Below are 121896 nucleotides of genomic sequence, written 5' to 3'. Positions count from 1 at the left end.
TCTCACTCTAGTCCTGGCCTGCAGGGTTCTCTTTGAATACATTGAGGCACAGGGAGCCGTCCCAGAAAACACTGGCTCCAACCCCAGACACCGCCAACTGCTAGATCATCCCATGTCCCATTAAGTTAGAATTAGTCTCTGCCGAACTCTACGCACTGCTTCTGCTTTTGCCTGTTGGAATTCATTCATGTTTTCTGCCTTGCTTGCTTTCTTCTGGCTATTAGTGATTAGGAACCTACTCTGTGCTGTGTATTGGCTTGGGCCCTGCAACCAAGCACTGAACAAGAGAGAAAGGAGCTAGCGGGGGCCAGGGGAAGGGCTGCTTTCTACGGGGCTTACAAAAGTCTCCTGTGAGCCCCTGAGAAGGCGGTATTCAAGCTGCAACAGGAATGTTCCTGTAACCACACAGCATGTTTCCAGCCCTCTTTCCTCAGCTTCCGCTCATATTCAAAGCCGGATACCATGATGCTCACGCGTGCCTGTGTAGGCCTGTGTGGGCATGTAGACACAGCTGGCTTCTATCCTCTTGGTTAAACATCTCTATTCCTCTATCATTTCAAATATACACATCTTTTCATCAGTGTATCTTAAAATATAGTGTTCATCTTAAAATACAGTGTTCAAAACTGGATTGTTGTTGTTGTTACTAAGTCTTGTCCGACTCTTTGAGACCCCATGGACTGTAGCCCGCCAGGCTCCTCTTTCCATGAGATTTCCCAGGCAAGAATACTGGAGCAGGTCTAAATTCAGTCTGACCAATACAGGTTCGTGTACTCACTCTCTAGTTCTGGATTCCACCCTTCTGCTAACTAGATTTCTGTGCTTCCAGACACGGGAGTGCCAAAGTCACTATCAGTCTTGAAAACCTGTATCTCATTAGTTCTCCCCGGAAGCGCTCAGCCAACTAAGTGTATTTAGTAAGTGTGTCACGTGTGCTGTTGCTAAGTGTGATCACTAGTGTCCTGTAACTTTGTCATTTTGAGTGGAGAGGGGTAGGCAAGTGGAAAACCTAGGTAGATTTCACCTCTTTTCTGTTAAAGCCATCTTGCCACCTGCTTAAAATTCTCTTTCTTTCTTTCTTTCTTAGTGCAGATATTGTCCTTAGGATTTAACTGGCCTTCTAAATTTCACTCTTAGATTTGATGAGCATGACACCAATAATCAGATCTGACTCGTGATAAAAATATCTCCCAAGAGGAGACAGAAAAGGACTATGGACAGGCAGTTATCAATCCATTTAAAATATAGTGAGCCAGTCCACGTAAAAGAGAAATATGCAAGACACTTGCTGAAATCCACATACATCTACACATTCATTCAAGACTCGATGAACAGGCTTCCCTCGTGGCTCAATGGTGAAGAATCCACCGGCCAATGCAGGAGACAGGGGTTCCATCCCTGGTCCAGGAGGATCCACGTGCCGCTGAGCAACTAAGCCCACAAGCCACAACAACTGAGGCCCACTCGCCCTAGAGCCCATCCTCTGCAACAAGACAAGCTGTCACGATGAGGAGCCCACACACCTTCTGTAGAAGTGTCGCTCTGCTCACCACAGCTAGAGAAAAACCTGCGTAGCAACAAAGACCCAGTACAGCTCAAAAAATAAATAAGTGAATAAATAAAAATTTTAAAAAACTCAGCACAAATCTGTGCAAAAGTGAAGCCATGGTTATAATAAATAAATAAATTCATCTGGCTATTTAATACAAAAAAGACCCAGTGAACAAAGAAAGAAGGTCTTTGTGGCATTAAACGGGTGCTGACTCATGAATTTGAATAAAAGCTCCCCTTTTGAAACTCTGTTCTAAATATGTGTTCTAGAATTTTTCCTATTCTATACATAGGCTCACCCGTTTAGGGAACATATATTTTTATTTTCCCCTTAAAAATTCCAACTTTAATCCCTGGATCATGTTCCAGGATCCCCCAGAGGTTGCTGACAGTACTGCTGCAGTTGAAAATGGAAGTTTTTTCTCAGTGGCCTAAGACACAATCCATTTGGGACCAGAGGTTTAGAAAGTTATAAACCATAACAGCCTTACTTTTACGATCACTGATTTAATGTTGAGTCCCTTTTATGGTCATCAGTCTGCCATTTGCAGTACAATTCTCATCCCTAAAAAAAAAAAAAAAATAGGTAGAAAAGAGGAATTGAGCACTTCTCCATTTATTGCTTTTTGTATATCCTTTTTGTTGCCCATACCTTTTATTTGAGGGTGTAGAGAAGTTCCCCAAGGGTAAAGCAGTAAGTGATAGAAAGGAAACCTGTATAAGAAATAAATGAAAGACAAATACAATGTCACTCACATGTGGAATATAAAAAAAAAGTGGACAAACCAAACCAAACAAACACACACACACACAGACCCAAAGAGCAGAGTAGTGGTGACCAAAGGGGAGGGGCGGGGGTGGGCGAAAGGGTAAAGGGGGCGATACGGTGATGGATGGAAACGAAACTTTTGGTGATAAGCTCTGGGGTACACAGAAACAGATACATAATGTTGTACACGTGAAACTTATATCATGTTATAAGCCAATGCTACTTTAATTAAAAAAAATTTTAATGAGATTTTACACAGATCTTTTTAAGATATTTTGAAAATTAAATTTCTAAATTTAGATGTGCTTTATCTAACCACTATGCTGAGGAATTTCTTTAAGCCTCAAATGACATTCTCTTTCACACCCAAGGTTTTTATAATCACAAAGCACTCCCTCTTTGATCTGGAATAATTCCACAGTAGCAATAACCATTGTTGCTTCTTTTAACTTCCTAGAAATAGAACTGTCACTGAAAACAAGAGGAAAAAACCTTTCTGCAACTCTGTTTTCACTGAATGAGGCATCCAGCAAGGTGTCAGTATCCCCTGCCCTCACTTGTGACTCACTCCCTCCTCAAGGCAGCCTTGGGGTTTGTGTGGGAAACATGTGCCTCTCACCCTCCCTGGGGCCAAGGAATTCCTCATGGATAGACAACACCCCTCTGTTTCTCTCTCATAACCTTGACCAAGAGACTGTCCATCTTGTAAAGGCTGCTGCTGCTGCTAAGTCGCTTCAGTCGTAAAGGAGGCATTCTCAAAAGAAGAAAGTCCTGTTTCAGTCACCCTTTTGCAAGGGTTTCTGCTGACCTGTTGATCAATCTGGTCAACAGGAAAAGAATTCAAATGTGGGTTGCACCTAACTAATTAGGTATGTTCCCAAAACAATACGTAAAGTATGCTTTTAACCCAGTGCTTTATAAAGGCTCCACAGTCATGTTAATGATATACATACTGGTCAAAATACTGGTTTAGTGTGTCAATATTCAACATATAAATACAGAAATATAAAAATATATACTATATATGCTATTTTCTGAATGCTGTGGTTCTTAAGTGAGTTGATATACAACTGAGGTCATAGAGTGAAGCTGCTCTTGTCTCCATGTTTATCTATGCTCTTTTGAATGAGGTAACCTGAAAAAAAGAAGGAGAGGGAAAAGAAGAAACGAAGGAGGAAGGGGAGGGCTGACGTCACAAAGGATCTGCCACGCTGCGGGTGTTTCATATGCCTAGTTGTGCATACACGATGAAACAACTGTTATTATTACCCCAACTTACATCTGAGAAAACAGGAGCTCAGAGGAGCTCAAGAAAGTGAAATAATTAGCAAAAGGCAGAGGTAGGTTCCTAACCCATTTTCTTCTGATCCCAAATCTCCGCTCTTTCTGCCACCCCCATTCTCTTAGGAACACGGACAGAGGAGTCTGACTTCCTGGACATCGCACTATTCTCATGACTCATCACTAAACACACTTTCAAATGACTTCAAGATATTTAACTCAAAGAGAAAAAAAATGACATGCATATTCCAAGCCATGCTTTGGGTTTTCTTTGGCCAGTTACAAACATTTCCCTTACCTGTTCCAGGTAGGCATTTGATTCAACCAGCCAAATATATCAATCACTTCTACAAGAGCAGAAGAAACACTTCACTCCACAGCCAGATGACTCAGCAGTAGAGTTTTTATGGTCTTCATGATTATCAAACTAGAGAGCTTTCATTTATGCCAAAGCCAGGAATGTGGGTAAAACACAGGATTTGAGAGTAATCATCTGAAGGAAAGAATCAATACTATCTATAAAGAAATACAAAGATGCGAGGAACAGAAAAGATTCCAATTTTTTTTGTGGCAGCAAGGAAAGTTTACCGAATGAAATCATTATTATTTAATGATAATTTAATCAGGATAGGAGAGAGGACTTCTCTGTGTTTCTAACTGGTTCAACTGCCCTTACTCTTCTCCTCTTTGTCTCTATAAATGTGCCCTTTTAAGTTGATTTAACTTTTAAAAAATTTTATTAGCCTCTAGGTGCTTTTCAATGTTGTGTTAGTCTCTGCAGTACAGCAAAGTGAGTCAGCTATATAGATGCTCAGTTGTGTCTGGCTCTTTGCAACCCTTTGGACTGTCGCCCACTAGGTTCCTCTGTTCATGGGATTTTTCAGGCAAGAATACTGGAGTAGGTTGCCATTTCCTCCTCCAGGGGATCCTCCCAAGTGGGGAATCGAAACCATGTCTCCTCCATTGGCTGTGGATTCTTTACCGCTGACCCATCGGGAAAGCCACCTATACATATATCCTCTCCCTTTTGGGTTTCCTTCCCATTTAGGTCACCACAGAGCACTGAGTAGAGTTCCCTGTGCTCTACAGTGGGTTCTCATCAGTTATCTATTCTACACACAGTAGTGTTAGATGCCAACCTCCATGTCTCAATTCATCCCATCCCTCCCTTTCCCCTGGGGGTGTCCAGACATTTGTTTTTTATTTCTGTGTCTCTGTTTCTGCTTTGCAAATAGATTCATCTGTACCATTTTTTCCCTAGATTCCACATATATGCATTAATATACAATATTTATTTTTCTCTTCCTGACTTAATTTGGACAGCCTGTGGACCATGGTGGAGACATCTCAGCACGCTGTCTGCAAGAGCTGTGCTGAGGACTAGCTCAGGGTCTGGAACACTGACTCAGCATCTGCAGAATGGAAATACAGAAAATGCAGACAGTCTCGCCCTTCTGGCCAAACAGGGAAGGATTCAAGGTCACTTGCAGCCTCCAGGGTGTGCCCAGGAGTCTGCTGCAGTGCAACGGGGATGCGAGGTGAGGAATGGCAGGACAATGGAGATGATGAAGGACAAAGAAAATGCTTAACATTTCTCCCTGCTCATCAACAGAATCAATATGGAAGGAGACACCTGTCGCCAACGGGAAGAGCAAGGCGCCTGCCTCCTCTCACTCTGCTGTCTCAGCTTCCCTCATCAGGCTGTGATGCTCTGCCGCCTTGTAGATCACAGCCTCGCTGAAAACGTGCCTGCATCCTTAGCATCCTCAATGCCTCCTCCTGCCTTCCCTCCCTCCTGCCCAGGTCCCAGGTCGGCAGCCCTTTGTCCCTACTGGCTTCAGCCTTCATCTCTCCCGTGCCTGCTCCCGCTGCTGGCGGCGTCCCCACAGAAGGTTCTCGGTGCTGGGGAGGGAGGGGGACGGTGGGGACACCAGGCCCCCGCGTTCACCGGCTCCTGCACCATCTTTAAGCGGGAAGAAGGTGTCATCAACTGATAAAATGCTAAATGACAACTCATTTGCATTCTGCACAACAGAAATTGTTAAATATTTCATTCCTATCACCTGCTCCTTTTCGGGGCAACAACCACACGGCAGGAAGGGCTCCCCCGAGAAATGCTTGAAAGGTCGGCGCCCACAGAGTGCACGGGTACCGAAGCTCTGCATCCAGGCTGGGCCCCAGGGCCTCCCGCTCCGTCGTCGATGTCTCAATGCTGCCCTCTGCTGGGCTGTGGCGGCGCTGGCAACGCCCCGAGCGGAGAGGCGCGGTCGCCCCGCGATTAACCGAGAGGGTTCACCTCTGTTAACCGGACGCGGAGATCACAGATGACCCCTCATTGGAGATCAAACCAGCCCATCCTAAAGAAGATCAATCCTGAATATTCACTGGAAGGACTGATGCTGAAGCTGAAGCTCCAGTACTTTGGCCGCCTGATGTGTAGAGCCGACTCATTGGAAAAGACCCTGATGCTGGGGAAGATTGAAGGCAGAAGGAGGCGACAGAGGAAGAAATGGTTGGGTAGCATCACTGACTCGAGGGACATGAGTTTGAGCAAGCTCGGGGAGATGGTGAAGCCTGGAGTGCTGCAGTCCGTGGGGTTGCAAAGAGTGGGACACGACTGAGTGACTGAATACCACCACCTGTGCAGGAGGGGACACGGTGCCAAGGAGCATATGGTTGTACAAAAGGGGCAGAGCAGAAATTCACCGCCTTCGAGGGCATCCTATCTCACCCTATGGACGCTCAGCTGCTCTCTTTGCAGCGCGGCCCCTGCTACCTGTCATTGCACAGATGAAGAAAGCCATTGTGGCCAGGACTTTCCTCCCTGAAAGAGATCTGCTTGTGGAACAAAGGCATGTGAGTGCTGTGGGGGTGGAGGGAGGTCCCTACTAGGAAAGAGTGAAACATTCAGATTTGGGGTCCAGGGATAAACCACATCTTCACTCCAGTTGGGGACCACCATCCCCCCACAGAGCACTCCCAGAGGGACCAAGCCCCACCTGCCTAGCCATGCCCCACCTCAGACTGGGCTCCAGGCACTACTCTCCCAGCAGTCACCCCAACTTGTCCCTCTCCCCTTCCTCAACCCATCTATTGGGCTTCTGACCAGTCTTTCCACACCAGCCCTCCTTCCCAAGTCCATCCTTCACTCCACCCAAGGAAAGCTACATCACATGATGCAATTAATGTAAAGCTCTTCATATAATGCTTGGTACAGGGGTAAGTACTCAAAAATTTTAGCTAGAAATGTAGTTACATCTGACCATCCACACCCTGCCCAGTAAATGCTTTTAGGGTATCTCCTGCTGCTGCTGCTGCTAAGTCGCTTCAGTCATGTCCGACTCTGTGCAATCCCATAGACGGCAGCCCACCAGCCTCCCCCATTCCTGGGATTCTCCAGGCAAGAATACTGGAGTGGGTTGCTATTTCCTTCTCCAATGCATGAAAGTGAAAAGTGAAAGTGAAGTCACTTAGTTGTGTTGGACTCCTAGCGACCCCATGGGCTGCAGCCTACCAGGCTCCTCTGTCTATGGGATTTGCCAGGCAAGAGTACTGGAGTGGGTTGCCATTGCCTTCTCTGAGGGTATCTCCTACACCTCAGATAAAAATCCATGGGCATCTGCCTGACTCTCCACTTCCTCTTCAAACATTTTCTGAAGCTTTATAGACCAGCCATGGATCCCCTGGGCTCCCTATGCACACCATGGGTCTGATATCTGCCAGTGGTAACACTAATCCCTTCATCTGATAGGCCCTCTCCCAGACTCTTCATCTGTTTGTTTATCCAAGACTCAAGCCTTCCTGAAGGCCTCATCTCCTTCAAGAGTTTCCTGAGTGTCTGTTAGTTTCCTTAGTCTCTGTTTCTGAGCTTCTTGAATTCCAGGACTGTCTGAGTCATCTTTCTATCCCCTACCTAGCACAGTTTCAGAATCACACATGTTCACTGCATGAGTGAATGAGTCAAGGCAGGAAAGAATGCATGCACCAGAGGAGTCCCAGAGGCACCTACCTGCCCCAGTCATCTCCTTGTACTTCCAACTCAGTCTCGTGACTTAATCTGCTCCCGTGAGGGCTAGAAAGGACCGAGCATCACCATCCACAAGGCTTTGTCCAGACAAGTTCACCTGGACCTTCAACTCCTTTGCTTTGATGATGATGGCAATGTCAAGCTGCCTTGGCAAAGGGAAGTGATTTTTGGAGCAGGAGAGGAGAGAGAGGTTCTGAAGACTTGAACTTGGCAGAAATCGGTCTGGTGGGAGCACAAGACTTTGAGACCCAGGAGAGAGCTATTCAGACACCAGGCACACAAGGAAAGGAGAGAGTGTGGGAGCTTCGCAGGGGAACTTAGAGGAGAGAAAAATGGGCTGAGTCCCGTGTGTGTGCCAAATACTCCTCAAACTCCTTCTGAACCTCACACCAACCATGGAAGGTTGTGGTCCTCATTTTTTCAACAGGAAATTCAGGCTCAAAGGGATTTGGTTGTAGACCTGAGGTCACACACAGCTAAGGGACAGCCCTAAGATTCAAACCCAGGCTCCCTGACTTCTAAGCCCATATTTTCCCATTACATTAACGTTTGCTCTGCTCTGAGAAGAAAGGCAGAAGTGAGATGGAGCAGGAGCCTCTGTCCTTGGCCCCTCACCCCCAACCGTGTCCTCTGCCTGCCTTTTGTCTGTGGACACCTTTAGTCAAAGAATAAGTTGAATCAGAGAAGTAAGAAATGCAAAAAAGAAAGGGAAAACAGTCAAAGGAAACCAAATAATAATAATGTAGTCATTAAGCATAGTCAAGGACCTTTAGTTCTTTCTCAAGGGTTATGGATAATATTCTGAGCCATAGCCTGTGAGCTGTCTTGTAGATACAAAAGCACCAGGTGGAGAAGTTGACCAGATGGCCTGATGACCAGACTATACTCAGGACATGAACTGCCACAATTTTAATAATTGGTTGCAAAGAAATGGAAACAAATGGACCCAGGAACTGAAGATTAACTGAACCTAAAACAACCAAGATGAAACTGGCCAGACCACTGATGACAGTTTGAAAATGACTGTTAGAGATGACTATGCTGTTCCTGCATGTAGCACCCCGACTCTGTCTATAAAGCTCGCCCCCTCCTAGTTGCCAGCATCTGAAATAAAGCCAAGTTTCCCTTCCACCAACTGGCCTGTTTATTGGCTTTTGAGCGGCGAGCAGCCAGACCCCATACAAACTCTCTGTAAAAAATCACCTAGCACAAGCAGGAACTAACCTCCCGCCTCTGAGTAACGTGGGCTAGCCCCTCTAAAGACCATCATCCTCTGCATCGTGGAAGTCTGCTGGATTTCTCCATCTCTCCATTTCTCCATCGAATACTAAGGGTCTCCTGTGATTCAGACCCCTTCCTAGCTGCCAGCCTGCACATGTCCTAGGTACGACAAGGATCGATAATTGAAGAGTCTCATTTCCCATCTTACAGAAATGACATCCACTTTCATATACCCGTTCACGAGGAGATGTGGAATGCTGCCTCATCCATCACTTTCCGTCCCTCGCTCATGCTTCATTAGGCATCAGTAGAATTAAATGGCAGTAACTAAAGAGATCTAATCGACTATTACAATCTTCAGGGAAGAAATCTGAACTTACAGATTGGTGTTCAGGAAAACCCAGACTTGTGTCTGAACTTAGATCATGAAGTGGTGTTGCCATGAACCAGGTGAGAGCTAAGAACCTGAGTGTGCCGTGTCAGTGGGGGTCTCCAAGTGCAAGTCCTCCTCACCATCAAGAGCCACTGAGTTCCATGTGAGGTTCATATGACCCTCTGGGCAACAGTCAGAAACAGCAGCCTGAGAACAGCTCTTTGGTGTCCATCGCCATCACCGGGAGAGTTATGAAAATACAGCGCCTCACAATTCCTACAGTTTCTGATTCAGTGGGCCTGGGGAAATTCAAGAATTTTGGTTTCCTAAATTGGAAACCAAACCAAATTCCACTTCCTAAAGTGGAAGCAGTGTCAGATTTTATTTTCTTGGGCTCCAAAACTGCAATCATGAAACTAGAAGATGCTTGCTTCTTGGAAGAAAAGCTATAACAAACCTAGACAGTGTATTAAAAAGAAGATACATCACTTTGCTGACAAAGGTCCTTATAGTCAAAGCTATGGGTTTTCCAATAGTCATGTACGGATGCGAGAGTTGGACCATAAAGAAGGCTGAGTGCCAAAGAATTGATGCTTTTGAACGTGGTGCTGATGCTGAAGCTGAAGCTCCAATACTTTGGCCACCTGAGGCAAACAGCCGACCCTTTGGAAAAAACCCTGATGCTGGGAAATATTGAAGGCAAAAGGAGAAGAGGGCGGTAGGGGATGAGATGGTTGGATGGTATCACCGACTCAACAGACATGAGTTTGAGCAAATTCTGGGAGATAATGAGGGACAGGGAAGCCTGGCATGCTGCAGTCCATGGGGTTGCAGAGTCAGACACAACTTAGTGACTGAACAATAACAGTGATTCCCCAGTGATACTGATGCTATTGGTCTGGGGCTCATTCTTGGAGCACTGCAGCCCCAGATCAGTTGTAGCCAGAGTGAGGGGAAGAGCCCAGGAGAGGGAGCACAGGCTTGGAGTGCTCCTTGAGCATCCCCAGTGGCTTCATCCTTAACTCACAGTGGTCACCAAGGCATGTCTACTAGAGTTACTTTCCTGTTGCTAAGCGCATTTTTAGCACAAGCTAGGATCCACTGGGAGAAGGCAATGGCACCCCACTCCAGTACTGTTGGCCGGAAAATCCCATGGATGGAGGAGCCTGGTAGGCTGCAGTCCATGGGGTCGCTAAGAGTCAGACACGACTGAGCGAATTCACTTTCACTTTCCACTTTTATGCAGTGGAGAAGGAAATGGCAACCCACTCCAATATTCTTGCCTGGAGAATCCCATGGATGGAGAAGCCTGGTAGGCTGCAGTCCATGGGATCGCACAGAGTCGGACACGACTGAAGCAACTTAGCAGCAGTAGCAGCAGGATCCACTGAGAGCTTCCCAGGTGATTCAGTGGTAAAGAATCTGCCTGCCAGTGTAGGAGACGTAGGTTGGATCCCTTGGTCATGAAGATCCTCTGGAAAAGGAAATTACAACCCACTCCAACATTCTTGCCTGGAGAATCCCATGGACAGAGGAGCCTGATGGGCTACAGTCCATGGGGTCTCAAAGAATCGGACTCGACTAAGCAACTGAGAATGTATACAAGCCCCACTGAACTCATTATCTCTACCCTTTTTTCTCCCCATCCCCCAACACTCACCCACCTCAACCAGAAATAGACAACTTCTAGACAGCTTTCCCTGCTTGTTAGCACCACAATGCACCTGGTCACCCAATTCAGACCTCCAGAGCATGATTCTCCCCTTCTCTCCCTCATTTTCTGCAACCGGCTGTGAGACCCTGTGTTGTCCACCACTTGAGTACACCACAGCTGTGCCCTTGAACTATCCGCCTAGCCAATAGGACTATCCTTCATCCCTAGGACTCCCCTTTGCAAAGGTTCCCTAAAACTGACCTAGCAAACTCCAATCTTGCCCCCTCCAATCCTTTCAACATATTTCAGCAGAGTAACCTCCAAACTCTTTGGTAGGGTCACTCCATGACTCCTGGACCCAAAGCCCTACAAGAAGTCGTTTCATGGTGGGGTGACATCCAGTCTCCTGAGATTGCAGGAAAGGTCCCCAAGATCTGGCCCCTGCCTGCCTGTCCACGTGCTGATCCCACCTCGTCCTCATTACCTGTCACCAGAAACTACTTGCAACGTCAAAAATCATGCAGTTCTGTGCAGTCACACCTTTGCACGCACCAGGTTCTTCCTGAAACCTGCGCCCCTGTGTCCTGTCCTGGGCCCACGTGGCTGATCTAGACTCAGTCTGTAAGTCCCTACTCAGCTCTCACATCTACGGGGGAGACTTCCTTGGTGCCGCCTCCTGGGCAGAGCTGATGAGTCCTCCTTTATTCCACCTCTGCATCTTTCTACATCTGTCTCTCTTGGCATGTATTTCACTCCATCAAAATTGTTTGCTTTCCTGTCTGCCTTCCCTGTAGGCAGCGACGTCCTTGAGGGTGACCTCTCTTGGTGCCCCTGGGACCAAGCACATCTTCTTCTTTTCTTAAATTTATTTATTTTGGGCCGTGCTAGGTCCTCGTTCCTGCATGCAGGCTTTCTCTAGTTGCAGAGAGCAGGGGCCACTTTGTGTCACGGTGCATGGGTTTCTCATTGTAGTGGCTTCTCCTGTTGCAGAGCCCCGGCTCTAGGCATGCGGGCTTCAGCAGTTGTGGTGCACGGGCTTAACTGCTCTGCAGCATGTGGAATCTTCCCAAACCAGGGGCAGGTGGATTCTTAACCACAGGACCACTGCGGAGGTCCTAAGCACAGCTTCTGGCCCCTGGTAGATGCTTTATACGCATAAAAACGCTAACCACTAAGCTGACACAAGGCCTTCACAGTGCAGCTGAAGGATGCTGGTTCTTGCAGGACTCAGATGTTGGCAGTTATTACTCTTCCAATTCAGAATCTCACAGATTTTCATGAAAAGAGCAATGCGGCTCAGGGTTTTCCATAAGGGAAGCCTGTCCTGAGTGAGGCCCACCCCACAAAAGCTGCCTCTCAGCCCTGGGTAAAGGGCAGCAGGAGGATCATGCATCACCCCTGCGTGTGCAGACTCATTTCTGATCGCTGTGTCTCAGCTGCGTTATGAACCAGTGCCCTAAGCCATGCGTGACCCACTTGACACCTGGATTATTGCAGCCACCTCCTAGCGGGGATTGCTGTCACTCGTCTCCTCCCTGTCTGGCATCACTCTCCCTTCTGCTACCAGAGGCAATGTCTTAAAATACAAACATGCTCAGGTCAAAAAGCTCTGGTGTGTAATGGTGTATGCACGATTATGACGATATCTCAGCCCAGGGTCACAGACGGAAGTGACCTCCCCAGGGAACAACACTGGCCCATCAGAGAGGGAATGTGGGGTTGAGGGTGGTTATTGTGGGGTCTCCGGCCCAGGATTCAAGCACAGACCCTTGTGTAGAATGATCCCTGGGAATGCTCACCTGATAATCTGGAAGTAAAAAGGGTTTGCTTAGGACATTCAGGCTTGAAATGGGCCCTGAGCCAAAACTCCTTCTAACCTGATGAATAGTGCAATTATTATGATTTGATTCATCTGGAATTTTGGATATGCTTTAGACCCCTGCCCTGGCAGCAATTTGCAGACAAAGGAAGAGGCCAAGGGTGACCACCAAGGAGCCCCATGGTAACCACCTTCCAGAATTCTGAGAGAATTCCAATGATTCCTCCAACAGCAGTGATGAGTGTGGGGGAGCCTGTGGTCTGGACATTTCAAACACTTGACCTAGAGCCTCTTGAAGCTCTTCAGGGACTTCCCTGGTGGCCCAGTGGCTAAGACTCCATGTTCCTAATGCAGCGGGCCTGGGTTCAATCCCTGGTGGGGGAACTAGATCCCACATGCTGCAACTAAGACCTGATGCAGGCCAATTTTAAATAAAATAAAATATGAAAAACAGTTTTTCAGAAACTGTTCTCTCCTTTGCCTTCCTTCAGCCCATCAGACAGTCCTGTGAATATACGTAACTGTCTTTTAACAAAATTACAGGTACAGACAAAACAAAGCAGAACCAGTGCTATATTAATTATATTTTAGAAACTTATTTCCTCGCCCAAGATGCTAAATTATTATTCATTCTGTTGGCTTCTAATCTATTTGGCTTAAGAGCTTTTTTGATTGATGACAGATATGTGAACTAATTCATTATCTATTCATCCATTCACTCTGGTAGTCTTTATTCACTGTCCACAGAATGCTCGTCATGAATTGGGGCGATCTGATGCACACAAAGGCCCCACGTTGTTCCTGATATTTTATGGAATATACTGTTCTACAGTGGAACTTTGCAATACATATGTGCTTTTTAACTCTTTAAATCAACTGCTCAGTAAGGATCATTTAAAAAGGAAAAAGCATGTATTTAGATTCAAACCAAAGGATATGTTAACATTGTGTTAGAGAGGTGTGGTGCTTTGAAAATATGTCTGCAAATTGTTAAGTCCTTCCATGGAGAGGTAGCAGTGTGTATACCTTGCCTTTGAACTTGGCCCAACCTCAGTGACTAGCTGACCCACTGAATTCAGCAGAAATGGTGCTACAAGACTTCTGAGATTGTGTCAAAAAAGCAGGGTGGTTTTTACCTGGTTCTCTGGAACAGTCAGGACCCCCCAGGTGGCTCAGTGGTAAAGAAACCACCTGTAATGCAGGAGACGTGGATTCATCCCTGGGTTGGGAAAATCCCCTGGAGAAGGGAATGACAACCCGCTCCAGTATTCTTGCCTAGGACATCCGGTGGACAGAGGAGCCTTTCGGGCTATAGCCCATGGGGTCCCAAGAGTCAGACACGACTTAGCAACTAAACAACAATAGATGAAACAGTCAAAGTGAAGCTCCAAGTCTCTGCGTAGTCTCTGCATAGGAAGAGAGGTCCTACCACCGAGAGGCTGCCATTCTGTGAGGAAGCCCAAGTTAGCCTGCATGGGAAGACCACATGAGAGGCCCTGAGACAACAAGGACAGAGAGAGAAAGGGAGGGTGTGCATACATGCCTGCAGAGCCCCATCTTCCAGCCCCACACTGCTCCAGCTCCAGTTACTGGCTAACAAAACCATTCAGTAGACACTATGGCATGTCAACCCTGAGAAGTCTTCCTGACCCTCAGAAACAGTGATTAATTATAAAATGATTATTGTTAATAGACACCATTAAGTTTGGGACTGGCTTATTACACAGCAATAGACCAGTGATGTGGAAGGAAATGCAAGATTTTCAATATTCATTTCTACTGCTCTCATGAGGAATAGTCCAGCCGACTTCCCTGGTGGCTCAGTGGTAAAGAATCTAGTTGACAAAGCGGAGGATGACAAGGGGTTTGATCCCTGGTTCTGGAAGATTCCATATGCTGAAGAACAACTAAGTCTGTTTGCCACAACTACTGAGCCTGTGCATTGGAGTCTTACTCCACAAGAGAAGCCACTGCAATGAGAAGCCTGTGTACCCCAAGTAGACAGCAGCCCCTACTTGTAGCAACCAAGAGATCCAAGAGATAGCCTGTGTGCAACAAAGACCCAGGGCAGCCAAAATAAATGAATAGAATTTTTTAATTTAAAAAAAATGCTCCAGAAGGTATTTGTTAACTGCAACGTAACAAACCACCTTTTTCCTCTTACATTTGACCAATTGTTTCTCTGAACAGTTAATGTTTTGTGTGCCCTTAAGTAATATAGGGCTTCTCTATCATGCTTGACTCTCAGAGGATCATTCATAAGTAGAGACTCCAACTTGCTTACAATTAAAAAGCATACATTTGAATCAGTTCTAATGAGGTGGATGAAACTGGAGCCTAGTATACAGAGTGAAGTAAGCCAGAAAGAAAAACACCAATACAGTATACAAACGCATATATATGGAATTTAGAAAGATGGTAACGATAACCCTGTATGCGAGACAGCAAAAGAGACACAGATGTATAGAACAGTCTTTTGGACTCTGTGGGAGAGGGCGAGGGTAGGATGATTTGGGAGAATGGCATTGAAACATGTATATTATCATATGTGAAATGAATCACCAGTCCAGGTTCGATGCACGATACAGGGTGCTCGGGGCTGGTGCACTGGGATGACCCAGAGGGATAGTATGGGGAGGGAGGTGGGAGGGGGGTTCAGGATGGAGAACGCCTGTACACCAGTGGTGGATTCATGTCAATGTATGGCAAAACCAATATAGTATTGTAAAGTAATTAGCCTCCAGTTAAAATAAATTTATATTTTAAAAAAAAGATCTGAAAGGAAACCTTAATGGGTCCTTTCAAGGATGCATAATTTTCCAAACAAAAAAAAAAAGTAAAATAAAATAAAAGGAATCAGAGTTGAAGAAGCAGTAACCACAGGTTTAGCCAACGTGTAAACATCAGAATCCCTTTTGCTTATTTTTTTTAAAATAAATCATCAAAGAAACTGTAGGATGCTGAGCTTATTATCTATTCCTCCAGCAAATTTGGACCAGGTCAACCCTTGATGGTAAGAAAACAGTTTTCCTAAGTGGGTTAATATGGCAGGTAACATTCAGCAACATGCTCTGCAGGGGTTTGGTCTGGAGAGTGAGAAGGAAGGTACAGACAGCAAAGAAAAAAAAAGCAAATTCTATTCATGTATCAGTGAAGCTGTTGAAAGTCAAGACTGATGGAAACACTGGGACAGGTTGAGAAGCTCCAGGGTATAGACGGAAGAGCACAGATGGAGACCACGCTTGGTGGCTTGGTGCCCTGGCACGGACCCTCTGCCTCTTTCTCCTCTACATCCTGGATTTCATACCGTGTTACATAACTCACCAAATCAGAGCTTTGTATTGCAGGAGCCTGCGATAGTTAAGAAGATACAGCAATTGTTAGAGAAAAAGAATATGGAGAAAGGAGCCCTACATAGGGAGGAAAAGATTCCAGAAAAAAGGCATAGATGGTAAAGACAATCAAACAGACCCAACTCTGTGGCTAGTTCCGACTATACAGGACTATGCAGGAATTCCCTGAAATACTTCTTGATGGAAATGTGGCATAAAATGGAAAGTGAAGTGATCTAGCAATATGGAATGTAGAGTTTCATAAGAAAGTAAAATTTGTGTATAGAATAATAGCTGCAGATATTCAAACAATAAAGTCTGTGAGTAAAGGGGGAAAAGCATGTAAAGGATCATAGAGAGTTCAATCGAACCCACACGCCTGTGGAGTAACTCAGGCTTACCCCTCAATGACTAAATGACATCCAAGAAGAAGTTAAGTCACAGTAATTCTTTCAGGACTGCATGTATCTATGCAAGTATCACTTCTAGGAAATAGCTTTGGACCTGGGTGATCATATTCAGCACGAATTCAAAACAATCAGATGTTTGGTTGTGTTGCTGTTGTTTAGTCGCTGAGTCGTGTCCAACTCTTTTGCAGCCCCATGGACTGTAGTCCACCAGGTTTCCCTGTCCTTGGGATTTTCCAGGCATGAATACTGGAGTGGGTTGCCACTTCCTTCTTCAGGGGATCATTCCAACCCAGGAGTCGAACCCATGTCTTCTGCGTCTCCTGCATTGGCAAGTGGATTCTTTACCACTGAGCCACCTAGGAAGCCCCATATTTGGTTATACTGATCCCAAAAATCTTCTTAAAAAAAAATAGAATAAAATTAATCAACACCCCAGAGCAGCTGGTTAATGAGCTTTCAAAATAACTAATTTTTTTCCCACTCTTGTTGCGTCCTAGATCTTCCGTGTGTATTTAAACGTGTGTGTGTATAAACCCAGCCTTTTGGGCACCAGGGACAGGTTTTGTGGAAGACAACTTTTCCCTGGGTCAGGGGTGGGGGTGATGGTTTAGGGATGATTCAAGCTACATTTCTTGTGCACTTTATTTCTATTATTATTGCATCAGCTCCACCTCAGAGCATCAGGCATCCGATCCTGGCGGTTGGGGACCCCTGAAATAAAGGGAAAGAGAGACGCGAGACCATGACACAGAGCTGGTCATGACACAGACACGACACTAGCCTGGCAGGGCAGACCTCCACAAAGTTCACGGTGGGGCTCTGAGGAAGCTTCCAGAACTTAGTGATCTCTGTGTCTTTGTACACTTATCATTCATTTCCAAACCATTCACCATAAACTATATTAACTTTGGAATCAGACCAGGGGAAAAAAAATGTCCTTGAAAAAAACTCTGCTCCATTTATCAAACCAGCAAGGCTATTTCTCATTAATTGTTGTTTTAATATTAATTAAGAACATTTATATAACTTTGAAAAATCAAACTAAAATATATTATCTGTCATAGTATTTCACTGCCTGTGTCTCAGAGGTGTGTCTTCCTATTAATCTCCCCAGTGTATTTGCATATCTCTGTTTTAAATTCTCTCATAGAAAACCTTCCTGTGTACTAAGTAGGACATTGTCCTGACCCTGAAAAAAATTTTAAAAAATGAACCCTTTAGATTCAAAAATCCCTTTGGACAGAATTTAAACAACAGCTGAAAGTTTGTTGCCTGTTTGTTTTAACTCTCCCAAGAATAAGTCCTTGTGCCTCGGTCAGATGACCCAGTGTTCTTTTAATCATGTGTTTTAAAGGGGAAAAAAAAAAAAATCACTCATGTCTTTTTCAGTCAGTTTGAACTAAGTGAGAAAAGAAATATGATCTGGAAGAGACAAACCGAAATGAGGAACTGAATATACGTCTTTTTTTTTTTTTTTTTAGTTTTAGTTTTGAGTAACTCCTTATGGGTAAAACCTGACTTGTATAGGCTGGCTGTGCTGTGGTGTAAACTGTCTGCCACCCAGCCCTTACCCCTTCCCTGGGCACTGTCGAACCCGTGGGCATAGCTGCCAGCATGGGGGGCGGGGGGATCAGAGGCACACCCATGTGGAGTAGGAAAGAGCTCCAGGGTTAGTAAAAGCGAAGTCTCCGGTTCATTGCTGGGGAGAATCTTCACTTTGTCCTTCTGTGTGCATGACCTTGGGCAGGTTGCTAATCTCTGTGGTCCGTCATTTCCTCTTTACAGATAATAATAGTAACCACTGCAGAGGTGTGTGGAGAGAGATGAAAACTACCTCCAACACCCAGCCCAGGACCAGCACGCAGTAAGTGCTACGTGATCCTTTGCTGTTACTATTAGCCAAGGACTTTCCAAACAGTCCCTCTCCTCTGTTCTCTGACGTCTTCTGCTCCTCTTGTCCCCAGGGAGAACCTGTCATCCACCTCCAACTCTCTCCTGGTGTAGGAGACACTTCCAAAAAGCTTAGGGCACACACGACATGGACACGTGTGGCTCTCCACCGCAGCGTAACTCACGAGGGTTAATACTAGCAAGGCTGTGTCTTATTTGTCCTTACGCCCAGCTTCTAGTGGCCACTCTCTACATTTTCAAGGAATGACTGGAGGAATTCTAACGTGAAGAATTTGAGGCTCAGCCACCCTAAGCGCCTGCCTCACGATCGCAGGCCAGCGAGTGCCAGGCTGGGGTTTTCGTGAAAGGGTCTGCAAGGAACCACAGTGACACGCTGCGGTTTCAAGTCCTAGAAAAACAGACAAGCTTGACTAGAAAGGGAGTGAGATAAAGGGGCTGTTACAAATAACGAATTTGGATCAAACATACAAGAGCATACCACCTTTATAAGAAAGGAAGGCCTTGTCCAGACACGCACACACCAGCTTTAAAATAAAATGACTCACTCTGGTCCCATCAAACAATGACTTTGGGAGCAATTCATCTCTTTCCAGGGATCAGTTACTAGCCGTGGAATCTCCTATGAAGTGCTTTGCCTGTTTTGTTTTGTTTTAAGACCTCCTAAATCTTGTCATTTGGGTGTTTTCGTTTGCTGCTCTCATTCACATCGTTTTAAAACGCACTCAGTGCTGGTGAATTTTGGACGGCTGCTCCTGTGCAAAGATTTGAACCTGAAAAGGATAACCACCGATGAACAGCGATCCTCCAAAACACATGGTTATTTTACTAAATTGACTTTTTGAACAACTGATTCTCATCCATTTCTTTTTTTTTTTTAGCAAGGAGAAGTTTGTGTTTTGAAAGTAAGACATGTTTTGTCTCTGAGCCTTGGTTGTGCAGAAACAAAACATTTTTAAACCCCTCTTTGAGACTCAAAGTCCATTTTTTTGTTTGTTTGTTTTTTGGGGTTTTTTAGGGTTTTCTTTTCTTATTTTGTATGTGCTTGGAGCTAAAGAAAGGAGAAGCAGTCACCTCTTCCTCTGGTATGCCTGTGCTAGCTCTCTTTTTGTCTAGGTTGATGATTAGTCTGTTTCAGAGTGAATCCAGAGCTGCAATGTAAACAAGGCCCACTTAAATGTAAATCAAGGGCCTCTCGAAGTCTGCGGGGGACCAGCTGTGGTCACTCACCCCCAGCTGAGGTCCTGCCTTCATGGGGTTTAGTCCATGGACACTGGCGGGCCTGAAATTTATAAAACTCCAAGCAAATGACCCAAATCAGCACAGCCTGCTCTTCCCCAATTTTGGAAAACCAAGTTTATTGTTAAACTACTAATGAAGAAAAGAATAAATATTTCCAGTGATTTTGAAACCATTAGAAATGTTTAATATTTAAAAGTTAATATTTTAAAATATTTAATATTAGTTTTTTTCTCTAAAACATTCCTGGTGAAAAATGGAAATTTGGGGGAACAGTTTGTAATCTATTTACTACATATACTTTTTAGGTTAATAGCACAAAGGGGCATTTGTTGTAACTTTTCATTTTGGCCATAAAAAATTCATGATTTTTACTCTGCATCAGGAAAGAAGGCAGCTTCTAAGGGGCTTTCCTTGCAGCTCAGCTGGTAAACAATCTGCCTACAATGCAGGAGACCTGGGTTCAATTCCTGGGTCAGGAAGATCCCCTGGAGAAGGAAATGGCAACCCCCTCTAGTATTCTTGCCTGGAGAATCCTATAGACAGAGGAGCCTGGCAGGCTACAGTCCATGGAGTTGCAAAAGTTGGACACAACTGAGCAACTAAACCTCCTTCTCCTAGTAATTCTAAAGGTACTAGTTGAATTTATTTTCAAAGATTTTAATGTTTTCAGGAAAGGGTGGTTACAAACTATGAAACTCTTTAAAGCACTGGGTATCTCTTTTGAGCAGTTTATGAAAAGCAAGCAAAAACCAAGGAAACCAGAAACACTAGTGTTGAACACAGAAAGTGACTGTTTTTAAAATATTTATTTATTTCTTTGGCTGCACCGCATCTTAGTCGCCACACGTGGAATCTATTATAGTTCCCTGACCAGGGGTGGAAACTGAGCCCCCTGCATTGAAATGCAGAGTCTTAGCCGCTGGACTACCAAGGAAGTCCCAGAAAGTGACATTTTCCATGCTTAAAGCCACTACAGAGTCAAGCATCCTTTTTCAGCAAAGGATCCAGGAACTGAAGCTGGTCCAAAGCATCTTTGGTCTTGGGAAGTGTGTTTCAGTCTTTATCCCTTTCACTGCCTTCTGAATCTTCAAGAGACCAGCCTCACACTTTTATGTCTCCTTTCACTTCTTGGCTTATTGTTTGTTGGGTTTTCTTAATATAGGCCATTGGCTTTTGCATGTTGGAGGAAATGGATCAATAGGATTCTGTAAGAAGTAAAGAGAGCCAAAAGCCAAAGTTTGCAAAGGCCAGCCACTAGGTTGCCAGAAAAATGTGTTTGACAACTCCTTAACAATCATATTCATGGCCTGAGAACCTGGGAAAACTCTGGATTTTGCATCAGTGGCAAGCATCTTGTGTGTGGTTCTTTCCCTGCTCCCGTGCAATGACGAGGTGGTGATGGTGTCATCCACTGCATGGTCCAAGAGGTTTGTAGTGAGAAAGCTCTCAACAAGACCCTACCCATATCTTTAGCAGCATTAGTCTTCTCCTTACTTTGCTGTAGACTTTCGTGGTGGCTCAGACAGTAAAGAATCTGCCTGCAATGCAGGAAACATGGGTTCAATCCCTGAGTCAGGAAGATCCCCTGGAGGAGGAAATGGCAACTCCAGTATTCTCACCGGGAGAATCCCATGGACTGTAGGCAAGCTATAGTCCATGGGGTCGCAAAGAGTGGGACATGACTGAGTGACTAACACTTTACTTTGCTGTGAAGCTCCAATACTTTGGCCACCTGATGCGAAGAACTGACTCATTGGAACAGACCCAGGTGCTGGGAAAGATTAAAGGCAGGAGGAAAGGGGGACAACAGAAGATGAAATGGTTGGATGGCATCACCAGATGGTGATGGACATGAGTTTGAGCAAGCTCTGGGAGAGTAGACAGGGAAGCCTGGTGTGCTGCAGTCCATGGGGTTGCAAAGAATCGGATGCGACTAAGTGACTGAACTGAACTGAAAACAGAAAGAGCTTTAGAGGAAACAGATCAGCTCATTTTACCTGAGTTCTTTCTCTAAGTTAGGCCTACCAGCAACAGACTGAAACAGACACAGGTATTGTTGAAGACAGTGGCTTTAGATACTTCAGGAAGTTTTATAGTTAAACTCAGAAGAGATTTTTACCAAATTTAGTGTTTTTTTTTTTTTTTATGAGACTATAATGCCTCGATTCATTCTGATTCTTACCTTCCACCATGCCAAGTCTTACTACAGTAAGTCCCCTGTATACAAATAAGTTCTATTCCCAGAATGCATTCATAGTCCAATATTGTTCCTAAGTCCAACAAAGTTAGCCTAGGTATCCAACTAACACAGGTGTCTATATGATACTGTACTGTGATAGGTTTACAATACTTTTCACACAAATAATAACCACACAAAAAACAAACAAAAAAAAAACATTTTTAATCTTACAATACAGTACAGTACAGTACATTGATCCCCTGGAGGAGGTCATGGCAACCCACTGCAGTACTCTTGCATGGAGAACCCCGTGGACAGAGGAACCTCACAGGCTATAGGGTTGCACAGAGTCGGACATGACTGATATGGCAGCATGCGCACCTTAAAAAGTAGAGTGGTACAACAGCTGACATACAGGGGCGGGCACGCCTGTTCACATCTTTGAAAGCTCTCAACTTAGAAGTTCATACGTAGAAGACTTGCTGTATTGTGTCTCAGCGTCTTTATTTCCCTGGCATGCTTTTCTTTGGGAAAGCAGCACTTCCATATGGACAGATTGCACGTATTCATGCATCCTTTTTTTTTTCCCCTCTAGGCTCTTTCAAGAGTTTCTGTTTTGTGCTGCTTTAAGCAAGTGTAAACCTTAGAACATACATCCAACTGCTCTAACGCCTGCGTGTGGGTGGGCATGTTTCCGTTCTGAGCGGCCCTGCTGTTGTTGAGGAAGTTGTGCTTTGACAGTCAGCTGAGAAATGTACTTGAAATGCTCAGCATCTCTGTGATTTCACAGGATCTAGTCACTCAAGGTTTGATTCTTCTGCAAAGGCCCGATGGACTGAGACGTCCTTTCAAAATCTATTCGATGGTTTTATTTCCTAGAACGTGTCTGATCAGTCTGTAAGGGCCACAAGACACACGTGTCAGTGATTCTTCCTGGAATATATTCCAACACACACACACACACACACACACACACACACAACCACACAGTAAATCTCATAGTTGTAATAACACAAGCTGCCATTTTTCTAACCCTTACCATGTGCCAACCGTTGTACTAAATGCTTTGTGCACAATATCTCATTTTGCTTCACAATAATGGTGAAAGATCACTGTTATCAGCCCCGTTTTCCTAATGGTTCAGAGTAATTTGTCCCAAGTCACACACGGTTAAGCATCAGATGCATTGTGAGCCTAGGGCTCCATCCTGCCAAAGCCTGTGCCTTGAAACCCTGTGTTTCAATGTCTTCTCTACAAAAGGCTGCTTCCAAAAATGTCTGCAGAAAACATCTTACAATCATTTCAGTTGTTACAGAGTCCAGCTTGCAAGTAACGTCAATGGCTAAAAATGACAAGCCAGAAAACTGCAAGGAATTTTGAAGAGCACAGAGATTTTTGGTACCTTCTGCGGCTATTTTTCACACTCACATGAAAGCACTGGCAACTTTCTGGTTTTATTTTTATTTGTTGCTTTTCAATAGAGTGACTTGAGAATGTCACTTAGAAAGCGAGAAACAAAAGACGAATGTAGAGCTTTGAGAAGGCTGGAATAGAGATAATTTCATTCACTGTCTTTTAAAATGTGCAAGATATTTCCCATAGCCAAAATTATTTTGGCCAGTCTAGAACTCTGGTGAATACATGCCTCATGTGAAACCATTTTTTTAAAACCTCAGAATAATGTATTAGGTGTTAGTTTCAACATCTTGCTCAAAGTGGAAGAAATTTGTTGTGCTGTAGCTTGCGGATAAATACTAAGTTTATCAGGGCAAAAAAATAACTTGGTCATTGCATTTTTTTTTCTTTTGATCCATTAAGTGCCAGAGTGGTTTTATTTAAGAATTTGGTCTCTTTTTTTTTTGTTTGTTTTTAAATATCATTTCTGTGAAAGACATTCCCTCAGAGTGTGAAGAAGGCCCAGTTGATTCAAAATTCAGAGAGTTTTCTGGGCAATTTGCTACGGATGATACTTCACTGAATGCACATCAAGCTCTTCCTGCTATTTAATTTTGTTTCTCTGGGTGGTGTTGGCCCTATCAAAGGACTGTACCCTGGTTCATAAGGCAAGTGAGTCTTTCCTGTGGGTAAAGGCAGGGTCTGCCACCTGCTATCTAGGGCTTGCAACCCAAAAATGCTTTGTTATTTTCAAACAATTGAAAAGAAACATAAGAAGAAAATTTCATGACATGCGAAAATTATATGAAATCCAAATTTTATTATCATAAATAAAGTTTTACTGGAGCACGTCATGGTCATTCATTTATTTGTCACCTATGACTGCTTTCAACACACAATTACTCCGGGGAAGAATGGACACATGTGTATGTATGGCTGAATCCCCTTGCTGTTCACCTGAAACTGTCACTACATTGTTAATCACTGTACCCCACTACAAAATAAAAAGTTCAAATAAAAACAAAACCCAAGGACAGAGTTGAGTAGTGGCTGCAGGCCCCTAAAGCCCAAAATACTTACTAACTGGCCTCTTATAGAAAAGTTAGCATAAGATAAATGCAGTCGTTGAAGCTTCTTTTAGACACTAGAGCCCTTTAGTGTTTCAGTTGGTTTCTTTTTATTTTTCCTTACTTGGCAGTTTTTGAAATGTAGAGTTTGGGATGGTTTAGCTTTCTCTTTGGATAAGAGTTCCAAATGCCAGCTCTGGGTAGAGACCATACCATCATGATTATCCAGCTCATTAAGGTCTTTTTTGTACAGTTCTGTGTATTCTTTCCATCTGTTCTTCGTCTCTTCTGCTTCTATTAGGTCTTTACCATTTCTCTCCTTTATTATGTCCATCTTTGGATGAAATATTCTTTTGATATCTCCAACTCTCTTGAAGAGATCTCTAGTCTTTCCCCTTCTGTTGTTTTCCTCTATTTCTTTGCACTAATCATGAAGAAAGCCTTCTTGTCTCTTCTTGCTACTCTGTGGAACTCTCTGAAGCTTATAAGAATCATTTATAGACTTCTTTGGTAGAATGAATATTGAACAGCCAATAGTTTTTAAAAAGACAACAGAAAAGAAGAAAGACTCATTTTTCCATATGCTACAACATGTTCTAAAGCCACAGTAATTAAAAAGTAAAAAGTCTAATAACAGCAAAGAACAAGGCAGAAAGGTTTGCAGAAGAAAGTAGAAGACCAGAAATGGAACCATATATAAACAAATAGATTATAATAGCAGCATTCAAATCAACATAGAAATAATCAACAAATACAGCTAGAATTTGATAACTAAAAATTAATCGAATTAAAGTTAAAATGTGAAAGATAAAGCCACAAATGGACCCTACCTGTATTTCTTTCCCACTCCCAATCTTTTCATGCTAAATTCATAGGATAACACATATCTGACACATCTATCTTTACCAAAAGTAAATTCCAAGACAACAAAAAAAAATGCTGAGTCATTTTCTCTTGGGGAAAGTGACAATGCCTTTTGGAAGGAGAGGAGCATCTGGCTTCTGTGATGAGCCGTCATTACATAGAGAATTTTAATAATCTAACAAATATTATGATCTTTATGTTCACAAATTTTCTAGTTTTTCGCACAGCAAAAGCTGAATATTCATATCTGACAATGTTCTCTTAAACATCATTGCATTTTCTTCAGGAAAAGAATCCTGCTTATTTTTACAAATCTTCACAATTTTTTTTAATTACGGGAAGGAGAAAATAAGATCATATTCATGGATTGCTGTCTTAGATGTGTCTCCCATCTAAGACAGGGATTCTTGTGACATTGAGAAACCGGCCTCTGAAGGGGAGGGAGGGATGTTGGAGGGAGCAGATTTTCAGGACGGGTCTCCCCCTGGAGCCTGGCTGCTGCCTGGCCCGTTGGAGCAACACTCCTGCAGGGCCTGCACTGAGGGTCCCTCCCTGAGAAAGCGGGGCTGTCTCTTGTGCACCGCACCCCCTCACCCCCCGCCCCGCCAGTCAGTCAGAGCTGCAGACTGCCTCTGTTTGGGAGAGAGGGAACAGAGCAGAGGAACCTTAATTTCCCAGGTAAGGAGGCTGTGTTCAGGGGCAACTAGGGTCCTTCAGCTACCATCTGAAATTCCACCCAGACTGGGCTTCCTGCTTGTAGTTGCTTAATTTGGCAACCCTAGGTGGGGTCACTGGAGAAGGCAATGGCACCCCACTCCAGTACTCTTGCCTGGAAAATCCCAGGGACAAGGGAGCCTGGTGGCCTGCTGTCTATGGGGTCGCACAGAGTCGAACATGACTGAAGAGACTTAGCAGCAGCAGCAGCAGCAGGTGGGGTCACTACAACACACACACCCCCCCCTCCCCAGTAGCCTACAGGAACCAGGCTCTTTTATGGAAATTACTTCCTTTAAACTTAGCTGTGTGTGTGCCCAGTCGTGTTCGACTCTTTGCAACACTATGGACGGTAGCCCACCAGGTTCCTCTGTCCACGGGATTCTCCAGGCAAGAACACTGCAGTGGGTTGGCATGCCCTTCTCCAGGGGATCTTCCCAACTCAGGGATCAAATCCGTGTCTTTTGTGTCTCTTGTATTTGCAGATGGATTCTTTACCACTGTGCTACCTGGGAAGCCTTTAGATGTTAAAGGTAATAGTATTTTCTTTAAATTACGAATGAGGAAAATTGCAAAACTCACTGGAAGCAGAAAGTGGACCCAGTACAACCCCCCCACTAGCCTGAGGACAAACAGCATCACCATTGACTCAGTGGGACCCCTCTGGTCACTCTCCCCCATCACACCAGGACCGGCCAGGGCTTTGCCAGGGCAGGTGAGAAATCCCCAAAGAGAAAACTGCTTAAAGTCCCCAAAGAGATGAGAGAATGCCTGCTCACCCTTTTCCCTCCGATCAGGCATCTTGCTGAGGAAAATTCTCCCTGATCTTGCAGGAAAGGCTGTTTTCCTGCTCCAGGCAACGTGGCTCAGAACCAAGAGAAATGAGCAAGCTGGAATACAGGGCTGAACAGGAAAGCCCACGGGCCCCTGACTCAGCAGAGCTGCCTGACCCCTTGAAGAAAGAAGAGCCTTCTAAATAGCGAGCCCCAGACTCTGAGCTGAGCTTTGTAACAACAGAGAGATAGGACACAGCCACCCAAGAGGGTTGTAAGTAGAAAGGAACAACAAAGTCAGAAGAAAATACACCCCCTAGATTAGGACTCGTATTTAGTTTGGCTGGGTCTCAGAAAATTTCTTGGACGTTCTAATGATCTTAGCTAGGTTCACACACGTTAAGTATAATAATAGATGTCCCTTTCATCGTTTCTTCCAAATGTTGTTAGAGATACATGTATCATCTGAGTGTGAGTATATACAGAGAAAGATACACGTGCACACACACACACACACACACACATACACAGAGACAGAGACAGAAAGAGTGACAAATTGGAATAGACTGAAGCAAAGATCCATGGAGCCATTTAGAGCTTTGAATGCCAGAATTAAAGGTTCACTAAGTAGTCAACAATGAAATGAATGGCACACAGAAGTACCAAGCAAGAGTCACTCTTTTTGATACAAAGGAGAAATGTAGCCATTAGTGTACATTTGCAGCTAATAGTGTAGACTGTCATTACCCGGAATGGAAGACCCAAAAGAACAGAAATTCCTGTCTTCTTTGTCCCCTAATGAATCCCAAGTGTGGAGCAAGCACTCAGTAAACATTTATTGAATGAATCACTTTTCAACTTACAATCAACCAGGGATCATAAAGATACATCGGTTCACAATTCCACCCTGACTTGAAGGAAAAAGCAGTCACTTGAGTTCTGGAAACTTCAAAGAGTGGAGGAACCATTTCCAAAGCAGCTCCTATGACATTTCAGTTCAATCCCGCAAACACGTGTTTGTGCTAACTGATGCCACACTGTGCCACTGGAGATGCAGAAGGTGCTGCAGTGCTCATGCTTGTCTTCACAGGGGACTCTCCGCGGATCCAGGTTAGTCAGCACAGACCCAGAATCTCAGTACATCCAGAATCTCAGTACATTGGGTTCCGCAGCGCAGAGGAGGGCTTTTGTCCTGAATTCTGCCTGATTTTTAGACAATTTCCCACTCTCTTCGATGTGAAGACCAACCCTTGGGGGTGTGTATGTGTGTGTGTGCACACGTGCACATGTGTGTGTGTGCACATGTGTGTGTGTGTGCCCTCACTTGTGGTGGACTCTTTGCAACCCAGAGAACTGTAGCCCATGAGGCTTCTGTGTCCATGGAATTTTCCAGGCAAGAAAACTGGAGTGGGTTGCCATTTCCACCTCCAGGGGATCTTCCCAACCCAGGGGTCGAACGCATTTCTCCTGCATTGGCCGGCGGATTCTTTACCACTGAGCCACCTGGAGGCCTGCAGACCAACCCTTATGGTTTCAGATTGTCTCCTAGCTTGTATCTGTTCTGCTTCCTCAGTCTGGCTAACAGGGATTAGCTGATCAAAGTGTCTAAAATTCCTTCGGACAATCATATGGGAGGAGAGAGGGAGTAGTATTCAGCCAGTTTCCATGCACCCCTGAGATGGCTTTCTCAACGATTCAGGACCGTCACTGCCTTGGGCCCCCGCCAGGCGTGCCATCACATGAAACCAGGCCACTGTACTCATTTTCTCACGCATTCATTCATTCCATCAACACTGAGTACCTGGCCCTCTGCTTGCCTCTAGGCATCCTGAGATAAGGAGCCTGGATTTTTCTTCTCTACTTCACTGGTAAGTCCCTTAAAGCTGAGTCAGGCTGATTCTTACCTATAAACTTCATAGGACCTGGGAGTTTACCCAGGAAGATTTCTATAGCCGTGTCTCCTCTGTGTGAAGGGAGCAAAATCAGGGGTCTCCATATTGCCAAATGCCTCAGTGCAGCCTACCCGGGCTGGCAGCCTGCACCTGGGCTGCTTGTCAACTTGCCCGGGTCTGTGGCGCCCCTGCACCCTCCACCGTGCGCTGAGAGATGCCAGGAGCGCCTTGATCTCGGGGTCTGGAGCAGCCTGGGCACTCCTTTTCCAAATCTCTAATCCTCACCATCACTATGTGCCTCCCCCGTGCCCAGCCTGGCTCTCAGAACCTGTTTCCAGGATTGTTTTGCTGTTTGGCTCCCAAAACCTCTTTAGCCTTCACTCTAAATCCTTTTTGAATGTCAAGCTTGCTTTCCTGTGTGCCATCTCTTCAACCCTTGGGAAGATCTTCTATCTGGCTGTTAAACTGACAGCTGGCCACCTGTCTATAGCGGGTGTGTGTCTGTGCCCCGTTTTGCTTTTTGTTTGTTTTTGGAGAGTTCCATTGACAGCATTCCTGCCATGTTTGAATCTGCACAGTGACTTCGGATTTAATTTCGTTCAATTAAACAAACCTTAACCAAGAGCCTACAAAAGAGCCCTGCTCTGCTGGGGAAGGGGTGAAGGAGGGATTCATCAAGGCAGGTGTGACAGAGTGGATGGGCAGCGGTAGATAGGCAAAATGGTGGTAGGATATGAAAAACACCCCAGCATCCAGGGATAAGTAAGTGCTGGAATGGAGCAGCAAAGGAAGGCAAAAACCCCGTGGTGAGAGGACTTCCCTGGTGGCCCAGTGGGTTAAGACTCCGAGTGTCCACTGCAGGGGATGTGTGTTCGATTCCTGGTGGGGGATCTAAGATTCAGCATGTCACGTGCAGTGACCAAAAACTCCGCTGGGGGAATTATAACCAGCCTCCGGAACAGTCCTGGGGGTAAACAGAGAATATCAAAGTGGGGCTGAGAAGTAGAAAGAAGCTTCTCAAGTCTGTGGCTCAAGTTGGTGAGACGTGTCACGTGTATCGGTGGCAACACATTCTTACTTTGTCCTTTAGCTGCTGACTCCTACGTATTTGGAGTATGCGTGCTAAATTGCTTCAGTCATGTCTGACTCTTTGTGATCCTGTGAATTGTATGTAGCCCGCCAGACTCCATCCATGGAATTTTATACTGGAGAAGGTTGCAATTTCCTCCTCCAGGGGATCTTCCCAACCCAGGGATCAAACCCAAGTCTCTTACATCTGCATCGACTGGTAGGTTCTTTACCACTAGCGCCACCTAGAAAGCCTTTCTGAGTACGAAGTTCCCTTTTTAAAGCACACACACACACACACACACATACACACACACACAATTCAGGGATCTCCTGCATGAAAATGGCTATATTTTTAATAACCTATGACTAAGAAAACACATGTAAAAAATACAGTAACACATACCTTGAAATTAACTTACTTATTTTACAAATTACAATCCCCAAGCATCTGTGAGGCCTTATTCAGAGCATGGATGGTGCTTGGTGTGAGAACTGGGCTCCGGTGTCCCAGGCCATGCCCTGCCACCCTGTACCTATCCTCCACTCACATGCCTGCAGATAGGTGCCCGGGTCTTGGGAGTGGGGAGCTGTGTCTATTCCCCTCACTGGAGTTTGAGGTCAGGCAGGCATCAGACACATTCTCTGTTCTAAGAAGTTCTCTCTGGTAGGTATGAGAAATGCACCGAGTGAGGAAGAACCTGGGGTCAGAGAAATCAGTTGAGAAGCTATTAGATTTCAATGACAGAAGCTTTATGCAAAACTGTGTGTGTGTGTGTGTGTGTGTGTGTGTGTGTCTAAACTATGCACAAAAACTCTGAATGTACATCTCATTGATTCAAGTTTTCTAATTCCTTTTGTTCTTTTTCTTCTTCCTATAAATATTGATGAAATCTATCTTAAGAAAATCTGTATTTTAAAAATATCTCTTAAAATAAACTTTCAAACTCTGATCCAATCTTAGGTTTTCTTCCAAAAAAAAAAAAAAAAAGACTCTTATGCATTTGATTTGACCAAAAAAAAAAAACTGTACTGCATAGAATAAGCCAAGTTTCCAAATGATAACTCAAATGTGTTTCAGGATTCTTAAAGATCCTTACAGCCAATAACATTAAGACATAACAATAGATCTCTCTTGTACCCTGGGTGAGTCTTTTTCTGCTCCATCAAAATCACTGGCATTCAGGACTGCATGACTTTATCTTGGATTTTCCGTCACTGCCGACCACAACAAGGGACATCCACACCATCTATATATCTGTCACTGCCGACCACGACAAGGGACATCCACACCATCTATATATCTTTCAAGCACATTAATTTTAATCTGTTGAAACCACTGTTTTACCTCCCATTCAGCTCAAGAGCTTTGAAGTTGACCAAATGATGAATCCAGTCTGACTACTGGCTTACATGGACCAAGTTTCTTCCTTCTGCTGCCTGTAGCTCAAGTTTTCATTACCCATATTAAGAAGTTTTTAGAAAAGCAGAAATTTCGCAAGGTTGATTTGTTCTTCAAAGAAAGAGCAGTGGGCTTAAATTTGCTTATTTTCATGCCTGCTGAAATCCCAGTGTCCAGTAGATTGTTAATCGCTTTCTGAATACATGAAACACGCAAAAAAAAAAAAAAAAAAAACCCAGGTTTTATGATCTATGTTGGTTATCTACTGTATTGCACCCCTGAATACCAAAAGGGAAAAGACTTTGTAGTGGTGTTTTGTTATGCTTCTAGAGGAGGGGTCCAGTGGAGGGATGATATAATAGGATCTATTCTCCACTTATAAATTCCCACCCATCCAGGAGGGAATAGAATCCTAACATTTGCATTCTTTTAAGCCAGCCCTTGCCTAAAGTTCACCCCTTCCTGAAATTCAACTCAACTGTTCAGCACATGTCGACCCTGCAGTAATGAATTGGCACAAGCCTAATTCTTATGATGATTAATGGAGCGACTCGGATGCAGCCTATTATTTCATCCAAAGTTAAAACACTGATTCATCATTAATCACTATAAGGAATGGGCTCAGTGATTCATAATTCTAAGCCAGCCCATTTCCTCAAGGATCCCGTTTGCCTTTTGTTGTTCCAGAAGTGGCACAGTTCACTGCCCTGTGCTACCCACATTCGGACGTGCACACTTTCTGATTAATTCTCTTACGAAAAGTCACGTACTCCAAGCGTTTTACTTATAACCCCAAAGCCTCTGAAAAATCATACTTCTTTCAGATACCAATCTTTTTCTGGATCCAGCTGCCCTCAGATTACCCAAGTTCAAACAAGTCAATAATTAGATTGAATGAATTAATCACAAGTCAATAATCCTCAGGCTATCTTTGGTCCTCAGCAAAAAGCCGCATTTGGGGTGGGGCATTTGGATGGAAACGCACTCCCCGCAGTTACTTCTTCATTGCTACTGTTCACCTGCAACCAGATAGATGGTCTTTAGTGGCCAAGGAAGAGCAGCAACACAAACCAGGCTTCCCCTTCTGGTCCTGGCCCAAAGTCACTGACAAGGACCGCATCACTGCTTTCTACACGGAAACCTGCATTGCACTGTTTACCATCCTGATACTATTTTCTCTAAAGCTGCCCGTCCTGCATAAGGACTCGATGCTTTTCTGCTTTACACGAATAAAATGAAAACCTTTACTATCCTAGAGCACCATCTCTTGCCTTTCCTGGGGGTGCTCAGGCCATGCACAAAAACCAACAGTTTCATGGACTTCCCTGGCAGTCCAGTCGTTAAGACTTTGCCTTCCAATGCAGTGCCAGTTTGATCCTAAGATCCTACATGCTGCAGAGTATGGCCAAAATGTAAATAAATACAGCATTGTAAATCGACTGAAAAAAATTTAAAAACAACAACTTCACTGCTGGCATGACTGCATACACAGTGCTCAGAGAGGCTTTAGTTTCAGAACCAACTCTTAGCTTTTCTGTTCTTTCCCTTCTTCTCCTCCTTCACCTACCTCCTTCCTATTCTCTCCCTTTACTCCTCTTTCTTTTCCCTCTCAATTTCTCCTTTTCCCCATTTTTCCTAAGATGAGGAACCTAGTAGTAAACCCCAGATGACCACTTACTCCAGTAATGGCATTTGGGAATAAAGAGCTTGGGAGAGGCATGGAGCTTGTCACTATGATCCATGATATCCTCTGAAGAAGTTATAATGTATAACCACGTCAATTAGGCAAGAATCTTAAATAACCGGCATCCGATTGGAAAGGTGGAAGGAAACCACCTCTATTTGCAGGTAACACAACCTAATGTATAGAATATCCTAAGGAATACACTAAACAACTATTAGAACTGGTAAACAAGTTCAGTGAGGTTGTAGTATGCGAGAAAAATGTACAAAAGTCTATTGTATTTCTATACAGTGGCAATGAGAAAAATACAAAAGAAATTAAGAAAACTGTTCTGTTTACAATAGCATCAACAAAAATAAAAATACTTAGAAGTACATTTAACAAAATAGTATAAAATGTATACCCTGAAATCTATAAGACATTGTTGACAGAAGTTAAAGAAGAACTAAATAAATGGAAAGGCATCTCACGTTCATGGATTGGAAGAGTTAAGGCTATTGTTAAGTTGATAATACTCCCCAAATTGATCCATAGATGTGATGTGATCACTATCAAAACCCTAGATGGTTTCTTTACAGAAATTGACAAGAATGGGGTGAAAAAATAGAACCCACAGAATGGGATAAAATTTTTTGTAAATAACATATTTGGTAAAGGATATGTATTGAAAAAATATACATAAAGAATTATTACAACTCATTAATGAGAAGGCAACCCATTTTTTTAAAGAGGACAAAGGAGCTACATAGACATTTTTCCAAAGAAGATATACAAATGAATAATAAGCTCATGAAGAGATGCTCAACATCAGTAGCAGGGAAATACACCGAGGTATCACTTTACCCCACTAGGAAGATGTGTTGGTGAAGTGTTGGGGAAGGTGTGTAGAAGTTGGAAACCTCATACTTTACTGGGTGGAATGGAAAATGGTACAATTACATTGGAAGGCAATCTGGCCGTTCCTCAAATGTTTAAACCTACGGTCACATTACCATAAGACCCAGCAGTTACATCCCTTCAGTATACATTGAAGAGAAAGATAAACACACGTGCACACAAATGTTTGTTTGCAAATGTTCATAGAGGCATCATTCATAATAGCCAAAACATATAAACAACCTACATGTTTATCAACTGATGAATGGATAAATAAAATGTGGCTTATACAAGCAAAAAATATTACACACACACACACACACACAAATGAAGTACAGATACAAGCTACAACATGGATTAACCTTGAAAACATTACCGTAAGTCAAAGAATGCACTCAAAAGGTCCATATGTCTATATCAAATGTTCACAATTGGCAAATCCATAGAGTTTAGTTTGCTAGTTCCCCAGGGCTGGAGGAGGGGGTAGCTTATGGGAGTTTGGGATTGATGGCTAAGGAACACAAGGTTTCTCCTGGGAGTGATGAAAATGTTCTGAAATTGATTGTGGTAATGGATGTACAACTCTGTGAATGCACTAAAACACCATTGATTATACACTTAAATGGGTGAATTCTCTACTATATGAACTATATCTCAAGTGGATTTTGAAAAAAAAAAAAAAAGAAGAAATAAAAAGAAACAATTTAAAAGAAGTAAGGCATAGCTTGAAAATCAAAGCTTTGTGGAAAAGACAAAGCAAATTCTCCAGAATACCAAAAATTTTAGGCCACTAATTTTAAGTTCAGGTATAACTTTTAATGCTGGGATTTATCCCAAGTTTAGACCAGTCATTTGCTTTACTTGTATCATTTTTGTTTATGTCATAAAATAGTGATTAATAAGTTAAGTGAAAGTCACTCAGTCATGTCCAACTCTTTGCTACCCCATGGACTACAGTCCATGGAATTCTCCAGGCCAGAATACTGGAGTGGGTAGCCTTTACCTTCTCCAGGGGATCTTCCCAACCCAGGGATCAAACCCAGGTCTCCTGCATAGCAGGTAGATTCTTTACCAACTGAGCTATGAGGGAAGCCAAAATAGCAATTAATCAAATTCAACACTTCAACAAGTCATTGTGAGAGTCCTGATCATCGTCAGTGGTAGCCATTGTCATGGTCCTTAGGTTCTGCTGCTGCTGCTACTAAGTTGCTTCAGTCGTGTCCGACCCTCTGCGATCCCATAGACAGCAGCCCACCCGGCTCCTCTGCCCCTGGGATTCTCCAGGTAAGAATACTGGAATGGAATGCCATTTCCTTCTCCAATGCATGAGAGTGAAAAGTCGCTCAGTTGTGTCCGACTCTTCATGACCCCATTGACTGTAGCCTACCAGGCTCCTCAGTCGATGGGATTTTCCAGGCAAGAGTACTGGAGTGGATTGCCATTTCCTTCTCCACCTTAGGTTCTCATCCTGCCTATTGAAAATATTCAAAAGTCTATCCTTTCAGTTAAATTCTGGCGCTTAGGAAACACTTTAGAAGAGATTCTTTGGTCAGGACTCAAAGAGATTTGTGCTTTGTCATCCAGGAATCTGCAGCAGGATTCAATGAGATTGAAAGTGAAAAGCAGGTGAAAGAGGGTGTCTCCAGTATCTCAGGCTTACCCTTCCCATTGCTCTGAGCAAAACTGGAGGCTTGTGAGTAATTAAGAGCATTCAATCCACCAAATATTGTGTTTTTGAAAAAACAGCATTTATTGTCTCTTATTTGTTTAAAATGATGTAATTTATTACTACAGCATAGCCTAGCCTAACCCATATAAAACAAGAAAATTGGAGCCAAGTACAGGTGAAGTGATTATAAGAAAACATTGTGCTGAGTTAAGTTGCTTCAGTCATGTCCAACTCTTTGGGACCCTATGGACTGTGGCATACCAGGCTCTTCTGTTCATGGGGTTCTCCAGGCAAGGATATGGGAGGGGGTTGCCATGCCCTCTTCCAGGGCATCTTCCCAACTCAGGGATTGAACCTGTGTCTCTTATATCTCCTGCATTAACAGGCAGGTTCTTTACCATTATTGCCACCTGGGAAGCCCCCATCTCTCCCATAAGTATCCCTAATTTTAAGCATTTCAGGGTCCACCCTCACTTCTCTGGATGTCTATTGTGCTTATCATCTGAGTCCTCGGTACCACTAACTACACATCTCATTTTATTGCTACTCATCCATTAACATATACCTTCTTTTCTCAAACAGATTATAATCTGCCTGAGGACCAGAATCATTTCTAGTGTCTTCATTTTCTCGGGAGTCCAGAAGTGTTGTTGTTGTTTTTCAGTCTCTCAGTTGTGTCCAACTCTTTGCAACCCCATGAACTGCAGCACACCAGGTTTCCCCCTCCTTCACCACCTTCCAGAGCTTGCTCAGACTCATGACCATTGAGTCACTGATGCCATCCAACCATCTCATCCTCTGTTGTCCCCTTCTCCTCCTGCCTTCAATCTTTCCCAGCATCAGGGTCTTTTCTAATGAGTGGACTCTTTGCATCAGGTGGCCAAAGTATTGGAACTTCAGCATCAGTCCTTCCAATGAATACTCAAGATTGATTTCCTTAAAGACTGACTGATTTGCTCTCCTCGCAGTCCAGAGGACTCTCAAGAATCTTATCCAACACCACAGTTCAAAAGCACCAATTCTTTGGTGCTCAGCCTTCCTTATGGTCCAACTGAGAGCATTAATTCTTAGGTAGGTTGATAAGGCGGAGAAGGCAATGGCACCCCACTCCAGTACTCTTGCCTGGAAAATCCCACGGACGGAGGAGCCTGGTGGGCTGCAGTCCATGGGGTTGCTAAGAGTCGGACACGACTGAGCGACTTCACTTTCACTTTTCACTTTAATGCACTGGAGAAGGAAATGGCAACCCACTCCAGTGTTCTTGCCTGGAGAATCCCAGGGAAGGGGAGCCTGGTGGGCTGCCGTCTATGGGGTCGCACAGAGTCGGACACAACTGAAGTGACTTAGCAGGTTGATAAGGAGTCTGGGGCCCTCAAAGAGGAGAAAGGGATTTGGGGCTCTCAAGGAGGAGAAAGGGACAAACGTTTTTTTCTACATTGCTTTGTCTTAGTCATGTAAGATGTTTTTTCTTAAACTTTGAGTTGTTATGCAAACAGTCTTTAAGACTAACTTTCTTTAAGCCCAGAGCTAATGACACAACAAAACAACTTATCTTGATCAAGGGTATGTTTTTCCTTAAGCTCTGTACTAATGATTATTAAAAACAATGTACCCTGGAGAAGAAAATGGCAACCCACTCCAGTATTCTTGCCTGGAGAATCCCATGGACGGAGGAGCCTCGTGGGGTACAGTCCAAGGGGTTGCAAAGAGTCAGACATGACTGAGAGACTTCACTTCACTTCTTCTGAATTTGAGGCTGAGGGTCAGCTTATTAAGGTTGTGATGATGCTCTTGAGATTTAATCACCTCTGCAAAACACTAAACACACACACACACACACACACACATACACACACACACACACACAAGCCTGAAATATACTAACCCAAAATTAAGACACTCACTTATTTTTCACTGAGATAATTGAATTATTTTCTCCCCAGGGAATCATTTATACCTTGGTGAAGAAGTTAGGCATTTGAAATACAAAATGTCTTTTATGGTCTTAAGTCTCCATTGTCAATAACACTGAATTAAATTAAATTATATAGAATTTATTATGTCTTCCCTCAAAATTTCAGAATTCCACTGAAAATATCATCCCTACTCATTTCTCTTTTAATAGACAAGAATACTGGAGTGGAGCCATATCCTACTCCAATTGATCCATCATTCCCCAAACACCATCATGATTGCAGTTCTTTATATTTTCTCACTCCGTTCTGCATATACTGTTTCTCTTACTATTCTTTTAACAAACCCAGGAGGATCTTGCCTCAGGGCCTTTGCATTCACCACAGATATTCATGTGATGCTTTCCCTTTTCAGGACTTGCTCAAATGTTATTTCCACAGGAAGCTCTACTCCCACACGACCCTGTTCTCCTGCTTTAATTTTTTAAAGCACCACTTGTATCCATGTCATGCACATGAATCCCACACAAACAGGGAAAAATTCCTATGCACACATGCATACCCATTTTGGTATAGACAATAAAGTCTTCCTCACTCAAAAAAAACAAAAAACAAAAAAACAATGTATCTTGCTGGAAGACATGTTTCTCCTTAACAAGAACCTTCTGACTAATCTTGTCATCTTAAGACATTTGTTGTGGGAGTGGGTCTGGTTAGACCTTTCTATTGTCAGTTCTAATCTTGTTAATTTAAAATGTATGTTGTGGGAATGGGTCTGGTAAAAGTATATAAGGCCTTAATAAGACTAGTGAGTGGGGCCCCCTCCGTTCCCCTTCTGATGTCTATGTCAGAAGCTTCCTCTGTCCTTTTTCACTGTAATAACACTTCTGCCACGCAAAAGCTCCGAGTGATCAAGCCAGTCCCTTGTCCTGAAGCTAAAACTTCTTCTTCAGAGATCACGAATCCTACATCATTCACCATAATCTATCACAATTCTCATATCCATACATAACTACTGGAAAATCCATAGCTTTGGCTATATGACAAAGACATTATTTTGTCAGCAGAGTAATGTCTCTGCTTTTTAATATGCTGTCTAGGTTTGTCATAGCTTTTCTTCCAAGGAGTGAGCGTCTTTTAATTTCATGGCTGCAGTCACCATCTGCAGTGATTTTGGAGCCCCCCAAAAATAAAGTCTCTCACTGTTTCCATTTTTTCCCCACCTTATTTGCCATGAAGTGATGGGACCAGATGCCAGGATCTTCAATTTTTGAATGTTGAGTTTTAAGCCATCCTTTTCACTCTCTTTCACTTTCATCAAGAGGCTCTTTAGTTCCTCTTCACACTCTGCCATAAGGGTGGCGTCATCTGCATATCTGAGGTTATTGATATTTCTCCCAGCAATCTTGATTCCAGTTTGTGCTTCATCCAGCCTGGCATTTTGCATGATGTACTCTGCATATAAGTTAAATAAGCAAGGTGACAATATACAGCCTTGACGTACTCCTTTCCCAATTTTAAACCTTTCCCAATTTTAAACCAGTCCTTTGTTTCATATCCAGTTCTAACTGTTGCTTCTTGACCTGCATACTGGTTTCTCAGGGGCAGGTAAGGTGGTCTGGTATTCCCATCTCACACAGAGTAGGAATTCAGGGACCACTTGCTGCTGCTGTAAAAGATGCTGTCAGTCCTAAATTGCTGACCTTCAGCAAATAGATAACCTTGAAAGTTTAACTCCATCACTGCCCTCAGCAAACCCTTCATCCTTCAGACTCAATCTCCATGTGGTCTTCAAGAAATGCCTCTTGGAAGATTTTTCTGAGCCACTCAAGCTAATTTGCCTTAATTAGACTTTGTAAAAATCTCTACAATTACTCTTTATTTTATGTAATAATTATTTGCCTGTTTGTTTATCTTTGCTCCTTGATTGCAAGCCCTGAAAGATGAGCATTATGCCTTGCACCCGGTTAACAACTGGCATATAAAAGATACTCGATGAGTGTTTATTGAATAAATAAATGAATCATAAATAAAGACAATGGCCGAAGAAATCTCAGGGCTTCCCACTGAACTTGCTACTCTGCTTTTCAACTCAGTCTCTGGAGCCCTTTGACCCCAGGTCACAGCCTTTCAGTGGCTCCGTGGACATAAGCCCTTTGGACGCCCACCCAGATCACACAGAGGCCCCCTCCTCTGGCTCCACTGAAACGACAATGACGTCCATGTGAAACCAGCCTGCATTCAAGTGAAACCAAGGAGAAAAGGTTGTCAAACTCAAAAGACAGATGTTAGTACTTCTCAGTTTCAAACTGAATCCTAGCTCTTGTGAAGTTCAAGTTTCACTTCTGCCGGGCCAGATGGAATTTCCTGATTCTACGTAAGAAAGTTGAATGGTCTATGTTAGAAGACTTTGAGGGCTTTGGGACTCTATCTAAGAGTTACCCCATTTTACTTTGGTGATTAATATGTATATCTCTTTTCCCTTAAAGTGCACACGTTTTAGATTTCAAGAAAAAAATATACTTTGGTTATGTTTTCCGCAAGATGTTCATTGTGTTGCTCCACACCGATAGTAAAAAAGCAGGTAGAGACAATTCCCAAGATCCTTGGTGATGACTCCCAGGAGGAGGCAGACTGGGAACGGAACACAGAAAGGCTCTGTTCTCTACCCAGCCCTGACTCATGCAACCCCAGGAACTGCTGAAATCTTCTGTGCCTCTATGGCCCTGTCTGGAAAATGGGTTAATCACCTTGTCTCCAATCCGCCTCCCTGGAGTGTTGCAAGGATTAATGAGTTAATAATGCTTGGAGAGCACTGGGACCTCTGGATGAAAGATACAGAAGAACAAAGTATGAGGGTTATTATGCATAATTAAAAGCTCCAGCAGGAACGTTAGTCTGAGTTAACCACCAATACCACAACCAGAGCTCCGACATAACATAGGACTAATCTTCAAATAGATACCATTTCTAAATTTTAAACTTAAAAGGGGGTTTCAGTCTGATTGCATGATTACTCCAAACTAACTCATCTTGTGAGCAGAGGCTTCATAATCACCAAGGGTAAATGCATGATTCCATTCATGCCCCAAGGTGGTTAGTAGTTATTGCCCAGATCCTGACCCAGGACTACCATGAGTCTCTCACCCATGAATATATGTATATATTGGCTGCACTGGGTCTTCCAAGCTGTGTGCAGACTTTCTCTAGTTGCAGTGAATGTTGTGATGCACGAGTTTCTCACTACGGTGGCTTCTCTTGTTGCAGAGCATGGGCTCTAGGCGCACAGGCTTCAGTAGCTATGGTGCTTGGGTTTAGTTGTCCCTCAGCAAGTGGGATCTTCCCAGACCAGGGATCGAACCCATGTCCCCTGAATTGGCAGGCAGATTCTTAACCATTGGACCATCAGGAAAGCCCTGTGAGCTCTTTTAAGATGAGCTTTTTTGGAGAACTCTTGGGGCATCAAATCCACTGCTTCCAAATCATTTCCCCACATGATCACGGATTCTTGATATTCTTTTAATAATACAACAAAACCCTTTTCAAATTAGGGAGAAGACTTAAAATATAATTAATGCCCAGTGTAGTAGAGCAGAGCACCCAGCCTGGGAATGAAGTCCACCAAGACACAAGAGACCCGGGTTGATCCCTGGGTCAGGAAGATCCCCCGGAGGAGGGCATGGCAACCCACTCCAGTATTCTTGCCTGGAGAATTTTATGGACAGAGGAGCCTGACAGGCAACAGTCAATGGGGTCACAGAGAGTCAGACACGACTGAGCACACAGCACACTGATGTAACTGATTGCAGACCCCACCCTCCGCTCAGCACAGCTTTCAATAGAGAGGAGAGAACACATGACCTCAAGCTCAGGCATGAAGGTGAGTTCCTCCACCATACAGAGGCTGCGTGAGAAAGGAGAGACCCAGAGACCTCACAGCTGGCTTCCCAGCTTCACACGGAGCACAGTCTGCACCACGGAGAACACTCTCGTCTTCCTCCAGAGCCTCCGCTCCCACCCCCAGGAAAACGCACAAGCCACATGCTCTAGAAATCTGGGGAGGGAAGACAGTGACCAGCGCCGCTGTCCTAGTTTCTGTGGGTGAAAAGGCAGCGTATTGTGAGAGCTCATCACACATAACCACGCTCACAACCCTTTTCTCAAATGACTGCCTACACTCTTTTTCAGCGGCCTCGAATCACTCCAGCTGTACAAAGTGGCCTTTTTGCTGGTCAAGTTGATGTCTCAGTTGGACAGGCTAGAAAGAGCAGGGTTTTCAGAATGGAGGTGACGTTGTCCATCAACCTCATGGGAGTCTGCCATGAACACTTGAGTACAGCAGTCCAGGCAGGACTTGCCATGAGTGAGCACAGCCAGAGGTGCATGCAGGTGGCCACGGGGTGGAGGATGTAGGGATCAAATCTCGGAAGCCAGGCTCTGTAGCCTGAAGGATGAAGCCCTGGGAGCTGGAATGACTTCTTCATAAATGTGAAGAGAGGAAATCTGCTTTCTCTGTGTTGATCCATAACACAGAAACAGGCCCAACGCCCAGCAGGCTGACACAGCTTAATCCAATAGAAGGACATGCTTCCTAAACACACTGACCCAAGCTGGAGTTACCTAGGCACTGGCCACTTCCTGAACTCAAGCAGAGGCTACTATGAATGATTTAAATTGTTCTAAATGACATCTTACAGTGAAAAGCATTCTTGAGTCTCATGCTGACAGAAGGGGGGGGGGGTAAAGAAAAATTTGAAGTGGTTGCCTTACCAGTTCAGACACTGTCGAATAAGTCCTTCTCTCAAGGCTCCTGTTTCAGTATTTATATCCTATTTTTTATAAGTAGCTTCCCAGGTTACTCAGTGGTAAAGAATCCACCTACGAAGCAGGAGATGCAGGCTTTATCCCTGGGTCAGGAAAATCCCCTCGAGAAGGAAATGGCACTCCAGTATTCTTGCCTGGAGAACCCCAGGGACGGAGGAGCCTGGCGGGCTGCAGTCCATGGGGTCGCAAGAGCTGGAAAAGGAATTAGAGAGAATTTGAGAATTTTAGATTCAAATTCAAATGTTAGAGAATTTGAAGCTTTACTATAAAGAAGAATTCTTTTTCCTACAGAATACAAGGTTTCACTTTGCATTTTGAAGCAAAATTTAAAAATTCAAATAAGTACAGTTCTGTTCTTTCAAATCGCACTGGGCAGTGGATAGAAGAAAAAGTCCAGTGAGCCTGATGGCGGAGGATGGATGACTCTGGCTTGCACGTCCCAACTCTTTCCTGTAGGTGGCAGCATTTGTTTACAGCTGTCAAATTTCCCTTCAATGGCGGCTGGAGGGCGACTGGGTTGAGTGAGTTTAAGCCTGGCTGCTGCTTTCATTTCCAGAACATCTAGCATAATCAATTAAAATTTTAATATCATTAGGTAACTGCGTTTGCTGAAGGGAAAAAAAAAAAAAAAAAGAACCCCAGAAATCGGTTCTGCCTGACGGAAGGAGAAGTAGCCTATTGATTACATGCAAGGTCACAGCTCAAGCCCCCACTCACATTTTTTTTACCTGGACCACACATTGAATCCTTTATTTTCCTTCTGCTGAAATCTACATAAATGCAGCACAAACTGTTGTTTACTATTCTCTTGTCCTTCTCAGGTAGATTTTAGAAAGAAAGCAATGAAGAAAGAACCCATGCTAACTAACACAGTGAAAATTCAGAAAAGCCATGAATGGTCTACAGCTGAAACCAGGAAACTGGGCTTTTTATTAACAATAAAAAAAAATAATAATAAAGTATGCAATTATATCTTAAAGTTATATTTTAAATATACATATGATGTATGTGTATATATATATATATATATGGAATGGAATAAATTTCTTAAAGTATTAAAAATAAAAAGCCAGATGTGCCTTGAAACACCGAACATTCCACTGCCTATGCTTGGGGTCTCTGTGATGATTAATTACTGTGAAGACCCATAGTAAGCCAGAGAATGCGGTGAGAGCAAGTCTCCAACTGCCATTATGGTCAGTCTTTTGGAAAGCTCTGTTACTTAAGATCCTCTACGGCAAACACTTCCAACCAGTAGATCAGGATCAACCAGTAGTGTCACCTGGCTCCCCTGGGGCATGGCCTTGGCAGCGCTGTCCACGCCGCCCACTCATCCCATTTCTATCCAAGGCTTCCTGTTGGGAAAAGACACCAGCTGGTGTCCAGTCCTCTGAGGCCTCCTTTGGGTGGACTTTCCACCCCAGCCTGCACCCATCCTTGCCCGGGCTCTCAATCCTTTGGGAAAATAAGAAGTGCTCCACTTCTTGAGAGTTGCCCGCCCCTGTTTTGGGGTCAGAAAGCCCCACTCTTTGGGGGAATTTCCAAACCTTATTGTTTGTTTAATTTCCTGAAACCTGCCTTCTGCCCCTAAAAACCAAAAGCTGTTTTGCATAGTTGTTTCTGTCCCTTTAATTAAAGAAAAATTGAGTACGTGTTGTTTTGAAATGTTCACAGCTCACTTAGACAAAATTGGACACCAGGGTAGCACTGTCAGATTTGGGAGTGATTACTTTGAAATTGTGGTGACTATATTATTAATAGGAAAGGAGAGACCATATCTAGTATTTTAAAACATGTCCTTTCAGAATATAAAATAAAGCTTAAATGTATTACTTGGAACGTATTATAGAAAAATTCAGAAACTTACATTGAAAATATGGGTTCTGTAGTCAGGTTTGCCTGGTATTTGCTGTTGTTGACTCGCTAAGTCGTGTCTAACTCCTTGTGACTCCATGGGCTGTAGCATCCCAGGCTTCCCTGTCCTTCACCATCTCCTGGAGTTTGCTCAAACTCATGTCCATTGAGTCAGTGATGCCATCCAACCATTTCATCCTCTGTCATCCCTCTTCTCCTCCTGCCTTCAATCTTTCCCACATCAGGGTCCTTTCCAATGAGTTGGTTGTTCCTATCAGATGGCCAAAGTATCGGAGCTTCAGTGTATACACCTTCAAGGTGTATGGGTATAGGAAAGTTACTGGATTTTTTGCTAAAGCTCCCACGATGACATACCACAGGCGACTGCTACTGCTACTGCTAAGTTGCTTCAGTCGTGTCCGACTCTGTGCGACCCCATAGACGGCAGCCCACCATGCACCCCCATCCCTGGGATTCTCCAGGCAAGAACATTGGAGTGGGTTGCCATTTCCTTCTCCAATACATGAAAGTGAAAAGTGAAAGTGAAGTCACTCAGTCGTGTCCGACCCTCAGCGACCCCATGGACTGCAGCCTACCAGGCTCTTCTGTCCATGGGATTTTCCAGGCAAGAGTACTGGAGTGGGTTGCCATTGCCTCCTCTGACTACAGGCGAGGGGACCCCTAAATGACAGAAAACTACTTTCTCCCATTTCTGGAGGCTGGAGGTCTGAGATCAAGGGGTCAGGAGGGTTGTTGTCTGAGGCCTCTCTCCTCTGCTTACAGATGGCAGCCCTCTCCATGCCTTCAAGTGATCTTCCTTTGGTGTCTATGTCTAATCCCCTCTTATAAAGACACCAGTCATGTTGGATTAGGGTCCACCCTCATGGCCTCATTCCAATGTAATTACTTCTTTGAAGACCCTATCTGCAAGCCCAGCCATATTCTGAGGCACTGGGGATTCAGCCTATGAACTGGGGTGTGCATGCCGGTATGCTAAGTCGCCTCAGTCGTGTCCAACTCTTTCCAACCCCATGGACTGTAGCCCGTCAGGCCCCTCGGCCCATGGACTTCTCCAAGCAAGAATACTGGAGTGAGTTGCCATTTCCTCCTCCAGGAGACCTTCCCAAACCAGGGATCTAACCCACATCCCTTCCTGCATTGGCAGATGAGTTCTTTACCACTGGTGCCACCTGGGGTAGGGGAGACATAATTCAGGTAACAGTTACCCAGCCTTTTGAGTCTCAGTTTACTCACATTTAAAACAACGATAATAGTAACAGCCTGTGAGTCATTCTGATGATAAACTGCCATCAGGCAGTAAAGCACTTAGCAGGGTGTGTAGAGCTTGGGGAATGCTAACTGTGGGCTCTGCCACCATCAACAAAGGCATAGGAAGGAGATAACACCTATGGACACACTCAGCATCCGTGCCCTGCATTGCTGAGTGGGAAAGACAGCACTGGGAGGGATGGACAAAGGAAAAAGAGAGACGAAAACACAATCTCCAGACTCCTGTCCCATTTCTGACACAAATCATCTCAGAACAGAAAATCGCTGTATCCACAGGAAATTCCAGCAGAGGAGGGTCCATTTAAAGATCTGATGTCTATGGACTTCCCTGGTGGTTCAGTGGTTAAGACTCCACGCTTCCAATGCAGGGGGCACAGGTTCGATCCCTGGTCAGGGAACTAAGATCCCACATACTACACGGCCAAAAAACAAAATTCTGACTTCTAGAATTCAAACCAAATGTGGATCCAGGATGACAACAAGAAAAGAGAGATGAATTTTCCTTCCCTTAAAGAAGACCTAGTGGTGCACAGAGCTGGTCACGTGGAGAAGAAGCAGTGGCCAGGTGACTGGCACCCCACTCTCCCAGGCACACTATCTGGGATGGAGTTTCACGTTCAGAGTTCTCCTGGCAATGACAAAGGCAGACCTTCCGTCCCTGCTTCTCCAGCGAAAATGCATGGCCGTGCACCCAGTCACCCAGTGGTGCTATCCCTGACACTGGCGTAGCAGCCAGCTGCTAAGACAACATTGCTAAGGCAGCCCACGACACCACGGCAGGAAAATGTGGCGATTTCTTCCTGGAGGGGAAAAGGGCCCCAAGAAAAAACAACCAAGCAAATGTGTTCCAGAAAGAAAGACAAACAGACCAACTTGGCGCCTCACAGTTTTCTTCTTCCCCATCTCTCTGGTGTGTATGTGTGTGCTAAGTCATTTCAGTTGTGTCTGATTTGCCACTCTATGGACTGTAGCCCACCAGGCTCCTCTGTCCATGGAATCTTCCATGCAAGAATACTGGAATGGGTTGCCATTTCCTCTTCCAGGCTCCCTGGGGCTTGCTTTTAATTTATGATACTTGACCAAAGAGACTATCTATAGATTTAACATTGACATTCCTTTCATGCAGTGATCCTTGGAATTCCACTTGCTATAATTTCTACAGAGTGATATAAAATACTTTTTTTTTTTAGTAGGCACATTATATTGAGCTATCTTTTCCCAGTATTGGTGGGAGGGGGTGGAGTTGAACAAGCTAACACACCCAAACTAGCCTCTTTCAGCCCACATCCAGGAAGAATGCTAAAGAGACAGACGTTGGATTACAAATTGTCATGCTGTCTGTTGTCACAAAAAACTCCAATGGACGATGGCTCTAATCACATGATTTTCCCACACAAGCAACTCAGACTCTCACCTGACTTAAGGAAAGGATTTGTGTGTGGTCAATATGGCAATTTCAATAGGGCTTGTCTTTTCTCCTGTGGAGAAGGAAATGGCAACCTACTCCAGTATTCTTGCCTGGAAAATCCCACGGATGGAGGAGCCTGGCAGGCTACCGTCCATGGGATCACAAAAAGTCAGACACAACTTCACTTTCTTTCTCCATAACGTTGGTACACTTCATAAAATTGTGTATAGTTGTCCTATATACAGCAAAGTAAAAACAAAAGAACAGTACACTCTGTTGCTGCTAATAAAAATTTTGAAATTCCACATTAAAAAAAAAGAAAAGGAGGGGCTTATCTGGTAGTCCGGTGGTGGAGACTCCACATTCCCAATGCAGGGGGCCTGGGTTCGATCCCTGGTCAGGGAACTAGATTCCGTGTGAATGCAGGGGGCCTGGGTTTGCCACAACTGAGGTGTGGCACGGTCAAATAAATAAATAAATGTTGTATTTTATTTTTTTTAAAGGAAAAGCAAGATGTCAGATCTTTAGCACTAGATGCTTACTTAGTGAAAACTTTCCGTTTTGCAAGGTGGGGCCAAGGAATTTCTTTCTCTCTCTGTCTACACTTCACCATCCATGATCATAATTCCTGCCTCGGCCCAGCTTCCACTGTATTGCCCTGGCTGCCAGCCCCAAGAACACCCTGGAAAGAAAAATAATGGCTTCCAAAGATGCTCATGTCCTAATTTCCCCCAAAGCGTGACTGGTTACAATAGAAAATCAAGGTGAACAGAGGTCATTAGTCAGCTGAGCTCAAAACAGGGAGATTAACCTGGATTTTCCAGATGAGACCTGATGTAATCCCAAGGGCTTCCTAGGTGGCACAAATGGTAAAGAATCCACCAGCCAATGCAGGAGACACAAGAGACAAGGGTTATAACCAACCCTGAGTCAGGAAGATCTCTTGGAGGAGGAAATGGCAACCTGCTTTGGTATTCTTGCCTGGGAAATCCCATGGACAGAGGAACTTGGTGGGCTACAGTCCATCATGTGGTCGAAAAGAGCTGGACATGACTGAACACACACAGACACACACACGCACGCACATATACACACACACAATGTAAACACAGGGCCCTTAAATGCAGAAAAGGTGGCAGAAACATAGTGTCAGAGTGATGTGATGTGAAAAAGACTAACCCAGCCATTGCTGGTCCTGAAGATGGAGAGAGGGAGTCAGTAGCCAAGATATGCAAGTGGCCTCCCAGATCATGGACACACCGTTCTCCCTGGCCTCCAGGAAGATACATGTCTTTGATGACACCGTGATTTTTTTAGCCCATGGAGACCTGCTGCAGAATTCTGAATTACAGAACTACAAGAATCAATATATCTGTGTTGGGACTTCCCTGACCATCCAGTGGTTAAGACTCTGTGCTTCCAATGCAGGGAGCACAGGTTTGATTCCCAGTCTTGGAACTAAGATCCCACATACCTCTCACCCATAAAAAAATTAAAAGCAAAATATAATAAATCTGTGTTATCACAAGCCATTTAGTTTATGGCAGTTTATTACAGCAGCCGTGGAAACTATTCACCATGCCACCCCCGTGGCCTCTAGTGCTAAGGGAGCAGGCAACCTCCTGCTGACCAGTGGGTCTCCCTGCTGCCCTTGACCGGTTCTCAGACCCCTCATCCCCTGTGTAACCTGCATGTCTGGTTTCCTGACTGGTCTGTGACTGACGTAAGAACCATCAGAGCAAACTGGTATTTATTTAGTCAAAAAGGTCAGACGCTAACAGACGAAATGCTAGCTAATAAGCCAGTTGTCTAAATAGAATCTTCAGATTTCTCCCTCTGAAGAATTTCCAGCGTGAAGGAATCTGCATTCGTATACCAAATGTAAATGAATTAAATGTTGTATGCTTGCATCTCTCATCAATTAAAATAAGAAAGTAAACATGGGAATAAAGACCTCAGCTTACAGAATGTTTTTCCTAAAATCAAAAGCACATACATTCTACTTCAGTGTTTTGCCAGATCTGCCCAAACCTGTCCTAAATAACCAGTGCCATCAAAAACATCTCTCAAGCTTTAACCATGGCATTTTTCCCTGTTAGGATTTCACAAGAATATCAATAATGTGATCTTGCTGTCATTTTGGCAAAAATAATGTCATACATCATCCTTAGTTTCTTTCCCAAGACGCCTTAGGTTTTCTAGAGAGAGGATTTTTTAAATGGAGTCAGTTTAGACCTTTAGTAAAAGCTGAACTATTTTATCCCAGGTAGGATCTGCTAGATTATAGAACATTTGTTTTATAAAAGGTTTTGTAATTTAGTTACTTCTTTCTAGTACCTTTAAAGATGTTTTGTTTCAGAAAAAGAAGATTGACCAATTATAATGAAATGGTTTGCTTAGGGAAAAGGTCTCCTCTCTCACATCTTTTCATACAACTGTTCTAGCTCATGTTCTTGAATTTACAAGACCAGTTAAGCACCCTAGCGCAAGAGCAAGTGCATCAGTTTCCTATTGCTGCTCTGTAACAGATTCCCACAAACGTAATACCTTAAAACAACACAGAAGTATCACTTACAGGTCTGGAGATCAGAAGAGCAAAATGAGTCTCATGGGGTCTAAATCAAGGTGTCAACAGAATCCGGTCATTTCTAGAGGCTCAAGAGAAGAATTTGTTCTTCTCTTTTTCACCTTCTAGAGGTTGCTGACATCCCTTGGCTAATGGCCACACCATCCAATCCCTGCTTCTCGTGGCCTTTTCCTCTGTCTCTGACTCCTCCTTTGTTGTTGTTGTTGTTCAGTTGCTAAGTCGTGTCCAACTCTTTGCAACCCCATGGACTGCAGCACGCCAGGTTTCCCTGCCCTTCACTCCCAGAGTTTGCTCAAACTCACGTCCATTGAGTTGATGATCCTATCTAATCATCTCATTGTCCATCGCCCCCCTCTCCTCCTGCCCTCAATTTTTCCCAGCATCAGGGTCTTTTCCAAAGAGTCAGCTCTTTGCATCAGGTGGCCAAAGTATGGAAACTTCAGCATCAGTCCTTCCAATGAGTATTCATTGTTGACTTCCTGTAGGATTGACTGGTTTGATCTCCTTGCTGTCCAAGGGACTCTCAAGAGTCTTCTCCAACACCACAGTAACAACGATGGGACATACGTAGGATAGCAGTTACAGGCGTGCCGTTCAAAAAGGGTAAAAACCAAAGAAGAAAAGGAGTATGTGGGTCTCAGTCAGTGAATATCCACATGCAACCAGGCAAACTCCGTGACATTTCAGGTCCTGGGAATGACTCTCTGTGGCTCTCAGTCCACAACTCCACCCTTTTTCTTGAAGGATACTGCATGTTTACAGCTGAGAACTTTCACCAGTCTGTCTCCAACCTGTGGAGTTTGGGGAGCCCACCAGCCTTGCTTTATTTCACCCTCTTTCTGTCCCTTTCCATCCAAGTGGCAGTGCGCCTGCTGGAATAACATTCTTAAAGCCTATGGGACATTATTCAGCCTGCCACAGATTGCACAGACAGGATAATTAATAAAGGGAGGGGAACGTGACTTCTGGAGGGTGGACTTGGCTATCTACGTTATTATAAAGCACTATACACACAGAATGCAATCATTCCACGTTCTTAACTGTGGATTTAAGGCATGTCAGACCTTAAATCTCAAGTTATACACAAGAACACGATATTATCTGAAAGACCTTTCAACTGTGATATATATCCTTACAGGAAAAGTCAGAATGAATGCTAAAAAGTAGAAGCTGGACTGCCTGGGGGATGCTTTTATGATTAATAAACAGAGAATAATTCTTAAAAGGAGGGAGGCTCAAATGACACAGGAGGCATTAGGAAGAGCTTCCTCCTAGGATCCCAAACAAACAGCAGGATGGTTCATGAAGCCATGGAACCTGCTTCCCAGAAAATTCTTAATCACTGCTTCGTAAATTAATGGCATCAAGAACTGTCTTTCCTGAGTCAGGGCCCCACTGCTGGTAAGGTGGACACTGAAAAAGTGGCAATCAACTACTTGGGAAAGCAATTTGGTAAAAATTAAAGAGTGATACCATACAACCCAGCAATCCCAGTCCTAGGTATATGCCCCAACTGAACTCTTGCAAATAGGTCCCTTTAAACATGTTTAAGACAATGTGGCATATAATGGCAAAAAATGTCAATAATCCAGCTGTCTATTGACAGGAAAATTGATAAAGACATTGTTATGGGCTTCCCAGGTGGTGCTAGTGGTAAAGAACTTGCCTGCCAGTGCAGGAGACATAAGAGACCTGGTTTCGATCGCTGGGTTGGGAAGATCCCCTGGAGGAGGGCATGGCAACCCACTCCAGTATTCTTGCCTGGAGAATCTCATGGACTGGCAGGCTACACTCCATGGGGCTGCAAAGAGTTGGACATTACTGAGCACACACGCAACACAGCAACCATCACAAGCTTATGATGAGGTCCAATAACTTTGGACCTCATTTATGAAATGGGCATGATATTACCTGCTTCACTATAGTGAGTGTTAGATGGATATAGAAGTAAGATCAGATCAGATCAGATCAGTCGCTCAGTTGTGTCCGACTCTTTGCGACCCCATGAATCGCAGCACGCCAGGCCTCCCTGTCCATCACCATCTCCCAGAGTTCACTCAGACTCACGTCCATAGAGTCAGTGATGCCATCCAGCCATCTCATCCTCTGTCATCCCCTTCTCCTCCTGCCCCCAATCCCTCCCAGCATCACAGTCTTTTCCAATGAGTCAACTCTTCTCAGGAGGTGGCCAAAGTACTGGAGTTTCAGCTTTAGCATCATTCCTTCCAAAGAAAGAAGTAAAGCACCATGCAAATCCAATTTGTTTTTATTGCTTTGACTATTTAGCACTTCCTTGACAATCTTGGAGATTATGGTCTAGAAAATAGCATGGAAGTCAAGATCAAGATCTCTTAGAAAATATTAAGTTGGGGGAAAATAAAATATAATTAAAAGGGCTCAGGAATTAAAAGTTCTAGAAGATGTTTGCTGCTTAAAAACATTAGTGTTATATTTGAATAATATTTTTAATTACTAACTTGAAAAATATAGCCGTCTTCCTGAATGATCATATCTAGCTGTTCAAAAAATATTGCTTTGGATTATGGTCTAGGATAGTTTTGCAATATTTGGGATGTTGTTATTGTTTAGTTGCTAAGTCATGTCCTACTTTTTGTGACCCCCAAGAACTGTAGCCCGCCAGGGTCCTTCTGTCCATGGGATTTCCCCACACAAGAATACTGGAGTGGGTTGCCATTTCTTTCTCTGACATTTGGGGTGCTGTGCTGTGCTAAGTCGCTTTAGTTGTATCCAACACTTTGTGACCCTATCGACTATAGCCCTCCAGGCTCCTCTGTCCATGGGTTTTCTCAGGCAAGAATACTGGAGTGGGTTGCCATGCCCTCCTCCAGAAAATACTTGGAGTATACTTTGCAAAAAATTATCTGAATTTCAGATACAGTGAATGAGTTTTGAGATGAGGGGGAAGCAATAATTATTGTTGTGCTATTTCATTAAGGACCTTGAACTAAATCTCATGTATTTATTAAAAGGTCATGGATTTCTGAATTATATTCTACAGAAATAAAACAGTGACATCTTAGAACCTCAGTTGGCAAAACTAAGGCAAGCAGGATTTTGCTATCCCTTGATGAAAGTGAAAGAGGAGAGTGAAAAAGTTGGCTTAAAGCTCAACATTCAGAAAACGAAGATCATGGCATCTGGTCCCATCACTTCATGGCAAATAGATGGGGAAACAGTGGAAACAGTGTCAGACTTTATTTTGGGGGGCTCCAAAATCACTGCAGATGGTGACTGCAGCCATGAAATTAAAAGATGCTTACTACTTGGAAGAAAAGTTATGACCAACCTAGATAGCATATTGAAAATCAGAGACATTACTTTACCAACAAAGGTTCGTCTAGTCAAGGCTATGGTTTTTCCAGTGATCATGTATGGATGTGAGAGTTGGACTGTGAAGAAAGCTGAGCACCAAAGAATTGATGCTTTTGAACTGTGGTGTTGGAGAAGACTCTTGAGAGTCCCTTGGACTGCAAGGAGATCCAACCAGTCCATTCTAAAGGAGATCAGCCCTGGGTATTCTTTGGAAGGAATGATGCTAAAGCTGAAACTCCAGTACTTGGCCAACTCATGCGAAGAGTTGACTCACTGGAAAAGACTCTGATGAGACTCTGATGCTGGGAGGGATTGGGGGCAGGAGAAGAAGGGGACGACAAAGGATGAGATGGCTGGATGGCATCACCGACTCGATGGACATGAGTTTGAGTGAACTCCGGGAGATGGTGATGGACACTGAGGCCTGGTGTGTTGCAATTCATGGGATCGCAAACAGTCAGACAGGACTGAACGACTGAACTGAACTGACCTTCTACACCACATCTCTTCTTTTCAAAGATCTGATCAAATTGCTGCTCTATTCTTTTAGACCCATTGTTAATATGGAAATTCCAATGTACTTTTCCATCCCACAGAGTCCCTTTCCTGGGACCTACTGACATACCTGTTTGTTCACTATTGTATGAAAACAAGATACCTAAGATTTTCTTCTCCAAGATACTTTAGACCCTGATGGGTTCCATTCCCATCCCAGTGGTCATTGGTCATCCCTTTTAAACACTATAATGCCTTACCTACCAGCTTCCTGTCCTGACCTCAGTGACTAGGTTTTGCAGAGGTAGCTTTGTACCATGAGGATTTCTCTGCAGCTCACCTCTTTTTAAAAAAAGTAATTTATTTTTTTGGCTATGCTGGGTCTTCACTGTTGCTCGTGGGTTTTCTCTAATTGTGGCAAATAGGGGCTGCTCTCTAGTTTTGGTGCCAGGCCTTCTTACTGCAGTGGCTTCTCTTGTTGGGAGCACAGGCTCCAGAGCACTCAGGCTTCAGTAGTGGAGGTTCCACAGGCTCTAGAGCACAGACCCAGTAGCTGTGGCTCATGGGATTAGTTGTTCCGCAGCATGTGGGATCTTCCCTGACCAGGGATCAAACCCATGTCCCCTGCATTGGCAGGCAGATTCTTCACCACTGGACCATCAGGGAAGCCCACTTCACCTTTTTCATTTCAGGTACCTTTTATTAGCTCTTACAGTGCACGTCCCAAGACAATCTTTGATTCTCCACTTACATTTAAGTTTTCTATATGTAAATACAGTGAGGTTTGGACTCACAACTCTCTCCATTTCTAATTACCTTCCCTGAATCCAGGGTTTCCCAATCTTGGCACTACTGACATCTTGAACAAGACAGTTCTTCATTTTGGGGGTAGGGGTGCTGTGCTGTGCGTTGTAGGATAGGATATTCAGCAATATCTCTGGTCTCTACCCCTAAATGCCAGTACCTGAATTCTCACCTCCCCCAACCAAAAATAGTTCCAGATATTATCAAATTCTAAGAAAGGGAAAGAGGGGTTCCAGTAAAAGAGGGGGCACAAAATCTTTCCTGACTGATAAAACTACCCATCTCAAAGTCGTTTTGTGTTTTTTTTTTCACTTGATACTGGTTTTCTTCTTGTGTAATATTTTACAGTAACCAGTTGTCTCATTTGCCTAAGACTAGGGGTTTTCCAGGAGACAGACTTTTCAGTGCTAAGATGGACAAAGTTCTGGACATACCAAGACAAATTAGTCATCCCACTGGGTGATAAGAGTTTTAAATCCTTGCAAATCCACCAATATCTTCTTTTCATTCTGTCGGTTAATCGTAATCTTGGCGAAGCATTGAATTCCTGGTCTTAGATCTGTATTCAGAGTAGCCGAAGCACATTATTGCCTATTTTCCAGCACGAGAGTGACATGTAAACAATCCAAGTTTAGTCTGGTTTCTGAATAAAAGTTTGATGTATCAGTACTTCTTATCCCCGCATCCGTGCTAAGTTGCTTCAGTCGTGTCCAACTCTTTGTGACTCCATGGACTGCAGCCCTCCAGTCCCTGGAATTCTCCAGGCAGGAATACTGGAGTTGGTTGCCATTTCCTTCTCCAAGGGATCTTTCCAACCCAGGGATGATATCTGTGTTTCTTATGTCTCCTGCACAGGAGTTGGGTTCTTTACCGCTAGCGCCACCTGGGAAGCCCTTCTTATCCCTGCTCTTCTATAAATAAAATAATGTACTCCCCCATCCCACCCTGGGGCTTCTTTAAAGATTTGTTTTATCTTTGATTTTCTAAAGTTTAAATGTGCTATGTCTAAGTGGGTTTTTTTCTTTTTGTATCTATCCTGCCTGGTGTTTTCTGAAGTTCCCGGCTCTGTGGTTCCGTGTCTATCATTAATTTTAGGAAATTTCCAATCATCATTGTTTCAATGGTTTCTTCCATTCCTCTCTCTTTCTTCTTGCCTATTATGCATATGTAACACCTTTTGTAATTGTCCCCATGGTTCCTGCATATCCTGTTTGAACTTTTTCGTTCTATCTCTTTGCATTGTTTCATAAGTGCCTACTGACATTTCAATATCATTGATTCTTTCCTCAGCTGTGTCCAGGCTATTGGAGAGTCCATCAAAAGCATTTTTCATTTCTGGTTTTTCCCTTCATTTTTTTTTTTCAAGCCTTCCTTTTGGTTCTTAGAGTTTTCATCTCCCTGTTTATATTATGCATTTCTTTTTGCGTGTTGTCCACTTTTTGAATTAGGATTTTTAGCCTATTAATCATAGCTGTTTTAAATTCCCAGTCTGATAATTCCAACATCTGCCATATCTGAGTCTGGTTCTGATACTTGCTTTGTCTCTTCAAATTGTGCGTTGTGTCTTTCAGTATGTCTTGTAATTTTTTGCTGAAAGCTGGGTATGATGCCCTAGGTAAAAGGAACCTGGTACTGATTCCCACGGAGGTTTCCGCTTCAGCACCTCTGCTCCAATAAACTGTGATCCTCTGAATCTGCCTATAGAGCTCTAATTTGGAGGGGGCGGGCGGTTTGCCCTTTGACTTTGGTCTCTGATGGATCTAATAAGTGGTGTTGATTTTCAGCTTGTTAATTTTTTTCTTGCTACGAGGACTGGAATAATGACTTCTAAGCTTTTTATAAGCCGGGCTGAAAGGCAAGCACCCTCCCTTCTGTTTCTACCAGCAGTAAGAACACTACTGTCTAGCACCAGGGAACTCTGCTCTGTTAGGTGGCAGCCTGGATGAGGGGGAAGTCTGGGAGAGGATGGACACATATATATGTACAGCTGAGTTGCTTTGCTGTCCACCTGAAACTGTCACAACATTGTTAATTGGCTAGACTCCAATATAAAATAAAAAGTTTTAAAAAATAAAAAGAATACTCTTATCTCTGCAGACCAAGACACAATTTACTTGCCTCACCCAGGCTCTACCCATTAACTCTAGGCTCTTGTCAAACAAACGGAGCAGAAATCCTGCCTCAACCTTGGAATCCGCCAGAGACGAGGCCATCCAACCTCATACCCTCCAGCCTGGTATGCCTGCTGGCTTCAGCAAGCGTTGGCTCAGGAGAAGAAGCCTGGACACATTCAAGTTGCCATCTTTCCAGAACTCTCTTTAATCCACCTGGACCCGATTAGTTGCCAAACCAAATGTAGATTCTGCCTTTTCTCTTTTTCTCCCCCCCGCTGCCTCCAGCCTGGCCCAGGTCCCGACTCCTTCTGCTCTCTCTTCCTCACAGGGCACTCTACCAGCTTCCGCTCGGCAGGTCTCTTCCCAAACCATCCCAGTTCAGTCCTCACCATCAGTGAAGCATGACTTGGATCATGTCACTGCCTCCTCAGAAACTGTCAGTATCTTCCAGCGCTTTCTGGATTAAACACAACATGCCTCGTCCTGACGTGTAGAGCCAACCTACATTCCTAATCTTAACTCTTACTGATTCCCTACAAACAACCTTCTGCCAGCCAAACTAAAATTACAGCATTTTCCCAACACCTGGGCATTTTCTATTCCTCGCCTTTGCCTTATCTTTTCAATTCTGCCATTTTAAAATTCTTTCGCAGTTTGCCAAATTCTTAGCCACTGTTCCAACACCATCTCCTTTCTAAAAGGACCCACCACATGCACCACAACCTCACAACTAAAAAGCTAGTTCTTGTGGTTCTTTCTCTCTCCTCTGTGAACCTCCAGGCCAATTTCACTTTCAGCATTTAACACCCTCTTTTATTAGAGTGTGATTGTCCTTTCAGACACCTGTCTTTTCTATAATACTTCTAGTTCCTTGATATAATCTGTGCCATACCAATCTCCATTTTAACATCTAATACTATGCTTTGCAAACTACATGCTCAGCAAACATATCTTTAATTGAAATTTGTGTTATTTTAAGAAGGCAACTCATGGGTTTCAGCACAGGCATTATGGTCCTGATGTATTGGATAAAATAGATGATACAATACCCCTGACATTCACAAGGGAAAGAAGGAATAGGGATCAGATGAATCCCAAACAGTAGAACTCCGAAATGCTCATCTACCCATTGCATGCATGCATGCATGCTCAACTGCTTCAGTTGTGTCTGACTCTTTGCAACCCCATGGACTGCAGCCCACCAGTCGCCTCAGTCCATGACATTTTCCAGGCAAGAATACTGGAGTGGGTTGCCATGCCCCCCTCCAAGGGATCTTCCCAACCCAGGGATCAAACCCATGTCTCCTGCTCGAAGATGGATTCTTTACTACTGAGCCACCAAGGAAGCCCCACTTACCTCTTACTTCCTCCTTTGTTACATCTCTGTCAAAAGCTATGTGTTGACCAACTCTCCACAAGTTAACTCCATTTTCTATCTTCACTTAACTTTCTCTTACTTAATGGCCATTTTATTCAAAGGAACAAAGTTTTTAATCACTTCATGAATATTACTATACATGTGCTTGGTGTAGGTGACAGAGGAGCCTGGCAGGTTACAGTCCATGAGGTCACAGAAAAGTCGGACATGACTTAGCGACTAAACAACAACAAACCAGGAAAGATAGTGGCAGTCAGTGAGCCTTGCAATATGTGTTGTTAGGTTTTTTAATTTCCCCAAAATAACTAATTACTATAAATTATGGACTTCACACTGTTTTTCAATTGTTAAATCCTTATTGTGAAGAAATTACTTTACTAAGATATACCATATATATATATATATATATATATATATATACACACACACTAATTATCTACCACCTGCCATTGATAAGCTTTAGTGCCAGCAATATATAAGTCCAGGTGTGAAATATTCCCCCTTGGCCCTACTAGCTTAAGCTCCACCTCACTAGAAACCACACAGCTACAATGATAGTCAACATCAACATTCTCAGCCACTAGAGAAAGATAAATTTTCTCTACTGACTTTTTTATTGTGATAAAATACATGTAAGATTCATGATGACTGACATTTAATGCGTTCATAGTGCCATGCAGCCATCAGTATTAACTAGCACCAGATATTTGTTGTTCAGTTGCTAAGTCATGTCCAACTCCTAATGATCCCATGGACTGTAGCATGCCAGGATCCTCTGTACGTGGGGTTCTCCAGGCAAGAGTAATGGAGTGGGTAGACATTTGCTTCTCCAGGGGAACTTCTCAGACCAAGGATCAAACCCACATCTCCTATAATGGCAGGCAGAATCTTTACCATTGAGCCACCAGGGAAGCCTACCAGATATTTTTACTTTTATTTTCCTAATGCTTTTTCTAAATAAAGACGATTTTCTACAATGTAAATAGCTATTCATTTTTGCCGAATTGAAATTTTCAGTATCTGAGATGCACCAGCTTTTGTCAATAGGACAAATAGCCCAAAAGAAAGAATTACTGCTAGATCCCTTTTTTGGTCTGTGTAGAGGTATTTTGAGAATATAGGCAATTGACAGCCACCTGCCTTGGGAGGACCAGCGGGTGACATGGTTTTTCTAGCCTCTGGCAAGTACGTTCCTGGAACTATAACAAACCTGGATGAAACACAGGAGACCCAAGACCTTGGCACATTTTCACCTAAGCCAAGTCACACCATTAAACCTCAGTTAGGAAATATCAATAACTTGGGGAAAGTGGATTGCAGTTTAGCGTATTACCAGCTGTCAGCACCTTAGGAACTCAATCGAACAGCCAGGGAATTGAGATATGAAAAGTAAAGAAGGAAATCGCACAGGTCTCCTTTAATATCATCGGTGACATGACTCCCCCAGCCTCACACCACTGCCCCTCCCCAACTGAAACTAATGTAAACAGTAAAACAGAGGTTTCGTTTTGTTTTTAAAGAAACAGGGAACAGAGAGATTGTAAAATTCCAGAAATATAAAAGCTGATGTCTCAAAGACTGCTACTTTTTCTACGCTTATATTTTATAATATAAACCAGATGTTTTGAGTTTTCCAAATAACCTCTTTCAGAGAAATAATGCCTTAGTCTTTGGCATGCTTTTGATCTTAGGTCAATTATTCCTACCTATTTTTTTTTTCTTCAACCTTCACAAATGTTTTCAGAAAATTCAAATGTAAATAGCCCCTAACTGGGCTAATTTGAATTTGCAGCTGTTCATCTTAACATTGAATATTTATCATATAACAGGATATTGGTTTTGAAAAATTTGAACTTAATGAGAAAAATGCATAGGCATATCCAGAGACACGGCAGATTTGATTCCAGACCACCACAGTAAAGCTAATACTGCAAGAAAGTGAATCTCACAAATCTGCTGGTTTCTAGTGCAAGTGCATGTAACAGTTATGTTTACACTAAACTATGGTCTATTAAGTGTGCAATAGTGTTATTTCTTTAAAAACTAGTGTACCTATGTTAGTTAAAAAGCACTTTATTGCTAAAAATGCTAACCATCATCTGAGCCTTCAGAAATTTGTAATAGTAACATCCAAGCTCATGATCATCATCACAAACATGGTAATGAAAATATTTGAAGTACTTTGCCAACAAAAGTCCATCTAGTCAAGGCTATGGTTTTTCCTGTGGTCATGTATGGATGTGAGAGTTGGACTGTGAAGAAGGCTGAGTGCCGAAGAATTGATGCTTTTGAACTGTGGTGTTCGAGAAGACTCTTGAGAGTCCCTTGGACTGCAAGGAGATCCAACCAGTCCATTCTAAAGGAGATCAGCCCTGGGATTTCTTTGGAAGGAATGATGCTAAAGCTGAAACTCCAGTACTTTGGCCATCTCATGCGAAGAGTTGACTCATTGGAAAAGACTGTGATGCTGGGAGGGATTGGGGGCAGGAGGAGAAGGGGACGACAGAGGATGAGATGGCTGGATGGCATCACTGACTCGATGGACGTGAGTCTGAGTAAACTCCGGGAGTTGGTGATGGACAGGGAGGCCTGGCGTGCTGCGATTCATGGGGTCGCAAAGAGTTGGACATAACTGAGCGACTGAACTGAACTGAAGAATTATCAAAATTGATGCTTTTGCCCTGTGGTGCTAGAGAAGACTCTTGAGAGTCCCTTGGACAGCAAGGAAGTCAAACCAGTCAGTCCTAAAGGAAATCAACCCTGAATATTCATTGGAAGGACTGATGGTGAAGCTGAAACTCCAATACTTTGGCCAGCTGATATGAAGAGCTGACATTGGAAAAAACCCTGATGCCAGGAAAGATTGAAGGCAGGAGGAGAAGGGGGCGAGAGAGGATGAGATGTTTGGATGGCATCACTGACTCAATGGACATGAGTTTGAGCAAACTCTGGGAGATGATAAAGGACAGGGAAGCCTGGCATGCTGCAGTCCATGGGATGGCAAAGAGTCGGACAGACCGGAGAGACTAAGCAACATCAACAATCAAAATGGATACGATGACACATACTGAGCAGACACCACTGGAAACTGGCACCAGTAGGCTTGTTTACTCAAGGTTGCCACAGACCTTCAACTTGTAAAAAAGCAGTGGTCTGCGAAGTGCAGTAAGGTGAGGTGTGCCTGCAGAGAACTCTTTTGACCTAACAGTATCTAATTCTTAGAAAATTTCAGAGGAAACATCATTCAGGGTAGTTACTAAACCAAGATAAAAAGAATGGCCTGATACACACAAAAATGCCTGAGGTCTCTACACTGGTGGATTTCACAGACCAGCATCAAAAATGCGGGAAGAAAAATTATTGAGTTCAACAACTGTCCTTGAACTTACTAGATTTATTGTTAAAGTGAAAAATACAACCAGTTTCAGAATGAATTAGATTAAATCTTCTGAGGTTTCACTCTGAATCTTGACAGTTTGCATGCCTTTCAGACTCTATAGAAAACCCAGCAGGTAACACAAATCAAAATGGCCATAAAAAATAGGTATAAACTACAACTAGGAATTTCCATACTTTCTGACCAAAATACTACCTCTTGCCACACCCTGGTCCCTGCCATGGCCCTATGGCCAGAGATGGCAGATAAACAAACACACAAACACAGCACCCAAATGTCCTACTCCAAATTAGGGAATAAAGTCATCACTCCTGCCTCATGACACAGCACAGGGGAGCAATTCCTCTGTGTGTGTGTGTGTGTGTGTGTGTTTGTGTGTGTGTGTATGTGTGTATCTTGGTGCCCCAGATAGTTAAAATAACCACACTGCAGAATTTCAAACAAATAAACCCCTCTCCTTCCCACAGCCTGTGACACACAGCTTCTTTTATCAGCTGCCTGGTGCGCCCTTTAGACAAGCACCCCTATTGGGTGGACCGTGTGGGCACGGATGCTGTCTAGGATCTAGTCCTGAGTCTGGATGGGGTTCTATTTAAAACTTCAGATCAGCACGCCCCTCGGCTTCCCCCACCACCAGCACTACTTGTTAAAACAATAGGACTGCAGGGCCTGTCTGATCTCGTCAAGCCAGCTCAGTCTAGCTCAAGGACACAAAGGCTGTGGGAAGAGAACGGAGTCTGGGAGCTGGCCACCGCCAGGCCACACCCGCGGCACAGACTCGTAGGGCCCTGGGCGTCATTACGTGGCTCCGGCATGGTCCAGGGTCCACTGAGGCTGCCGATGCTCTGCCAGCTGCAGGAGGGGAGCCTGGACAAGCACTTTGCTTGATCCAAGGAACTTGCTCTCATACTCCTCCCCTTCCAGCTCTGACTTCAGGGCTCCGTCTGCTGGCAAAAGTTTGGCGAGTGTTTCATTTTGGAGGACTTGCTGGCTTTTAGGAGCTCAGGAATAGATGAAAGCTATTGATTCTGGGAAAAGGAGATCATCTGGTTTCTAGGCCAAGGTCTGGCCCAAACCCAATAATACGTTTTGGTAAATATTTCAAGGACCAAATATAACCATATGAAACAGGAGCCCTAGCCTGAGAGTAAGGCTTAGTAGCACTCTTGGGGAGACACAGTAACGGCCTAGCTGGAGGTTTGCAAGGGGAGAGGATAAGAGAGGAAAAATGTGATTGCCAGAAGATGAAAAACAGGCCTAAATCTTAGTGTCAGGGGTCTGGCTTTCTTCCAATGGGACATATTAGAACGGGTATCAGGGGTGATACAGCAGGAGCCACTGAGCTGACGCACTCCCCTGATGAAGCCACCCAAACAGCTGGCAAGCTGCCCTCCTCCACCCGTCTCCATGAGCTCACCACGACATGGGAGCATCTGGTACATTCATCATCCTCTCCCAGCGTGAATGGATGCTTAGGAGGTAGATAATTTTGCGGGCATGTGTGTGTGTATTACCACGCAGATGCAGATATGACGATTATTTCATAATAAAAGTGGAACACAGCTCAATTTTGCCTGACTTTTGATCCTGCCAGTGCTGCAGAAAAATTCAGGCTGACCTGTTCCATAGACAGGAAATGGAAGGACAGAAGGAGAGAGAGATTACAGGTCACTCTGTGCGTTCCCTAACACGTGCTGTGATCTTGGCCCTTTCTTGCAGAGATCCGATTTCACAGAGAGGAGGAAAAGGCAAATGGGAGACAAAGAGGCTGCCACCAGGCATGCACACACTTTCCATCCCTGTGTGAAACTAAAAAATAGAACAGGGTCATGTAAATAAGGCAAAAGCGTATCAACAGACCACATGCTGTAAAATGGTGCCAAAAAAAAGAGAGAGAGAGAGAAAGCAAGAGAGAACAAATAAATGAAAGAAGAAAGAAATGTGTAAAACTGATTTTTCTTTAACAGAACTTTCTTTTGAATCAGATCAGAGTACCCTCCTTGTTTTATTTCACATTGAGTACACAGATATGTAGACATCCATAGAGATAAATAATTTTTTTAAATTAATTTATTTTTCGCTGCACTGAGTCTTTGCTGCTGCACGGGGCTTTCTCTAGTTGGAGCGAATGGGAGTTACTCTCTAGTTGTGGTGTGGCATATGGAATCCCTCCTGGACAAGGGATCAAACCCAGGTCTCCTGCACTGGCAGATGAATTCTTAACCACTGAACTCCCAGGGAAATCCAAGATAAATAATTCTCTACTTTAGATTTTAAACTCGGTGAGAACCACGCAGACTACTAGTCCTTGTTTAATTCCATAGCCTCAAACTCTTGGTAGAAAATCTAATATTACATTTTTTTTTCTCATCTAATTTGGAAAGATTTGAAAGATGTAGGGGAAGAAGGAAGTTAAATAGGATATGTGAAAACAGAATTCTCTGAACTTGAGTTGATTGAACTATAAAAAGAAGCAGGGAAGGAGGCATTGTGGTCCAAGCCATGGAGCCCACCGTATTCCATTGGTAACCAAAGCAGCAATGCTGAGTCAATGGCCCAGGACATCCTGGGTGTTTTCTGAGAAGAGCATATGCGAAAGGGGAGCAAGGATAAGTGGGGGAAACCAGTACTCCACCAATCATTCACATTCATGAGCAATCACAAATTAGGTGTTTTCACTGTACTATGTCTGGAAGAAGGCATGGCAACCCACTCCAGTGTTCTTGCCTGGAGAATCCCCATAGACAGAGGAGCCTGGTGGGCTACAGTCCATGTGGTCACGAAGAGTCAAACACAACTGAGCGACTAAGCACATTGTACCATGTGCATTATTTTCAAATGCCTTTTGATAGTGGTTTCTAACATAATTCTACAGTGTTATGAGAACAGACTCAGTATAATTTCAATACTTTTAGACCATGAAATTTTTGCACCTTGTTTTATGCCCCTGGATATGTTCCAGTGTCTCCTAGCTTATAATCTATGGGAACTTGAATAGAATTTGTATCTTAGTATTTTATGAAAATTGTGTAAATCTTAGTTATATTGAATTGATTCATAGTGTTTTTCAGGTCTACTATATCCTTCACTACAGATGGTGACTGCAGCCATGAAATTAAAAGAATTTTTAATTTTTAATTTTAATTTTCAGACTACTTGGAAGGAAAGTTATGACCAACCTAGATAGCATATTCAAAAGCAGAGACATTACTTTACCAACAAAGGTTCGTCTAGTCAAGGCTATGGTTTTTCCTGTGGTCATGTATGGATGTGAGAGTTGGACTGTGAAGAAGGCTGAGCGCCGAAGAATTGATGCTTTTGAACTGTGGTGTTGGAGAAGACTCTTGAGAGTCCCTTGGACTGCAAGGAGATCCAACCAGTCCATTCTGAAGGAGATCAGCCCTGGGATTTCTTTGGAAGGAATGATGCTAAAGCTGAAACTCCAGTCCTTTGGCCACCTGATTCGAAGAGCTGACTCATTGGAAAAGACTCTGATGCTGGGAGGGATTGGGGGCAGGAGGAGAAGGGGACGACAGAGGATGAGATGTCTGGATGGCATCACTGACTCAATGGACATGAGTCTGAGTGAACTCTGGGAGTTGGTGATGGACCGGGAGGCCTGGCGTGCTGTGATTCATGGGGTCGCAAAGAGTCGGACACGACTGAGCTACTGATCTGATCTGATATCCTTCTACTTCTCTGTATATTTGTTCTATTCATTTTTGAGACTTTGATATTGAAACTCCAACTAAAAATCTTAGTTTATCTACTTAGAAAAATAATTTTAATATAATAGTGGAACTATATGTACCCTTGTTCTGTGTTTTCCAAGTCTCCTGTAAATGTGTTATCATACTTTCATAATTTAAAACATAAAAAAGAAAGAGAAAAATAAAGTGATTTTCTTATAGAAAAGATAAATAATTAGATAATAAATAAATTAGTTTACAATTTGGGAACTACTTTTGTTCGCATCATACTTAGAGTAGCTTCAATCATAGTGAAAAGTTAGGAAGATGTGATGAACGTAAAAGTCACTTCATTTTAATTTGGATCTATCTCATGCATCTGAGGAATGGTCCTATTGGCTCAACTCTGATACCCCTCTGGCAGCCTCTGCAGAGGTTGCACCTTGTCAGCACTGGAGGGTGCTTATACATTTTTATCCAGATGAACACAATGTGACGGGTCTTCCCACGAGCCTTATGATCTACATCAGGCTGATTCAGCAAAGATTATCCTCTTTTATGGTTGTGCCTTGAAAGTCATGTGGGAAGACCCGTCACGTTGTGTTTCTTCATTTTGTCAGAAAATTGTCCCTAAAGAAAAACTTATTCTCTGTCCTAGGAGCTACTGTGTAGTTATAATTTAAGTTTTGCTAAGTATAATGTTACCTTGTTTTTCAAGGTAAGCTCTGGTCAACCTTATAGTATAATGATGCTAACTCCTGAACTGTATCAACCTTTTGTACACTGTTTACTGTGGCTTGGTATATATAAGTCCATAGAGTGGACAGGATTGCTTAAGGAGGAGTGAGTATATTCACAATATACTAAGGAATGAATCCTGGAGTTCTCATTTTAGAAGATGGAAAAAGGCAGAAAAATCTAGCAAAGGAGATTGAGAAGCAGCCAGGGAAACAGGAAGAACATATTTCAAGGAGAGTGGTTGTTTCCCATCCTCTATCCCTTGCTGACCTTAAAATTTGCTCCTCAAGTTCAGAGGCCCGAGTCCCAAACAAAAATGCTCTCATGCCTGAGCCCTCTACTTTGACCTGCGCTGATGGCATCACCAGTTCCCACTTCTCTCTTATCATCATCAAGCCTCCTTCAAGCCTTCCTTCCCATCCCCCTGAAACAATTATGACAGATCAGTCTGGCACTGTCCATGGATTCCACGGTGTTATGGTGTTATGGTGAAGATCACTCAGTCATGTCTGACTCTTTGCAACCCCATGAACTGTAGCCTACCAGGCTCCTCTATCCATGGGATTTTCCAGGCAAGAGTACTGGAGTGGGGTGCCATTGCCTTCTCTGCAGTTTAGCTACCGAGGCCTATAAATTCCTCTTTTGCTGAATCAGTTTAGGCTGTCTTTTGTAAACAACAGTGTCTTAAAGAGCACTGTTGAAATAAAAGGTATAGAAGACTTGGGACAGTCATCAGAGGAGACAGTGGGCAGAGCCAATCCCAAGGAAGAAGCCCAGCTCTAGCAACAACTGTCCAGCCCTGAGAAGACTGAAGGTGGTCTCATGTGAGTGGCAAACAGTAACGTTTAAATTTCAAAAATTATTTATCCTACTTCCTAATATTATTTAAACCACACAGTTTCATGAGTCAGGGTAAACTTGAAATCAATGAAATAATAATGATCTTTCAAAACTGAGTAGCTGATCTACACATCAACAAGACAGGTTAGATTAAATCAAACTTAACAAAAAGCATTTTATGACATCAGTGTCCATACTCATCTTTAATATGAGTCAGTTTTTCAAAAGGGGGAATACGTAGGGGAATGTCAAAAACAAAGTGAGAGCAGATTTGCTTTCATCTCTGTTCGGTTTCTATAATGGAAGGATGGACCCACATCATTTCTTCACCAGTTTTCTTTGTTGCCAGCATCTCACACGTTCTGTCCTCCATGCCGAGGGAGGAATAGTTCGCTGGGTGGCACCACTCTAATTGCTACCAGAGTCGCTAGGTTTGAGTTACATTTTGACAAAATCTGGCAAATATCTTTTGGAATCTTCTGTAGTAACTTCTGGAGGTGTAGGTGTTTTGAGAAGATTCTTGTAAGAAGAAATCGTAGGAGAAGAGGGACCTGCAAAATTCTCAAAACACTTGTCTGAATTTGAAGCTAACAATGCACTTTCTTTCATTTCCAAATCATTTGATGAACTGTTTGCTTTTGATAATGGATAATTTGTGGATTTTTTTCACAGCTATTTGTAAGGCCTCCCCAGATAGCCATTTTGCTTTTTTGCATTTCTTTTCCATGGGGATGGTCTTGATCCCTGTCTCCTGTACAATGTCACGAACCTCAGTCCATAGTTCATCAGGCACTCTATCAGATCTAGTCCCTTAAATCTATTTCTCACTTCCACTGTATAAATCATAAGGAATTTGATTTAGATCATACCTGAATGGTCTAGTGGTTTTCCCTACTTTCTTCAATTTAAGTCTGAATTTGGCAATACGGAGCTCATGATCTGAGCCACAGTCAGCTCCTGGTCTTGTTTTTGCTGACTGTATAGAGCTTCTCCATCTTTAGCTGCAAAGAATATAATCAATCTGATTTCGGTGTTGACCATCTGGTGATGTCCATGTGTACAGTCTTCTCTTGTGTTGTTGCAAGTTGTTTGCTATGACCAGTGTGTTCTCTTGGCAAAACTCTATTAGCCTTTGCCCTGCTTCATTCTGTATTCCAAGGCCAAATTTGCCTGTTACTCCAGGTGTTTCTTGACTTCCTACTTTTGCATTACAGTCCCCTAGAATGAAAAGGACATCGTTTTGGGGTGTTAGTTCTAAAAGGTCTGGTAGGTCTTCATAGAACCGTTCAACTTCAGCTTCTTCAGCGTTACTGGTTGGGGCATAGACTTGGATTACTGTGATATTGAATGGTTTGCCTTGGAAACGAACAGAGATTATTCTGTCGTTTTTGAGATTGCATCCAAGTGCTGCATTTCAGACTCTTTTGTTAACCATGATGACTACTCCATTTCTTCTAAGGGATTCCTGCCCTCAGTAGTAGATATAATGGTCATCTGAGTTAAATTCACCCATTCCAGTCCATTTTAGTTCACTAATTCCTAGAACGTCGATGTTCACTCTTGCCATCTCCTGTTTGACCACTTCCAATTTGCCTTGATTCATGGACCTGACATTCCAGGTTCCTGTGCAATATTGCTCTTTACAGCATCGGACCTTGCTTCTATCACCAGTCACATCCACAACTGGGTATTGTTTTTGCTTTGGCTCCATCCTTTACTTTGCCAACAAAGGTCCATCTAGTCAAGGCTATGGTTTTTCCAGTGGTCATGTATGGATGTGAGATTTGGACTGTGAAGAAAGCTGAGTGCCGAAGCATTGATGCTTTTGAACAGTGGTGTTGGAGAAGACTCTTGAGAGTCCCTTGGACTGCAAGGAGATCCAACCAGTCCATTCTGAAGGAGATCAGCTCTGGGTGTTCTTTGGAAGGAATGATGCTAAAGGTGAAACTCCAGTACTTTGGCCACCTCATGCGAAGAGTTGACTCACTGGAAAAGACTCTGATGCTGGGAGGGATTGGGGGCAGGAGAAGAAGGGGATGACAGAGAATGAGATGGCTGGATGGCATCACTGACTCAATGGACGTGAGTTTGAATGAACTCCAGGAGTTGGTGGTGGACAGGGAGGCCTGGCATGCTGTGATTCACGGGGTCGCAAAGAGTTGGACATGACTGAGTGACTGAACTGAACTGAACTGAATTTGTGGATACCAAAGCCGTGCTGCTCTTTGCAGAAGGGACTGTCAAACCAGGAGTGCAGAAGGGAGAATGGGTGTGCTCAGCATCATTTTTTTCCAACAGCTGGGTCTTGAGGCCAGGAGTGGCAAAGACATTATCATTGGGCACTCGTTCTATTTCCGTGGTCTCCTCACTGTTAGTCTTCACATTTTTAAGTCCAATTGTATAATCGTCATTTAAGCACATAGTATATTCAGAGATACCAAAGTGTTCTAATTTAGGAGTTACACACTCAAAATCATCCATCTTTAGTGCACATTTTGGAGTTTTTACTAGTGACTATTTGTAAAATAGAGTTAAATTTTTTGGCTCTTCTTTCTGTTGTTTATTGCTTGGGGTGAGTTTGGCAGAACTTGAGATACAATGTACTATTCAAGTAATATTTAGTGCTCTAAGCACTTCTGTTTCTGAGAAGTCACCGAGTAGTTCACAGTTTTCTGATTTTGGACTTGAGTAGTACATTGTATCCCAAGTTCTGCCAAACTCACCCCAAGCAGTAAACAACCAGAAGGAAGAGCCAAAAGAGATCTTCACGACCCAGATAATCATGATGGTGTGATCACTCACCTAGAGCCAGACATCCTGGAATGTGAAGTCAAGTGAGCCTTAGAAAGCATCACTACGAACAAAGCTAGTGGAGGTGATGGAATTCCAGTTGAGCTATTCCAAATCCTGAAAGATGGAATTCCTTTGTCTTGCAGGCTAGCTATGGCACGGACTAAGCAAACGGCTCAAAAGTCCACCGGCGGCAAGGCGCCGTGCTAGAAAAATTTAAAAAAAAAAAAAAACAAATCCTGAAAGATGATGCTGTGAAAGTGCTGCACTCAATATGCCAGCAAATTTGGAAAACTCAGCAGTGGCCACAGGACTGGAAAAGGTCAGTTTTCATTCCAATCCCAAAGAAAGGCAATGCCAAAGAATGTTCAAACTACTGCACAATTGCTCTCATCTCACACGCTAGTAAAGTAATGCTCAAAATTCTCCAAGCCAGGCTTCAGTAATACATGAACCATGAACTTCCAGATGTTCAAGCTGGTTTTAGAACAGGCAGAGGAACCAGAGATCAAATTTCCAACATCCGTTGGATCATCAAAAAAGCAAGAGAGTTCCAGAAAAACATCTATCTCTGCTTTATCGACTGTGGCAAAGCCTTTGACTGTGTGGATCACAATAAACTGTGGAAAACTCTGAAAGAGATGGGAATACCAGACCGCCTGACCTGCCTCTTGAGAAACCTATATGCAGGTCAGGAAGCAACAGTTAGAACTGGACATGGAACAACAGACTGGTTCCAAATAGGAAAAGGAGTACATCAAGGCTGTATATTGTCACCCTGCTTATTTAACTTATATTTGGAGTACATCATGAGAAATGCTGGGCTGGAAGAAGCACAAGCTGGAATCAAGATTGCCTGGAGAAATATCAATATCAATATGTCACCTCACATATGCAGATGACACCACCCTTATGGCAGAAAGTGAAGAGGAACTAAAAAGCCTCTTGATGAAAGTGAAAGTGGAGAGTGAAAAAGTTGGCTTAAAGCTCAACATTCAGAAAACAAAGATCATGGCATCTGGTCCCATCACTTCATGAGGAATAGATGGGGAAACAGTGGAAACAGAGTCAGACTTTATTTTTTGGGGCTCCAAAATCACTGCAGATGGTGACTGCAGCCATGAAATTGAAAGACACTTACTCCTTGGAAGGAAAGTTATGACCAACCTAGATAGCATATTGAAAAGCAGAGATATTACTTTGCCAACAAAGGCCTGTCTAGTCAAGGCTATGGTTTTTCCAGTGGTCACATATGGATGTGAGAGTTGGACTGTGAAGAAGGCTGAGCACCGAAGAATTGATGCTTTTGAACCGTGGTGTTGGAGAAGACTCTTGAGAATCCCTTGGACTGCAAGGAGATCCAACCAGTCCATCCTAAAGGAGATCAGTCCTGGGTGTTCATTGGAAGGACTGATGTTGAGTCTGAAACTCCAATACTTAGGCCACCTCATGCAAAAAGTTGACTCATTGGAAAAGACCCTGATACTGGGAGGGATTGAGAGCAGGAGGAGAAGGGGATGAGAGAGGATGAGATGGCTGAATGGCATCACTAACTTGTTGGACATGAGTTTGAGTGGACTCTGGGGGTTGGTGATGGACAAGGAGACCTGGCATGCTGCGATTCCTGGGGTCACAAAGAGTCGGACACAACTGAGCGACTGAACTGAACTGAACTGGACTCTGGTTTAGAGTCAGTGACTTCTTGTTCATCCACTGAATTTTTCTTGGCATGTGGATTATATTCATACTTATGGAAAAACTCTTTCATTTTCATGATATCCACTGAATTCTTTTTCATCAATATTTTTGTTGCCTTTATGAAACCAACGCTTTGTTGACTTTCCAAGCTTGCTTTATCAAGAATAACATTGACTTCATCCTTTAGAGTTCATACTTCCAATTCTCATTGGACAATCTTCAAAGTCACTGTCCTCTCTGTGCAGCGCTAGCTGCAACCTGGCCGTCTCCCCATCCAGGATGATGGCCAGAGACCGCAGCTTCCCACCAAAGGCTGGGATCAGATCCATAGAAGAGCCTGATTCTCCGCCTCAGCACCCACGCCCATTTGAATCCCAGCACTGGAAATGCCATAGGCTCCGGGAGCCTCGAAAGGCCTTTTTTGCAACCAAAAATTCTTGAAGACTTGAGAAAATGTGCTGCTTTATCTCAACATGTCATTAAACGTTCATTGTCCTCAGGAATATATTAATAGTATTGACAATAAAACAAGAAGAAGGATTTTAGAAAAACCAAGCTGTAAGCAAACCTCATTGCTGACAAACTTAAGCTCTCGAAGACTTGGCGGATGAAACTAAAATGATGAGGATAATGAGCATGATATAGATTATACACAAAACATGCCAGGGGATAAAGTCACCCACAGAAAGCCGGGAGAGCTCAGAGAGAAGGGTTCTGCTCAGAACCCCACAAACACAGGCATTCAAGAGGAAGGCAGAACCAGAGACATCCAGGGAGGGGAAAAGAAATCTTTCTAGTGCTGTGAGGGGAAGAGGGTCGTGTGCTGGGACGTCTGAAAACAGGCAGGGACTAGGGACGTTAAGACTGAAAAAAGATAGGTAGCAACCAAGGAGGTGCTAGTGTCCCTCATTTTTAAGAGGTGCTGAGAGCTGAGCCAGGGAAGGATGGGGAGGATGGGGAGGTCCCTGACAAGGCACATGGAAGAAAGCCTGGTAACTGACTCAAGACATCTGCTCTAAGGTGGACCCTGAGAACTGTGTTACTTATTAACAGCTACTCACAAATGCAAATGGCTTTACTTTCAAAGGGAGGGAGGAAAGGAAGGGAGAGAAGGGAGGGAAGGGGAAAGTAGAGAGGATTTAATACCACCCTTGGGCTCCCCAGGTGGCACTCGTGGTAAAGAATCCACCTGCCCATGCAGGTGATGTAAAAGACGCGGGTTGGATCCCTGGGATGGGAAGATCCCCTTGAGAAGGGAATGGCAACTCACTCCAGTATTCTCACCTGTAAAATCCCATGGACAGAGGAGCCTGGCTGGCTGCAGTTCATGAGGTCACAAAGAGTAGGAGAGGACTGAGCAGCTGAGCACACATGCACACAATATCACCTGTAGTTACCTATACTCTGATACAATTTCTGGAAATAATGCAATGTAGGAGAGTTGACACTGGGGTGCTGGGAATTGTCCATGATCCTGCATTTTAAAAGATGCCATGTGGCTGCTGCTGTGAAAGAGGGCATATGGAAATGCGAGGCAGGTCAGAAGGCCACTGCAGAATCCAGGAAAGTGATGAGAGCACAGCCTCTCCACAGGCAGAGGGGCATCCACGGTGGAAATGGACCTGGAAATTGGAGAGCCTCCTGGAAGGGGAAGCAGTGGGAAATGAACCCAGAAGCCCAGAGGACGCAGATCCCCCGGAGAGGCTTGTGTGCCCGGGAAGGGGCCACTTTACCTTTGGAGGTCAGGCTGGGAGGACGGACGTGGGTGTAGGTAAATTGTAGGTAAAGGGTGGGAAGTTACCAGAAAGCACACGCATGACCTCAATTTTCTCAGTGACTCACAAGGTGAGTTTGTCTGCTGAGAGCAGGGGCGGGCAGGAATTGAGAATGAGTCTTGAGGAAAGCGCTGAGGTCTATAAATAGTCTTCTAACTAATCAGTTGCTGAGGGGGACTGCGGGTCTGTCTTCCGGCATCGGAGGCATGAAGGCGACCTCTTACCGGGGACCACGGTCCCAACTCTGCACCCGCTGCTGTGTGTGGGATGGACAGTTAACACTCCCATCTTCCCTGTGTTCTGCACTCCCGGGGTCACCGCTATATTTAAATAGCATGAGGGTCACTCACATTTCTGCTGCCTCTGTGAGCATTCACGTCCTGAATAGCTAAGACACACTGGGATTTCAAATAAAACTTAAAACTAAATTGTACTATATAGACTGTCATTGCTGAGCAAAGCAGCCTAAAAATTTACAAAATATTTTTGTTGTTGTTGTTGTACAGTTGCTAAGTTATGTCGGGCTTTGCAACGCCATGAACTGCAGCACACTAGGCTTCCCTGCCCTTCACAAAATATCATTAATGAGAATTGAAACCAAAAGTGATTTCTGCTTACAATATTCTGGTTAAGTGTTTCTGAGTTTTGCTCCAAATCTACAATAAACAGAATGTTATTTCCCTATCCTCCATACAGATTAAACTTTTTTCAGTTATACATATACATGTATCTATTATTTTCCAATTTTTTTTCCCAATTAGGTTGTTACATAATATGGAGCATAGTTGCCTGTGAAAGTTTTGCTTTTAAAAAAAGAAAAAGATTATAGAGGATTTGCCAACACCAGACAATGAATTATTTGCAAAGATTCCTTGTGGTATATTACACAACTCAGTCTGCTTTCATATATATAGTGTCCCACATGGAGAAGGAAATGGCAAATCACTCCAGTATTCTTGCCTGCGAAACCCCATGGACAGAGGAGCCTGGCGGGCTACAGTCCATGCGGTCACAAAGAGACACCACTGAACAACTGAGCACGAACACATGCTTGGTAGCAACTCAGTTATTTTTGTGCTGCGTGAGTCACTCTTGTCTTGTTTCAAACTGAATGGGAAAAATAGGAAATAAATAAAAGTGAAAACTTTGTTTACCAGAAAAAAAAAAATAGCATGAGGCCTGGAGGAAGCTACTGATTCCAAAGTGGGAGCTTTTAAAAAATGGTTTGGATTATTGTTGGGAAATTTTTTTGTGCTCAAAATATATAGCTTGTACATATATATACATACAATGAGTGAATATATACTTTGTGTATTTAATGACAGTATACATGTACATGTGTCATAGCACTAATATGTGTGTGTATATGTTTGTAGGTATGCAGACATATGGGTATTATAAATGTATTATGTATGTATACACATATGCATATAATCCATATGGGTTTCCCTAGTGGCTAAGATGGTAAAAAAATCTGCCTGCAACACAGGAGACTCAGGTTCAGTTCCTGAATGGGGAAGATCCCCTGGAGAAGGGAATGGCAACCCACTCCAGTCTTCTTGCCTGGAGAATCCCATGGACAGAGGACCCTGGTGGGCTACAGTCCATGGGTTGCAAAGAGTCGGACACGACTAAAGTGACTGAATACAGTACAGTACCTTTTCCTTAAAGTCCTTCAACAGTTCCCCATTTTCTCCTGACCGAGTCCCAGCCAGGCCCTTCATGGACTGGGTCCTGCTTGTCTCCTCCGATGTCTGTCCTTCTTGAACCCCAGGCTCCACCCAGGCCAGGTAGCTTGCATTTCTCCCATAATGCATCTGTGCTTTGCTTGCTTGGGTTCTGATTTCTGCGACGCTGTTCTCAGCCCCCACCACCTTCCAGATGGAAAACACCTTCTTATCCACCTCAGCTCCTCTAGAGAATGTTTCCCAAGATTCCGTTGTTTCAAATCCTCCAGCCCTTACCAGGGAAATGACTGCTTTCTCTCTCTCTCTCTTCTTCACTGTCCCTTGTACACATCATTCTCACAGCAAATATAGTATTAAATGCACTTGTTTATTTACAGGTCTGTCTTCCTGTGTGCTTCCCAGGTGGCACTAGTGGCAGAGAACCTGCCCGCCAATGCAGGAGCCACAAGAGAATGAGTTCCATCCTGGATCGGGAAGGTCCCCTGGAGGAGGGCATGGCAACCTACTCCAGTATTCTTGCCTGGAGAATTCCATGGACAGAGGAGCCTGGCAGGCTACAGTCCAGTCGTCACAAAGAGTCAGACACGACTAAAGTGACTTAGCACGCACAATGTCTTCCTATGTCATACCCTGGGGGGCAGGGGCAAAATCTGTTTATATAGTATGGTTTTAAAATCTTTGGCTCAAACTATGTGACCTTGGGCCGGAGAAGGCAATGGCACCCGACTCCAGTACTCTTGCCTGGAAAATCCCATGGATGGAGGAGCCTGGTAGGCTGTAGTCCATGGGGTCGCTAGGAGTCGGACATGACTGAGCGACATCCCTTTCACTTTTCACTTTCATGCATTGGAGAAGGAAATGGCAACCCACTCCAGTGTTCTTGCCTGGAGAATCCCAGGGACAGGGGAGCCTGGTGGGCTGCCGTCTGTGGGGTCACACAGAGTCGGACACGACTGAAGCAACTTAGCACTTAGCACTAGCACATGTGACCCTGGGCTATGTAACCTCACTCAGCACAAGAGATATGTAACCTCTTCTATATCTGTTCCATCTTCCATACAATTCGAATGGTAATCATAGTCTCTATGCCATAGAATAGTTATGAAGCATAAATGAAATAATGCATGTGAAGTGCTTAGAGAAGATCTGATATAGTCAACCAAGTGTTTGATCTAAGGAAGTATATAACTGATAACAACTGTTCAGTGGTTAAAAGGATGAATATTTATCATTGAGAATTGATAAGAAGAATGAATAACCTAATCCCAGATGTTTATTTAGAAAGACAAATGAGGAAGTTGAATGACTGGAAGAAAGAATATTATAAGGGAACATCTTTTGGTGTCTGTATGGTCAAAATACCTCCAAAGACCTCTCAAGTTTCTGCCATAAACTCTTGCAGTCCTCCAAAACCAGCCTAACCAGGCTACAGAGATCTTTAAAACATCACAGTCTTCTTAGAAAACAAAAACTCAGTGAAACCAATAAGAAAGGCTCACTGCCATAGTTCTCACTACGAAGCCGGCAGAGGCTCATTGTGCTTTAAGAATGCAAGCCAGTCCGGCTGTAGACTTTGAGGAACTTTTGTGTGTTTTCTATACTGACCCACTTGCATCAAAATGTTGGCAAACTAGGCTCACTCCTGAAAGTTAAATAGTAAATAACATTTTCTCCAACTAGCCTGGCTTATGGGCATAAATTCTTATTTTACATGAGCAGGTTCTATCTACTTTCAAGGTACGCAGCTGACTTCAACAGTGGACGTTAAACACTACATAATATACATGCATCATTTGCTATAAGGCAACACACGATGCAGTGAACATTACTGGAGTCTTCCTGGTGATGGTACCTGATTTCCATGCCACCCTGTTAAAGTGGACTTCACACCCAGTCTCAGGGGTGGATCTTGTGATCCAGGTCTAAGCCATCAGCATGTCTCATTTCCCTATCCTTTGATCTTCGTGGACCATATGTGACCTAGTCAAAGCCAATGACGTGCAATGACATTTTCACTGCATCTTCTGGGGAAGAGACTGTCACATAAAACCTTTGGCATAAAATATAAGAGAATAAGTGGGTTAGCGGGGACCTTTCTGCCATAAAATCCAAGGCTGAAGTCAACACAAAGGAAGGCAGAGCAAAGAATAAAGTTTTTAAAATTAGGCAGGTGCCACGGAGAAGTCTGAGCCCTGAATTGAGTCTTGTCTGTAGCTAGCATTCTCTTTTCAGTGTCTGAGTCAATAAATTCCCTTTTTGACTAAGACAGTTTGGGTTGGGTTTTTCTTTAACCGCAACTAAATAATCCCAACTGGCCCTCATCAAAGTCACTCTTCCCAAACGGGAGCTCCACACTCTGATTCTATCAAAAAGATACCTGGTGTCTCTGGAGAACTCAGATGTGAATGAATCACAGCGTATTCAGGAGGATAAGTGTCTTGGGTAAGAAAATATCTCCTTTGGGGAGGCCTGTGGTTCATGTTTCTGTGTGGGCCAGGAAACTCCTATAAATTTCACCTGTTGACACATTTTCTTTGCAGGCATTTTGCTGCTTCATGGGGAGGAGCAGGAAACAGAGGTGGAGGAGGGAAGGCGTGAGGCAAATATGAATGATTGTGCAGGAAGCAATACAGCTGATGGCCTTTAGCAGAGGGCTGGCATGTGGGTACATGCGGTGTGAATTCACAGTGGAGGAACTAATCAGGCAACGTTATCTGATCTGGAACAACAAGAAAAAGAAAGGGTCTCTTTCATTTTCCCCTGCTTTGGTCTCTCTGAAAGCCTTTATCAAGGGGACAGGCCTTGGAAGCACCCAACCAGAAAACCGTGACTTTGGATTGTGCTAAAGTGGGGACCCAGGATCTGGCTTGTTTTCCAGGGACCGACTGTCGTTTCGTTTTCAGAATGGAGCTGGAATTTTGTTCTGTGAAAATAGAACAGGTTCTGGACTGAAAACAAAAATCAGACATGCTGATGCTTGAATATGAAGAAGTACAGAGTTTCATAAGTTCTTCTGAGTAATAGAGGCTAGTCTCCAGCCTGGGGGTGAGGAGGTGGTGAGAGCAGAACCAGAGTCTGGGAGGTTATTTCTCATGTAAAATTCAAAAGCCCAAAGCAATACATTGAACAATCAAAATGCAAAGCAGCAGAGCCTTCAGGAGGGGACTTGGCCTTTGGGTACCATGATGGGTTTCAAACTTGCTTCTGTCCCACACTGTCTCCATGGTGATGAGAAGTTACTTATCTTCTCTGAATCTGTTTCCTTATCTTTAAGCATCAGTTAGGTTCTTGAGAGAAGTACATAGGTTGGATTGTATCAAGAGTTTTGTTGTGGTTCAGTTGCAAAGTCATGTCCAACTCTTTGTGACCCCATGGACTGCAGCAAGCTAGGCTTCCCTATCCTTCACTCTCTCCGAGAGTTTGCTCAAATGCAAGTCTGTTAAGTCAGTGATGCCATCCAATCATCTCATCCTCCATCACCCCCTTCTCCTCCTTCCCTCAATCTTTCCCAGCATCAGTCTTTTCCAATGAGTCGGCTCTTCACATCAGGTGTTTATGCATCGAGAGTTTATGGCCCATTGTAAGAACCTAAATAGAACCTAAATAAATGGTAATGACACATTTTCACTTTCTCTAGGAAGATTTAGATCAAATACAGGTTTGTATATACCAATACATGGGTACCTTCTTCTCATATGGCAGATAGAGGAGGCAAAGTTCAGTTTCACCTTAATGTGATTTTTTAAAAAATATCAAGAGAAAATTACCGACTTGCCGCCGTATCTCTGCACTTGTCCAGCTTCTTTGAAAGAAAGATCTTGTCTTTCAAAAGACAAGATATGTTGAAAGCAAAATCTTGTCCCTACACTACCGACAACTCTTTAATTCCAGACTGGCTAGAGACAAACCAAAATCAAAAGACCTCCATTGGACCGTTGATTTCTTGAGTATGAAAAGGAAAGTGTTAGTCACTTGGTCGTGCCCAGCTCTTTTGCAACCCTATAGACTGTAGCCTGCCAGGCTCCTCTGTCCATGGGACTTCCCAGGCAAGAATACTGGAGTGGGTTGCCATTCCTTTCTCCAGGAGATCTTCCCAAGTCAGAGAGTGAACCCACGTCTCCTGCATTGCAGGCAGATTCTTTACCAGTGCACTACCAGGGAAGCCCATGGGATTTGCTCCTTACTTCCCTGGTGGCTCAGACAGTTGAGCATCTATCTATAATGTGGGAGACCCGGGTTCGATCCCTGGGTCAGGAAGGTCCCTGGAGAAGGAAATGGCAATCCACTCCAGTACTATTGCCTGGAAAATCCCATGGATAGAGGAGCCTGGTAGGCTACAGTTCATGGGGTTGCAAAGAGTCAGACATGACTGAGCGATCTTCACCATAACACCGTATATCAATTCTACTTCAGTTTTAAAAGGATGGGCCCTTTTTTCAACGGATAATGAGAATAACAGAACTTGGTGCTCAGTCAGAAGTATCTGCTCCAGCTAGTTTCTTTTGCTGTGTTACTATGAAGTCTGGGATATTCTGGACCAGAGGAAGGGAGACCATGGTAGGAAGATTTCTGCTTAGAAATAAGACGTGGAGAAGGATCTAGCCCTTGGCCTTGCCTCTAACTCATGTGCTTCTCAAGCACCAAACGAGCTTCCATCTCTGTGGAGGCGAATTGTATTGCAGTGAATACATCCCACCCTACATGATGCCATGAAAATCTCCCACCCGTAGCGTGCAGCCCACAGCACCCACTGCCAGGGACTTGGCCCGCTCGCCCCAGCTCTGCCTGCCAGACCACCCCTTTCACTGCAGCCTGATGGCCCCAGGCCTCACTCCAATTCAGCCCACCAGACAAGCTTCTAGTAGGGCTGATGCTGACCTGGCCAACCGGGTGATTTTGCTTCCCTTGACATTTTCAACAGGGTGAAAAAAGTGACTATCTCTGCATCCCATTGAAACCTGTCTAAAACTTTCCCTCAGCATTCCAGCTAGCATCAACGGGACTTGTTTCTCCAAGTACTCTTCAAACAGACATCTTCAAATCCAAGTTCTTTGGAAGCTGCCACGCTCCTTCTCAACAGCCTGGCACATTCTTTTTGGTGACACTTTGGATTCTTCCTAGGTGAAAGCTGAGAGATATAAAGGCATTGTAAAAGAATTCTGAAGGGTTTGGGCAGGATTATTCTAAGGAATTTATCCACCCACTTCAAGCAATTTTCTTTTGTTGATCTTTAGGATTACTAGGGAAGCAGCCAGGGCTTTTGCTGATGGATCCCAGAATCTCATCCTTGTGGGTGCATAGAGTGTGGTATTGCCAGTGCAAAGGTTTTTTTTTTTTTCCTCTGACTGGCTCAAAGTGGGATACCAGAGCTAAGTAAGAAATAAGCCCATGTAAGAATGAGAAGATTTAAGGATTATAATTGATTCTCCTAAACTTAGTTTAGAAGAGCAGGGTGGGGGTAATGGGGAGCAATTTTCATCTTTCTCCATCACATACTCAGGCCTCACCTGAGAAACAGTGTACCACCCACCGTCCATTTAAAGGTGAGGTTTTTCTTGGAGGGGTGTGTTGTGTGTGTGTGTGTAAAAGACGCTAGCGTTAGCAAGACTTGATCAATGAAACTGGTGCTAACTGGAATTAACAGCTGCTGATAAATCAGGGAAATACAGGAGAAAAGAGATAAAGCATAGGAAACACCAGAGTTGGCCTCATTGAATTACACCAGGACAATGAGACCAGGGCCGTCTGCGCACCAAAGGCCTTCCCTCTTGGGTTCTTTGGGCAGAATTAGCAAAAAAACAAGTTGCAGAAGAGCCCTTTCTCCAGCCAGAATTCTTAGTAGGCAGTCATGTGGGGGTAATCGCCTCTTTGTCTGGCTCTGATTCCCTCTCGCCCTCAGACCCTCTGATTTCTGCCTGAATGGAAAGAACTCACAGCAGTTGAGTCTGGGAGAAGCGTGGGCAGTGGGGGTCGGGGGGAGAGGAGAGGAGCTCCACCATCTGGACAAAGGCCTTGGAGGTCTCCTCTCCCCACGCGGAGACAGGCAGGAAGGAGGCTGGTAGTCACACTGGTGGAGGTGATTGCTCCTTCACTATCTGCCCTCACCTTTACAACATGCCATGAGATGGGAATTATTGACCCCATCTTCACAGAACAAATAAGGTTAAATAAGTTGCCCAAACTCCCCAGCTACCATGTGGTGGGCTGGAGAATTTTTCCTACATCAGTCCAAGGGCAGGAGATGACTCAGCCATGGGGGGAAGGGACTGGGGATCTGGACAAGGCTTGACATCCTGAAACATGAGAGTCAGGGTGTGTGGGTGTGTGTGTGTGTGTGTGTGTGTGTGTGTGTGTGTGTGTGTGCTTGGTTGCTCAGTCGTGCCCGACTCTTTACAGCCCCATGGACTGCACACCCCCAGGCTCCTCTGTCCATGGGATTCTCCAGGCAAGAATACTGGAGCAGGTTACCATTTCCTTCTTCAGGGGATCTTTCTGACCCAGGGACCAAACTTGAGTGTCCTCCTTGGCAGACGGGTTCTTTACCACTAGGGCCAGGCGCTCAGTGATAAATGATACCCCAGTCTCACAGAGGTAGAGACAGAAAGAGAGACTGATCTGGCCTGCCCCACACCACTAAACTATTTTATTTTACTACTTTCATTTTCAGATGGTTTATGTATATGTATATATATATATATAAACAGGGAAAGGCAGACTTCTTTTGCTACAGACTCTTTCCTTTTTGGTTGCTGTCTTTTTCTATGTCATTAAAGACTGAGATTTTAAGATGTCGAATTCCAATCTAGAAGTTAATGAGGTAAGCAAAACTCAGTGGCAAACCAAGGAAATTAATTTAATACCCTCTCTTGAGGCCCTGGCAAGTATTCCCACATCATTTGGAGTAAGAGTCTGGCCACTGGCAGAGCCAAAACTTCTTGACAGTGGTCACAGAAAGCAGACACTATTGTTATAAGTTCAGGCTGGCATGCAGTTAAGCTGCATCCCTCGCAGGGAGATGTGGTTGTCTGCGGTCCAGCATCCATCCTGCTCTGGACAGAGGACTGTTGTTGTTCAGTCAGTCAGTCGTGTCCAACTAAGTCTTTGTGACCCCATGGACTGCAACACACCAGCCTTTCCTGTCCTTCACTATCTCCCAGAGTTTGCTCAAACTCAGGTGCACTGAGTCGGTGATGCCATCCAACCAACTCATCCTCTATCATCCCCTTCTCCTCCTGCCTTCAATCTTTCCCAGCATCAGAGTCTTTTCCAATGAGTCGGCTCTTCACATCAAGTGGACAAAGTATTGGAGCTTCAGCTCCAGCATCAGTCCTTCCAGTGAATATTCAGGGTTGATTTCCTTTAGGATTAACTGGTTTGATCTCCTTGCAGTCCAAGGAACTCTCAAGAGTCTTCTTCAGCACCACTGTTCGAATGGTCAGTGGATAATGAGCAGAATTGGTTCATACCAATCCCAGCTCTGGATCACAAATCACTTGTGACCTTCCACGCCCTCTTCTCTTCCAGCCACGGGAATGAGTGGACCCCAGAAACTGTATCAAGAGCCACATGCTGAACCTGGTGAAGCCACAGATAAGGTGGCGAGCTGTTTGGCTGGGAGAGTCAGCCTTGGACTGTCCGGAAATCAGGACATAAACTTGTGGCATGTAGAGCAGCTACCATGGGGTGATTTTTCTGCTATAGCAGCTGACACTTCCTTAACAAACACAGTCAAAGCCAGCTTCTGCTCGCCTTCCTGGCATCAGGATGGGAACCAAAAAGCTCGAGACCTGGGAGAATAAAACCCACTCTTCCAGAAAACAAAAAGACCTATGGACTTCTAAGCCTCAGGACTTTCTTCTCTTGTGTTTATGTCCCAACTACAGGGAGTGTGGAAAGAATTTCAAAAACATTTTCTTTATCTGATTTAGAAAGCAGCATCCAATTGTGGCACCCAGAATATTTATATCTCATTGGAGGGTAAAGTCATAAATTAAAACGATCTTTTTTAGATGATGGTGGGAGAAGGCCAAAGGAAATTAGCTTAAAGAGCGAATGATAGGGTTTTTAGGTAGTTTTATTGCCGTAAATAAAAAGTAGCAAATGAAGCAACTGACAAACAACTAATCTCAAAAATATACAAGCAACTCCTGCAGCTCAATTCCAGAAAAATAAACGACCCAATCAAAAAATGGGCCAAAGAACTAAATAGACATTTCTCCAAAGAAGACATACAGATGGCTAACAAACATGAAAAGATGCTCAAATCACTCATTATCAGAGAAATGCAAATCAAAACCACAATGAGGTACCATTTCACGCCAGTCAGAATGGCTGCGATCCAAAAGTCTACAAGCAATAAATGCTGGAGAGGGTGTGGAGAAAAGGGAACCCTCTTACACTGTTGGTGGGAATGCAAACTAGTACAGCCACTATGCAGAACAGTGTGGAGATTCCTTAAAAAACTGGAAATAGAACTGCCTTATGATCCAGCAATCCCATTGCTGGGCATACACACTGAGGAAACCAGAATTGAAAGAGACACTTGTACCCCAATGTTCATTGCAGCACTGTTTATAATAGCCAGGACATGGAAGCAACCTAGATGTCCATCAGCAGATGAATGGATAAGAAAGCTGTGGTACATATACACAATGGAGTATTACTCAGCCATTAAAAAGAATACATTTGAATCAGTTCTAATGAGGTGGATGAAACTGGAACCTATTATACAGAGTGAAGTAAGCCAGAAAGAAAAACACCAATACAGTATACTAACTCATATATATGGAAATCAGAAAGATGGTAATGACAACCCTGTATACGAGACAGCAAAAGAGACACAGATGTATAGAACAGTCTTTTGGACTCTGTGGGAGAGTGAGGAGGGGGATGATTTGGGAGAATGGCATTAAAACATGTATAATATCATATAAGAAATGAATCCCCAGTCCAGGTTCGATGCATGATACAGAAAACTTGAGGCTGGCGCACTGGGATGACCCAGAGGGATGGTATGGGGAGGGAGGTGGGAGGGGGGTTCAGGATGGGGAACACATGTACACCGTGGCGGATGCATGTTGATGTATGGCAAAACCAATACAATATTGTAAAGTAAAAAAAAAAAAAAGAAGAGTGAATACCAGCTGCCTCCAGAAATCCTCAAAACCCTGCTTTTGTGAATCCAGACGATTTTTGTGGACCTGGCACCCATCGTTTGGGTGCAATGTGTCAGTCTAAAGTGCTTGAGGGTGTTTAAAACATTTTTTCCCTTAAATACTTTAAATCCATCCTTCCTGCAAGTGTGTTTAGTCTGGTAACATGCACTATCTCCAGTTATCTGAGCATGCTGTGTGCTAAGTCACTTCAGTTGTATCTGACTCTTTGCGACCCCATGGACTGAGCCTCCTGAGCTCCTCTGTCCATGGGATTCTCCAGGCAAGAATACTGGAGTGGGTTGCCATTTCCTTCTCCAGGGGATCTTCCTGACCCAGGGATTGAACCCGTGTCTCCTGCACTCCTGCATTGCTTTAAGCCTTACTGCTGAGCCACCAGGGAAGCCTAATTATCTGAGCAATAAGTAGATTTTGTTTCCGCATCTGTCAAGTGCTGCTGCTGCTGCTAAGTCGCTTCAGTCGTGTCCGACTCTGTGTGACCTCATAGATGGCAGCCCACCAGGCTCTGCCGTCTCTAGGATTCTCCAGGCAAGAACACTGGGATGGGTTGCCATTTCCTTCTGCAGTGCATGAAAGTGAAAAGTGAAAGTGAAGTCGCTCAGTTGTGTCTGACTCTTCGAGACCCCATGGACTGCAGCCCACCAGGCTCCTCCGTCCATGGGATTTTCCAGGTAAGAGTACTGGAGGCAGGTGCCATTGCCTTCTCCGCTGTCAAGTGCTACAGATTCCAGATGGGGTTAGTGAGGTTGGTTGAGCTGGTCTCCTTCATTTCCACAGGAAAGTATATGATTGGATGGAAGGCTCAGTGTCATTAGATGATGAAAGGGTTGGTGTGAAAGAGAAGTTTTCTCAAAGGAAACAAGGAATCCTGAAATAGGAGCAAGCAAGGGGGCAATAGGGCTTCCCTGGTAGCTCAGATGGTAAAGAATCTGCCTGCAATGCAGGAGACCAGGGTTCAATCCCTGGGTCAGGAAGATCCCCTGGAGAAGAGAATGGCTACCCACTCCAGTATTCTTGCCCGGAGAATCCCGTGGACAGAGGAGCCTGCCGAGCTACAGTCCACAGGGTCACAAAGAGTTGGACACGACTGAGTGACTAACACACACATACACACAATGAGGCAATGATTTTAGATGAATGGGATTTATATCAAGACCTTGGGGTCTTGATACCCAGAGCTCTCTGAAGTTCTAGTTTCAGCCTAGGTAACCAGGAATTATCACTGGAGCATCATTTATCTGGTCAGGGTGCAGAGAAGATTAGGGCTCTCTCAGAGCTGACTTACACATCTGGCCACACAGGAGAGAGCCATGAAATGAGCCAAACAACCCCTCTGCACTTAAACCTGTTAAGGGTAAAAACACATGGAGAAGATGCCCCAGGTGGCACACTGGATCTTCAGAGCTGAAAGCCGGCACCAGCGGATTACGCTCTGTTCCTGGTGTCTTTAAGACACTGCAATGAGTGTGTGGCTGGCCCTTTAAAAAAAGCACCAAGCCAGAGAAACCTCAGCCAGCAGAATTAGTCAGTTTGTTTTAGCAACAGCTTCCCGTGCCCTGGTCTCCCATTACTTCATCTGCATTCCCCAGATGCTGGGCCCACGGCCTGTGGCAGTCCCCGTCATGGTTTTCATAATCGCCCAGGGAACTCCCAGTACCTGGACAAACCCCGTGACCCCAGGACATCACCTCCTGGGTCACAGGTGGAACCTGATGCCCTCGCCTAGTATCTCTTGTTGTAACCCTACCTGCTCCTAATTGCAGACCTGCGTCAGAAGCTGCCACAGGCAGAGGGGAGGTGACCCTGTCTGGTCTTGCCCAGGTCAGCCTCAGCCACGCAATTCCAAGCAGCAGAGAAAAGTCCTGAATCCGGGGGTTGCTTAGTGAGGCTTCACTGAGAGGGTCACCCCCCTCAAGGATGGCCAGGGTCTTTGCCCAATGGCTCAGAGACCCAGCTGGTCAGTCAGCGAGTTGGCAACGCACTCTTCCTTACGCTCTCTCCCCAGGAGCGGGCATCAGAGAAATCCCCATGGAGGCAAGGGACAGAGGATGATTCCAAGGAGCTTAAAATAGAGCTTACCGGCTGGGAAGTGACATGGAATCCAAGGCGGGAGCGGGCTTCAGGCAGGGCTGGATACAGACCCCATCCAGATGCTCCTGTCAGGGATCTGGCTGTTCATCTCAGAAGGAGTGGGTCCACCTGACAGGCAGGCCTCTGCCAGAGGCAGGGATGTTCACCCCAACAGCTTAGTAACTCCAGGGGATAGGCCTGCCTGCCCTAACAACTCCAGGAGGAAAAGGCCAGAGGGTGGTCTGACCAGCCAGGCTGGACCTGAATAAGCACCAAGGCCAAGGGAAGAGATCCCTGTGGTCAGCCAGGCCTGGGCCCGTCCCTTCTCCAAGAGGCTAAGGTTGGGGCTGGAGCTACAGCTAAAGAGTATTGAAGGGTTTTCTTTACACAAAATCAAGCTCAACAATGGCCTCCATGTTGCTGGCACCAGCTATCATCCTTAGGCCTTATCTTTGCTGTGATGGACAACCACCCAAGATACCAACCTGTTCAGCCCCTTGTCCTGTCTCCCTGTTAACTGGGCCTTTCTTTTCCAGTCTCTCTCTGGTCTTCCTTGGCTCCCTGACCTGCTGTCACTGGAGGCCACAAGCTCAGGCCTTGATCACTCTCTTCTCTCTGCACTGCTGCACCCCCGCTCTGCTAAACTCATCCTGCCCTGTGACCTTGAATGCCAACCCTGTGCCTCGGGCGCCAAGTCTATCCCTGGAGGACTCTCCTCTCATGGGCTGCAGACTCCACTCCTTGTCTGTGGTGATGGACCGTCCTCTGGGGTCTATGCAGCCCCCAGCCCCCCACTTACACTGCCCCTCCAGCCGTCTCCTTGTCATGAGGATGGAGAGCTCCAGGTTCACTGTGGTTCAGGCCAAAAACCCACCCCCTACATCTGTGCTTCCACGCTTTCTCTCACACTCTACGTGCAGGCAGTCAGTGAATCGGGCTGTTCTAAGGCTGTCTGTACTCCGGTTCTCGCCTCCTCCAGCTTGGCCAGTCTGGGTCAAGTCATGTCATGCCTCACCAGCATGATCACAACACCCCTAACCTGGAGGCTGTCTTCTCCTTGGTTCTCTTTGGACCAAGATGAGAGGGCTCTCCTCTCAGCTGTCAGAATGAACCCGCAACACAGTCAGACGATGACTTCCTCAGGTCAGCTCCCGAAGGGACTCTCCAATCACTCAGAGTAAACCTCGTCCAGCCGTCAGCAAAGCCCCTCAGGGCCCCCACCCTCACCTTTCCCCTCCGCATCTCCCCTCTGATAAGCTCTGCCACCACCCCACCCCCACCAACATCTCCATTCACACCAGTTCCTCGACGTTCCTCTCACTCATAGAGCACAATCGTGCCTCAGGGCCTTTGCACCTGCTTTCCCCTCTGCCCAGAGTCCTCTTTCCTTCCTTATGTCTATCGGATTTTGAATCAAATATTCCTCCTCAATGAGGCCTTCTCTGACCACGTCTTTAAAAGTGCAGAACCCTTCCTGATGCTGGTACTTTTTGTCTTCCTTCACTGATGTAGTTTTCCCCGCAGGAGTTTTTATGTTCTAACTCACTTGTAGTTGTTCAGTCGCTCAGTCACGTCCTTCACTATCTCCCAGAGTATGCTCAAACTCATGTCCACTGAGTTAGTGATGCCATCCAGTCATTTCATCCTCTGTCATCCCCTTCTCCTCCTGCCTTCAGTCTTTCCCAGCATCAGGGTCTTTTCCAGTGAGTCAGCTCTTCACATCAGGTGGGCAAAGTATTGGAGCTTCAGTTTCAGCATCAGTCTTTTTATTTTTAATATTTTTTTACTTATTGATTGGTTTAATTTTTTTGCATACTGGTTTTGTCCCTGTCTCTTTCGCCAGCACTGGACTATGCAGGGAGAGATGTTTTTTGTCTCTGTGTTCTAGTGTGTCTAGTGCTGGTCTGCCAGCCCTCAATGATGTGGGGAATGAATGAAATAGAGTGACTGGCTCAGCCCCCCAATCTGACTCACACTGGCTGGGAGGCCCTCTCACCCCACTCACCTGTCTCAGCCTCTAGGGCTCTCACTGCAGAGACCAGGGGACAACACAGAGTCACAGCCTAGGCCGAAACACAGTGGTAATATCCGACCAGGAGAGGTGAGGCCAGACCCCAGACCAGCAGGGTAAACGTTGGTGCACTGACCTTCGGGTCGTGGGATGGCCCCAGTGGACAGTGGCTGGAGAGGGCCAGGCAGTGGGCAGAGTCTGTGTGTGGTGTCAGTCTTTAGTGGAACTGGCACTAGGCAGATGCCAGGGCCAGGCAGGGGAAACTGGGGACAGAACTCATGAGACACACAGAGGTCCAAGTGGCTGGGAGCCCAAACACAGCCAGTGAGCTTAACCAAAGACAAGTGATCCAGAGTCCTCTCCCAGCCAGGACTGATGGATGCCCGCTCTCTGAAGATGCCTGGCTTCCCCAAGGCCAGTGCCTGCCCTTACCTGAAAGGCTCAGCACTTTCTCTTTCTCACTTGACTGTGCTTCTTCAGGAAGGATCCCAGTGGCCTGGTTCTGGTGAGCCCTAGAGGGCAGCTTCCCCAGCTGGGCCCACACCCTCAGGAAAACAGCCACACTGCCCCCCAGACCTGGCGGCAGGCAGGCTGGCTGCCAGCATGGAGGAGGCCCTGTCTTCCCAACCCCACTGCACCTGGAGCAACTTCCCTTAGCATTACAGAATCTAAAGGTGCCTTGTGGAGCTAGGGTCCAGTGTCCAGTCCTCATTTTCTCAGCCAGAAACCTGAGCCCGGAGGGTTGGGTTAGTGGCAGTGGCCGCACAGTGCTGGTGCTTAGCTGCCGGCTCTCCCAAGACCGTCCTATTGAAAGTTGCTTGCATTTCCAAGACCAGGCCTGGCTGCCTTTCCTGTGAATTGTTGCTATTGATTAGTCACTAAGTCGTGTCCGACTCTTTGCGACCCCACCAACTGCAGCCCACCAGGCTCCTCTGTCCATGGGATTCTCCAGGCAAGAATACTGGAGTGGGTTGCCCTGACGTCTCCCAGGGGATCTTCCCGACCTAGGGATCAAATCTGGGTCCTCGCACAGCAGGCAGATTCTTTACCATCTGAGCCACCAGGGAAGCCCCAAGAATATTGGAGTGGGTAGCCATTTCCTTTTCCAGGGGACCTTCCTGACCCAGGGATTGACCCACATCTCCTGTGTTTCCTGCATGGCAGGCGGGTTCTTTACCACTGAGCCACAAGGGAAGCCCCACCTATGAATTAGCAGCTCTCTAATATCCTAGGAATTCGCCACGTGATGGTTGAAACGATGAAGCTGCACTGCAGCGATGCCTGTTCATCCCGCTCCTTCCTCCCCTCTGTGCTCCCCACTTGGTGATGGAATGGGATAGGGGTCACTCCTCAGCCTGATGGAAGTTTCGGCTGCTTGCCCTCTAAGCTCATTATCTGACTGGCTCAGACCTTCCCAGGGGTTGCAGGGAGGCAGAAAGGTAATTAAGTGTTTTGCTTAAATGGCCTCTTCAGTTGACAGAAATGCTGCCCAGGGATGCGTTGGGCTCTGCTTCCCGCTTCTCCCCGTACAATGCCAAAGCTGCAGGCCCTGGGCAAGGCAGGCAGCCAGTCGCGGTGCAAGGCCAAAGGGACCAAAAGCTGCTGCCCTCCACGACTGATCCCCGAAGTGGACATCCTCAAGCAGATCGTGGAGGAGAAGGCACTTGCTCTGAGGACCCCTGCGTCCACCCGCTGGCCCTGTGTCCCCTCCTGGCAGTGTCTCACTGTGTGTCCACAAGCCCTTGGGCACCATGTGTGATCAGGCCAACAAGAACCAGGGTGTTTCTCCAGCCTCCCAGGCCCCTCTGTGGGACCAGCAAACTGAGTGCCACTCCAATCAGTGGTGATGTTTACTGTCCCTTTGCTGCCCAGGGTATCACCGTGGCTTAGAGGACGCATTATTTTGGGAGAAATGATCCTGCCCTGTGGAGCCCCTTGGAGGCTGGGGCATGGGATGGGAGATGCAGACAAAGCACAAGAAGACATCTCTCACAGACTCCCTGGATGCAAACAGGATTCAACACTCTCCCCCAATAGGCAAATACCTATTTTCAAACAGAGAAGACTTTGGATTCGAAAGGCAGTTGTTATAGAAATACACATAAAGGGACTTCCCTGGTGGTTAAAATTAAGACTTTGCTTTCCAATGCAGGGGTTGCAGGTTCAAATCCTGGTGGGTGATCTAAGATACTACATGCCTCAGGGCCAAAAAACCAAAGCATAAAACAAAAGCAATATTGTTAACAAATTCAATAAAAGCTCTATTTTTTCATTGGAGGATAATTTGCTTTACAATATTGTGTTTGTTTCTGCCATACATCAACATGAATCAGCCATAGTTATAGATATGTCCCGTCCCTCTTGAACCTCCCTCCCATCTCCTACCCTAACCCTCCCCTTTAGGTTGACAATAGAATATTACTCAGCATAATGACTTTTAAAAAGAGAGAAAGAAAGAAAGGATTGAGACTAGGGAAAGAGGAGAGAGTGAATGCAGCAAAAAGTAAAATGAAAACAAGAATGGGAATTTCTGAGGGTGGAAATCACCAATAGGGCTGTGAGAAGCAGCTGAAACCAGACCACAAAGAGTTAAGTCCAGTGTTAACTAACAGCGCCTGCTTATGCGTCCGGGCACATTCAGCGTTATTGTGCTAAAGATAATAGCAGACTTATTACAACAGAGCACTCCATATACATTAGGGCCCACACAATGTCACCTGTCTGTGAATTCAGCAGAATCTGCTCACAGAATAATACAGTATTGCCATTGTCACAGCTTAAAATTCATTAATAGAAACAGTGTTTCCGGCGCCTCTATGTGACACTCAGTCCCCCAAGAAGGCTCATTATGGAATGTGGCCCTGGATCCAGTAATGGCAGTCATTATGACCATGTGCATTAATATCAAAGCATCTGTAATTATTTTTACATTTTCCTGGTATCATCAGTGAGCCTCTAAATGATGCACGTCTTCTGGTATAATCATGGGTCCTTCAAGTCTCTAACCATATGCAAAATTTCACTGCAAGCCATTAAAAATTACAGAAGATATGCATCGTAGAATGCTTATTAGCTACCATTTTGTTTCACATTGAACCTCAAATTGTAGTCAAGGTGATTTTTCTATCATTTAGTGATATTTAACACAAATCAATCAAGTGCTTTGGATTTCATAATTGGAAAGAATATAATAAAGGCAAAATCTCTCAACGTCTCTGTGTTGGGTTGGAATAGTTTGAGCTAGACACCAAAACTGAAGGAGAGAAGAGAAACTGATACACCCAAGAAAACTCGGTGGGGAACAAAACGACTTTGCCAGATTTGTGCTCATTGTTATAGAAATTCCTATTCTTACCCATATCCAGCTCTCCCCTTCACTTACAGATGGGTCGTGTCCCAAGTTTTAGCCCAGACTTGACAGTGGGAGTGATGGCAGTTTCTAGGCTGAGTTACAAAAAAGTCTGTGACACATCATACCCTTCCTCTTCTTTCTGCAGTGTTCTTAGGAAAATTCAGCAAGGTGTATATTTCAGTGTGCTTTCCTGTACATGCATTATGCTTCCATTACAAAACATAAAAATAATATACATACAATGGAATATTGTTGTTGTTGTTTAGTCACCAACTGTCTGACTCTTTGCGACCTCATGAACTATAGCTCTCTAGGCTCCTCCATCCATGGGATTTCTCAGGCAAGAATACTGGAATGGGTTGCCATTTCCTTCTCCAGGGAATCTTTCTGACCCAGGGATCAAACCCACATCTCCCATGTCTCCAGCATTGGCAGCTGTATTCTTTACCATTGAGCCACTTGGGAAGCCCTTACAATGGAATATTACTCAGCCACGAAAGAAGTAATAATGCCATTTGCAGGAACATAGATGGACCTAGAGATTACCATAGTAAGTGAAGTAAATTAGACAAAAACAAATGTATTAAATCATTTATTTGTGGAATCTAAAACAATGATACAAACAAACTCATTTATAAAACAGAAAGAGACTCACAGACCTAGAAAACAAAGTTATAGCTACCAAAGGGGACAGCCGGGGTGGGGAGGAGGGCTAAATTAGAAATTTGGGTAGTCTATACAAAACAGGTAAATAACAAGGACCTGCTGTGAACCACAACGATTTATACTCAATATCTTGTTTATTACAAGATATTGAGTATAAATTATTTTCCTGTAGTGGAAAAGAATCTGAAAAAAATACATATATAGAATCACTTTGCTGTATACTTGAAGCTAATACAACACTGCAATTATGGGGAGGGAGGAGGGAGAAGGGTTCAGGATGGGGAACACATGAGAAATAAAGGAATAAAAATTTTTTTAAAAAATAAAAAAAAATAATTATACTTCAATTTAAAAATTTAAAATTTAAAAAGTAAGAGGTTATCTTTAATACATTTTGCCCTCTATGGCACCTTTCAGTTCTAAAAAGTCTGCCATTAGAAGCTTCATTCCCCAGGGTTCTTATTTTTGTTCATGGGGTAATGAACAGAGTGCCTTCTCCCTGGGTAAAAGGACTTACAGAGGGAGAAGATCAAAGTTTTGGTCAAAGGTTCAGATGCTCAGGATTCGTTGAGGGGGCACCTTACAAGGAAAACTGGTGAGGAAGCAAGGGAGTGAAGCGTGGAAGGGAGAGAGAAGCGCTGAGCGAGGCTGTTGTCTTGGGAGAAGTCCAGTACCGCCTGATCCACGGTGTGATAGAGGGAGCCCCAGGGCATAGACAGAACTGCAGAGTCACCCCCCTAACCTGGATGCAAAAGATCCTGCCTTTCAAACCCTTTCATCAGTCAGTCATTGCCTATGGGCCCCCCAACCTGGAGGGCTGTCCCAGTTTCCTGAACAAGTCTATTTGAGAAACAATCACTTTCGGGAACCAAGGTGTTTAAAATTCTGCCCTTTTGGCACAGGCTGTGACATGAAGGAACTTTTAGCTGTGCCAGTTCTTCTGGTGTGGCGCTCAGGATCTTAGCTGTGTCATGTGGGATCTAGTTCCCTGAGCAGGGATTGAACCAGGGCTCCCTGCATCGGGAGTGAAGAGTCTTAACCATTGGACCACCAGGGAAGGAAGAAACCTTAAAGACATTATGTTAAGTGAAATAAGGCAATTGTGAAAGGAAAAAGACTGTAGAATTCTACTTATGAATTCTACCATGAAATACCTAGAGTAGCCAAATCCATAGGGCATGCTATTCTATGCGGGCTAAGTCATTTGAATCCTGTCTGACTCCTTGCAACCCAATGGGCTGTAGTCCACCCACCAGACTCCGTTGTCCATGGGATTCTCCAGGCAAGAATACTGGAGTGGCCTGACATGCCCTCCTCCAGGGGATCTTCCGGACCTAGGAATCAAGCCTTCATTTCTTCTATCTCCTGTGTTGGCAAGAGGGTTCTCTACCACTAGCACTACCTTCATAGACAGAAAGGAAAATGGTTGTTACCAGGGGCTAGGGGGAGGAAGAAATGGGATCTAATGTTTAATCGGTACAGAGCTTCTCCACCCGCAATACAGGAGACCCTGGTTTGATTCCTGAGTCGGGAAGATCTGCTGGAGAAGGGATAGGCTATCCACTCTAGTATTCTGGACTGGAGAATTCCATGGACTGTATAGTCCATGAGGTCACAAAGAGTTGGACACGACTGAGCAACTTTCACTTTCACTTTTTCAGCCTGGGAAAGATGAAAAGTTTCTGGAGATGGATGATCACAGTTGCAAAAAAATGTGAATATACTTAATGCCATGGAACTACATACTTAAAAATGGTGACAATAGTAAGGTTTATATTATGAGTATCACAAAATAAAAATAAAAGTTAGAAAATATTTTAAAACATTAAGGGCTTTTGTTGTTTTTCAGTCGCTATCATTTGTGTCGGACTCTTTGTGATACCATGGATTACAGCACACCAGGCTTCCCTGTCCTTCACTTTGGTTTGTTCGGATTCATGTCTGTTGAGTCAGTGATGCTCTCTAATCATCTCATCTTCTGCTGCTCTCTTCTCCTTTTGCCTTCAGTCTTTCCCAGCATCAGGTTCTTTTCCAGTGAGTCAGCTCTTTGCATCAGGTGGCCAATGCATTGGAGCTTCAGTTCAGTTCAGTTCAGTCGCTCAGTCGTGTCCAACTCTTCGTGACCTTACTACTCAAATGCATGACTTTGGTGTCATGGCAGTATAGGGCATATTTTATATAAATGTTGGTGGTGGTTTCACTAAGTTGTGTCTGACTCATGACCCCATGGACTGTAGCCCACCAGGCTCCTCTGTCCATGGGATTTTCCAGGCAAGAATACTGTAGTGGGTTGTATTTCCTTCTCAGGGGATCTTCCCAACCCAGGAATCAAACCCAGGTCTCCTGCACTGCAGGCAGATTCTTTACCAACTGAGCTATGGGGGAAGAAATACTGAAAATGTCAGTCTCCGATTGAATGCAAGTTGTGTATTCTGTCTGTGATTTCAGTGGAGGCTTCCTTTCTCCCCTTCCTTGTCGGAGAGGCCCAGAGTCTAGTTCCATGTCAGACACGTGACAGGAGTTTGGAAATACTCATTGTATGGCCGGCTGGAGGTCTGATGGGATGCATGGGTGGACAGACAAGTGGACAGATTAAAAAAAAGAATGTCCACGATAAAAGGGCATTCAAAAGCATGTTACAGAAACTAGAATTCATATCCTACACTTTGGTAGTTATGACACCTTATATTCTCAAATCTCTTCATTCCCTTTTCTAAAGAAATGCATATAAATGATGGAATTCGGGGGAGGGGGCAAGAGGCAAGCCACGCAGCAAGTGGGATCTAAGTTCTGACTGGGAGTTGAACCTGTGCCCCTTTCAAAGCTCAGAGTCTTAACCACTGGACCACCAGGAAAGTCCCCAGTGATGGATATCTTCAATCAAATTTGAGGGTAATCTTGAATCAGAAAGGCAGAATTCAAAATTGTATGGTGCTATTTATTTCTGAAAGAAGTATTTTATTCCCAAAGAGTCAAAAGAAATCACAATCCTCATTTTAACATTTACAAGTTAGCCGTTTTTATCAGCCACATTTTACAGGAAAGATCACTGGAGCAAAGAGAGAGAAGTACCTTGCCCAAGAGCACGTGCTGAGAAAATGAGAGAGCAGGAGCTGGGGGACAAGTCAGAGCCCGTCTATGGACCAAAAGTTCTACTGGTTCTTCCTCTTAAAGAAAGAAAGATAGGAAGGAAGCGGGGGAGGGAGAGAGGGGGGAGGGATGGGAAAGGAAAGAACCTTCTAGTTCAGCTTTTTAAAATTTAAAAGCCAAGTCATAATCAACTCTGTGGTCCAATTTAACGCTACATTCTATATGAACAACGCAGAGTGGGGTTTCTGTGTGTCCTGCAGTTCGAGTCTCACCAAACGAGGTCTCTTGATTCCCAGGAAGCCGACCCCTTGCAGCCGCCCTGTGAGCCCGGGCCAGAGGTCCCACAACACCCAGCGCCTTGCTCACTCTTCCTGTAACAGAGGGTAACTTCCCTTAAAACACTCCAGGTTTCCAGGAGGCTGCATTGTTCTCAAACCCCCATCTTGGAGTTTCAAAAGACCTCATTTCCTCTGGTCATTCTTCCCCCTCCTCAGGCCTGCGGGGGAACAAAGTCCACCCTACCATCCCCCCCCCACTTTGTTCTGGGTCGACATCTCCTAAGGGGCCTTTCAAAGTGCACTTAAAGTGATAAGACATCAACCTTCTCTGTGAAGACCCACGACCTCAATGGCGTGGTGTGGAGGCTGGGGACGGTGGGGAAGGGGCAGGAGCAGGACGGGAATGAGCGGGAAATCACGGAGGGAGGAGCCTGACCAGGAAAGTCCAACAAAGTCCATGACACTGGGTCTAAAGAGACCAATCTACTCACAAAAAAATTCATCAGGTGCACCCAAAAGTGTCTTTAATAAAGAATTAAAATTTATTCTAACACATGTTTTTACTATCGTTGCCAAGTTAAACCAGTTTATATATAAGACGGGGTTTCCCAGGTGGTGCTAGAAGTAAAGAATCTGCCTGCCAATACATCAGATCTAAGAGACATGGGTTTGATCCCTGAGTCGGGAAGATCCCCTGGAGAAGGAAATGGCACCTCTCTCCAGTATTCTTGCCTGGAGAATCCCATGGGCAGAGGATCCTGGTGGGCTGTACAGTACGTAGGGTCGTAAAGAGTCAGACATGAATGAAGCGATTTGGCACACACATAAGATAGTGTTTATAAGCAGTAATTTTTTAAAAAAGAAAAGAATTTGAGGGGAAAGAATTTGTGGTCTGCGTTTGTACATGCGTATACACTAAGTCACTTCAGTTGTGTCCAACTCTGTGCGACCCCACAAACAGTAGCCCGCCAGGCTCCTCTGTCCGTGGTAGTCTCCAGGCCAGGATACTGGAGCAGGTTACCATGCCTGCCTCTAGGGGGTCTTCCCAACCCAGCGATGGAACCCAGGTCTCTTGCATTGCAGGCAGATTCTTTACTGTCTGAGCCACCACGGAAGCCCCGGTCTGTGTTTACTAGGACTCTGTTCTCCTTGAGAAGTCACTTGTCATCAATGCTGGGGTGTCTGCCTGGTCTTTATTCTTTAAACAAGTCTGTGGAAGGCCTCCTGTACTTTAGAGAACCGGTCCCTGTGTTACTCTGGGCAGACACCTGCATCTCCAAGCTCATATTAGAGATTACACTGAGCAGACCTTCCTTATTCCCCTGTCAGAATTCTGGCTACCCCTTGAAGGTGCAGTCCTACTCTCAGTAATGGTAAGACAGGTCAGATCCCCGGGGCCAGTTACAGGAGCCCCGGCCATATTCAAAGTGTTGGCAATTTCTCTCCTGGTGGTGAGCCTGAGAAAACACGAAACTACTCTTGGATGTCTTGCCCTTATTTTATCAGTCTACTTTGTAAAGAATAAAACAAAAAACAGAACTTCAGACTGGAAAATGCAAACAATAGTAGGAAATGACACTCTGATTTTTGAACTCTCAAAAACAGGCCAGTTTTGGTGAAGGAAGAATTTCAGACTCTCCCTTCCCCCATCCACTTCATCATCCTAGTGTGAGGTCAGGATGGGAAATCTGAAGCTCTCCTCAAAAGAAAAGGCTAAAGACGAAGAATTTCAGGGGTTTTTTTTTTCTTGATGCAATTTGCATGCTTAAGATTTTAACCTTAAAAATAAATTTATGGGTATTCAAAAAAAAAATCAGAAACTAATTTTTTTTAAATATACATTTTCACAAAAATCTATGTGTATCCCCATGTTCATTGCTCCATTATTTACAATAACCAAGATATAGAAGCAACTTCAGTATTCATCCATAGATGAATGGATAAAGGGGATGTGGTATATTTACAGAATTGAATATGATTCAGCCATTAAAAAAAAATGAAATCTGGCCATTTTGGACAACATGGATGAACCTCGTGGGCATTATGCTAAGTAGAATAAGTCAGACAGAGAAAAACAAATGCTGCCCGGTCTCACTAATTGTCAAACAAACAGACAAACACACAAGCTCGTAGATACAGAGAACAGATAGTGGTTGTCAGAGGCAAGAGGTGGGGGCCGGTTGAAATGGGTAAAAAGCAGTCAAAAAGTACAGACTTCCAGTTGTGAAATAAGTAAGGCATGGGGACATAACATACAGCCTCTGATCATAGTTAATAATATTGTATTGTATGTTCAAAAGTTGTTAAGAGAGACCTTAAAAGTTTCATCACAAGAAAAAAATACCCCATAACTATGTATGGTAACAGATGTTAACTAAACATTATGTAGTACACCTAAAACATATATAATGCTGTGTGTCAATTATACTTTAATGAAAAAGGAAAATATGTATCATTTAAATGAAAAAAATACATAGATACATTTTCAAATAATATGCTCAATACTTATCTTCAGCTTCCAGACTCCTTTTCTGATGAAGTAGCCTTAAATTTAAAGCATTAGTTCCAATTATTAGCCTGAAAAAGTAGACTCTATTATCTAAAACATCTGGAAATTCAAGACAAATTGTGTATTATACATTTATTGGATAGATCTTGAGTTTGGGGACCTCCTATGTTTATCTCTTTTTCTAAGACCTCTGCTGCTTTTTTGCAACCACTGGATTGAGTTCCTTCAGGAACCACTGAACACAACTTCCTCAGAGAACAATTGCAAGTAAAAAAATTAAGTTGCACTGAAAAAGTTTTACTCAAAGTTATACCTGAATGTATAATTCAGTTATACATCTGAGTGGCCCAGATGGTAAAAAATCTGCCTGCAATCGGGAGACCTGGGTCTGACCCCTGGGTCTGGAAGATTCCCTGGAGTAGGAAATGGCAACCCACTCCAGTATTCTTGCCTGGAGAATTCCATGGACAGAGGAGCCTGGCAGGCTACAGTCCATGGGGTTGCAAAAAGTTGGACACGACTGAGTAACTAACACTTTCACTTTCATATCTGACTGGCAATAGCCTTGACAAAGAAGCTCCCAAAATGGCAAAAGAGAGAGCACTGGTCATAAAATTGGTTAAACTTCTTAATCAATGACTCCTAGGTGTCCCACATGTGGGAGGGTCATTCCTGATTCCTCAGCTCTGAGTCAAGAACTGTTGGTTTCTGACCCTTGAGCTGCGGGCCTGGGGTAAAGCCTGATGCAACCCTGGCTCTGACCTCTGCCCTTGAATGACCAAGAGGTTTGGGGAAGCTGACCCAGCAGAGGACCTGGTGAAGACCCCACGGTCAGAGCCCTCTCCAGCTGCAGCCCCAGCCCTCAGATTTGGAAGAGCTAAAGAAAGGCTGTGACTTTCAGCACTGAGTTGGGGGAAATTTGATTCCATAGTATTGGGTAGGCCAAAAAGTTCATTTGGATTTTTCTGTAAGAGAGGGAAAACCTGAGCAAACTTTTTGGCCAACTCAATATTTTGAAGCCACAGCTACATGGCTGTGAATACACCCTGTTAGTTTTCCCCACCGGGGTCAGCACTGACTTCTGCACTGCAACTCTTCTACTTAAGGACAGAAGAGCCCTTGGAGCCAGAAGGCACGGGGAAGAAGGAAATGTAGCTTTTCCCTTACTCTCAGCCTTTCCTGTGGGCCCCTTCCCAAGTCTCACACGCCCAGGCCTGCCAGTGGAGGAAGTGCTTCTGCCAAGGGGAGCAATTCCCTGACTCCTTCTTTCAGTGTCCTGGTTGTTTGTTTTGTTTTGTTTTGTTTTTTTACAACTGAAAGGCCTGCAATCTTGAGGGAGGGGCCTGGACCTCTCAAGAGCTAACTGGTCACTGACATCTCCTATTGATGGTTGTCAGAGCCTTGGCCAGCCACCGTTCTATTGCCAGGCTTGCATCATAGGCATTACTCACAGAGGGTGACAGAAAGCCGGTTCAAAAAGAGACCCTGACACACGGAGGTGGTGGAAGGCAAGATAACCAAACCCTGGAGAAGCAGCAGCCCGTTACTGAATCCTGGCTTCCACCTGGTCTAAGAAAACAGCATCAGTAGGGGCTCAAATGATGAAGAACACACACAACTCAGCCCTGTGATGTCCTTCCCACCCCCCAGGACATAGTCTCATCTCTCAGCATGGAAGCAGGTCTTACCCACAGCACAATTTTGTCATCCTCAACGCTGCACACACTCCCTAGGTCCAGACTCCTTCTGGGCCACCTCTTTCTGGCTGGTTGCACACCTGCTGCCCTCACCCTAATCTGAACACACAATGCCTCTGAACATCTGTGAAGATCAGGTATCCTTGTCTGAAATTAACCCACTGCACTGCCCCCTGATTTTATCTTGTTTTGTTTCCTTGAATCCTTCCACGCAAGTCCAGAAGAACTTCAGTCTTCTTCTCGGTCATAAAATCTTAATTTCGTATCTTTCCTCTCATTTTCTTGTTTCATTTAGAACAGACACCAATTCATGTTTTCCTGCTTTAGCTCCTCCTGAAACCCCGCCTGTCCTACATCAAGAAAAGCCATTCAGCACCTTGTCCCCGTTCTGCACTGAATTATTGATGCCACTCACACTGCTAGATTTCAAGTTCCTCAAGAGCCGTGAGGAACGCTTCCCAGATGGTGCTAATTGTAAAGAAACTGCCTGTCAGTGCAGGAGACGCAAGAGACACAAGTTCTATCCCTGGGTTGGGCAGATTCCCCGGAGAAGGAAATGGTAACACACTCCAGTATTCTTGCCTGGAGAATTCCATGAACAGAGGAGCCTGGTGGGCTATAGTCCACAGGGTCACAAAGAGTTGGGTACGAATGAAGCGACTTAGCAGGAAGCAGGCAATAGCCATGAACTTTGAGATTTGTTTGGTTTATTTCGTCTGCTGTGCATTTCTGTGTTCATTTACTACTCCAAACGCAGACTAACGAGGGAGTAACAATGTGAAACCCAAAGGCAAAAAATGATGACTTTTCTTAAAAGGCATAGAGAGAAATGGGAACATTTCTAGAATAACCGGGACACAAGTATTCTAGTGTCTTTTGCTCTGAAAGAAGCACAGATGTTGCCCTTTTAGCACTTGGGTCCAGTTGAACCTGGCGTGGAGATGGATGGAGGAGGAGGGGGGATGCAGGAAGTGGGTTGCACCTGGTGAGGAAGAGTTCATCCCTGGGAAGATAGTTGCAGAAGCCGTTGCTAAGAGCCAAGCAAACACCAATGTTTGTCCCAGTGACGGCCAGGCAGCAGGTCGAGAGCCAAAGGAAACGTGCACCTTCTTTCCCTTCCTGTGACCCTCCTGCCCACAACCCACACATCCCAGTCCTCTGTCCCCCCACCCACCCCCAGAGAGCTTCCATTCCATCCAGCTCTGTTCTTCTGTAAGAACTTTTCTGTCCTTTCTATCCACCCAAACAGCTACAGTTTACTGGGTTGCTCAGAACTTGGCAGACTTGGAGCAAATATATACTGGAGCTTACAGAAGTGATCTCACTTAATCCACAGAGAAGCCCTGCAATGAAGTAGGCATTTTTAGCATCTTCCTTTTACAGGGAAAGAGAGAGAAACCCTAAGGGTTCTTTGCTTGCCCAAAGTTACAAACCCAGCTGAGGTCTGGACCCAGAAGCCTGGCACCCAACTTGACATCTTTCTACTGCTCATCACCCCGCCTTCATGGCAGCCAACCTCAGCCAAGTCTCCAGGCCAGTGCAGCTCAGGGATGTGGGGACTTTAGGGAGAGAAGGAGCCACCCTACCAGGCAGAGGTTTCCTCAGCACATTGGAGAAACTGCAGCCCAGCACAGAGTTTGTGTTCAGTGATTATTGAACCAACAAGGGAGTGTCTTATTGGCAGCCACCTTCTCTATCTCTGGGCAGAATCCTCCCCCAGGGTTGCTTTGTCAGGATATTCTGAGAGCATGGGAGGAGAGCAGACCTTTGCTCAGCATTTCCAGTGGCTACATCTGTGAGAAGATGAGTATGAAGTGTGTGAAGATCCCCTGTCAGGACTTCCCTGGAGGTCCAGTGGCTAAGACCCCTTGCTCCCAGTGCACTGAGTGTGGGTTCGATCCCTGGTCAGAGAACTAGATCCCAAGTGCAGCTACTAAAAATCCTACATGTCACAACAAAGACCTGGCATGGCCAAATAAATAAAAATATCTTCTTAAAAAAATAAAGAGCCCTTATCTGTGCAAAGACATAGTGCCTTCATTTCTCCGAAACCAAACCTGCTATCTCTGGAGCTCCCCGTTCCACTGATGCTGGAAAACTTACACTTGCTAACTGATGATAATTTAGTCACTACGAGATTTTTTTCAGCCCATTTAAGGTAAATACTTAGTCAATTCATACTTTGCTCCTCGTGCCTTCTCATTTCCTTCTTCCTCAAGACAATCTAAGTTTCGGGGAGAAGAGCGTTTCTTCTCTAAGACCAAAATTTTATTTCTGAATGAAGTGTTTAGAGACTATGGTACTGTTAATAGCAAGTCCCCATTGAAGGCAGATGCGTGAATCTCATGTGGTTGGCCCGGGGCTGCCCAGGGCAGGGTTCACCTGTCATCAAATTGGCAGTCCATGGGGCTCCCAGAGACCAGGCTGAGTCAGAGATTCACCGAGCTTTCCAATGGTTTCTGTGATTACTAAGGAGATCTTAGACGCAAACACATTTTCCAACGCAGGGGAGAGGTGTCAGAGGGCCCTCTGTCCCAGATCCTAGCATGACTTGTAGGAGTTGGACAGTCAGACTGAGCCACGTGGGAACTGAAATCGCCCTGACCTTGTGCCCTGCTTTACATCCTATGTTAGTTAGGGAAAAACACAAGTACCAGCATTTTTGTGGCTTAACATGATCAAAATGTATTTCTCACCCAGTAAGAGTCCAACACAAAGGTTCCCTGTAGGTTGGACTGGTTCATCTCATGATGCCACTGTCTTCTGACTGACAGGGGAACGACAGCGGTAAAGTCATCATTGATTCTTAAAAACCTCAGCCCAGAAGTGACAAGTTTCACTTCCACTCACGTTCCAGTGGCTGCTCTCCTGGCCCCACCTTCCTCCCCTCCATCCTCTCCCCACCACTGACCTAGTTTCCTGGGGCAGCTGCAGGAGCCTTGCAGAGAGGCAGATGCTCACAGGGAGACCACACCCTCACTGGAGCCAGGTGGAGCCTCAAAGTCAGAAAGTCTGGGCTAAGGAGTCAACCGTTGGTGACAGATAAACCCAGGTTAAATCCCAACTCCCCTCTCACATACGAGTTAACCTGGAGCCAGTTACTTAGCTTGGGTCTCTGGATACACATCAAGCATTCAGCACTCCCTCTGGGTCGTGTCAAGTGCTTAAGTGTGAGCCACTATGTTGGCTATGGTCTCCTAGTCAAACTGCAGAGGCCAAAGTGAAGTCCCCAGAGCTGGTGACACTTGCTCGCGGCTACTGGAGCCCTTTGCATGGCACGCATTAGAATCAGGAGCGGGAGCTTCCTTCCCTGGTGGCCCAGTGGTTAAGAATCCGCCTGCCGATGCAGGGGACACGGGTTCGATCCCTGGTCCAGGAAGATCCCACATGCGTGGGGCAGCTAAGCCCATGTGCCACATCTACTGAAGCCCACACACTTAAAGCCTGTGCTTCTCAACAAGAGAAGCCGTAGCAATGAGAAGTCCACATACTGCAACTGGAGAGAAGCCCCCGCTTGCCACAACTAGAGAAAGCCCACACACAGCAATAAAGACCCATCGCAGACAAAAATAAATAAATAAGTAGATAAATTTGAAGAAAAAAAAAAAGAGTTGGAGAGAGAGGTGGGCACCTTGTCCCTTCTTCAGCCTCCTCGGGGTCCATGCAGCTACAGAAAGAGTTGAAGCAGAAACAGACACAGGAAAGGAAGGACACAGCAGGGAAGGATGTAGGGGATAACTGGTCAGGGAGGGAGCAAGTGGAGGGAGTGAGAGCCACAGGCAGCAGGTGGAGGCTGGCGGGGGGCCTGATCAAGCAGCCAAGGAAGCAGAGAGGACCTGAGAGTGTTAACACAGGCTCTAGACATCCCCCGGCCCGACCCACGTCCACTTCTCAGAGGACAGACAACGGGTCTTGGAAACTGTCCTTGTCCACACCGGGTTCTGGGTCAGGATTCTCCCAAGCGCTCATCTCAGAAACCTGCTGCTATTCCCCAGATGTTGCGGGTTAAACCGTGACCCACTCCCCAAAATGGATATGTTGACATCCTAACCCCTGGCACAGTTGAAGGTGACCTTCACAGAAAACCACATCCTTCCACATGTAAGTTGAGGTCACACTGGAGTCAGGTGGGCCCTTAATCCAATGTGATTGATGCTCTTATAGGAAGAGACATAGGGACAGGCGCCCGTACAGCGGGAAATGCCGAGGAAAGATGAAGGAGGACGGTCATGTGACCACAGCCGCAGAGATTACAGTGCTACCCTGCAACCTCAGGCTGCAAAGCATTGATGGACACGGCCAGCCACTGGGGGTGGAGTGATGAGGAGAATCTCCCCCCAGCCCCACAGCAGGAACAAGCCTGCAGACGCAGCCTCCAGAGCTGTTGTTTTAAACCACCTAGTTTGTGGGGGTTTGTTACAGCAGCCCTTGTTACTAGGACAATCCTCCTGCATTTGACAAATATTATTGAGCAGGGATTGGGCTTCCCTGGTGGCTCTGCAGTAAAGAATCCACCTGCAATGCAGGAGATGTGGGTTTGATCCCTGGGCTGGGAAGATCCCCTGGAGAAGGAAATGGCAACCCACTCCAATATACTTGCCTGGAGAATCCCATGGACAGAGCAGCCTGGCAGGCCGCATACAATCCTTGGGGTTACAAAAGAGTCAGACACGACTCAGCAACTAAACAACAACAGCTATTGAGCTGTTACCCTCTGAGTATTAAACAAAACAGATTTGGGCCCTGCCTCCATAAAACTACAGTCTCTGGGAGAAACTGACGTTAATTTAAAAGTTAATTATGGAAGTCCAGGGGTCTTAGTCACTTTTGCATCCCTGCAGTCGGTGCTAGCACAGTGCGTGCATGCTCAGTCACTTCAGTCATGTCCAACTCTTTGCAACCCCATGGACTGTAGCCTGCCAGGCTCCTCTGTCCATAGAATTCTCCAGGCAAGGATACTGGAGTGGGTTTCCATTCCCTTCTCAGGGGATCTTCTCAACGCAGAGACTGAACTCGGGTCTCTTATGTCTCCTGCATTGGAAGGAGGGTTCTTTACCACTAATGCCACCATTGAAGCTGCTCCGAATTCTTTTCCTTCTCCCCTGCCTGTCGGGGGAGGTTTTCTCCCTTCCTCGTCCTTTCTCATGCAAAGAAATTTAAACTCTCTTGGCTTCTCAGAAAGGGTCTTGCTTAGATGCCACGGGAAAGGTGAACCTATTAATATCTGATGTTTAGATTTCATTTTTGTTCTTCTCATGAACTCGTGCATTATCAAGTGAATTTATAAAGAACCAGCTGCAAGCAGCCTCAGGTCTTTGCTTTTTGCAAAGCAGGAATGATTCTGAATTATTTGCAGACTTCAAAAATCCAGAGCTCTAATCAAGAGCCCTTCTTCTAGGTCAGAAAATTAACGCCTTCCGTGAAATCTCTGATTTCTTGGCTACTATCTGATCTCATGGTTTCTCAAATGGGGCCTCTGGTATAATAGACACTTTCTCGTTTTCCCCATTTGACACCAGTTCACTGTTGGTCAAGGTGCCCTGCCAGAGACCAGAAAGAAGAACCTGGGCTGGGGATTTACAGATGTGTGCCCTTGGGGAAGTCCCTCCAGGTCGAGCAGGGGGAGAGGTTGCTACTAGACACCGCTGAAGGCCAGGGCAAGCTCCAGGATGCAATCAGCTTGGGTAGCAGACAGCAAGGATTAGAAAGACTAACCAAAGAACAGAACTCTCAGTTCCCGAAACTTCACCAATTCTTTGTTAACTAGGACCCAGTGATTGGCTTCAGTTCATCAGCATTTCTTTGAAGCTGATCTCCTAAGTGATACTTAAGAGATTCCTTAGCAACCAGCACCCTTAGAAGAGCTAAGGAACCAAAACATCACTCTCAGCGTTTTTGGCCCCACTGAGGCAAAGTGGCCAGCAGAGAAGTCTGGCACCTGGGTAGCTCACATTGGAAGGTCGGGAGGCAGAAACCAACACAATATTGTAAGGCAATTATCCTCCAATTAAAAAGAAAGAAAAATTTTTTAAAAGGCCAGGGAACTTCCAGAATTGATCTTGACACCAGCTGACACCTCAGAGTGGCCAGGAATTTGCTCCCTTCACTACTTCAATGCCTGGGATCCTAAATGTCTTGTTGTTATTAACTTACTGACTGTTGTTCACGGTTATCCCACTGGAAATATATTCATTTGGTATAAATCTTAATGTCATATGTATAGGACTTTCATAAGAATTACTATATGATCCAGCATTAATTAATCTCTCTTTAATGTGAAGTGCTGGGCTTCCCTGGTGGTTCAGTGGTAAAGAAGCAGCCTGCCAATGCAGAGGACATGAGCTCGATCCCTGGTCCAGGAAGATCCCACCTGCCATGGAGCAATGAAGCCCATGAGCCACAACTATTGAGCCTGTGCTCTAGATCCCAGGGGCTGCAACTCCTGCAACAAAGCCTGAGTGCCCTAGAGCCAGTCAGTGCTCCACAACAAGACAAGTCACCACACTGAGAAGCCCTCGAACTACAACTAGAGAGAAGCCCGCGCAGCCACAAAGACCCAGCACAGCCAAAAATAAATAACATTACCAAATAAAATGAAGTGAAATGTTAACAATCAAGTCATACTTCTTGGGTCCTTAAGCCACTGGCAGAGCCTTTGTTGTAACTATTATTATTTGTGAATTGCACGTGGTATTTTCAAATGTATGCATTCAGAGATTTCTCCCAGCACCCCGCTGCCCTATCTATACATCACTGCTGCCTTGCCAGACAGATTTGCCCAATCGATACCTCCATGTCATTGTCTTTAAAGATGTCACCTTGTGTCTGCAGCTGTTAGTCCATCAATACATGTAAAGATTTCTGAGCAGCTTCTATAGCTGTGAAACGAATCATATTTTTACACCACATTCATCTCAAGGACCATCCAGCTAGGAAACACATCAGGATCTTTTCTATTATGCCATGAAAATATTCTCTTGATTGCCTACCATACCTTATCACAGAGGGGTCGATTCACCACGAAACAAGATCATATTTTAGAATGTGAACATTTGAATCAGATTACTTCAAGGGGAGTGTTACTGTAACTCAGATGACTTCATATAAACATATTTAGTATATCACCTCAAACATGCTGATGCCAACTCAAAAATGAAAAACCATGCGGATGTTTGTCATATTCTAACCAGACACTGAATGTTCTAAATACACAGCCCATCCATTTGCTCTGGTGCAAATGGGAACAAACAGAAAGAGACACCAACGGTAGAGAAAATATTCAGCAAAGAAACGCAACACGGTAAATCATCATGGTGCTGACACTTCGTGAACTTGACCTTAAAGATCTCAATAGCAAAAGAGAGTTGTTTTTAAGGGGTCAAACTATAAATTTAATTTATGTGGGGTCTTGCGATACAGACCCAAAGCAGAGATAACGTACGTATATAATTTTGTTAGACAACTCATTTGACTCATTTTTTTATTAATTCCACTCCAACTTTTGACATTTGATTAGCCCTCTTAGTATGTAATCCCAAACCCCTAGAGCAAATGCCTAGTGTCTACTGAATTCTTTTTTATTCCATAGGTGTGTGTGTGTGTGTGTGTGTGTGAAAAGCACAGCGTGATGCAGGAGAGTCAGGAGTTTACTGTAAAGTACAAGGTCCGTGTAACTCACATCCTTGTTGGTTTCTATCAGAAGCTGCTGTGAGTCCCCTTGAGACAGTGTTTGTCTCACTCTTGGTCATGACAGCGTTGATGGATATGATCCATCATGTTCATTTCCTTCCTGTGTTCCTTGCCCTATTGGAACAGGCATGAGATGATGGTAATCTGATGAAAACTCAACATGATTTGTTTATTACTGGAGGTTTATTTAAGGCCGTCACTATGACCTATATCCATTAGTAACCTCACAGGTTCTTAGAGGGACACTAATAATAATACCTGACTTTTTCAAAACTCAGTATACTGAGTACAAGCCCACGTAAAAGGTGTTTCTTTGCTCCACTTCTCCCCTGCCTTCCCATCCCTTTATACAACTCAAAGAATCACTTTGAGTTGTATACACTTTTACATACACACACAAAAGAAAACTTCAGGACATTAATAATCCAACATTACATAGTGAGGTGCACTAAAGAAAATAAAAATGCTCAACACTCTTGAGTGAAATGGAATTCTCATGACCTGACACGGTTTTGAAACGTTTATCTACTAACAAGAAAAGAAAAACCAAGTCTGGCCAAAAGTTGTAGACATTTCCTCGTGTCCACGGACCCAGATCCAACTAGTGTACAGGAGTGGTGGCCGTGCTCACTGTGTTCTGCTGATACCAAGCCAGTTCAGCTTCTGCAAGATCACTGCAAACCCCAGATAGGAGAAATTCCATGCCCATGGCATACAGCAAAGAATTAAGCATCTGACCAAATGCCCGCTGGGAAAAACAGCTGTATCGGGGGGAAATGAGAAGATGAACCAGGCAAGTCTTTACAGAACATGTGTTGATGAGGCCTCACCTTTAGAGTACTAGCAAAATCTCTCACCTGAGCCTTCTATCTGGAGGTATACACAGGTACACCAGGATAGTCAGCCCTCCGTATCTGCCTGTTCCCCATCTGTAGAGTCAATGAACCACAGGGGCAAAGTATTCAAAAGAAAATTCCAGAAAGTTCCAAAACCAAACTTGAATTTGCAGTGGGATCAACTATTTACATAGCATTTAGATTGTATTAAGTATTGTTGATTTAACGTGTACAGGAGGGTTGTGGTTGTTTTTGCTGTTTCAGTCACTAAGTCATGTCCGACTCCTTTGCAACCTCATGGACTGTAGCCCACAAGGTTCCTTCTGTCTGTATGCGTAGGTTATATTTGAATACCATGTTATTTTATAATAAGGGGACTAGAGCATCCTCGGATTCTGGCATCCATGAGGGGTCCTGGAATCAATCCCCCTCAGACACTGAGGGACCACAGTACCTAAGGATGCAGTTGGCAGGTCCACAGAGCTTATGTGTGCACGCTAAGTCTCTTCAGTCATGTTCAACTCTTTTTGATCTTATGGACTGCAGCACAGCAGGCTCCTCTGTCCATGAGACTCTCTAGGAAAGAACACTGGAGTGGGCTGCCATGCCCTCCTCCAGGGAATCTTCCTGACCTAGGGACTGAACCACATCTCTTATGTATCCTGCATTGGCAGGCGGGTTCTTTACCACTAGTGCCACCTGGAAAGCCCCAATAGAGAGTAACTCTGATCAAAATTACTTTAAGAGTCTGCAGAAAAGATGCATAAAGCACTGTGTTTTGAACTGTTTGATTTGTCTGCAGGAAAGTTTTTTTGGTGTCAAGATATGTGAAGTGGAAATAGAAGACAGTTTGCTAGGTGACTCACTGGTAAAGAATCTGCCTGCAATGCAGGAGACCTGGATTTGATCCCTGGGTCAGGAAGATTCCCTGGAGAAGAAAATGGCAACCACTCCAGTATTCTTGCCTGGAGAATTCCACGGACAGAGGAGGCTGGTGGGCTACAGTCCATGGGGTCACAAAGAGTTGGACATGACTGAAGCGACTTAGCACGCGCACATGCAGCACGACCTTTAGACACTTTGCTTCTGGTTTTCTCCATAAAAGAATAAGCCAAACAGATGAAAGACTGAGTTTGAAGGAGCTAGTTCACTCCTGTGTTTCTTTGCCACCTCCTTTAAATTCATTAGAGGAAAAAACCCATGAAACAAATGATTATATTATATAGGAACTATAAAGTCACAGGTTTCCCAGGTGGCTCAGTGGTAAAGAAACCGCCTGCCAATGCAGAAGATGCGAGTTCAATCTCTGGTCGGAAAGATCCCTTGGAGGAGGGCATAGCAACCCACTCCAGTATTCTTGCCTGGCAAATTCCATGGACAGAGGAGTTTGGTGTGCTGCAGCCCATGGGGTTGCTGAGTCAGACATGACTTAGAAACCAGCCAACAGCAACAAAGAAAGCCATAGTGCTCAGGGGGAGAGACCAACACACAAGAAGGTGACTCCAGGCCACAGCACCCAGACAGTGTGCTGGTTGGTTGGTAAAGCCTTGGGAAACTTGCCCGAAAACAGGACTGTTGCTGCAATGACCCAACTTCGACAAAATTGATCCTAATGGCAAGATTATCAACACCACATGAAACGCATGGTCAGGATATTTATTGATGGAGGAGTTTTCCTTCAGTCACCAGATGACACAAGGATGATTCCACCTTGAAGGTTAATGACCTGACCAAAGAGTCTGAGTTTTTCCTCTGAGTAGCAAGAAGGAAGGCTCTGTGGCCCTGGGTTCTATAAAACTGAGATTTTCTGCATTAAACACAAGCTCAATAACAAAACCTTGGAGCACCATTCTGTCTGCTTTTCTTGAACCAAATGAAAGTTGTTATTTAGTTTTGACTCTTGCTTGCAAGATGAAGTGGTCTCACGGTCTCCAGAGATTTGTAACCTCACACGTGCAGAAGGACTATAAATTATGTGCTTCTGTTCCCAACCTGGCAACTTCTTCCTTACACTTTTTTCCTGTACAAACATCTGAAGAAAGTACTCAGAAACTGTGGGCAACAGTGCTGTAGGGAGAGAGGCTTCCTTTTAAGGAGAGGGAGGGAGAAACACTTTTGAGGATGAGAAAAACACTGAACCATGGAGCTTGGTGAAGCGAGCTTAAGTTTTAAGAGGTGGTTCTGGCGTCTCATCTGAATTTACTGTTGTTGCTGTTTAGTCGCTAAGTTGTATCCGACTCTTTGCGACCCCATGGAATACAGCTTGCCAGGCTCTTCTGTCCATGGACACTCCAGGCAAAAATGCTGGAGTGGGTTGCCATTTTCTTCTCTAGGGGATCTTCCTGACTTGGGGATCAAACCCTTGTCTCCTGCATTGGCAGGCAGATTCTTTGCCACTGAGCCACCATTTGAATTTATTAATAATAGTGAAAATCGTCCCAAGAAAACACAAAAATAGACCATCTCCAACTCAGTAAAAAACCCCAAACACCATCTGTTGCTGCAATGAACCATTTGACTGGGAGACGAGGTGGGGCTGACAAATAGAAGTTCGCACATAAATATCCACTCTGTGTCCTCTGCCTGGGACCCTTGCTGGGATGCTCAGATTATCACGTTCTTTAAAAAAAAGTGTGAAAGCATGTACGTGACACGTTTATGTAGCTTTGGAGAAGCAACTTAGATTAAGCAAAGGTGTCAAAGAAGTTTGAAGTAAGGAATTTTTTTCCTTTTCTTTTCTTTTAATTTTTTTATTTTTTATTGGAGTATAGCCCATTAACAATTTTGTGATGGTTTCAGGTGGACAGGGAAGGGACTCAGCCATACATATACATGTATCCATTCTCCCCCAAACTCCCCTCCCATCCAGGCTGCCACATGACACTGAGCAGTGTTCCTTGTGCTATACAGTGGGTCTTTGTTGGTTATCCATTTTAAATATAGCAGTGTGTCCATGACCATCTCAAACTCCCTATCTATCCCTTCCTCCCATATTCCCCCACCCGCCCAGCCCTGGCAACCCTTAGTTCTTCTGTGAGTCTCTTTCTGTCACGTAAGTTCATTTGTAACATTTTTTAGATTCCACATATATATATAAGGAGTGTCACATGATATTTCTTCTTCTCTGACTTATGAAGTGAAGAATATTTTGATGCTGCTTTGAAGGGATTTCTCTTCTAAAACACACAATCGTCCCTTGATGGTTTTTGACTTGCTAAACAAGATCACTGCATTGAACATTGTTTAAACCTGCCTCTAAACCAAGGGCTGGTTTGCAGTTGCCCTGACCACGCCAGAATTCAACTCTGTTTCAGAGATGTTAAAAGGGAAAAAAAAAATTATCTGGAAATAAAATACTTTTAAAACTTAACCCATGGCATGATTGGGCATTGTCTTCATCTGGGAAATCATGTTCTTGGCATCAGCAGAGTGTTTGTGCTTCAGTATCCTCTTGAAGCAGTACTATGCAAGGCCAGAGACTGGTGTTTGGTAATGAAGGAATGGCTTTCCAGATCTGCCTGGTAAACAGCAGTTTGATTAGATCATCTGGCCTTTAATAAAGAAGAATGGGAGCAGTGGAACAGGGACCAGACCAAAACAGAAAACCCTCCTCCAACCTCCACAGCAAATCTCCCTGGGTTGTCCCCGCGACTTCAAGTTGACCCACATGGGCAAAGCCCCAGGGAACAGTTAGCACAAGAGCTGAGAGCTCAGTCCTGCCTGTGATGTTGACAGTGACAAGCGCGATGCAGCCACGCGGCTTTCACCGCCGGAACCCGCGGCTGTGCTCGAATCGGCCGGTAGATGGCGCACCAGGCCTCCGCCTCAGCCGGCCGAGCCGCTTGGGCTGGTGAGGCAAGCAAGGATTTTGATTCCTCAAAAACATAAATTCTACTTGATGAACAATAATAATAAAGGAAATTGACGACTGGGCACCATGGAGATGAATTTTTAAAGCCCCGAACTCCAGTTATTTGAGATTACTTAATTTAATTTACTAAATTTGAATAACTGTGGTGTAATGACGCATGGCAGGGCATTTAGGCTTTATGGCTTCTAAATGCTCCTCTTTAGGGCGATTGCTCGGTTGCTTGGTCGCCAGAGAAACTCTGTCCCGATCTCCAAACCCTGTAAACAAATTGAGAGAATAATCGCACGTTGGGTGAAAGGCAGACGGGGTGTCGGGGGCGGGGGAGAGGGAGCCCAGTTACAAAATTTCCCATTTAGGGGCAATGCACCACCTCAAAAGTACTGGAAGGTCAGTGCTAAGGACCTTCTTAATATAAGCACAGCAGCGGAGCCTAAGCTAAGTGTTTTCCAGCTGCTTCTTGAAGAAGAATCCTTATCTCTTAAAAAAACAAATAAGATCTCTAAAAATCTTTAATAATCTCTAATCATCTTTATTAAAGACTTTATTTGTTTTATTAAGAGATAAGGATTCTACTTCAAGAAGTACCTGGAAAGCACTTAGCCTCTGCGGCTTTCAAATCGAAATTTTTTAAGTTGGTGAATGTGTGTGTGCTAAGTCACGTCTAACTCTGCGACCCTATGGACTGTAGCCTGCCAGGCTCCTCTATCCATGGGATTCTCCAGGCAAGAATATTGGAGTGGGTTGCCATGCCCTCCTTTAGGAGGATCTTCCTGATGCAGGGATCGAACCCAAGTCCCTTATGTCTCCTGCATTAGCAAGTGGGTTCTTTACCACTAGCGCCACCTGGGAAGCCCAAGGTGGTGAACATACGTCCCTAATACAAATGAGGACACTGCAAAACTTAGAAATTCTGTTCATCTTCTGATCCACAAAAATTTTCTACAAGCAGATGCAAAAAGTCCATTTATAAAAACGCAGCCCCACCTTCCCCTCCGTGTAGCTCCAGCATTCTGTGTTTGCACAGACGTGAGCGTGTGTCTGCGTGCACAGGCACACGTATTGGTTCAGAGCTCTTCGGGTGTGTACACGTCTGTGCAGGGATGCACACGCTGTCTGTATACCCCTCTCCTCTATTGTTTTCAGCATAACTGATTTTGGCACCAGCTCTTTAGCACTGTGGAAGGGCCTTCATTAGCACTGGGACAGTGTCCAAGAAGAATCCAGAAAAATCAACACATGGCTGCTCTTGTTCTCACGATAAATGACAGCTTTGGTGGAAAACAACAACAGTCAAGAAGCAAAACAAAAACCAAAAAGCAACAAGAGTAGCGATAACATGAATAGAAGTCAGACATCATGAACTCAGATTTTTAGAAAAATTAAATGTATTTATTTATTCCATTTTTACAACTCTCTTCCTTTGCCACTCACCCTCTGGGCACTTTCACACCATTAGAAAATATAAATAATGAAAGTATATTAAGTATCCTAAGGAAAAAAACTGAACTGAACTGAAGGGAAAAAAAGCCAACAATCATGTGGTCTCATGTCTGTTTATAGACACAAACATGCTTATTATATTCTTTAAAATGTGTGAAAACCTATAAGGGGCACATTTATGTAACCTTACTGTTACGGTGAGGCATAAGCTGCTTCATCAGTAAACTGATGAAGTAAACTATATCAGTCCCCAAATTGAACGCTGTCCTTTGAACCTTTCGTACCAATAATCCACAGTTCTTTGGAACCAGGATTCTGAAAAGATGAGCCTTTCCTGGAAACTAGAATCTCCCTAATTACCCAAAAGTCTTGCCTCAAAACCATTAACGGAACTTTTGGGTCATTCAGCTGCCACAAGATTATGTAAAGAAGGCAGTAATTTCTAAACTAGTCAAAAATCCAATAACAGTGTGTGTGTACATTCATCTGTCCTTCCATCATACCTAAATAGGTAGATGATAAATCATACATTGAAGGAAAGCAGTAAACAAACGAACTATGGAAGACTTGGCTTCAAAGGGTTAATTCTTTTGCTCTTCAGCTGTCAAAACAATGGTGGAAAATTGAAGTGTGCGCGGCCCTTTAAGGCCAGAGGCTGTGCCCAGGAGACCAGCCCGCGAGAGAGAAAACCCCACTGGGTCTTGAGCGAAGAAAAGCTATGAAGCCATTGTGCTATTCATCTCACTGTGAATCCTTTGCCTTCTCTTTCCTCAGTTTCTCAGATTTGGGGAGTTGTTTGTAATTGGAGAGTCTTGAAATTTTTCAAGGAGAAGGGAAAGAGGACCAAGACAGCAGTGACACCGAAGGGAAAAAAGAAGAGGAGGGAGAAAGTGCCTGGGGTTTGTAGGCACGCACTGTCTCCCTTCCTTTAAAATGTTTCACTGCTTTCCCGTTTCCTTGACATTTTTGAGACCTTCCTTGCTTCAGAAGAGGACAAGGATGAGCATGGGGTAGGCTCGATTCCTGCAGGATGCTGGTGATGAGAGTCCAGAGGAGAAGGAAGGCAGACGTGAGTAGGTGGCAAGAGAAGCCTCTGAAAGAACCCGCTCTCAAGCTTTACGACATGCTGGGAGAACAGTTCTAGAGTAACTCAGAATCAGGAGCAGCCTGAGAGGGTAGATCACAGCAGAGAGCAAACTCCAAGTTCATTCATTCATTTCACACAGGTTTATTAAGTGCCCCTGATGTGACAGCCAGCTTTCCCCCATGGTTCAGAGGTAAAGAATCTGTCTGCAATGCAGGAGACACTCCCTGGGTCGGGAAGATCCCCTGGAGAAGGCCATGGTAACCCGCTCCGGTACTCTTGCCTAGAAAATTCCATGGACAGAGGAGCCTGGTGGGCTACTGTCCATTGGATCGCAGAGAGTCAGACATGACTGATGGATTGAGAAAATGGGCATGATGTGACAGGCACCCATTAAACCCTAGGAGAGCGAAAATGAGCAAGCTACTTCCTCTCAGTGACTTTCTTACGGAGAACATGGCCACCATCTTGTCTGACCTCAGACTCAAAGTACAAAATCCTCTAATGCAGGAGATAGAGGTGAAACCCTTATGAGTCTGTGGGTCAAGAAGAAATTAAGTCCATCTCTCCTGATCACTGAATGTTGAAAGGATACCCTCTCAGGAGTTCAGTGGTCATTCCAAACTAGAGCTTAAGTATCTGTTGACAACTGGATTCCCTGGTGGCTCAGTGAGTAAAGAATTCACCTACAGTGCAGGAGACATAGGTTCGATTCTTGGGTGGGGAAGATCTCCTGGAGGAGGGCATGACAACCCACTCCAGTATTCTTACCTGGAGAAGCCAATGGACAGAGGAGCCTGGCGGGCCATAGTCCATTGGGTCGCAAAGAGTCAGACACGACTAAAGCGACTGATCATGTGTGCACATCTGTTTACAACAGTCCATCCTTAGAAATGGCTCCATTTCAACCCATTACTGATCATTATTATGAATAAGGTCATGCTGGACAGATTGTCTCACTCTCCAAGAAGGACCAGAAAGCCTACTGAAAAGTCTCCAAGAGGAGGAGAGCTTCTAAACAGATCAGAGGCTACCTCTCAACAGCCTACTCAATAACCCCACAGAGGACAGAAGCAGCCCGGCTTTTGGCAGGAAGACCAATGTCAACACTCTCTATATTTATTTATTGGCAGTTTGGAAGGCAGCCACCATTTATGGTCCTTCATTCCCAAATAGAGGGAGCGATGGTTCCTGCCAACAACGTTTCCATGCCACCTGACAGGTCTCTCTCTGCACAAGCCAGGAGGGGAAAAGGATCCAGGACACTCACCGTTGGCCGCCATGTATGCGACATATTTAACACTGCCTACACTCCCAAAGATGCCAACTGGAGAAGAGAGTGGGCTGCAAGCTCCCCAAAATGGCTCAACTCTCACAGAAGGAAGGTTGGAAGGGCAGAACCTGACCATGTCCACACCCAGTCACACAATCCCAGTGCAGTCAAGACCATATTGGCATTCTCTTTGGGAGGTACAACTGGAGTGGTATGTGAGGACGGTGGAGAGGCTCCTACTGCGATTCACATCCATGTGGCTGAAGATATGTCTGGGAAAACTGTCCTGAGACATGGCCAAGGACATTGGAACTTGCTTTAATGGAGCAAAAAGGGAAAGCTGGAATGGGTGTGGGACCTGTAACAATCTTCAGAATGATCCTGGGTAAGTGAGCTTGTCTTTGAGAGTAAACAGTGGTTCTCAACCTATAGAACAATCGGAACAAGAGGAACTGGAACATTTTAGAGCTGGATAGGTCCCTAGCAGGGCTTCTCAGGTGGCTCAGTGGTAAAGAATCCACCTGCCAATGCAGAAGATGTGGATTCAATCCCTGGGTCTTGAAAGATCTCCTGGAGAAGGAAATGGCAACCCACTCCTATATTCTTACCTGGATAATCCCATGGACAGGCTATATAGTCCATGGCAGGCTATAGTACATGGTGTCACAAAGAGTCGGACATGACTAAGCGACTGAGCAGGCAGGCAGGTCCTTAACAGCTAATCTGGTCTGACCTCTTCACTTGACGGATGATGAAGTTTATTCTTTAGGGGACAATTCTGGACCAGAAGTAGTTCCCCTAGGTCTAAATGGAGTGCTAGATTCTCACCATGGGCTGATACCAGCTCCCAAAAGATCAGTTTAGACATTATTAGAAGCACAGACATGTCACCAAAGGCACTCCAGCCACAGGTTAAATTCTAGACCAAGGTCAGAAAGTTTGTTCAGCTAGGACCTCCTGAAGTCCTTATGATGGGATCAGACAGCTCTTCGTGGACTGCCAATTAAACTGCTTCAGAAAGCAAAGTGACTGTAGGGAGCAGGTAGAGGGCAAGTTTGACTTGTCCAAGCACAGGACAATGCAGTTTTATGAAGTGCTGAAACTGGCCTCATTATAAAATCCAGAGAGACTTCTAGACATGCCGCTCACTGGCCGCTCCCCAGTTGTCTGCGCTTATAGGCAATTTCATGGGAAGCAGGTTGCGGACACACCGTGTAAGTTACTAAAGCTCAGTGGGCCTCCCCCACGGCTGCAGCATGAAATTTCCTGTTTGCTCCACAACCTCCAAATTCAAAGCAAAATTGCCACCAGCTGTGCTTTCAACTTTCTCCACTGCAAGTGAATTACAAAGCATCTGTGAGGATAACATGAGTGGAGAAAAATTTAGGGAACTCCTTCTCCACCAAGAGCTCATCAAGGTTGACCAAGGTCAAAGTCAAAATCCACCCCAGCCCTTGAAGAGAAGTCATCCTGCCTGGCCCAACAGGTGCAATAAGGAGCCTGGACTGGAGGTCAAAGGAGACTGGAGGTCTTATCATTGTGATAAGAAAATGCACACTCGAGCTTTAAATGTATCCACAGGAGAGATGTGACCAGAACAGTTTCAGCAGTTTAAACATTAATCAGTTTTGCAGAAATGAGGTGAGTGATGTACTTTCAGTTCCCGAAACACCTTGCTCTCATTTTCACCCTGTAAACTTTGCACATACCATTCCTTCCGTCATTTCCCAACCCATCTTCCATCTCGGTTTGGCCAACCCTGCTCACCCTACAAAATCCAACACAAGTATCTTTTCACATGAAATCTCCTTTACTTCCCCAACAGAATTAAGGACTCCCTCCTCTGTGATTCCAGGCATAAAATATCACATTTTATACATCTGATCAGACAATTAACATTGATCACATTAAACTGCAAAAAACAGTAAGGAGGAGAGAAAACAACCAAAGCTTTGGTGTCAGAGATGAGACTGTATATCCCAACTCCTCCGTTTACAAACTGTGTCTTTGAATGAATTATCTACTCTTCCTGATCTTGCAATTCCACCTATAAAATGGGGTGGGGGGCGGTGATAATGCCTAGAGTATTCTTGTGAAGATGACAAGAGATTGGCAAATAAAGCCCCCAGCCCTGGGTCTGACTCACAGCCAGTGCTCCATAAATTAGTCTCCTCCCTCCAGAGACAGAAACATGCTTTTCATCGTTGTGTCCTCTACACTGAACACACTAAGGACTCAACACATGGAATCGTACAATGAATGTGATAACTAAGGGCACACAAGGACCAGTTTTTTAGGCTTTTATAAAATATTCATTTATTTATTTGGTTGCATTGAGTCTTGGTTGTGGTCCATGGGCTCACTCTCCCTTGCATCAGGCAGGATCTTCATTGTGGCACATGGATTCTCTAGTTGTGGTTCAGGCTCTAGAGCACATGGACTCAGCAGTTACAGGGAGCATTTAGTCCCTCGGAGGCTTGTGGCATCTTAGTTCCCTGACCAGGGATCGAACCCCTGTCCCCTGCATTGCAAGGCGGATTCTTAACCACTGGACCATCAGGGAAGTGTCCAGCAGCCAGGTTTTAATCATAGAATGCCAGGCGTAGAGATGGCCCTAGACCAATGGCATTTGATCAGATGACTACTCTGGAGGAAGTTCAGAGACCAGAGACAGAAAGTAGCAGGGTTTAGATAAGCCCCTCCCTGTGCTCACAGCCCAGGACTCTCCCACTCTTCCCACCAGCACAAGCTTACTGCTCCTCCGCGTTGCAGACCAAAGCCTGCGAGGGCCTTTCTGGGGATGCATGTCAGCTGGCCTTTTTCAAAGCCCATAGACTTGGAGACCAAACCCAGTCTTGGTGGCTGCTTCAGTAGGAATCCTGTCCAGCTCTTCGTGGCTAAGGGCAGTTTTTCATCATCCACACGGATAAGGCTTCATTCAAACTGGAAATGATGGATGATTAGCAGGCACGAGAAGACGTGTTGTGCTACATTCAGAAAGGATGCAAATGACAAAAACACATCGCCTTCTGGGAGAGGCAGAGAAATGGCGGCGGCAGAACGCACCCGGCTTCTCGCACCTTCGTGTCTGGCTCGACGGTTTTATGGCATTTAGCGGCACCGCGAGAAGGCACCCACGGCATCCCATAACTCTCACAAAACAGCATTTTCACATGCTAATGGCAACGGAATCAGAAACACATGGATTTAATTTCCTCCAAAATACCCAAGGGGATAAAAATCGATGCAGGAAAGCCATTTGGCTAACTGTATCAGGGGCTTTTCTGAGCCCAAAAAGGGTGAGAAATTGTTGGAGATGGCTGCCGAGGCCCAGATCCCACCAGGTTCGGCCCTCCCCGAGCACAGCCCCGGCCTAATGCGATATGAAACCCCGGCTGTCTTTTTGGAGCGTGGCAGGTGCTTGCGGTGTGGTACCTTTGCCGGCTGCCATCCCCGCAGATTTCCTGCTTTCTGCTGCTCGTTCACTCACTCGGCCTCTTTCCACCGCAGAGCCGTCAGGGAGATCTCATTTTGGCAGCGGATTGGGATCCCTGCCTGAAAGTTGATAGAGGTTGAGCTATTTGCAGAAATAATGCTTTCCAGACGTACTCAACAGTCCCCCTCTTTCCAGATGGAGTGGCATTAGCGTTGCTTCCAGCCACTTCCTCACCTTCTGGTGTACTTGTCAGCTCTGCCATATGTACCACAAGCCTTCTGTATTCTGGGGAATCTCAGAAAACTGCTCAGACCCTCAGCACTTGCAGGCACAAATGTATGCACGCGCGCACACACACACACACACACACACAGGCTCCAGTCTTCTGTATGCACACACAGTTTTCTTCCTCCACCTCCTGGGAGTCAGCTTAGATTTTCCGAGAGTACTAATCGCTGAATGTGATCGTTTAGCAGCTGAGGGAATTAGATGGGCTGAATACTAGGACAGCAGAGAAGTCCCTTCACATGGTGGTGATTCCACCATCATCACTGATGACTTTGCTATTCAGTGCCTTTTGTTGGCCTCTGATTTTCAGCATCATAAAGATGCCTTTGGTAAAGAGGCTACTCCCTGGCCCCAGATCAGCCTCTTAAGAGATGAATGAAGCCTCTTTGTGTTTGTAGCCCATTGCCGCATAGTATCGTGTGTGCGTGTGTGTGTGCGCGCACATTAAGTCGCTTCAGTAGTGGCTGACTATTTGTGACCCCATAGACTGTAGCCCACCAGGCTCTTCTGTCCATGGGATTTTCCAGGCAAGAATACTGGAGTGGGTTGCCATCCCTTTCTCCAGGGGATCTTCCTGACCCAGGGATCGAACTTGTGTCTCTTGTGCCTCCTGCATTGGCAGGCAGATTCTTTACCACTGAGCCACGTGGGAAGCCAGGCCTTCATAAGCCTTAATATTTCTCCCCAAAGCTGAACAGATTGGCCACATTTCTTTAAAATCCCCAAACTTTTTTTCCTCGATGGTTCAAAGGACATAAAAGAAACAACAAAAGTCTTTTTTTACAAGTTAGAGAAATTTCTTAAAGATTTCAAAACTCATCTTAGTGCTAGATTGATGGAAACATACAGTTTAAAAGTACAAATCAAGTGTTCCATATCCATTTTCTTGATGTTAGAACTCTATTTTCTGAAAGTCCCAAAGAGCAAAATACCACCCTCCTCAACTCTTTCTGCTACTGCTGTTGATAAAAGAAAATGAAAACTATCGGTCACCACCCATCAACTCAGGCTTCTGATCACTTTGTGAGGCTTGCTCATTAAAGCAGGTGTGGGGTGCAGAGCAAGAAAAGAGGGGTTTCCATCTAGCCCATGATGGGAGTAACAAGTTGCTCAGCCTGACACACCAGCTCCATGATCGGAATACCTTAAATAACCCCATCAACGCTGATTTACCTCAACCAGGTGATGTTTTAATGAGCCAACCCCAGTGCTCTCTGCATGACAGGATGCCTCCTGTCACACCACAAGAGGGGCACTCTGCCTTTTAAAGAAAAAAGATCACTAGGAAAGCCAGAGAGTGGACACTTGCAGAGGAGCCAAATCCCTTTGTCCTGTGGATATGCATGGCCTGGGGAGAGCTCCAAGGGCCTGGAGCTGATCTCTGCTGACAGCAGACCTAATCCCCCAACCCCAGAGCCCACGGCCTGTCTGTTGCAATAATAGGGGAGGGGGGCAGGCTGCAACTTGGGCTCCTCAATTGTGCAGCCCCACAGGCCACATCCAGCCCTGATGAGAACAGCTGGATCGCATGCATTTTTGAAGTAAAACAAGGGATTTGGGGGCGGGGGAGGGGAGCAGGCCTTACTCCCCACCAGCCCACCCATACCACCCCCCACCCTGTGAAGTCCCCACGGAAGAAAGGCACGGACCAGCCTGTTGATCTCGGCAGCGGCACACACAGTCCCTCTGTTCTGAGGATGAGCTGACACGTGCACATTTGCAGAGAAGCCATTCCAAAAGGTTAATTAAATATTACCATTGTTTTCTGAGCTATTAACACACATTCTTTTATTTCTTCATGTGAAAGGCTTCTCCCCACTCAAAAACCAGAGTTTGGGTTTGCTTCCCAATCCTTCCCCTTTTAAAAACCCGGACAGAAGATGACTGAGGGCCTCAGAGAGAGAGGGGGAGGGAGGGAGAGAGGCAGAATGCAGTCTGGAGCTGGAGAAGGAGGGGCTGTGGTCTCAAGTGGCGCCCTCACACACACACACAGTCAGCTGCAGCTGCGGACAGGAATCATGTCGTTCAAGGAAGGTTCTAGAAAGGGGCCAGGAAGGAACCCCTGCTTCTTCCACCTGTATTTATTCGATGATGTAATTGACCAGTGGAGCTGAGGAATGTTGCCAGCCTGAGGCCCTGAGTGGTTCTGGGGAGGATCAGCCTGAGGGCAGCCAAATGGCCCAGAGAGGACTGGGAGGTGGACACAGCCCGCCTTGTACTGTCTGTCTGTCCCCTGCCTCCTCCTCCAAACCATGCTGTCTTTTCCCTTCCCGGGACAAGGGGTGAGGGTGGGTGGGCGGGTGTACTGAGGTTGGCAGAACGAGGCCCTCGATGCAAATGAGAGAGGGATTCCAAGATGGACAGCAAGGGAAAATGAGAGAGGTCAGGGAGAGGCCGAGGTTCCTCCCCGGCAGGAAGTGCCACCCTCTGTGACTGCAGTTTATAAGAACCCCGAGCAGTGATGAGCACAGCTGTCTGCAGGAAATCTCTCCAGACGACCGTCTTCCAGGGCAAACAGGACATGTTTCGTTTGCAAAGTCAAGATGCCTTCCTGGATGTTGGGGACATGGCAGTGAACAGACAGCGTAATGAATGATAAACAAAGGACAGAGTGAAGACAGGTGCTGATGTGGGGAGCGGGCAGCATGGGGGTGGGGGCAGAGGGCAAGGAGGGTGGGCAGTTCCAAGTGTGGTCATGGAGTCCCGCCCAGGACACCGACTCCGAATCTCTGTCCTCCCCACCTGCCCCTGAACCTGCCCTGCAGGCTGAAAGCCCGTCATCAGCAGCAGAGGGCTGGCACCACAGGGCGCTTCCACGTGCAGACTTTGCAGCCGGAAGACCTGGGTTCAAAACCCATCGTCGGCACCCTGGCTGGGTTTTCTTAATGTTGCTCATTGCCTAATGGCTTCACTTTAATTTTTTAAAATATTTTATTTATTTATTTTTGTCTGCCTAGAGTCTCAGTTGCAGCTCGTGGACTTCTCAGAAGTTGTGGCACTCAGACTTAGTTGCTCTGAGGCACATGGTTCCCCAAGCAGGGATCAAACCCAAACCCTCTGCATTGGAGGTGTATTCTCAACCACTGGACCAGCAGGGAAGTCTCATGGCTTCACTTTTAAACACAAATGGCTACTCTGCTGGGTTGTTGAAAAGTACGCGAAGTGCCGGGTATACAGTAAGTGCTCATGCCTGTCTCCAGGGGTCCGGACACAGTGTACCCTTGGCGGTGGGGTTGCTTTGACACACTGGGTACCCACACCCAGGGCTGAGCCCCTGCATATGCGTGAAGCTTGGTGGTGACCTGGCTGGGATGGGAGGTGGCAAAGCTAAGTGTGTATTTCCACAGC

At 44.8% G+C, this 121896-nt stretch overlaps 1 pseudogene; it reads right to left on the bottom strand.

Moving 5' to 3' along the window:
* Positions 1–5445: 5445 nt before the first annotated feature.
* LOC113903998 lies at positions 5446–70651 on the bottom strand (annotated as a pseudogene).
* Positions 70652–121896: the final 51245 nt, after the last annotated feature.

The sequence above is a fragment of the Bos indicus x Bos taurus genome, chromosome 14 (assembly GCF_003369695.1).
Source record: "Bos indicus x Bos taurus breed Angus x Brahman F1 hybrid chromosome 14, Bos_hybrid_MaternalHap_v2.0, whole genome shotgun sequence".
Classification (NCBI taxonomy): Eukaryota; Metazoa; Chordata; class Mammalia; order Artiodactyla; family Bovidae; genus Bos; species Bos indicus x Bos taurus.
The sequence above is the reverse complement of the archived record's forward strand: the minus strand, read 5'-3'. Positions and strand labels throughout refer to the sequence as shown.